This window comes from Paroedura picta, chromosome 16, assembly GCF_049243985.1.
Source record: "Paroedura picta isolate Pp20150507F chromosome 16, Ppicta_v3.0, whole genome shotgun sequence".
Lineage (NCBI taxonomy): Eukaryota > Metazoa > Chordata > Lepidosauria > Squamata > Gekkonidae > Paroedura > Paroedura picta.
In genome coordinates, this window is record NC_135384.1 from 13,851,360 (window position 1) to 13,993,754 (window position 142,395).

The window sequence follows — 142,395 nt, forward strand, 5'->3', positions numbered from 1 at the left end:
GAATTTTGACAGTATTATATATATTTTATTTTATTTCACACCATCACTCTTGGTCTTATTTTTTTATCTCCTATTGAGTAGTGTGGCTCTTTTTTTTCTCTGTTAAAATATTCCAGTCAACATTTAGCTAAGTCCAAAAGCTTCTCTTTTTATCAAGAGAAACTGTGGTAGAAATAGGTTTATATTGAAAGTTTGTTTATAGACATAGCCCACGCCAAACTCACAAAAAGTTATTCATGATTTTAGGAATACATAGTTATTTGATTTGTCGCAATGATCATGGCAAGTGAGCATGTTAGAGATAAAGTCACTGGCAGTCTTCAAGCAAAGGTTGGATACACACTTTTCTTGGATGCTTTAGGATGCTTAGGGCTGATCCTGCGTTGAGCAGGGGGTTGGACTAGATGGCCTGTATGGCCCCTTCCAACTCTATGGCTCTTTTAGGAAGGGGGGTAGGAAGGGGATTTTATTATTGTGCCGCCATGCTATGATATTTTTAAGTCTTTTAATGGGAGTTTTAATGGGGCTTTAAGACACTGTAACCCGCCACGAGTCATTTGGGAGTGGTGGGAAATAAATCGAAATTAATAATGATGATGATGATGATGATGATGATGATGATGATACTTGGGATGGGGACAGGGGTCTGTGTTGCACTTCCCTCTACACACACACAGAAAACACAGAAGACAAAAACATTCATCCCTTTTCAAATTGCAAAACTTATTAACCACATAATAACCTGCCCATGTAGGAAATACCTGAGTGTCTATCTACTTGGATTGCTCTGAGAAGCCATTGGTCAGAATGTCCAAATGCAAAGGAAAATAACCCCATAACCATCAATGAGCAAGTCAAAAAAGATTTACAACATCCTCCTGCAACAGGTTCTTCTGCCTGTGCTCCAGGTATATCTCTTTCAGGGAATGGCAATTTGTACAGCTTGGTGTAGTGGTTAAGAGCAGTGACTTCTAATGTGGTGACTTGGATTTGATTCCCTGTCCCTTTACTTACCGGGTGACCTAGACACAATCCTGTTAGAAACTTTTCTCAAATAGCAGTTTCTCTCAGAGCTCTCTCAGCATCAAGTACCGCACAGGGTGTCTGTTGTGGGAAGAGGGAAGATGATTATGAGACACTCTGAGACTTCTTTTGGCAGTGAAAAGCAGGATATAAAACCAACTGTAGTTTCTACTGGGAAGTTGCTACTGGGAAGCATGTGTCCCCATGGCCTCATCTTGCTTCTGTACCCCCTCTACATTTACCCCATATTCCATGCAATTGATCTCAAATTTGCTTTGTTATGTTGGTCTTGGGAAAACTGAAGCAAGTCCAAGGTAATATCCATATGGAAAGTCTGTATCTTTGCAGTCCCACCCACATCAGCATTATTTTCCTTGCTGCAATTGTTTGTGATGGCTACGCCTAAAGCATTGTTCCCTTCTCAGATTGCAATTTTCAGATCTCACATTACTTACTCATGAGTAAATATTCCTAGAGCAAAGTCTTTTACTGGGCACCTTGGGTCCCAGAGGGCCAGCAGGGGGCCTGGAGCTCCTGTAGCCCTCCACCTCCAGAAGGCACACGGACACTGCTCCAGCTCTGCCCATGTTCTCTGAGTTGAAAGAGGCCACAGCAAATTACTGGCAACAGGGCATGCTCTGAGACCAGTTCTTCTTCTACCCAGCAAACTTCTGAAACCAGAAGGAAGTTGGAGGTGTAGAGCTGACCCTTTGTTAAGCCCTTCCTGGCTACCTCCTGTTTGGGGCTAAACTACCAGGGTGGGCCATTCCTGGATGAGGGTTGTCACCTATTTATCAGTAAACATTCCCAGGGCAGAGGCTTCTCCTTGATACCCTGGATCCCTGAGGGTTGGCAAGGGGTCTTTTCTGGGCCTTCTTCAGTCCCTCACCTCCAGAAGGCTTGCAGAGGTTGCCCAGTTCCCCCCATGTCCTCTGAATTGAAGGAGGCCAGGATAACTTATGGGCAGCAGGGCATATTCAAGCACCAAAATATCTGCTTTACTTTAGAACAATTTTCTTTAACATGCTACGTTTTCCCAAAATGCAAGGGGGGGGGGGGTCAAGATGCATGCTGCTGATTTCTGCTACCTCAGTGTCAGTGATCATGTGAATATGCAATTTGATTCAGTCTCCTGTTGCCCAAAATAGCTCTCTTTGCCTGTAATCACTTTAGATCAAATTTCCACAGAAAGCAGTCCTTAGCTTGATTTCCGTAGACCAAGGATCTCTGTATTAAAGATCCTGGCTTGAATTGAAGTGTTAATTGTGGGTGTTAGTTGTCTAGCAATGTCATTCTCTCTCTCATAGTTACCAATAACCAATGACAAGTGAGACTGAATGACAAGGGAAGGACTAAGAATATTCAGCATCTCAAAATGCAGAAGAATATATTTTATGTGAGTGCTGTCAAACCTGCATAACCATGAATGTTTTAAAAAGGAGCCACTTAAAGGGTGGGGTAAATTAAAATGGTGTTCAGTGCTGCATGCATAAGGGTCCAAGGTCAGCATTGTCCCACTCAGACCATCTGCAACAGTTCACCAGAACTATGACTGAAATATATTAAATCCCCATTTCCCAGACACTCCCAATAGACTGGCTGGGAAGTGAACCAGGTACCTTTTGCCTGCCCAGGAAAGCTCTACTATGAGTGCAAGCACCAAGAGTATCCTGCATAGTGCAGGGACCATGAGGTCCCTTCCAACTCTATTATTCCATGATTCTATAGGGGAAGATGGAAAATCTTATCCCAACAACCCCCCCCCCCCACAAGAGTATGACCTCGAGGGATGGGGGTGCAACAGCACAGGGCCAGGTTTTATATCCTATTTTTCATTGCCTGAAGGAGTCTCAAAGTGTCTTAAAATCATCTTCCTTTCCCCTCTCCATCACAGTAACTCTGTGGGTAGGTGAGGCTGAGAGAGCACTAAAAGGTCTGGGTGGCAGGAAGCACCTTGTCAGGTGCTTTATGATCTCATGTATGCTTTCTGCTTATAAAGCTATTTATTTATTATATTTATTTATTAATTAAATTTCTATACCACCACTTATGGACCAGCCGGCTCATGGTGGTTTACAGCATAATAATAAAATAATGAAAGCTATGCCCTCTTGCTGACAACATACAAAATACAAAGGTAATAAGAAAACAGCAAGATGGCGGCAATACTACCCTTATTAGGCCCTCATTCCTCATCTCATCTATTCCCAGTTGTAACTAAGGAGTTGTAAATCCAGGATGGTTGGTCTTTTTCCCAAAGGAAGATCCAAGAGATTTTCCAGATTATCAGTTTGTTTCAATTTACAGTTTCCAATTAGCTACAACTATATAATGACTCCCTTAGATATTTCTGGTAACATTTCCAGGACATGACATTAACCTGGTACAGGAAATATAAAGCCACAAACTGGGAATGTTGAATTCTGTTTCAGATCTACCAAATACTGGAAGGATCCCCCCCCCCGAGAGATATCAGTTATTTTAAAACTAGATGCAAATTGAAGGAGACTGGGCCTAATAAATAAGTTCTGGAAAATGCAGTTGAGAAGCTAGCATTATATCGAGAATGGTATGTTGAATCAGTCAGTGTGATTTAGTGGTTAAGAGTGGTGGCCTCTGATCTGGAGAACCTTCACATGCAGCCAGCTTGATGAACTTGGGCTAGTAACAATTCTGAGAACTCTCTTAGCCCCACCTATCTCGCAGGGTGTCTGTTGTGGGAAGAGGACGGGGAGGCGATTGCAAGTTATTTTGAGACTTCTTGGTGTACTGACAAATGGGTTTTCTTCTTTTAAACACAAACATCTTGGGCAACGTACTTATTATAATGGCCAAGATCCAGTTATCTACTCCTAGGAGAGATTTCTTATTTCATCAGCCACCCAACCAAAAAAAGACCCCTGAAATCTTCTATGTCCCTCCCTTCCCTGATATTCACAATTTCCTTTGATGAGAGTTTCTTTTCAGGAGGTTCAAGGGACAACCACATGAGATGTAGGCAGGACACCTAATTGTATTAGCAGAAGTCTGATAATAGTTCTCTAGATGCAAGGCTTTTTTCCTTCATAGAATCATAGAATCATAGAATCATAGAGTTGGAAGGGGCCATACAGGCCATCTAGTCCAACCCCCTGCTCAAAGTAGGATCAGCCCTAAGCATCCTAAAGCATCCAAGAAAAGTGTGCATCCAACCTTTGCTTGAAGACTGCCAGTGATGTGCATCCACAGTCAAGAGCTTATGGGGTAAGTGGGATTTTAAGAGTTTCTACTTTGCTTTTAACCTTTCATCAGAGACACTCTGTTTGAAAAAATCGCATTTATAAGAAGATAAAAATGTCTGTAAAAAGCTGGAAATTAGTATGCTGTAGTACCACTGGTGGTGTATGATCCATTGCTTGACCTTTCGTCATCTGTGGGGCACAGAGGCACACTGCGAATTGTAATGTTTCCTGTTATCTAACAAAAGTAAATGATCCCCCCTTCAATAATAATAACAACAACAACTTGGTAGCCTAAGCATACACTTTAAGACCATTTGGTAGTCTGGGTTCACCTAGAATTTCACCCCTGTCCAAAGCATATAAAAATGTATGGCTCCTTCCTCATCCAAGCAACTTTCATTCTTATGAAAAGACATTTGGCTTCCCTCAAAATTCTTCAAATATTTTCCTGAAGAAATATCTTCAAAATTTGCTTTTGCAATCCCTGGGAGATAGCAGACGTTTGAGAACTTGATTAAATCCCAGAGGCATTTGCTTTGAATGTTGGTCTTCATTTCCTTGATCTTATGTCTTATTTCCAATCTTTCTTACAGATTTTGCCCTACACAGATATTCTAAAACCATTAAAGGCTAGCTTCATCATTGTTATTGCTTTCCAACATGAGAAATGGTATGGCAATTCAAGGACTGTGGAACCAAACAGATCTCACAGCATTTGTCCTCCTGGGAATCAATGATTTGCCAGAATTACAAATATTCTTCTTTGGGGTCTTTCTCCTAATCTACATAGTAACAATAGCTGGGAACCTTCTGGTTGTTGTCCTCATTGCATGCGATCAACATCTTCACACCCCCATGTACTTCTTCCTGGGGAACCTTTCATGTCTAGAAACCTTCTACAGCACAACCATTTTACCCAGGATGATCATAGCCTTCTTAACAGGAGACAGATCCATTCCTATTTGGGGCTGCTTTTTACAATATTATTTCTTTGGATCACTAGTGGGTTCAGAATGTTATCTGCTGGCTGCAATGTCTTATGATCGCTTTTTAGCAATTTGTAAGCCGCTTCATTATTCTGTCTTAATGAGTAATGTACTTTGCGTTCAGCTTGCTATGACCTCGTATATAAGCTGTTTTCTCCTTAACTCAGTTACAATATATTTGATGTCTCAGTTATCGTTCTGTGGTCCTCGTATACTTGACCATTTCTTTTGTGATTTCACCCCAGTGATAATGCTTGCCTGTGAGGATACTCATGGGATAGAATTGATGGCTTTCAGCCTCGCTTCCTTGATAGCTCTGGTCCCATTTCTTTTGACCCTGATTTCTTACAGTTTTATTATCTCCACTATTCTGCAAATCCCCTCAACCACTGGGAGACAAAGGGCCTTTTCTACTTGTTCATCCCACCTTACTGTAGTTACAGTTTTCTATGGGAGCCTTGTGATTGTCTACATGATTCCAAAAAATGACACACTGAAAGACCTCAACAAGGTTATGTCGGTCTTTTACACTGTTTTAACTCCCATTGTAAATCCCATTGTTTACTGTTTGAGGAACAGAGAAGTAAAGGAGGCTTTGAACAAGCTTACCGGTCAGTTGTATAATTTTTTTTTCCAGGGAGGCAAGGATCCTGTCATAGTAGCTTTGGATTAGAATGAGAAAGAGCTCTCTTCTGATTCTGACTCAATTCTGGGTCACAGTTAAGATATTTTATTAATGTATTTTGTTGGATGGATGAATACATACTTGCTGGTGATTGCCATACTAGATCCAACCACTAAAGCAGGATTATCTGTTCTGTTTACTAACCAGGAAGTATCAAGCATATAGGTGGGCATTTTGAAGAGACAAGGCTTCTCTCTCAACTAGGGACCAGAGATAAGCAAGCAGTAAAGGCTAGATGCTCACTGAGATGGCAGTTCCAATTTGAGCTGCCCACCCATCACTCCTTTTGCTGTGTTGACATGGTAGGACAAGCTGGTTTCTTTGAAGCTGAGCAGGAATTTTGGGATCCTTGCAGACTAACTGAAATAGTTCTCCTTTTTGCTGCCTTCATTTTGTAGAAAAGGCAATATTTATTGAGCAGACATGGTTCAGACCAGGGATGGTCAAACTGTGACTCTCCAGATGTCCATAAACATCTGAAGAGCCACAGTTTGACCACCCCTGGTTTAGACTATTAGGGCCCTCTTGGAGTTGGCTGGAACAGTGCCTGTGTTTGCTCTAGTTAGGAATGTTTGGAGAGCGCCATGAGGCATGTTATGATGGGGTACGGCTTCCTAAACCAGCATCTCAGCAAAGGAAATTGGAAATTGTCAGAGCTAAGGCTTCACCAGTTTTGGGGAGAGGGAATAGTGTTGGATTGACGGCTTCAGTCAATATAACATTCTGTGTAGGCAAGGAAAAGCTATAGATGGAGTGTTATCATAGCTTGCATTGGTAGTAGGGCTAAAATTTGGCTGAGCTCATTTATTTAATAAACAAATCCTAGTTGAACTCATTTGGTTATATCGGCATGACATATTGGCATGGTTATATTGGTTATGTTGACATACTGAGGATGAAGGCAAAAATGACTGCTAATAGTCATTGGAACTTTGATTTTCTCCCAAATCTCCTACGGGTTTGGAGAAGTAAACATATAACCTCCCAAAGACTAAACAGTGCTATGGTCACACACTACTGTGAAGCTGTGAAGCAGTGTTTCTGAGGTTCAGAGCTAGGGGAATAGGAATTAACTCAGAATTCAACATTCAACTGTAGTATCAGGAGAAGGACAATGGAATAGGATAGAATTCATAGCCTCTATCCTCTCTTTCCTAACAGTTCATATTCCATTTCCTTTTACCCTGATGTTTTACATTTTTTAAATCTCTAGTAGCTTGAGAATTTCTTCAACCACCTTGAGAAGTTCCTCTTCCACCTGCTCTTCCCTCCTTATCAAAGTTTTGGCTGATAACAAGATGGGTGAGAGGAACAGGAAAGTTTCGAGAACAGATGACCAATCATTAGCTAAGGTCAGTCGAATGTGAGCTGAAATGTTATAAAGACATGAGGATATAGGCCAGAGGTAAGGACACAAATATGGACACTTGTGCAGAAGTATAGTTATTAGCATAGTAGAATCACCATCCCTGGGTGGATTTAGAGCTCATTTTAATGCACATGCAATGTCTAGAGGTTGTATGTTTAGGGCGTGTAGGGAAAAGAGTGTGAACCCGGCCCAGGAACACCCTGGGAGGGACAGTTTAGATGGCATTTTCCTGGACAAACTGTAGAAAGGATTACTTTGGACTAGCAGGTTTTGAGTAATAACTTGGCTTCCATCAAAGAAGACTAAGCTTGGCTCCTGTTTGCACAAACATAAACATTCTTTCTTACTGAAATCTGTTTGGGAAATTTCTGTGGCCTAACAGGTTCCTTATGTTTCAAAAAAATGGTACACTGAAATATTTTAACAAAACGTTTTTTTTCCTCTTTTACACTGTTCTAATTTCCATTACAATTCTCACTGTTTATTCTGTGAGCAAACAAGAAGTAAAAGAAGCTTGAATAAAGCATTCCATAAAATTGCATAGTTTTTTAAAAGAGCTTGGGATTAGAATATGAAACAGGTGTCCATCTTGAGATATATGTATATATCCCATTATATATGTGTGTGTGTGTGTGTGTGTGTACACACACACACACACACACACACACACACACACACACACACACACACACACACATATATATATATATATATATATATATATGTGTGTGTGTGTGTGTATATATATACACACACACACACATATATATATATATATATATATGTGTGTATATATATATACACACACACACACACATATATATATATGTGTATACACACACACACACACACACACACACATATATATATATACCAGTAATCAAGCCCGCTGTAGCTGAAATACAGCGGGCGCTAGTGGGGCAGCAAATGGTGGCGACGGGCGGGAGGGGGGTGGGCCGGGAGGCCTCCCGATGTGTCAGTCCGCCGGCAAGGGACCAATTAGTCCCTTGCCAGCGGACTGACAATCGGCCTGCCCAATCGGCACCTTTCCTCATCCCGGACCAAGCCCGCCCTAACTCCTGCCCAACAGCCCTTACTGCTTTATTAAAGGTATATATATGCTTTTTACTTCCAAAAGCTTTCAACATTGCTTATAATTAAATTAAATTATTAATTTGATTATTTATTATTAATTAAAACTCCTCTCCAGACTGCACAGATCAGTTCTCCTGGAAGAAGGGGCTGCTTGGGATGAGGACCTGGAGCTGTGTTGCACTTCCCTCTACATGCACACAAAAACAGAGAGAGAGAGAGAACACAGAAAGCAAAAGCATTCCTCCCTTCTCAAATTGCAAACCTTATTAACCACATAATCACCTGTCCATGTAGGAAATACCTGAATGTCTCCCTCCTTGGATTGCACTGAGAAGCCATTGGCCAGAAGGTCCAAATTTAAAGGAAAATAATCCCATAATGGTCAATGAGCAAGTAAAAAAAGACAAACCATCCTCCTGCAACAGCTTCTTCTGTCTGTGTTCTTGCTACATCTCTTTCAGACAATGGCAATTTGTACAGATTGGTGTAGTAATTAAGAGCAGCGGCTTCTAATGTGGGGAGCTGGATTTGATTCTCTGTTCCTCCAAGTGCTGGATGACCTTGGGCTAGTCACTGTCCTGTTAGAAACTGTTCTCAAAGAGCAGTTTCTCTCAGAGCTCTCTCAGCCTCACCTACCACACAGGGTGTCTGTTATGGGTAGTGAAAGGGAAGGTGAATATAATCCACACCAAGACCTCTTTGGGCAGTGAAAAGCACAAAAGGGTATAGAAACCAACTCTTCTTCTACTTGGAAGGTGCTACTGGGAAGTTGCAACTGTAAAGCAGTGTCTGTTCTCTCCACATGTCGCCATGGCCTTATGTTTCTTTCGTGCCCCCTCTACAGTTTCCCCATCTTCCATGACACTGATCTCAAATTTGCTTTGTTGTGATGATCTTGGGAAGTTTGCAGCAAGACCAAGATGGTATTTATATAGCAAGGGAAAGTCTACATCTTCCCAGTCCCATCCACGTCAGCATTATTTTCTCTACTGCAATTGCCTGTTATGACTACCCCAAAAACATTCCCCCCTTCCCTGAGTGTACATTTCAAATAGCACATGACTTACTCATTAATAAACATTCCCAGGGCCAAGGATTATCCTGGGCACCCTGGGTCCCCGAGGGCCCGCAGCCCCCCAGCTCCAGAAGTTACACAGATGTTGCCCCAGCTCCCCCCATCTTCTCTAAGTTGAAAGAGGCCATGGCAAATTACTGGCAGAAGGGCATGCTCTGAGACTAGCTCAGCCAACTGACTGGTAGAAGAATGCTGTCTTGCAGGACCTGTGGGAATGAGGTAGTTATCAGGGCCTGTTTCAGCCAGCAGCTCTTTCCACTAGGCAAGCTCCACAATCAACAAGGCCCTGGTCAAGGCCAGACACACCTCCCTTGAGCTGGGGGCCACAAACTTGTTAATGTTGGATGATCTTAAGGTCCTTCTGAGGGCATATTGGGAAAGGCAGTTCCTTAGAGGCACAGGGACTGACTGTGTATGAGGCATCAGTGGATGGGGAGACAGGGTAGATCCAGGTACTGCAGACTGCCCAGTTCACATACCTGTTGAGGTGCTCTCAGCATTTAGCATAATCCCTTAAACTTGTGTGCTGAAGACAAGGGGTGTGATTGAGCAAGGCTCAATATTGAGTAAAGGCTGAAAGTACTCACAAAGAAGACCAAAGTACGGTGAGTATATCAAGGCAAGGTTGGAACCAATGCAAGTCTATCTAACTATTGGCAAAACTCTTGGAAGCTGTTCACAAGGTCTGCAAAAAGAAAAGAGAGTTGTAAGCTTCAAATTACAGTTTTAATAAACCTAAACCTGACTTCAAACTGTTGTGTGATCCCTCTATAGCAGCAGTTTTCAACCAGGGGGACGCGACCTCCAGGGGGGTCTCAACCTTCCCTTTCACAGGATGCAACCTCCAGGGGGGTCTCAACCTCCACTTTCATGGGAGTTGCCAAGGCTACCACCACCACCACAGTGGTGGCCTTGGTGACCCAAAAGGGAAGGTTGAGAACTGCTGGTTTACCTGCTTCAGTGGCAGCAGCCTTGGCGACCCAAAGGGAGTCATAAGGTTGCATGCACCCCTTCCCGCTGCACTGTGGCACTGGCCTCCTCGGTCTTCCATGATCACCAACACACATTAGCGCACATCCCTACAGCCACCTTTGGGCCGCTGCAGTGGGGGTCACCGTGACAGGAAGGTTGAGAACCGCTGCTCTATAGGGTATTCAGTAGCAAAACAGAAGATTCTAATGCCACAATTGTCATAGATATGACTAAGATGCATTTAATCTTATATCCAGCACTCACAAATAGACATGCTGTACTAAGCATCTATGAGCCTCTTGTGGCGCAGAGTGGTAAGGCAGCCGTCTGAAAGCTTTGCCCGTGAGGCTGGGAGTTCAATCTCAGCAGCCAGCTCAAGGTTGACTCAGCCTTCCATCCTTCTGAGGTCGGTAAAATGAGTACCCAGCTTGTACCCAGTAATGACTGGGGAAGGCACTGGCAAACGACCCCGTATTGAGTCTGCCATTAGAACGCTAGAGGGCGTCACCCCAAGGGTCAGACATGACTCGGTGCTTGCACAGGGGATACCTTTACCTTTACCTTTACTAAGCATCTAGTTAGGTTAGTTACAAAAATAGAAGAAATAATACAGCAGAAGGGGAAATGTCTGCATCCCTTGGTAGTTAAGTGATGTGAGCTCATGGGAGCAAATTACCAAGAACAGAATATAAATTAAGCAATGCCTCATTCACACAAGGATTTTTGCCACCATGTCACAGTTGAGTTATGTATTCACTCGAATTCATCCAAATATTTGCCAGAGCTGATGGGACCAGACTAATTTGGACTATATATATATACAGTGTGTATTGTAGGAAGCCCAAAAGAAGCCATTAAGAAATGGCATGGGCCAAGGGATGCATCAAAAATTGAATAAGAAATTGAGTCTAACTTTCTCGGATTTTTGTTAGATAAGAATTAATATTATTTCTCCATAGGGTCACATCCATATGAAGACTGAAGAACTAACAGTTAAGAACAGAACTTCAGTAAAAATAGATGAAAAGGGCTGGAGAACAAATGGGACTCCAAGGTATTTTATAATGTTTCATAATGGATAATCAGTTAGTATTTAATGACTGTAGCAGACTGTCAAAGATATTCCTCTCAATATCTTTTTTTTAAGCTGCTATTGTACTTTCAGGAAGTGTATGATTAAACTAAAATAATTTCTAAAAATAAAATAAAGCTATGGTGTAGTTTCTCAGGAGCAGTTCCTGGAACCATGGGTAGGGCCATCCTACACGCCCTTACAGATCTGTGTCAGTTTCTGAGGTTGAGCCTATGTATATGCATACCATGCTTTTGGAGACATAAGCCATGCTTTTGGTGATGGAAAGAGAATAAGGACATTCATATTTCTATTTAGAATAAAATGGGCAGCATACAAGGAAAGGAGAGAGACAGAACATCTTCAAAAGTAAATAGCTGAATAGCAGAGTGTACTCAAAGGAGTTAATTGTATCTGTCCAAGGAGACAAAAAAGAGAATACATAATAATGCTTTCTCCATCTGATTAGAAGTGTGGGATTACATTGTTTGAGATCCATTGACAGATGGTCCTTCAGGAAGACAATCCACTTTGGAATCCCAATGTGGCCTGAATCTGAATTGCTGGGCAAAAAAAGCCCTTTTAATAGCATTGGTCCTAAGAGCCATCAGAAATGTAATCGAGAATTGAGGGTGGGAGAATCCAGTTTTGAGTAATGCTACCGGGGAGACTGCTGAGAGGTTCTCTGAGTGTTCAGAATCAGGCTGAATTAAAATTCAAAGAAAGTACGATGGGCTAGATTGGTTGGTGGTGACATGATTAATGTCTGGCTTCTCTGGGTGACACAGGATGACTGTATTCTTTGTTGTGAAATTGATTGTTGTGAAGTTGACCTGCTGAGGACTATTCTCAAAAATATTTCCTCTGCTCAACCCTTCAGGTAATCTGCCAGTGGATATTGTGAGCAAAATGCCCAATCTTACCTCCACATCTCAATTTCTGCTTCTGGAATTTTCAGATATCCGAGAATTACAGATCTTACATTTCTTTGTATTCTTAGTAATATATGTGACTGCACTGACTGGTAACCTTCTCATCATCATTGCTGTAGTGCTTGACCATCATCTGCACACCCCCATGTACTTCTTCCTAATGAACTTGGCTGTTCTGGACCTTGGCTCAGTATCTAGCATGTTACCCAAAGCTATGTTCAATTCCCTCCTGAACACCCGGTCGATTTCTTACTCAGGATGTGTGGCTCAAGTGTTTTTCTTCTACTTTTCAGGGGGGGCAGATTTTGCCTTCCTAACAATAATGGCCCACGATCGGTATGTTGCTATCTGCTGTCCATTACAATATGAGACAATTATGCATGAAGGAGCCTGCATCCAGATGGCAGCCAGCGCATGGATTTCTGGTATTCTGTATGGTATTTTACACAGTGGTGGTACTTTTGCCATCACCTTCTGCTCCAATAAAATCAATCAATTTTTCTGTGAGGTTCCACAGATCATAAAACTTTCATGTTCAGACTTATATCTAATTGAAACTGGAATTATTCTGTTCAGCTGTGGCTTATTTGGGGGATGTTTTATTTACATTGTTATAATTTATGTGAAAATTTTTGCAACAGTACTCAGAATGCCTTCGGTGCATGGGCGGAAGAAAGCCCTCTCCACTTGCCTTCCCCACCTCACTGTCGTGTCTCTGCTTCTTTTCACTGGAACGTTTTCCTATGTGAGGCCTTCCGATGACACTTCTTCTGAGATTAATGTAATCTGTGCTGTAATATATGCTGTATTACCTCCACTACTGAATCCCTTCATCTATAGCATGAGAAACAAAGACCTCAAAGCTGCATTGTTCAAGCTCACTGACTTTGGACCTTTTCCCCAAACCAGCACCAGGAAAGTTTTTCTAGTAAAACTGGTCTGAACTGTCTTCTCTGGCCTATTGTGCTACTAGCTTTTGTACCATGGGCTCTGCATTATATAATATACAGGAAACAATTTTTGGATGTTGTGAAATACAAGCAAAAGGAGTGGGACAGGTAGTGGTTTTTCACTTTCCCCTTTTATCATTAATCAGCTGTGAGGACTGAAAATGTACATACATGAGACCTTTATTGGCATTATAGAAAAGGAAAGCCAATTGACAATAATGTGTAAAACAGATAAAATTCCAATTAATCTTCAAATTATGGTATGTTATAAATATAGAGTATTTATTTTGTACATTTATTATTATTGATGACAATTGTTACAGCATGATTTCATGTGGTATGTATGTTACGGACCGAAAGAGCAATCACTGAGAAATGTTTCATGAAAACAGGTGGATCCAATGGCCGGGACCCGGTTCTGGTTGCCCAAGATATTAATCAATTATTATTTTCTTAAGAAGTTTATGATTACAGGAATAAACAAGCATCTAAATTTATTTGAGAAAATATATATACACCGTGTGTGGAATTCCTTATTTTCTGTATTTTACAATAAACTATGTGCAGCTTTCATTGCAAAAGTACAGTAGAGGATTAAACTGCAGCGTGTACTGTTAGTAGGGTACTTTAACCTTCATAGTTTGTTGTTGTTTTATTTACATCAGTTTTGATCTCTTGATTTTTCATGCTGTAGATCATGCTTTGGGCACATGGGGGCAGCCTTCGCATGCCCTGTGCCTAAAGAGGGCCACATCTTAAACCGAAATGTAATACCCTGAGGGTGATAGCAGCAGACAAGTAGGTTGGAGTGCTGCACAAAAAGAGGTTGAGGGTTGCATGCAGCCCACGGGCCTCAGGTTCGGGACCCCTGCTGTAGATCAAAGGATGAATCAGAACAAGAAAGCTTTAGTAGTTGTTATTTCACCAAAAAAACTGGCTAATAATACTAGGGTGGAAGGAAATCATGAAGATTCCAGCAGTTAGGCCCTTCACCACTAGTATATCCCTGGATGCATAATGTAAATGAAGAAGTATGCATACCAAGGCTTATAACCAGAATTACACTTTAATAGTGCCACAGACTCAAACTTTGTTCACAGTAATTAACCACTTTAAAAGGTGAATAAGACAGATATCTGAAGGGTAGGTTTGCCAGTGGCTAATAGCCATGGTGAGTGAGGTAAATCCTCCATATTCCGAGGCAGTACACTTCTGAATCTCAGGGCCTGGAGGCAAATCGGGGAAAGGCCTTTGCTGCTATGGCCAGTTCTTGGCCCTCCAGAAGAACTGTTTGGTCAATGTGTGAGACAGATTGCTGGACTAGATGGACTATTGGTCTGATCTAGGAAGCTTCTTTTTATGTACATAAATAAACTATGGAGAAAGACTGTTGCCTGGCAGAGTGGTATATGGGCCAAACAATATGCAAGTCTCTTTCTTTGGCATCAAGCAGGACACAGCTTTATTGACCAGAGCCTGTTTCAGCCAGCAGCTTTTTCCACCAGTCAAGCACCACAATCAACAAGTCCATGGCCCTGGTCAAGGCCAGACACACCTCCCTTGAGTTGAGGACCACCAACTTGTTAGTGTTGGATGATCTCATGATTCTTCTGGGGGCACACCGGGAGAAGCAGTTCCTTAAAGGCACAGGGCCCGAATTTTTATGAGACATCAGTGGGTGGGGAGACAGGATAGATCCAGGTACTACAGTCTGCCCAGTTCACATACCTGTTGAGGTATTTAGCACAATCCCTTAAACTTGTGTGTTAAAGACAAGGGGTGTGATTGAGAGCTAGCTTCGTGAAGTGGTTAGGAGTGTGGACTTCTAATCTGGTGAAACCATATGCAACCAGCTGGGTGACCTTGGGCTCTCCACAGCACTGAAAAAACTTCTCTGACCGAGCAGGAATATCAGGGCTCTCTCAGCCTCACCCACCCCACAGGGTGTCTGTTGTGGGGAGAGAAAAGGGAAGGCGATTGTAAGCTGCTTTGAGACTCCTTCGGGTAGAGTAAAAGCAGCATATAAGAACCAACTCTTCTTCTTCTGATTGAGCAAGGCTCAATATTGAGCAAAGGCTGAAAGTACAGGCAAAGAAGACCAAAGTATGGTGAGTATACCAAGGAAACCTAGGAACCAAGGTAAGTCTAACTATTGGCTAAACTCTTGCAAGCTGTTCAGAATATCTGCAAAAAGGAAGGAGAGTTGTTAAACTTCAAATTACAAGTTTAATAAACCTACACCTGACTTCAAACTGTTGTGGGATCCCTCTATAGGGTGTTCAGTAGCAAGACAGAAGATTCTAATGCAACAATTGTCATAGATATGACTAAGATGCATTTAGTTTTACATCTGGCACTCACAAATAGGCACGCCGTACTAAGTATCTATTTAGGTTAGTTACAAAAATAGAAGAAATAATGCCACGGAAGGGGAACCGTGTGCATCCCTTGGTAGTGAAGTGAGGTAAGCTCATGGGAGCAAGTTACCAAGAACAGAATATAAATTAAGCAATGCCTCATTCACACAGGGATTTTTGCCATTATGTGACAGCTGAGTTATGTATTCACTGGTATTCATCCCTATATTTACCAGGACTGATGAGATCAGACTAATTTGGACTATATATTCAGTCTGAATATACAGTGTATATTGTAGGAAGTCCAACAGAAGCCACTATGAAATGACATGGGCATGCATAAACTGAAAAAGTTGAAGAAGAAATTGAATCTAACTTTCTCGGACTTGTCTTGGATTATTATTACTGTTTTTTCTCTATAGGGCCACATCCATATGAAGACCTAAGAACTAATTGTTAACAACTGATCTTCAAAGTCCAGTAGCACCTTTAAGACCAACAAAGATTTATTCAGACCAACATGGCTACTCATTTGAACTGATCTTCAGTAAAAGAAGATGAAAAGGGCTGCAGAACAAATGGGACTCCAAGGTATTTAATAATGTTTCATAATGGAAAATCAGTTAGTATTTAATGACTGTAGCAGACTGTCAAAGATATTCCTCCCAATATATTTAAATAAGATGCTATTCAAGAATTATTTGATTAAACTGAAATAATTTCTAAAAATAAAATAAAGCTATGGTGTAGTTTCTCAAGAGCAGTTACTGGTGCCATTGGTACAGCCAACCTACATGACCTTACATATCCATATCAGTTTATAAGCTTCAGCCTATGTCTCCAAGAGACAGAAAGAGAAGAAGGGCATTCATATTTCTATTTAGAATAAAATGGGCAGCATACAAGGAAAGGAGAAAGACAAAAGATCTTCAAAAGTAAACAGCTGAATAGCAGAGTGTACTCAAAGGAGGTAAGTGTAGCTGTCTAAGGAGACAAAAAAGAGAATACATAATAAAGCTTTCTCCATCTGATTAGAAGTGTGGAATTACATTGTTTGAGATTCTTTGACAGGTGGTCCTTCAGGAAGACAATCCACTTTGGAAACCCAATGTGGCCTGAATCTGAAACGATGGGCAAAAAAGCCCTTTTAATAGCATTGGTCCTAAGAGCCATCATAAATGGAATCGAGAGTTGGGGGGGGGGGGAATCCAGTTTTGAGTAATGCTACCGGGGAGGCTGCTGAGTGGTTGTCTGGGTGTTCAGAATCAGACTGAATTAAAATTCAAAGAAAGGTCAATGGACTAGATTGGATGGTGGTGACATGATTAAAGTCTGGCTTCTCTGGTTGTCTCGGGATGACTGTATTCTTTGTTGTGAAATTGATTGTTGTGAAGTTGACCTGCTGAGGACTATTCTCAAAAATATTTCCTCTACTCAACCCTCCAGGTAATCTGCCAGTGGATATTGAGAGCAAAATGCCCAATCTTACCTCCACATCTCAATTTCTGCTCCTGGAATTTTCAGATATCCGAGAATTACAGATCTTACATTTCTTTGTATTCTTAGCAGTATATATGACTGCACTGACTGGCAACCTTCTCATCATCATTGCTGTAGTGCTTGATCACCATCTGCACACCCCCATGTACTTCTTCCTAATGAACTTGGCTGTTCTGGACCTTGGCTCAGTTTCTATCATGGTTCCTAAAGCTATGGCCAATTCCCTCCTGAACACCCGGTCAATTTCTTACTCAGGATGTGTGGCCCAAGTATTTTTCTTCTTCTTCCTTGGGGGGTCAGATTTTGCCATCCTAACAATAATGGCCCATGATCGATATGTTGCTATCTGCTGTCCATTACAATATGAGACAATTATGCATGAAGGAGCCTGCATCCAGATGGCAGCCAGCGCATGGATTTCTGGTATTCTGTATGGTATTTTACACACTGGTGGTACTTTTGCCATCACCTTCTGCTCCAATATAATCAATCAATTTTTCTGTGAGGTTCCACAGATAATAAAACTTTCCTGCTCAGACTTATATCTGATTGAAATTGGAATTCTTCTGTTCAGCTGTGGCTTATTTGGGGGATGTTTTATCTACATTGTTATAACTTATGTGAAAATTTTTGCAACAGTACTCCGAATGCCTTCGGTGCATGGGCGGAAGAAATCCCTCTCCACTTGCCTTCCTCACCTCACTGTCGTGTCTCTGCTTCTTTTCACTGGAATATTTGCCTATGTGAGGCCTCCCGGAAACACTTCTTCTGAGATTAATGTAATTTGTGCTGTAATGTATGCTATATTACCTCCACTGCTGAATCCCTTCATCTATAGCATGAGAAACAAAGAACTCAAGACTGCCTTGTTCAAGCTCACTGACTTTGGACCTTTTCCCCAAACCAGCACCAGGAAAATTCTTCTAGTAAAACTGGTCTGAACTGTCTTCTCTGGCTTATTGTGCTTCTAGTTTTTGTACCATGGGCTCTGCATTATATAATATACAGCAAACAATTTTTGGATTTTGTGAAGTACAAGCAAAAGGGGTGGGACAGGTGGTGGTTTTTCCCCTTTTATCAGTAATCAGCTGTGAATACTGAAAATGTGCATACATGAGACCTTTATTGGCATTATAGAAAAGAAAACCAATTGACAATATTGCGTAAAACAGATAAAATTCTAATCAATATTCAAATTATGGTATGTTATAAATATAAGAGTATTTATTTTGTACATTTGTTATTATTGACTATTGTTACAGCATGATTTCATGTGGTATGAATGTTACAGTCCGAAGGAGCAAGCACTGAGAAAGTCTTCATGAAAACAGGTGGATCCAATGGCCGGGACCCGGTTCTGGTTGCCCAAGATATTAAGCATTTATTATTTGCTTAAGAAGTTTATGATTACAGGAATAAACAAGCATCTAAATTTATTTGAGAAAATATATATACACCGTGTGTGGAATTCCTTATTTCCTGTATTTTACAATAAACTAAGTGCAACTTTCATTGCAAAAGTACAGTAGAGGATTAAACTGCAGCATGTACATGCAGAAGGGTACTTTAACCTTAATAGTTTGGGTTTTTTTTACATCAGTTTTGATCTCTTGATTTTTCATGCTGTAGATCATGCTTTGGGCACATGGGGGCCGCATTCGCATGCCCTGTGCCTAAAGAGGGCCACATCTTAAACCGAAATGTAATACCCTGCGGGTGATAGCAGCAGACAAGTAGGTTGGAGTGCTGCACAAAAAGAGGTTGAGGGTTGCATGCAGCCCACGGGCCTCAGGTTCGGTACCCCTGCTGTAGATCAAAGGATGAATCAGAACAAGAAAGCTTTAGTAGTTGTTATTTCACCAAAAAAAAAACTGGTTAACAATATTAGGGCGGAAGGAAATCATGATGGTTCCATCAGTAAGGCCCTTTACCACTAGTATATCCCTGGATACATAATGTAACTGAAGAAGTATGCATAAAAGGTAAAGGTATCCCCTGTGCAAGCACCGAGTCATGTCTGACCCTTGGGGTGACACCCTCCAGCGTTTTCATGGCAGACTCAATACGGGGTGGTTTGCCAGTGTCTTCCCCAGTCCTTAGCGTTTACACCCCAGCAAGCTGGGTACTCATTTTACCGACCTCGGAAGGATGGAAGGCTGAGTCAACCTTGAGCTGATCTCAAAAGATTGAACTCCCAGCCTCATGGGCAAAGCTTTCAGACGGCTGCCTTACCACTCTGCGCCACAAGAGGCTCATAGAAGTATGCATACCAAGACTTATAACCAGAATTACACTTTGTTGCACTTGATGTTGCCACTGGACTCAAACTTTGTCCGCAGTAATAAACCGCTTTAAAAGGTAAATAAGACAGATTTCTGAAGGGTATGTTTATCAGTGGCTACTAGCCATGGTGAGTGAGGTAAACCCTCCACATTCAGAGGCACTAAACTTCTGAATCCCAGGGCCTGGAGGCAAATCAGAAGAACTGCTTGGCCATTGTGTGAGACAGATTGCTGGACTAGATGGACTATTGGTCTTATCCAGGAAGCTTCTTTTTATATATATAAATAAACTAGAGAGAAAACCTGTTGCCTGGCAGGGTGGTATATGGGCCAATCAATATGCGAGTCTCTTTCTTTGACATCATACAGATGACAGCTTTATTAACCAACAGAAACTGAGGGCTGGCCTTGCACAAGGTGTAGAGTAACCTCTGTGCAGCCGTCCAGCTGCTAACATGGGTTCAAGGGGCGCCCTGGGTCCTCCTCCCTCCCAGCTTGGAGGAAGTGTAGAGATTTGCATAATTTGGTCTCTGCTGGGACTGGGTCAAAAGTTCAGTCTCTGGTCTCTGTGTAATTACCAGAAAGATAGGTTTTCTTGGAATTAGCTGATCTCAAAAGAATTTTCATGTATTGAAGGTCAAAAGATAAATAGCATCTTGAATCTTGATAACAATGGAATGTTAACATAACTATGTTGTTGTTGCTAGGTGCGAAGTCGTGTCCGACCCATCACGACCCCATGGACAATGAGGTCTTCCAGGCCTTCCTGTCCTCTACCATTCCCCGGAGTCCATTTAAGCTCACACTGACTGCTTCAGTGACTCCATACAGCCACCTCATACTCTGTCGTCCCCTTCTTCTTTTGCCCTCGATCGCTCCCAGCATTAGGCTCTTCTCCAGGGAGTCCTTCCTTCTCATGAGGTGGCCAAAGTATTTGAGTTTCATCTTCAGGATCTGGCCTTCTAAGGAGCAGTCAGGGCTGATCTCCTCTAGGTTTGTTCGCCTTGCAGTCCAAGAGACTCGCAAGAGTTTTCTCCAGCACCAGAGTTCAAAAGCCTCAATTCTTTGACGCTCGGCCTTCCTTATGGTCCAACTTTCGCAGCCATACATTGCAACTGGGAAGACCATAGCCTTGACTAAACGCGCTTTTGTTGGCATGGTGATGTCTCTGCTTTTTAGGATGCTGTCTAGATTTGCCGTAGCTTTCCTCCCCAGGAGCAAGCGTCTTTTAATTTCTTTGCTGCAGTCCCCATCTGCAGTGATCTTGGAGCCCAGGAAAATAAAATCTGTCACTATCTCCATTTCTTGAAATGGAGATAACATAACTATATGCTTCTGCAAAATATTGTGTCTGCTGATGTGTATTGCAAAGTCTGTTCTCCTGAGCTGTAAAACAAATAAAAGGCTAGCCTGCTTGAGAGGGCTACTAAGCTCATGAGGGACCAGACAGGAAAGAAGTCTCCGAAGCAGGTCAGCACACAGAAAGAGGGAAGCCTTGTCTGTAATTACTTCAAGGAACGATCCCTTGTCCCTGGATTCCTTCCTTTAGGAGGAGGTCAGTAGATGTTTGCCAGGCATCCAAGAACTTCAATCATTCCTTCCTCCTGACTCCTAGCCCCTGACCTATCCATCCAGGTAAGGCCATGCTTGGCATTAGCTGGTCTCTTACACAGACCCCTGATCCCAGGGTTCCAGCACGCAGACTGGTGCCTGGTCAAATATTCTACCTCGTGCCCCTATTGCACTGCCATGATGATTAAACAACCATACATCATTATAGCTCACTTGAGTGGTCTCTTGAGAGGGAACACAAAATTTTTGAAAACAAGGATTCTTCTAAATAAGAGACTGGAGTATTTTGAAGTCTTAATGAGTTTTAGAAGGGGAATTTGCTAATTGTTCTGGAATTTCTTCTTTAAGGTATCAAGAGGATGCTCTCCAGAGACAATCTGTTGCTCCCTTATATAGAGCTTATTTTGTTTATTGCATTGGTGACATGACAAGAGATAATCACTCTATGGACTTACCTCTCGATCAATCTTCCTTGATGCCAGGAGATAGTTAACGGTAAATGTTGATTTTGCTGTTGATACTTTTAGTTGAGGTCTATGTCTCTTTTAATATGGTAGATTCTGTATAATAATCTTAATTTAATATTGTTATAAAATCAGACAGTTCATATCAGGATTCAAAAGGAGTGTTCTATTATCATGGTTGTAATAATCCAACTTTTACATTGTTATAAATTGGAGACAGATAACTTTTACATTGTTATAAATTGGAGACCCTGTGTGGAGTAGGATCCAATCACCCTTTGCTGGTGGAAAAGAGGAGGAAGATCCCCTTCAAAGATCCTATTACACTGGAGGCAATGGGGCCTGATTTTTGGTGTGTCATGGGTGCTATAATAATATTGATTGATAGTGAATGAAAAATTAACACATCCAATTCAAGAAGCTATGTTGGTTTGAACCCTGACTACATTTTTGAAGGATGGGACTTTCTTGCAGCCCACTCCCAAAGTAGGTCCGTAGTCTCCATTAAATGCTTCTGTTGGAGGACAAGGCACCCTGGAAGGGCATAAGGGGTGTGTGCAAGGGGAAGATGGAACTGATGGCAAGTGCTAGTATGTTTGGATCCAACAAAGTCTTTGTACTCTTGCACCAATTGGGGATGATTATTATCTGTAGCTGGTGCCAGAACATAGGGAACAGCTGTTTTGTGTAAAGCAGATTATGAGGTTGCAGATCAGAGAACTACTGAGGCCTAGATGCCATCCTGTAGGAAACCCTTGCAGACTACAATTTTTTCTTAGAAAAAAAAATCAGCCACCCACTGTCAGCCTGATCTTGACCTACTTCACAGGTGTTAGAATATTATGGGAGATGAGAAAATAATGTAAGACTTTTTTGGTCCCCACTGGGGGGAAAGGCACAGAATAAATGAAGCTGAATAGAAGATACCTGCCAGCTATCGCATGGCCCAGCAATAAAAGTGGATTGCAATATTCTTATTTAATGTTGTCACCAAGTAATGATCAGATGATCTGTTACATGAGATAAAACCTAAACAATTTATTTCGTTACAGAAAAAGCTTTTTAGGGGTGCTTTTTGTAAGTTCAGACAAAACACATCAGAACATTTAATAAAACTCAGTATTAATTGTGGGGGCGAGAATATAAAGATTCATTGGCTTTGGGTCTTTGTCTTGGAAACCTCATTATTTTTAAATTTCATTTTCAGCTATTCAAACTATGGATCTTCTGGAGACAGACAATAAAACAACAATAACTACAATTATTCTTCTGGGATTTGGGGATTCCCCCGGACTTCAGATTCCTCTCTTCCTGGTTTTCCTAGTAATCTACGGTGTGACCATGGCTGGAAACATCATCATCATTGTGTTAGTAATCACAGATCATCACCTTCACATTCCTATGTACTTATTCCTTGGAAACTTGTCCTGTCTGGAGACCGTCTACACTTCCACCCTTCTCCCCAGAGTGCTGGCCAGTTTCTTGACAGGGGACAGAACCATTTCTGTTGGGGGCTGCTTTATCCAGCTTTACACTTTTGGGATGCTTTTGGTTGCTGAATGCTACCTGTTGGCATCCATGTCATATGATCGATATTTGGCAATATGCAAACCTCTTCAATATGCAACTCTAATGAGCACAAGACTCTGTAGTGTTTTGTCAGCTCTATCTTGGCTTTGCGGGATAACAGTTATGACTTTAGTAATGAGTTTAATGTCAAAGTTGAAATACTGTGGCCCCCATGAAATTGATAATTTCTTCTGCGAATTGACACCAGTGATTAACCTATCATGCAGTGACACATCTCTGGTGACACTGGTGGGCCTCACGTTATCTGCCATAGATATTATTCCATCTTGTCTTCTGACCATGATTTCTTACATTTGTATAATTGCTGCCATTGTACAAATCCCATCTTCGGATGGGCGAAAAAAGGCCTTTTCCACTTGTTCTTCCCACCTCATTGTTGTTTCCATATTTTATGGGTCATTGATATTTGTATATGCTCTTCCCAAAAAGGAAGCTCTAAGAGAAGTGTACAAGATCTTTTCAGTCTTCTACACAATCTTAACCCCTCTAATTAATCCCCTTATCTATAGTCTAAGAAACAAGGAGGTTAAAAAAGCTTTAAGGAGGGCTGCAAAAAAATATGGCATTTCCAAGAGATTCGTTGGAGATGCAGAGTAATTAGATAAGATTTGTCTGAAATATACAGAGTGAAGATGTTTCTTGTAGGCTCTTATACTATTTTAAATTCTATTTGTATCCTTGAGTTTTCAGATTTATTTATTGTTTCTCTGCCATTGAGATTCATTCCACGATAGTAGCTGGTTCCATATACTCTTAAAACAGTTCAATGGGAATGCTTTTAAAAATGAAAACATCTTTACAGATCTGACTGCAACAAGCTGCCCTTACAGAGTTATACAGTAGTAGGAAGTGTGGAACTGGGTTTTAGAAAATCCTTGATTAAATCATTGTTAAGTCTGAAATTTCACTTGTTAATCCAGATCAACCCATTATGTCTCAGTTTATATTACCCTACTAGGCCAATTAATTGGTAAAAATTCTAGATTCTAATATAACATAAAACCTTGCTGTCTCTCTTCCTGGACAGTTTTATTTCAGAGTAACAGTAGGGAGGAATACAGCTCCTTCTGCATATATGACATGATTGTGCTTTTGTGCAGAAACCATGCACATGGGGACTGAGGACAACGGACAAGACAATTATGACTTTGAAAGGGACCTGTGATGTCTCCTGGACATCTGCATTCATATTTCCCATTTCCATTTTTGAATCTGTCAGCCTGTACTGACATAACACCAATATGAGAAGAGTCCAGATTTGAGATTTGTGTCACTGCATTTGCATTTCTTCCGTTACAAGGAAGAAGACAGAACTGAGAAACTTTAGTCTGAGGTAAAGTAAGAATACTTAAAAAAGAAATAAATAATAAAGTGGGGTGGAAGGGATAATGTGCTCAGTATTTCTGTCCAGTAGACACAAAAATAACTTACCATTTTTCTTCATATTGTTTTGAATCTTTGAATGCCGGTTACTTTGTGCTTCTCTGAAGTCCCCCATTTAACCCTGTTGTTTAGAAAATAGTCATTAAGATGCCAACAGCACTGTGGGAAAAGGTATTCCCAATCTCAGCCAAGTGCTACAAGAAATTTGCTTCGTGTAGTGATTGAGAATGGTGCCTTCAAATCTTGTAAACCTAGTTTGATTCTCTGATCCTTCAAATGCAGCCAGTTGGGTGACTTTCAGATTGCCACAGCACTGATAAAGCTGTTCTGACTGAGCAGTAATATTAGGGCTCTCTCAGCCTCACCTCCTTCACTGAGTGTCTGTAATGGAATGAGGAAGGAAGGGAACATGATTGTAAGCCACTTTGAGACTTCTTCTGGTAGAGAAGAGTGGCATATAAGAACCAACTCTTCTTCTTCTTCTTCTTCTTCTTCTTCTTCTTCTTCTTCTTCTTCTTCTTCTTCTTCTTCTTCTTCTTCTTCTTCTTCTTCTTCTTCTTCTTCTAGAATAGCAAACAAAACTGAAGAAGTGTTCCCTCTCCACATCAAAAAGTGTACTGTACTTCTAGGGCAGTGGTTCTCAAACTTCCTAATGCCTTGCTCTAGAGTCAGCTCCTTGAATAAAGTTCCTCATGTTGTGGTGACCCCCAACCATAAAATTATGCAAGTGTCCTTTCACAGAAATTAAAGCAAAACTGACCAATGGTGTGAAGATCCATTGTTCATGATTGTATATAAATTGTTTTCTTTTTTTCCTCTGGGGTTTCTCAATTCAGTTCTGCCTGTTGTCCCACGATGCCGATCTCACTCTTTTCCTCTGCTCCAAACAGATGAATGCTCTATCCCGATCTACCCTGCAAGGCTGTTGTACAAAATGGTTCATCCCCCAGCCAAGCTGCTTTCCCTGCCACAACCCCTGTGAAAGGGTTATTCGATCCCCAAAGGGGTCCTGACCCCCAGGTTGAAAATCACTGTCTTAGGGGAATCTCTTTTTCAGATTCTCTAAAGAAACTCAGGGCAGTTATTTGCTAAGTCTAGATTACTGGACATAGAATAGAATAATAGAATTATAGAATAACTAGTAAAAAAAAGCCCATTTATAAAAATGGGCTTTGAAAGGGGAGTATGGGGAAGGGAGACAGGCGGGCAAAGGCAGCCACCCATCCCGATCGGAGGCGAAAGGTGGCGGTGACTGACCTGGCAGGGACCCCGGGTGCTGAGGGCGGCACGTCCATGGGCGTGTAGTGTAGAGACTGGGCAAGCCGCGGCGTCGGGTGTTGTCCAGTGTCCATGGCGGGCCGGGGGGAGGCAGTATCAAGGCTGAGGGGCGGTGGGCAGCGCGGCGACGGGGAGAGCGGGGCAGCAGCGGGATGCGGCACATGCGTGGTAGAGGGGTTGAGGCGGAGCTGCGTGGGGAAAGGGAACCAGGCATGCGCCGGAGTCCGCGCATGCCTGGTTCAGTCTAGCACTGTGGCGGCAGGCGCGGAGGACACGCGGCCTAGGCACAGCGCTAGCGGCAAGGCAGAAAAGGGCGTTGGAGGCTCAGGAGGAAGGTAAGGGCGCGTGGCGTGAGTGTAGTTCAGGCGGGGAAAGGGACGGGCGGGGTGGGGTGGGGTGGGAAAGGCAGGGATGGGGACAGGCGTAGTGGCGTGGCAGCGGCGTCAGAAGGGGTGATGGTAGCAAGAGGGTATGTGTGTGTGGGTGTGGGTGGCTGTGTGTCGTGGTGGAAGCGGGGGCAGGATGGGAAGGGGTTATTGGGGGCGAGGGGGTGATGGAGAGGCGGGTGGGTGTTTGGATGTGTGTGTGTGGGAGCGTATGTGTAGGAGTCGAAGCGGCGGCAGTGTGTGAAGGGTGATGTGGGGGGAGGTGGGTCTTTCGCGGTGGCTGGGAGCATGAATGTGTGTGTGTGGGTGCGTGTGTGCCTCGTAGGGAGGTGAGGCATCGTAGTCAGGGGCTTGAATGAGAGGGGATAGCTTTAGGCGTGAGTGAGGCTTGGGGCGGGCGGGACAGGAGCTGGGACGCCGCGTCTTCGACACGGCGTCCCAGCTCCTGTCCCGAGGGCAATCGGAAGGTACCGGGAGGGCTCACCATGTAGGAAGGTTGGTTGTCTTTCTGCAGGGCGAGTGCACTGGCGGGCGAGGCCGGGCCAAGCAGGCAATGGGGAGCCGCGCTTGGAGCCGCACGGCTCCCCATTGCCAGCTTGGCCCTCGAGTGGCACTCGGAGGGGCGAATCAGGAGCCGCTTCGCGGCTCCTGATTCGCCCCTCCGAGTTTTTATCATGGACAGAGCCCGCCCTAACTCCTCCCCATTAGCCCTTAGGGCTTTATTTTATCCGCTCCGCAGGAGCGGTTAAAGATAGAGTTGGAAGGGCCCTCATGGGTCATCTAGTCCAACCCCCTGCACTATGAAGGACACTCACATCCCAATCACTCATCTACTATAACCTGACACCCCTTTGCCTTCACAGAATCAGCCTCTCCGTCAGATGGCTATCTAGTCTCTGTTTTAAAATTTCCAAAAATGGAGAATCCACCACCTCCCAAGGAAGCCTGTTCCACTGAGAAACCCCTCTAACTGTCAGGAACTTCTTCTGGATGTTTAGATGGAATTTATTTTGAATTAATTTCATCCCATTCCTTCTGGTCTGTCCCTCTTAGGCAAGAGAGAACAATTCTGCTCCATCCTCTATATGGCACGCTTTTAAGTACTTGATGATTATCAGATCAACTCTCAGTCATCTCCTCTCTTGGCTGAACAGACCAACATCCCCCAACTTTTCTTCATATGTCTTGGTCTCCAAACCCTCACCATCTTTGTTGTCCTCCTCTGGACACCTTCCAGTTTGTCAACATCCCTCTTCAACTTGGGTGCCCAAAACTCAACAGAGTACTTCAAGTGAGGTCGAACCAGAGCAGAGTAAAGCAGTACCATTACCTCCCGTGATCTGGACACGATACTCCATTTGATACATCCCAAAATCCCATTTGCCTTTTTAGCCACTGAGTCACACTGCTGACTCATGTTCAATGTATGGTCTACTAAGACTCCTAGATCCTTTTCGTACATGCTACTGCCAAGACCAATCTCCCCCATCTTATATTGGTGCATTTGTTTTTTTTCCTACCTAAATGCAGAACTTTACATCTGTCCCCATTGATCTTCATTTTATTCAGTTTAGTCTATCAAGATCATCCTGTATTCTGTTGCCGTCTTCAGTTGTGTTTGCTACCCCTCCCACTTCAGTATCATCTGCAAATTTAATAAGTATCCCCTCTAATCCCTCATCCAAATCATTTATAAATATGTTGAACAACACAGGCCCCAGGACAGATCCATGGGGTACTCCACCTGTCACTCTTTTCCAAGAAGATGCTGAACTATTAACAAGTACCCTCTGGGTACAAATTGTCAACCAGTTATTGTCAACCACCTAACAGAATTAGGATCCATACAGCATTTTACCGACTTGTGAACAAGAATATCATGTGGAACCTTATCAAAAGCTTTACTGAAATCCAGATAAACTATGTCCACAGCATTCCCCTGATCCAGCAAGGTAATCACTTTCTTAAAAAAAGAGAAAAGGTTGGTCTGACATGACTTGTTCTTGAGAAATCCATGTGAAGTCTTAGAAATTACAGCTCTCAGTTCCCGTTGCTCAAGGAGTGTTTGATTATTTGTTAAAAAAAATTGCCAGCTACAGATGTCACGATGATGGGTCAGCATATGGCAGCCTCATCAAAAGCCATTAATCCATGCTTCTATAAACAACAGCAAGTAATCTGAGCCAAGGTCTCCATCCGGGCTGCTTTTCACCTCTCTCTTTCCCTCCCCCTCTCTCTGCCTGAGTAGCCACCTCGATTCGGGGCAGGCTAATTTTCTTAAGTAGAAGAAGAGGACTTAGATTAACTAGCAATACCTTTTACAGCAGTTGTTTTGGTTTCCAGAGATAAGAGCTGTGATTGGGAAGATCTCACAAGAACCCTGCTCCAGGACGAGACTATTGGCTTCACTGACTTCAAAACGTCATTTACTAGTGCCAGGAAATTCTGATATGCAACCAGCTCTTTAAGGACACCTTTTTTGGCTATACTAAATTCAACTTGCTGAAAGTGCTTTAGTTCTGAATTGTCCTGTTTTTAATCTCCGTGCTGTTTTTTGGTCTTCTGTTGTTGTTGTTTTTTGTTTTTTTTATTCTACACTGAAGAACGTCGGAAGACTAAACAGACTTTCGCTTTTGCCTAGGACTGTATAGGACTTCTCCTGGCTATTTTCAATATTGTATGAGATTGGCTGCTGACTTATAAGCCTAAACAAGGTTTGAAATCATCAGCAGAAAAGAAATCTGAAATTTTGGAGATGGAAAAGGGGATGTCGGAGCCTCGCAGCCCAGATAAGGACACCCTTTTTAAAAAGGCATACAGCCATTTCAAAGCAACAGTACACAAGAATCAACCAAAAGATACATGGATCTGTTTTGAAAGTAATCGATTTAAGGAGCTTCTCAGAAAAAAAATTGTACTGATATCGGAGTCCAGGAGGTGCAACTGCCTCAAGATTAATTGGTGAATATTCTGTGGGAAAGAGTACAACTGCACTTTCTACGCCAAAGTCTAACTGGACAGAATATAAGTCTACGGGAATAACAAGGTGCAGTAAGCCTCGATATGAGACCCCCTTAAGAAGATTGGGGAAGGGAAAGGAGAAGCAAAGGAAAGGGGGAACAAGATGTTTGAATTTTTTTCTTTATTCTTCTTCTGTACACTTTTAAGGCAATATAATTGTAAGTGCTGGAACTGTTATGATAAAGTGGGGGTTTTTTCCCTTTCTTTTTTCTTTATTAGTGTATTGTTATAGGGCCAAAGTTCATACTGTTCTACAAGAAATGTTCAATGTTAAGCATTTAATTCAAACCTGAAAATATGGTGTTGAATATCTGTCAGGAAGGCTCATCGACTGTGTCAAGTATAAAATGTTTTATAGGTAGTATGTGACACCAAAAGTGACTGCTAAAATTGCTAAAAAATATGTTAACAAATATTGGAAATGTGGTTATAAAGTAGGTTTCTTTTTTCAAACGTGGTGGAAATGTGAAAAAGCTTATAAGTTTTGGGCAAAGGTTCATACCATTGTGTAGTCAATGTGGGGTCTTAGATTTCCTATGTAAGCTGAATCTCGGTTATTAAGTATATCTCCGCAGTGCCTCGCAGCCCAAACTCAAAGCTTAGCTAAAAGGGGACAATGGAGGGGGTTTAACTGTAACAAATGAAGACTATATATTTCTATATTCTTTCTATATTTCTATCATTATGATATATGTATGTAAACATTTGCCCGCTTCCAGTCATCTGGCACCTAACCTGTTCTCCAGGAAGTGTCAAAAATAATGGACAGAGGTTCAGAGATGACATCTGCAAGTTCATTTAGTACCCTTGGATGCAGTTCATCTGGCACAGAAGACTTTGTTTCATTTACAGAAAATAGATGTTTGTGAACTGCTCCAACAGTGATCCTAAACCACATGGTCACTGCTACCAAGTGTGCCCACTACTTCCGCCTCATCTACCTGTTATTCTCTATTGATGAGAATCAAGTCTAAAATAGCATAGCCCCTTGTTCCCCTCTCTGCTTTCTGGGAAATGAAGCTGTTAGCAAGATAAGTTAAGCATTTAATGGAGTTTGCATTTTTAGCAGAGTTGGTCTTCCAATAGATATCTGGGTAATTGAAGTCACCCATGACCATTGTTTCCCCCTTTTTTGAAATTGTGTAATTTGGTCTAGCAGTAACTCATTTAAGTCCTCTGACTGGCTTGGTGATCTATAGCAGACCCCACAATAATACCACTCTCATTTCCTACTCCTTTTATATTTACCCAAATACACTCAACTGAACTTTCAATGACAACAGGAGAGCACTTGATGTCACATATGCCTGTAGCTGCCAAGCTCAGCTTATGCTAGTGAGGAATTTCTATAGCCCACTGGATAGGGGAATTAATATGCCTGTGATAGATGGAAATAGACAACGAACTGCCGGTCCTTCAATACTTCCAGCAAATGAGACTTTCATAATTGCTTTGGAGCTGTATCAGCAATTGGGATGGGGTGGGGGAAGGTGGGGTTGGAGTATTGCTTTACTGTTTTTATATGTTTGATATGTTAGCCGCCACAAGCCAAGTGATCAGAAAAATAAAATAATTTTAATTATTAATAAACAATAATGTAGTTATGTAAATACTAGGCGTAAAGCCCACCTGACAGCCATACTAGTGCCAGCTGCATTTCAGGGTGCAGTGGGCTTCACAGTCCCCATGTGCACGGTTTCTGCTCCAGAGGACAATCATGCCACATATGCTGAAGGAGCTGTATTCCTCCCTACTGTTACTCTGAAATAAAACTGTCCAGGAAGAGAGCCAACAAGGTTTCATGTTCTATCAGGATCAATAATTTTTACCAGTAATGAGACATGATGGGTTGACCTTGATTACCAAATGAAATTTCAGGCAAACTAAGGATTCAGTCGAGCCTCTTGTGGCGCAGAGTGGTAAGGCAGCCGCCTGAAAGCTTTGCCCATGAGGTTGGGAGTTCGATCCCAGCAGCCGGCTCAAGGTTGACTCAGCCTTCCATCCTTCCGAGGTCGGTAAAATGAGTACCCAGCTTGCTGGTCATGACTGGGGAAGGCACTGGCAAACCACCCCTGCCATGAAAACGCTAGAGGGCGTCACCCCAAGGGTCAGACATGACTCGGTGCTTGCACAGGGGATACCTTTACCTTTAAGGATTCAGTCAAGGATTTTCTAAAACCCAGTTCCATACCTCCTACTACTGTATAACTCTGTATGGGCAGCCTGTTGCAGTCAGATCTGTAAACCTGTTTTAATTTTTAAAAGCATTCCTATTGAACTGTTTTAATGGTGTAAGGAACCAGAGAGTGTGGTGGAAGGAAGCTCAATGGCAGAGAAACAATAATAAATCTGAAAACTCAAGTATACAAAGAGGTTTGAAATTAGTATAGGAGCATACAAGAAACAACTCTGCCCTTTATATTTCAGACAAATATGATCTAATTATTCTGCATCTCCAACGAATCTCTTGGAAATCCCATGCTTTTTTGCAGCCCTCCTTAAAGCTTTTTTAACCTCTTTGTTTCTTAGACTATAGATAAGGGGATTAATTAGAGGGGTTAAGACTGTGTAGAAGACAGAGAAGATCTTGTCCACTTCTCTTAGAGCTTCCTTTTTGGGAAGAGCATATACAAATATCAGTGAACCATAAAATATGGAAACCACAATGAGGTGAGAAGAACAAGTGGAAAAGGCCTTTTTTCTCCCATCTGAAGATGGGATTTGTACAATGGCAGCAATGATACAAATGTAAGAAATCATGGTCAGAAGACAAGATGGAATAGTATCTATGGCAGATACCGTGAGGCCCACCAGTGTCACCAGAGATGTGTCACTGCATGATAGGTTAATCACTGGTGTCAATTCACAGAAGAAATGATCAATTTCACGAGGGCCACAGTATTTCAACTTTGACATTAAACTCATTACTAAAGTCATAACTGTTATCCCACAAAGCCAAGATAGAGCTGACAAAACACTACAGAGTCTTGTGCTCATGAGAGTTGCATATTGAAGAGGTTTGCATATTGCCAAATATCGATCATATGACATGGATGCCAGCAGGTAGCATTCAGCAACCACAAGCGTCCCAAAACTGTAAAGCTGGATAAAACAGCCCCCAACAGAAATGGTTCTGTCCCCTGTCAGGAAACTGGCCAGCATTCTGGGGAGAAGGGTGGAAGTGTAGAAGGTCTCTAGACAGGACAAGTTTCCAAGGAATAAGTACATAGGAATGTGAAGGTGATGATCTGTGATTACTAACAAAATGATGATGATGTTTCCAGCCATGGTCACACCGTAAATTACTAGGAAAACCAGGAAGAGAGGAATCTGAAGTCCAGGGGCATCCCCAAATCCCAGAAGAATAAATGTAGTTATTGTGGTTTTATTGTCTGTCTCCAGAAGATCCATAGTTTGAATCGCTGAGAATGAAATGAACAAATAATGAGATTTCCAAGTGAAAGACCCAAAGCCAATAAATCATTATATTCTCTCCCCCTCAATTAATACTGAGTTTTATTAAATGTTCTGATGTGTTTTGTCTCAACTTACGAAAAGCACTTTTAAAAGGCTTTTCCTGTAATTAAATAAATTGTGTAGGTTTTATCTCACATTACAGATCATCTGATCATTATTAGGTGACAGCATCTAATAAGAATATTGCAATCCACTATTATTGCTGGGCCATGTGATAGCTAGCAGATATCTTCTATTTGTTTTCATTTATTCTGTGCCTTTTCCCCCAATGGGAACTAAAGAAGTCTTACATTATTTTCTCATATCCCATAATGTTCTAATAACAGTCCTGTGAGGTAGGTCAGGTCAGGCTGACAGTGGGTGAATTGTAGTCTACAATGGTTTCCTACAGAATGGCATCTAAGCCTCAGTAACCCTCTGATCTGCCACCCCACTATCTGCTTTACACAAAACAGCTGTTCCCCATGTTCTGGCGCCAGCAGCACATAATAATCATCTACAATTGGTCCTGGCTGACAGTGGGTGACTGATTTTTTTTTTTCTAAGAAGAATTGTAGTCTGCAAGGGCTTCCTAGAGAACGGCAGGTCAGGCTGACAGTGTGTGAATTGTAGTCTACAAGGGTTTCCTACAGGATGACATCTAAGCCTCAGTAACCCTCTAATCTGCTTTACACAAATCAGCTGTTCCCCATGTTCTGGAACCAGCAGCACATAAAGCAGGGTGCCTTCCAGGGTGCCTTGTCCCCCAGCAGTAGCATTTAACAGAGATTAGGGACCTACATTGGGAGTGCAAGAAAGTCCCATTCTGTTCTTCAAAAATGTAGTCTGGGTCCAAACCAACATTTCTTCTTGAATTGGATGTGTTAACTTTTCGTTCACTATCAGTCAACAGTATTATAGCACCCGTGACACACAAAATACAGGCCCCATTGCCTCCAGTGTAATATAAGGCAACCAGATTGTCCCACTTAGAGGACCTGGCAAATTGTACTTACGTTGAATTAAATATATATATATATATTACAATACTATTTTTGTATTCTATGCGTTCTATGAAACTTTTTGTGGCTCCATATAGACCAATTTTTAAATCAAGAACCCTCCCCCCCCCCCGGTCAATGGTGTCCCGGTTTACCAATGTTCAAATCTGGTTTCCTTAGTGTAATAGGTTCTTTCAAGGGGATCTTCCCCGTATTTTCCACCAGCAAAGGGTGATTGGATCCTACCCCACACAGAATATATCAGTCTTCAGTTTGTAACAATGTAAAAGTAGGATTATTACAACCATGATAATAGAACACACCTTTTGAATCCTGATGTGAACTGTCTGATTTTATAACAGTATTAAATTAAGATTATTATACAGAATCTACCAAATTAAGAGAGACATAGACCTCAACTAAAATCATCAACAACAAAATCAACTTTTACCGTTAACTATCTCTTGGCATCAATGAAGAATTGTTGAGAGGTAGATCCATAGCGTTACTGCACATTTGTCTAGCTATCATGAAGAATGACTTATATTTCCTGAAGGAAATGGTTATTTCTTGTGAAGTCACCAATGCAGTAAACAAAATAAGCTTTATATAAGGGGGCAACAGATTGTCTCTGGAGAGCATCCTCTTGATACCTTAAGGAATGAATTCCAGAACAATTAGCAAATTCCCCTTCTAAAACTCATTAAGGTTTCAAAATACTCCAGTCTCTTATTGAGAAGAATTATTGTTTTCAAAATTTGTGTGTTCCCTCTCAAGAGACCACTCAAGTGAGTTATAATGGTGTGTGGTTGTTAAATCAATGCGGCAGCGGAATAGGGGCACGAGGTGGAGTATTTTACCAGGCACCAGTGTACGTGCTGGGACCTTGGGGGCAGGGGTCTGTGTAAGAGACCGGCTAAGGCCAAGCATGGCCTTACCTGGATGGATAGGTCAGGGTCTAGGAGTCAGGAAGAAGGAATGGTTGAATTTGGTGGCAAACATCTACTGACTTTACATTTCTTTGTCTTTACTCGTGACTCACCCTCACCACTCTGTCAAATGGGAGTTTTCCCTTCAAGACTCTGAGCCATTCCACATGATTTAAATGTAGCAGAAGGCTTACCTTTGGTAAACGCTATTAATTCAATGTTCCGTATGACGTCGTACACAGTCTGCAACACTCCTGCAACACTCCCGCAAAAATCGCTTCATTGTAGCACATTTTGGGAAATCCAGAAAAGTGGATTTCCCCTAAAAAAAACCCACTAGATTCTTGAGAACAACCTGCAACACATCCCAAAAAGACATGTGCATTCTTAATGTAGCAGTAGAAAGAATGTCCCTCCCTCGCTCTTGCCCCCGAGCTTCCGGAGATGCGGTCACCATTTTTTCCCCCTTAAACTGGTGAAAGCAATGAACAAGAGAGGCTTCTCCATCTAAAGTCCCTCCACAGAAGTGATTAACTGTAAAACAAAGCTCACTACTAGTGTCTTTAAAGTTCCCAAGCACTATACAGCCCCCTGTTCAACACTGGCCATAATTTTGGCCACAAATTGTGTGTGTGTGTGTGTGTGGGGGGGGTTACTTGAAGAGTGTGTAAACGATTAAGCACCAGCTCCTATGCCAGCAAAAATGGTCTTTCTGAGACAATGAATGAACACATATTCGTTGCTACAAATGAACACATATTCGTTGCTACTGGTGTTTTCAGCTTTTTAAAAAACAGTTTTTAAAGGGAAAGGGGCTTTTTGGGAGCACGAACACAACAGTTCATTGGCTGTTCTGTTGGATTGACAGCCAGGGGCAGGAAGAAGTGTGGAAAAATATCGCTTTCTTTGTTGCGATTCCAGCGAGTCTGAAAAACTGTGGGGAATGAATACAACGGTACTGAGACTTCAATATTCCACTAAAGTTAAAGGTATGCGGAATGACAAAAATTCCACTATTTAATATAGAATTTCTGCATACTGAAAACATTCAGCAAAATTGGTCCTTGTGTGGAAAGCCCCTCTAGATAGCCTCTAGGAGTTCCTGGAGTTCAAATTATGCTCAAATGACCCCTTTTCCCTTGAAGAATCAACTGTCAACATAATAATAGAAGGAAGATGTTGTATTTCAATGACTCCCCACTTCCCTGAAAAATAATATTTTATATGATGGTAAGGTAGATGGGAATTAACAATGGAATAAGATTGCCGGAAAAAAAAAACAGAACTTGAGATATGATAAGAAAATAATAAGGATGGGCCTGGAGGGGATGAGAAGGGAAGGGACCCTAGGTATGTACATAGCTATGCTTCCAAACTATATTACACACAATCAGGTCTGTTCTGGAGTTTCTTGAAAACAGAAGAATATGACAGGGGTTTGTCAGTGGTAAAACAGTTGAGAATGGCAGCATAAACGATATAACACAGGTTCAAACATTAAATATTTGGCTATTCCCTAGTGGGGCAAAGTGCCTACAAATCGATATTAACCTATAGAAATAAGTGGAGATGCTTTGGCAAAGGTGTTGCCCACCTCTGCACAGCATCTGTGTCATGTGCCATAGAGATATTCTATGAGTCCAGGGATATACTAGTGGTAAAGGGCCTGACTGCTGGAAACTTCATGATTTCCTTCTAAAATGGCTAATCAGTTTTTCAGTGAAATATCACAACTAGTGGCTGGCCGCTCGCAGCTCTGCCCACACACACGACTCACTGTTGGGGCCATTATGTCTGCCACTCTCCACTGCTCCACCCAACTGCCTGCTCACCAGCTGTCAGCACATTGCACCCCAGGAAGTGTGGCAGAATGGCGCAGCTGAGATAGCCCACCAAGAGCCATAGTTTTGGACTACGCAGGAGCTCCCACAGTGGCCGGTGGCCCAGCATACCCCAGCCATGCCAGCAACAGCAGCTGAGGGACGATCTGCTTTGGAGAGTGTGTTGTTCCTGCCTGGCTCTCTGGCCCTCCCTCCCCTCCACGCTACTTCTGGCCCCTGGCTGGGAAGACCCACAGATGGAACACAGGACCCTTTTGTCTCCCATCTCCGCTTCCCTGCTGTTTGCCAAGTGTCAATCTTCAGCCTGGCTGCGCATCGAGTGAATGGCCTTTGCCTCCCAGGGAATTTTCAGAGACAAGCATGGAGCCCCCCCTGGCCTGTTCTTTGGGGGGGGTGCATGCAGAGATTGGGAGACTCCTGACAGTTTGGAGGGAAGGGGATTCACCACTGGATCATGGCCAAGGGCCGCCCTCCCCAGGGGGAACCGGGTTCTGTTCTCTGGAGATCTGTTGTGATGCCGGAAGGTCTCCAGCCTTTACTGGGAGGCTTGCAACCATTATATTACAATGCCTCTTTCCTTTGCAGTGCATCAGCCTGGTAAAAAGGGTGAGCATGCTGGCAGGGCCCTGCCCCCCCCCCTCCAGGGAATGACTAACCCCAGCCGGAGGTGTGGTTGAAGATGAGCCTTGCTCTAGAGAGCCAGTTTGGTGTAGTGATTAGGAGTGCGGACTTCTAATCTGGCATGCCGGGTTCGATTCTGTGCTCCCCTACTTGCAACCATCTGGGTGACCTTGGGCTCGCCACGGCACTGATAAAACTGTTCTGACTGGGCAGTGATATCAGGGCTCTCTCAGCCTCACCCACCTCACAGGGTGTCTGTGGTGGGGAGAGGAATGGGAAGGTGACTGTCAGTCACTTTGAGCCTCCTTCGGGTAGGGAAAAGCGGCATATAAGAACCAACTCTTCTTCTAGAGTCAACCCTGCCCACAAAGCAATGCTCAGTATAGGGGTGAAATGCAGAGAGAAAGAAGAACAGAGAGACTAATAAAGAGAAGGAAAGACAGAGAGAACAGAGAGAGCCAGGCTCCCTCTACTCTGGAAGATATGTCTCTTGTCACTGAATCTGGGACAAAGTGTCATTCCCCACCCCTATACTGAGCATTGCACCCCCACCCCTATATTGAGCCTCAGCACTTATTTCTATAGGTTAATTTCAACTTGTAGGCACCTTTCCCCACTAGGGATTAGCCAAATATTTAATGTTTGAACCTGTGTTGTATCATTTATGCTGCCATTCTCAACCGTTTTACCACTGACAAACCCCTGTCACATTCTTCTGATTTCAAGAAACTCCAGAACGGGCCTGATTGTGTGGAATATATTTTGGAAGCATAGCTATATACATGTTCACCTAGGGTCCCTTCCCTTCTCAGCCCCTCCAGGCCCATCCGTATTATTTTCTTATCATATCTCAAGTTCTGTTTTGTTTTTTTTAAGGCAATCTTATTCCATTGCTAATTCCCATCTACTTTACCATCATATCAAATATTATTTTTTTAGGGAGAGGGGAATCGTTGAAATACAACACCTTTCTACTATTATCATTATGTTGACAGTTGATTCTTCAAGGGAAAAGGGGTCATTTGAGCATCATTTGAGCTCCAGGAACTCCTTGAGGCTATCTAGGGTCTTGAAAACTGCCACTTGCCAGAGTGGTGAGGGTGAGTCATGAGTAAAGACAAAGAAACGAGTCCAGGAAACAATTAAGCAAAGGACTCTGTTGACCAATGATCAGTAATACAATAGAAGGGGGTGAGCAGAGTTGTCCTGCCATGTGAAAGGTCCATCAAGTTTCATTGCAGATGTTCAGGTTATGCCCGGTTGCTGTGTCAGGCTGAAGCACATGAGATAGTGGTCTAGCTAGGCATGGTGTCCGGCTGACAAGATTGCATGAGGTCTTGTTTACCCAAATCTAGACCAAGTGTGGATGCCATAGGTAATTGGGCACTGAGATTAGGTATGCCATAACTAGCAACCCGCTAAATGAGGCAATGTAAATATTGACGTTTACCTCATTTATTCCAATGCAAGCTTACATGATATGGCAGATGGCATAGAGTAGGTAGTTTTATTTTATTTTTTTAACATATTTTAATTTTGTTTAACGTAAGATAGAAGAATACAAAATACAGTAAAAAAAATCAATTGGCTATAGTTGAAAATTCTAGAAGTTAGACACTGTACCCCACCATATAATGAGTAGGTAGTTTTAGAAAACAGAGGGTAGAGGGGCTAGTCGCTGCTGCTATAAATATGAAATTACCCAGAAAACTTGTGTCAATAATAAATTGGCAATAATAAATTTGAAGGGACAAGTGTGAAATTGGTGGATGGTGGTCATCCTTTTTTATTTTCTCTATCAATTGCCCACAAAGGGTACAGGAAATCCACAAGGGACATTGGAATATTCTTGGAATATTTTCAGAAGGCAGGAAATAATATAATCTATCATGGAAAACCAGTTGAGATAACATTAAGTAAAGCTATGACATTAAACACGGCTATGGTAAAGCAAAGCCATCTTTATCTTTAAAGCTTGAGTTGTGTGAGGAAAACTCACACCCTACCTGATTGGCCCTGGGGAGTGTCCACTCTCTCATGGAGGTCCAAAAGCAGGTCTATCATGCCCTGGTCTCCTGCTCTTCCTTCTTCCTCCTGGAAAAAGAGCCAGCCCCCTATTCCTCCTCTTACTTCATTCCATTATACCTCCCTCTCATAAACCTGAAAACTCAAGTATATAAATAGAATTGAAATTATTATCGGAGCCTACAGAAACAACTTTGCTTTAGGATGCTTTGGCCTGATCCTGCGTTAAGCAGGGGTTGGACTAGATGGCCTGTTTGGCCCCTTCCAACTCTAGGATTCTATGATTCTATAACTCCACCCTGTATAATTCAGTCAAATCTCATCTAATTACTATGCATCTCCAACAAATCTCTAGGAAGTCCCATACTTTTTACTGCCCTCCTTATAGCTTTTTGCACCTCTTTGTTTCTTAGACTATAGATAAGGGGATTGATTAAAGGGGTTAAAACTGTGTAGAAGACTGAGAAGACCTTGTCCATTTCGCTCACAGTTTCTTTTTCTGGTAGCACATACACAAATATCAATGAACCATAGAATATGGAAACAACAATGAGGTGGGAAGAGCAAGTAGAAAAGGCCTTTTTTCTCCCATCTGAAGATGGGATTCGTAGAATGGCAGCAATGATACAAATGTAAGACAGCAGGATCCAAAGAAAAGCAGGAACACCATCTATGACAGACAACGTGAAAGTCACCAATGTCACCAGAGAGGTGTCACTGCATGATAGATTAATCACTGGTTTTAATTCACAGAAGAAGTGATCAATTTCACGGGGGCCACAGTATTGCAACCTTGAAATTAAACTCATTATGAAAGTCATAACTGTTATCCCACAAAGCCAAGATAAAGCAGACAAAAGACTACAGAGTCTTCTGCTCATGAGAGTTGCATATTGAAGAGGCTTGCATATTGCCAAGTACCGATCATATGACATGGATGCCAGCAGGTAGCATTCAGTAACCACAAGCGTCCCAAAAGTGTAAAGCTGGATAAAGCAGCCCCCAACAGAAATGGTTCTGTCCCCTGTCAACAAACTGGCCAGCATTCTGGGGAGAAGGGTGGAAGTGTAGAAGGTCTCCAGGCAGGACAAGTTTCCAAGGAATAAGTACATAGGAATGTGAAGGTGAGGATCCGTGATTACTAACACAATGATGATGATGTTTCCAGCCATGGTCACACCATAGATTATTAGAAAAACCAGGAAGAGAGGAATCTGAAGTTCGGGGGCATCCCCAAACCCAAGAAGAATAAATGTAGTTATTGTTGTTGTATTGTCTGTCTGCAGAAGATCCATAGTTTATATCACTGAAAATGAAATTAAAAAATCATAAGATTTCCAAGTCAAAGACCCAAGCCAATAAATTATTATATCCTTTCCCCCACAATTCATGCTGTGTTTTATTAAATGTTCTGATGTGTTTTGTCTGAACTTATGGAAACCGCCCCTAAAGGTGTTTTCTGCTATGAAATAAATTGTGTAAGTATTATCTCACATAACAGATCCTCATCATTACTAGATGACAACATTAAATAAGAATATTGCAATCCACTGTTATTGCTGGTCCATGTGATAGCTAGCAGGTATCTTCTATTCAGCTTCATTTATTCTGTGCCTTCCCCCCCAGTGGGGACCAAAAAAGTCTTACATTATTTTCTCATCTCCCATAATATTCTAACACCAGTCCTGTGAAGTAGGTAAAGTCAGGCTGACAGTGGGTGACTGATTTTTTTCCTATGAAGAATTGTAGTCTGCAAGGGTTTCCTACAGGATGACATCTAAGCCTCAGTAACCCTCTAATCTGCTTTACACAAAATAGCTGTTCCCCATGTTCTGGCAGCACCAGCACATAATAATCATCTACAATTGGTCCCGGCATTATATTTTAGGTCAGGTCAGACTGACAGTGGGTGACTGATTTTTGCAAGTGTTTCCTGCAGGATGACATCTAAGCCTCAGTAACCCTCTAATCTGCTTTACACAAATCAGCTGTTCCCCATGTTCTGGAACCAGCAGCACATAATAATCATCCCCAATTGGTCCTGGCATTATTCTAAATAGACAATAACTAAATATACATTTACTGATGAAGCTACAAATAAAATGAATGTAAGAGTACCAGTACTTGGTTGGATCCAGACATACTAGCACTTGCCATCAGTTCCATGACCCCCTTGCACACACCCCTTATGCCTTTCCAGGGTGCCTTGTCCTCCAGCAGCAGCATTTAACAGACATTGGGAACCTACATTGGGAGGCGGAGGCAAGAAAGTCTATTCTATTATTCGAAAATGTTGTCTGGGTCCAGCCCAACATTGCTTCTTGAATTGGATGCATTCAACTTTTCATTCACTATCAGTCAACATTATTATAGCACCCATAACACAAAAAATGCTGTCTAAGCAAGCCATGTAGCCTCCATCGTAATTAGTTCATTGAAGGGGACCTTTCTCCTCTTTTCCACCAGCAAATGGTGATTGGATCCTACCCCACATGGAATACATCACAGCCCTGTGAAGGATTAAGATGCCTCAATTTTTTTTTCTTGGTTTTCAAGTTCAAATTAAAAAAAATATTTAATGACATATAAAAACATTGTCAATTCTTGGTTTGCACACTTGGGATGGAGTGAAAGTACACTAAAATGTCATCTCCTCTCAAAGCATGCATTAGTCTTTTTCAAAACCCTCTCTCCCACAATTAATGTTTTGATCGATGAAACATTATCCTGTCTTTTATTTAGACACATGTAAACCCTCTCCAAAGTCTATTCCTGCTGTGAAGTGAATTCTACAGATACTATTTTATGTCTACCATCACATTGTCTCATGCTGACAACATAAAGATATTGGAATCCATTATTAGTGCTGGGCCATAGAATAGCTAGCAGACTGTATATATCATGTTTTTTTTCCCATTTTATCCAAAAAAACAGTCCTGTGAGTTATGTCAAGCGACAATGGGTAAGTAGCCTGCAAGCTAAAGTCTTTTTCAAACCAAGCCCCTTTAAAAAAAAAAAACTTGCTTGAAGAGGTAGAAGACAAGGGCTAGTAATCAAACTGCAACAATAATTATAACAGATCCCCCCCCTTCTGAACCCTGATGTGAAGTCAATTTATATCAATGTAAAATTAGGATTATTACAACCATTAAAATAGGAACCTCCTTCTGAATCCTTATGTGAAGTGTCCAGTTTTATAACAGTGTTAAATTAAGATTGTTATATAGAATCTAGCAAATTCACACAGACTTATACCGCAACTAAAAACAGTTTCTATTGTCAGAATGACATCTTTTGCTCAAATGAGGCTCTATCTTACAGGAAACCCCCATCCACCAAATAAAGGATACATTACTTAATGGCAATTTTTTTGACACTGCTAACCCATAATTGAATCAAGCCTTATAACAACAACTACAGCATAAACCTTTACCATTAACTGTCTCGTGGCATCAATGGAAAATGGTCGCGCGGAAGGTCCATAGAGGTATTGCAGAGTTGTCCAGCTATCGACATAAATGATTCTGTTTCCATGTCACCAATGTAGTAAACAAAAGAGGCTTTATATAAGGGACCAACAGATTGTTTCCAGAGAGCATCCTCTTGATACCTTAAAGAAGGAATTCCAGAACAATTAGCACATTCCCCTTCTAAAACTCATTAAGGCTTCAAAATACTCCAGTCTTTTATTTAGAATAACTCTTGTTTTCAAAATTTGAAAGTTGCTTTTCTTGGGACCTCTCAGTTGAGTTCTTGCAAGTGAAGTGTTTTGATCACAGAGAGGTTCATATTTCCCCAAGGCTAATTAACAAATAGTACTTTCTTCTTTTTTTTATCCTTCTCTGATTAAAAAAAAAACAAACAAAACCCTGCATATTCAAAGGCAAAGAACAGCAGCAATTTACCAGTGACCACCAGAGGGCAGGACACTCGAGGCATGGCTGACGAGGCCCAGATGCAGCATGCATGCTCATGGAGTGCACACAGTGGCAGGTCATCAGGGGACGGGATGGGTGCCTTTATAAGACACCATGTGTGGAGGCCCTTCCTTTTCAACATTGTGAATTATTGTGTTCATTTGTTTGAATTTGTCAACAGGTGTGGTTAATGAAGACACAAGAAAGATCCTTGGTTCAGAGCTCCAGTTTGCACACTGGAGTCCTGAGGTTGGGTGGTCTCAAAAAGAGACTGGCTCACTAATAGGCCCTGCCAACTCTCCTGAGAAGGCCACGGGTTCAGAGCCAGGTGGTCCAGTTGGCTGAATGAGGTGGGCGCCTGTCAACCATCACTTGGCACCTCCCCGGGGGGTCTCTGGGGGCAAGGGATCTGTCCTTTAGGGTGGGAGGAGGCGGGTCCCAGGGTGCCCTGGAGGGCTAGATATGGAGCAGGCAGACAGCTATGCTGGGGGGGGGGAGTCTTTTCTCATGTCAAGCCAATTCTCCAACTGGAGGTGGGCATTACAACAAATAAAGCTGTGGCCTTGTTAATGCCAATCAGAGTAGTGTCTTGTTTGGCCCATATGCCTTTCTGCCTATCAACATATAATAATACAAATGTATATTAAATGAAGAATGAATGAAAATATAGCAACATGTTAATCATGAAGTGCGTTTTGACTCTTGAAATGTCAAAGCCCATCCATCTTGTTGATCTCTAAGGTGCTTGTGGACTCTATCTCTGCACATGCAGACCAGTACAATTGCACTCCTGAAAGTGCAATTGCACTCTTCATTCTCATTTCATACATGGTTCAATGACATTATTCAGTGACTGAGCCCCAGATCTGTATAAGTAGGACATTCAATTACTTCCTCAGACCCATTATGCATGGCGGCAGCCTATTGTGGCTGCTGCCATTCCATTGCAGTGGGGCAAAAAGCCCCACCGTTTGCTGTGTATGCATGAGGAGGGGCTACCCTGATGTAGACTGCCTCGTCGATGCAATGCCCCCCCGCAATGCGGGGCCAAAAGCACCAGGAGAGCTCCACTGCCACAGCAGCAGCAGTGTGGGGGGGATTGGGGGCATGGGGCCCCCACTGCATTATGGTGGGGATCAGCATCTTGCTCTCTCACCATGGTGGGTGTGGAGGGATCCCTCTATCAGCTCTGTGGGCCTTAGAACTAGCAGTGGTAAGAGGCATCCCTGCAGGAATGCCGTAGTTCGGGGGAGGAGCCGGGCACAGCTATTCCGATTGTGCACAGGGCTAGGTCGACCTAGCTCTAGCCTGCACCCACGGTGGTCACAGGCCCATGGGAGAATCTGCGTTTCCTTAACACTAGGCTTCCAAGGTCCTGGGTCCCCAAAGCCCTGTCGCTGCCATCATGGGCATTGTGGCCTGTGCATAATCAGTCCTAAAGAGCAATTTACTTGCAGAATTAACTGCTACAGTACTGTTCTTTGTGTATAAACATATCATAGGATACAGAAGCCATTATTAGTATGTATATATATATGTATTTATATATCGTCTTCCCCGAAGGCTCAGGACAAATGCATGGAATGGGAGTTCAGCTTGGCTGAGCTGAAGTAAGATCCGAATCAACATTCTTTCAGATACTTTCCAACTTATCTGATCCAAACTGCCCATGCCTACTGTAGATGCAAATATATCATTCCCTGGGTACTTTTTGAAGCAACTCTTCCTCTTATGAAGTGAAAAAATTACAGTGTATTGTAGTTTATGTGAAGCTTTGCTTTCCTATGGATGCTCACTATGGCCAATTATGCATGAGATGGGCCAACACTCACATGTTAGTGGGACAAATCTCTGCACATGCACAACATCATTGTTGGCTGGCCCCCTCCCACTCCTGGCCTGCATTAAGGTCTCAGATGCCCCACAGGAAGGGAATGCTGATTATTCATCATTGCCTTAACATGGGCACCACTGGTGCTCATGGTAAGCCAGGCCCATGAATACAGGGAAGAGTTGGACTATTTAAGACCAGTTTCTCCCTTGCCTACAGCATCCCTGAAGGGACAGGGAATGCTCTGTTCAGCTTCTCAGCTTTGTGGTCCCAAATAGAGCATTAGTTGATCCAAGCTATTGTGGGACACTGTCACCACTCTACCCCACCCTTCTGCAGGAATGCCTCTGTCCCCCACCAACACTGCTACCATCACAGTGGAACCTGTCTTCCCCCGAGTTGTGCATGTGCACACACAATTCCAGGGCAGACTATATGCACCAGCGGATTTTGTGCGGCTACTGTCATGCATAATCACCCTATGTGATCTTGGACCTGCCATGCCTTCTGAGCCTAAATTCCTCATAGTATTCTAAGAGCTCCAGCTTGGTATAGTGGTTAGGAATGTGGACTTCTTATCCGGCAAGCCGGATTCGATTCTGCACTCCCCCACATGCAGTCAGCTGGGTGACCTTGACCTCGCCACAGCACTGATAAAGCTGTTCTGACCAAGCAGTAATATCAGGGTTCTCTCAGCCTCACCTACCTCATAGAGTGTCTGTTGTGGGGAGAGGAAAGAGAAGGCAATTGTAAGCTTCTTTGAGACTCCTTCTGGTAGAGAAAAAGCAGCATATAAGAACCAAGTCTTCTTCTTCTTCCTCTTCTTTCTCCTCTTCTTCTTCTTCTTCTTATCCTGAATACAAATTTTTGCATGAAAGTTTGTGTTTTTAAGGGTTTAACTGTGTTTTTATATCAATCAATCAATATGCCAATGGACATGAACTTTATTCTGGATATTCAATTTGGCAAAGGATGTTTTCAAGAAGGGCTATTTCTGCCAACTTTATGCCCTTATCTAACCAGATCTTACAATTATTTTCAGGGACAACCCCGGTAGCCACAATATAAAGGAGAGCCTAACTGAGCTGAAGAAACTTGATTTGGTGGAGGAAAGAGTTCTTGCCTTATGTCCACACTATCTTCCCAACCAGAAACTGTTCTAGGGTGGATGTTCTTTCTCCCCTATTTTGGCTGTCCATGTACATAGAATATCACCTTGAATTAAAACATTTCTGCATCAAAGTAATTAATTCTCAATGGATTAAATTAATGCAAAAGAAATTCCATCTAAACATACAGAAGAAGTTTTGCAGTGGAACAGGCTTCCTTGGGAGGTGGTGGGTTCTCCATCTTTGTAAATTTTTAAACAGAGGCTAGATAGCCATCTGGCAGAGAGACTGATTCTGTGAAGGTACAAAGGGGCGGCAGGTTACAATAGATGAGCGATAGGGATGTGATTGTCCTGCATAGTGCAGGGGGTTAGACTAGGTGACCCATGAGGTCCCTTACAACACTAATATTCAATGATTCTATGAATACATGATTCTGTGAATACATGAAATACATAATTATTTAATGGCAGAAGTAGAGAATGTTCCCTGTTGGCTGTCATTGTTTAGAGATTTGCTAGGTATTTTATTAATCACAAAAACACAATGTTTACAATAAGATGAAGCATCAGCAGATTTTCATTTTGATAAGAGAATAACGTGTTTGCTATCCCAATTAACATTTTATGAATTTTGTTTGACAGCCATCTGTTTGATTTTTGCATATATCAATTTTTTTAAAAAAATACCTCAAATATACTCATCCCTTCTACTATGTTGACAGTTGAATCAACAACAGCAAAAAAAAAAGTTTTGGAAAGAAACTGGATTTTTTTCTTTGGCTTTTACTCCATTATACCTTTACTACTTAAACAGAAAATGCAAATATATAAATTTAATGGAAACCATTACAAGAAACCACCCTGTAAATTTTATTCCAGACTAATTTCATTTAAATACTCTTTATCTCCTACAAATTACTTGGAAATCCCGCACTTGTTTAGCATTCTCTTAAAAGCTTTTCTAACCTCTTTGTTTCTTAGACTATAGATAAGAGGATTAATTAGAGGGGTTAAGACTGTGTAGAAGACAGAGAAGATCTTGTCTACTTCACTCACAGCTTCTTTTTGTGGTAGCACATATACGAATATCAAGGAACCATAGAATATGGAAACCACCATGAGGTGGGAAGAACAAGTGGAAAAGGCCTTTTTTCTCCCATCTGAAGACGGGATTCGTAGAATGGAAGCAATTATACAAATGTATGACAGCAGGATCAAAAGAAAAGAAGGAACAGTATCTATGATACATACTGTGAAGGTCACCAGTGTCACCAGAGTCGTGTCACTGCATGATAGGTCAAGTACTGGTGTCAAGTCACAAAAAAAATGATCAATTTCAGGGGGGCCACAATATTTTAACTGTGACATCAAACTTACTACTAAAATCATAACTGTAATTCCATAAACCCAAGATACAGCTGATATCAGAAAGCAGAGTCTTCCACTCATGAGAGTTGCATATTGGAGAGGCTTGCATATTGCCAAATACCGATCATATGACATGGATGCCAGTAGGTAGCATTCAGCAATCACAAGTGTACCAAAACAGAAGAACTGAAATAAACAACCCCCAACAGATATGGTTTTGTCCCCTGTCAGGAAACTTGCCAGCATCCTGGGAAGAATGGTTGAAGAATAGAAGGTCTCCAAACAGGACAAGTTTCCAAGGAAGAAGTACATGGGGATGTGAAGGTGATGATCCATGATTACTAACACAATGATGACGATGTTTCCAGCCATGGTCACACTGTATATAATTATGAAAACCAGGAAGAGCAGAATCTGAAATTCAGGAGCATTTCCAAATCCAAGAAGAATAAATGTAGTTATTGCTGTTTTATTGTCTATCTTCACGTGCTCCATAATTTGAATCACTGAAAAAGGAAATTAAAAAATCATAAGGGTTGCAAGTGGAGTGCCCAAAGCCTAGAAATTTTTAAACCATCTCTTCTACAATGAATGCTGGGATTTATTAATGCTATAATGTTTCTTTATTTGGACATGTGGAAACTACCTAGAAGATTTTTCTGTTAAGATATTACATTATATAATAAACTATCTCATTAATACTTGATGATGGCATCTTTAAAGATATTAAAATCTTTTATTACTGCTGGGCCATAAGTTGGCTATCAGATGTGATTTATTTACTTATTTATTTGGCTTTGTTTATACCTCACAGTTTTTTTTCTAAATGGGACTGAAAACAGTTTCCATCATATTCTTATCTTTCATTTTACCCAAACAACATTCTTTTGAGTAGGTCTAGCTTACAGTGGGTTTCTGATTTTATCCATGCAAAGTCCTAGTCCCGAAGTGTTTCCTAGATAAGTAGAACATATACTCAGATTGCCCTAAAATCTACAGCCCCCATCCACTGACAAAAGGTCACTTCATATGATGATTTTTTAAAAATTATTATTTGTATTGTATATGGTGATAATTGAATCCAGTAATATATTTTGTCAGAATTAGCTTCTGAGAATCATTCAATCTTTAAATAAGTCCACTGTATCATTGAAATAATTATTACATATACATACACACACGTGTGCCTAAACTTTTACCATTAACCATCAACTGGCATCAATGAAGAACGATTAAGATGTAAGTCCACGGAGCTGGTTCACATTTGTCTAGCTAACATGAACAATTACTAACATTTCCTGAAGGAAAGAATAATCTCTTGCTGCTTTATCTGAACAGTAGACAAAAGTGGCTTTATATACAGTACCAACAGACTGTCTACAGAGAGCAACCTCATGAGCCCTTAAAGAAGGCATTTCAGAACAATTAGCAAATTCCCCTTCCAAAACATATGATGCAATATTCAGTAAGGCTTAAAAAATACTTCAATCTTTTATTTAGAAGAACCCTTGTTTTGAAAATTATATGCTGCCTCTCTAGAGATTTGTTCTAGCTGTCTCTTGCAAGAAAAGTGTCTTGATCAAAGGGGCATTCATTTTTCCCCAGATAACAAGCACTCCTTCCTTCTTTTTCTTCCCTCTCATAAAAATTCCTGAGAATCAGCAGACAATGTATAATATACAAAATAAGCGGATTTCCATGCCCATTAAGTACAGTGAAATGCTTACCTTACATAGTCATTTTTGACCAGACACACTACCTCATATTGTTTTGGAGGGTCCGGTCTTCTCTCCCTAAAGAGCTTCAATCCAGTCATATTTGATGGATTTAAATTCCAAAGTGAACTCTAAATCCGTCATCATTAAATTAATGCTTTCAGAAAAGGATCCCATTAAACTTGCCATGGTAGCCAATGCCCTTGAAAGCATGTTCCAAATAAATAACATATGTTTGCAAGAGCAGGAATGTAATACTGTTTAATCTATATTGTTTCCTTGGATTGTGTTTGTGTGTGCCAATAAATGTTTCATGAGTCTGAGTCTTACATAGTCATTAGATTCCGGGCCCTCCGTACGATGTTGCCAGCATCCAGCTTCCAGCATCCGGCATTGGGTCAGTAACCGGCTGGCTATATCCACCATTTTAAAGCGCTAATTGGGGAATCACATTAAGTGGATTCACCAACCTATTTAGCATGAACTACTGGAGAGCAACCAGCAGGCAACCAGCAGAGGGAAGTTATAGCGGCTGAAATGTGCTAAAGGCACCTTCTTCATCCCGCCCTTGCACCCACCTCCCTCTCCTTCATTCCCAGGGAGAGAAATGGCTTTTTAAAAATGGCTAAGATCCTGGAGCAACGAATGGGTGGGCAAGTGTACAGGCAGTGCCAGAAATAATCCCCCCCCCCAAAAAAAATCAGGAATGAGATTTGTTTTTAAAAGTTTTTAAACTTGCCATGGTAGCCAATGCCCTTGAAAGCATGTTCCAAATAAATAACATATGTTTGCAAGAGCAGGAATGTAATACTGTTTAATCTATATTGTTTCCTTGGATTGTGCTTGTGTGTGCCAATAAAGGTTTCATGAGTCTGAGTCTTACATAGTCATTAGATTCCGGCCCCTCTGTACGACGTTGCCAGCATCCAGCATCCAGCATCCAGCATCCAGCAACCAGCATCCAGCATCCAGCATCCAGCATCCAGCATCCAGCATCCAGCATCCAGCATCCAGCATCCAGCATCGGGTCAGTAACCGGCTGGCTATATCCACCATTTTAAAGCGCTAATTGGCAAATCACATAAAGTGGATTCACCAACCTATTTAGCATGAACTACTAGAGAGCAACCAGCTGGCAACCAGCAGAGGGAAGTTATGGCAGCTAAAATGTGCTAAAGGCACCTTCTTCATCCCGCCCTTGCACCCACCTCCCTCTCCTTCATTCCCAGGGAGAGAAATGGCTTTTTAAAAATGGCTAAGATCCTGGAGCAACGAATGGGTGGGCAAGTGTACAGGCAGTGCCAGAAATAATCCCCCCCCCAAAAAAAAATCAGGAATGAGATTTGTTTTTAAAAGTATCAAGAGTAATGATTCTTTAAGGGGTGGAACTCAAAAAGCAATATGCATCTATGATTAGATGCATAGGCATCTAATGTAAGATTAGATGCATAAACATCTAATCTATGATTAGATGCATAAACATTTGAATGGAGAAGTATGAATTTTTAAAAAAATTAGCGGGCATTGCGGGACCTTTAAAAAATGGAGAAAGGAGATTGCCTGGATTGATTGATAGGAGGAAGACAGTTAAATTCCTCTTTTCCGCCATTTCCAGCAGAAGTTGTGGAGGATGATAAGTGTTAAAAGGTGGCAGACAAGAGCAAGACAGCAAAAAGCTGAGGAGGGTCTGGGAGGTGCGATAGTATTTAGTGATATCCCATTCACCTGGCGTAACAGTATTTTTACCAGTGTGCGGAAATGGCCCAAATATATGAACCAAATATGAGGAACAGTGTTGCAATGGCTGATCTTTCTCCAGAACTGCACACAGAGGTTCACAGTGGAAGAGGAGCAATAATGCAGGGGAGCAATAATGCAATTCTCTCTCCCACATTGTTCAACATCTACATGCACCCTCTGGCCCATTTGGTCCAGAGCTATGGGCTGCGCAGTCAGCAATATGCTGAGGAAACCCAGCTCTATTTCTGAATGGTCAGCTGGCCCAACTCCTACCTCCCCCCCCCCCAGGAATCATTTGCCATTTGTTTGGAAGTGGTGACAGTCTGGCTCAAGCAGAGCCACCTGAGTCTCAATCCTTCCAAGACAGAGGTCCTGTGGCTATGTAAAAAAGGTCCAGACAGGAAGCACACCTCCCTCCCCTGGGTGGGGTACAATTGGAGACCTCACCCCTTTTCTTGGAGGTCCAGGTCACAAAGGTAGCCAAGCTGACATTTTTCCACCTGCGCTAAGTGAGGCTACTAGTGCCCTAACTGGACTCAGAGCACTCAGCCATTGTGACCCATGTGATAGTCACCTCCGGGCTAGATTTCTGTAAGCATGTTCCATGCTTAGTATGTAGAAGAGAAATTTTGTCTTGTAACTTGCTTATGTTTGTGGAACCCTGATTTACAAGGCTGGCCAATCAGTGAGTGTGATATAGGGGAACTAGCAGGCAGCTTGCAGGGTTTCCATTCATCTGTGAGTGGCTTTGTCCTTGCAAAGCCAGCAATTTAGATACCACTTGTCACTTTTTCATTCATTTTGACTAACACAATACTGACAGTGACAAATGGATCACACAGTTTTCATCCAAAAATGAAGTCCTGCTGTAATGCATGTGATTGGGTTTCAGAAGGGTATGTTCCAAGGACTAAGGAGTATATTATACCAGCACCTTTTGTTAATAAAACATGGACACAGCTTTTACCAGTAAAGCAAAGGAGCATCAGTGCAGCATCAGCAGATCCAGTAATCTTGCAGCTAGCTGACCACAAGGGAGCTTCTTTCCAGTGATTTTGCTGGAGCCCCAAGCTACTTGACTTTGATTGATGTACAGATCCCGATTGCCTATTGGCACTTGGGGATTAGCAGGTTTTTGGAGAACCCTGCAGATGTGGTAATAATGGAAATGGGGAGAGCTATTTCTGCCTGCTCTGTCCTTCCATCTAAACAGATGTCAGGATTCTTTAAAGAGTCTTCGCCAAAGCCATAGGCAGTTATTGGAACTGTCTGTTTAAAAATAAAGGAGATTTTGATGAGTCAAAGAATCTTGTCTTGGTGAGAGGAATGGCTCTCAGCCGTCTTCCAAACCAGAACCTGCCCTAGGTGTGGCAGCTATTCTCCCTCTTTGGGCTGCTCCATATGCATAGAATAATTTCCTTGCGACAAAGAATGTATTTATTTTGACATTAAATCATTTATTTATTTATTCATTTGTTTATTTATTCATTTATTTATATATATACCGCCCTCCTCGAAGGCTCAGGGCTGTTTACAGGAAACAAGAAAAAGACACAGGTAACATCATATACGGTAAACAACAGGTGATAACAACAATAACATTATAACAATAATGACATTAAATGACAATAAAGACAATTAAATCTCAAATGAGATAACTTCTTGGTAACTGCCACTGTTTATGAGTAGTACTTAGAGATTTGAAAGTTTCTTCACATATCACAAAAATTCAACGTCAAGTATCAGCTGATTTTCTTTCTGACTATGCCAAACCAAAAAGGGAACTGAAACCCAACCAGAATAGAAGTCAGGAACCCAAAAGTTGAGTGGCAAACCAATACTAAAAAATCATTACAAAGATTTATCAAACAATGTGCAGCGATAATATATTAAAGACAACATCAAAACACCACATATCCAACTGCACATGACAGAACAGACCGAACAAGTTTCGATTCACAGGGGACTTCCTCAGTAGAGTTGATGTAGAGTTAGGCAAAAGCTTAGAGTGGTGGATTCAGATAATACGTATCTTAGATTAGAAGGTGGGTTCCAAACCAGATACTTTCGAAACACTAGTTGGAGCTATACCGAACAGATTTTTCTTCCAAATGAGTAGACGTGTTGGTCTGAAGTAACACAATAAAATCAGAGTCCAGAAGTACCTTTAAGACCAACAAAGATTACTGCCATCCAGCAACCCTTTAGATTTTGTTCCTATTCAAGAGAGTATTTCACACAATATATTGACCACTGAGGAAGACCACTGTAGGTCGAAACGCGGTTGGCCTGTCCTGTCATGTGCAGTTAAATATGTGTTGTTTGTACTTTCTTTCTGACTAGACAGTAACTTACTTGTTATCTCATTTTATGAGTATTCTTTATTGGTTATGCATATGACATTTTTGCACTATATACTTTTCTGATAATTATCCATTTTTTGGGAGGGGAAGTAAATATTCACAGTATATCCATACTACTAACATTATGATGGAAGATGAATCAACAACAACATAAAGAGGATCAGGACAAATGCATGGAATGGGAGTTCAGCTTGGCTGAGCTGAAGTAGGAACCAAATCAACATTCTTTCAGATACTTTCCAACTTATCTGATCCTAACTGCCCATGCCTACTTGTAGATGCAAATATATCATTCCCTGGGTACTTTTTGAAGCAACTCTTCCTCCTATGAAGTGAAAAAAATTACAGTGTATTGTAGTTTAAGTGAAGCTCTGCTTTGCTATGAATGCTCACTATGGCCAATTATGCATGAGATGGGCCAACGCTCACATGTTAGTGGGACAAATCTCTGCACATGCACAACATCATTGTTGGCCAGCCCCCTCCCACTCCTGGCCTGCATTAAGGCCTCAGATGCCCCACAGGAAGGGAATGCTGATTATTCATCATTCCCTTCCTTAACACAGGCACCACTGGTGCTCATGGTAAGCCAGGCCCATGAGTACAGGGAAGAGCTGGACTATTTAAGACCAGTTCCTCCCTTGCCTACAGCATCCCTGAAGGGACAGGGAATGCTCTGTTCAGCTTCGCAGCTTTGTGGTGCCAAATGGAGCATTAGTTGATCCAAGCTATTGTGGGATACTGTCACCACTCTACCCCACCCTTCTGCAGGGATGCCTCTGTCCCCCACCAACACTGCTACCATCACAGTGGAACCTGTCTTCCCTCGAGTTGTGCATGTGCACGCACAATTCCAGGGCAGACTATATGCACCAGCGGATTTTGTGCGGCTACTGTCATGCATAATCATTCTATGTGATCTTGGACCTGCCATGCCTTCTGAGCCTAAATTCCTCATAGTATTCTAAGAGAGGCAGCTTGGTATAGTGGTTAGGAGTGTGGACTTCTTATTCAGCAAGCCGGATTCAATTCTACACTCCCCCACATGCAGTCAGTTGGGTGACCTGGGGCTCACCACAGCACTGATAAAGCTGTTCTGACCAAGCAGTAATATCAGGGTTCTCTCAGCTTCACCTCCCTCACAGGGTGTCTGTTGTGGGGAGAGGAAATGGAAGGCAATTGTAAGCTGCTTTGAGACTCCTTCTGGTAGAGAAAAAGCAGCATATAAGAAACAAGTCTTCTTCTTCTTCTTCTTCTTCTTCTTCTTCTTCTTCTTCTTCTTCTTCTTCTTCTTCTTCTTCTTCTTCTTCTTCTTCTTCTTATCCTGAATACAAATTTTTGCATGAAAGTTTGTCTGCTGAGAGAGAAAAAAACCTATGTTGGTATTAAGGGGTGTTTTTAAGGGTTTAACTGTGTTTTTATATCAATCAATATGCAAATGGACATGAACTTTATTCTGGATATTCAGTTTAGCAAAGGATGTTTTCAAGAAGGGCTATTTCTGCCAACTTTATGCTCTTATCTAACCAGATCTTACAATTATTTTCAGAGATAACCCCAATAGCCACAAAATAAAGGAGAGCCTAACTGAGCTGAAGAAACTTGACTTGGTGGGGGAAAGAGTTCTTGCCTTATGTCCACACTGTCTTCCCAATCAGAAACTGTTCTAGGGTGGATGTTCTTTCTCCCCTATTTTGGCTGTCCATGTACATAGAATATCACCTTGAATTAAAACATTTCTGCATCAAAGTAATTAATTCTCAATGGATTAAATTAATGCAAAAGAAATTCCATCTAAACATACGGAAGAAGTTTTGCAGTGGAACAGGCTTCCTTGGAAGGTGGTGGGTTCTCCATCTTTGTAAATTTTTAAACAGAGGCTAGATAGCTATCTGGCAGAGAGACTGATTCTGTGAACGTACAAAGGGGCGGCAGGTTACAATAGATGAGCAATAGGGATGTGAGTGTCCTGCATAGTGCAGGGGGTTAGACTAGGTGACCCATGAGGTCCCTTACAACACTTATATTCGATGATTCTATGAATACATGATTCTGTGAATACATGAAATACATAATTATTTAATGGCAGAAGTAGAGAATGTTCCCTGTTGACTGTCATTGTTTAGAGATTTGCTAGGTATTTTATTAATCACAAAAACACAATGCTTACAATAAGATGAAGCATCAGCAGATTTTCATTTTGATAAGAGAATAACGTGTTTGCTATCCCAATTAACATTTTATGAATTTTGTTTGACAGCCATCTGTTTGATTTTTGCATATATCATTTTTTTTAAAAAAATACCTCAAATATACTCATCCCTTCTACTATGTTGACAGTTGAATCAACAACAGCAAAAAAAAAGTTTTGGAAAGAAACTGGATTTTTTTCTTTGGCTTTTACTCCATTATACCTTTACTACTTAAACAGAAAATGCAAATATATAAATTTAATGGAAACCATTACAAGAAACCACCCTGTAAATTTTATTCCAGACTAATTTCATTTAAATACTCTTTATCTCCTACAAATTACTTGGAAATCCCACACTTGTTTAGCATTCTCTTAAAAGCTTTTTTAACCTCTTTGTTTCTTAGACTATAGATAAGAGGATTAATTAGAGGGGTTAAGACTGTGTAGAAGACAGAGAAGATCTTGTCTACTTCACTCACAGCTTCTTTTTGTGGTAGCAGATATACGAATATCAAGGAACCATAGAATATGGAAACCACCATGAGGTGGGAAGAACAAGTGGAAAAGGCCTTTTTTCTCCCATCTGAAGACGGGATTCGTAGAATGGAAGCAATTATACAAATGTATGACAGCAGGATCAAAAGAAAAGAAGGAACACTATCTATGATACATGCTGTGAAGGTCACCAGTGCCACCAGAGTCGTGTCACTGCATGATAGGTCAAGTACTGGTGTCAAGTCACAAAAAAAATGATCAATTTCAGGGGGACCACAATATTTTAACTGTGACATCAGACTTACTATTAAAATCATAACTGTAATTCCATAAACCCAAGATACAGCTGATATCAGAAAGCAGAGTCTTCCACTCATGAGAGTTGCATATTGGAGAGGCTTGCATATTGCCAAATACCGATCATATGACATGGATGCCAGTAGGTAGCATTCAGCAATCACAAGTGTACCAAAACAGAAGAACTGAAATAAACAACCCCCAACAGATATGGTTTTGTCCCCTGTCAGGAAACTTGCCAGCATCCTGGGAAGAATGGTTGAAGAATAGAAGGTCTCCAAACAGGACAAGTTTCCAAGGAAGAAGTACATGGGGATGTGAAGATGATGATCCATGATTACTAACACAATGATGATGATATTTCCAGCCATGGTCACACTGTATATAATTATGAAAACCAGGAAGAGCAGAATCTGAAGTTCAGGAGCATTTCCAAATCCAAGAAGAATAAATGTAGTTATTGCTGTTTTATTGTCTATCTTCATGTGCTCCTTAATTTGAATCGCTGAAAAAGGAAATTAAAAAAATCATAAGGATTGCAAGTGGAGTGCCCAAAGCCTAGACATTTTTAAACCATCTCTTCCACAATGAATACTGGGATTTATTAATGCTATCATGTTTCTTTATTTGGACATGTGGAAACTACCTAGAAGACTTTTTCTGTTCAGATATTACATTATATAGTAAACTATCTCATTAATACTTGATGATGGCATCTTTAAAGATATTAAAATCTTTTATTACTGCTGGGCCATAAGTTGGCTATCAGACGTGATTTATTTACTTATTTATTTGGCTTTGTTTATACCTCACAGTTTTTTTTCTAAATGGGACTGAAAACAGTTTACATCACATTCTTATCTTTCATTTTACCCAAACAACATTCTTTTGAGTAAGTCTGGGTGGGTTACAGTGGGTTTCTGATTTTATCCATGCAAAGTCCTAGTCCCGAAGTGTTTCCTAGATAAGTAGAACATATACTCAGATTGCCCTAAAATCTACAGCCCCCATCCACTGACAAAAGGTCACTTCATATGATGATTTTTTTTTAATTATTATTTGTATTGTATATGGTGATAATTGAATCCAGTCATATATTTTGTCAGAATTAGCTGCTGAGAATCATTCAATCTTTAAATAAGCACTGTATCATTAAAATAATTATTATATATAAACACACGCACATGTGCCTAAACTTTTACCATTAACCATCAACTGGCATCAATGAAGAACGATTAAGAGGTAAGTCCACGGAGCTGGTTCACATTTGTCTAGCTAGCATGAAAAATTACTAACATTTCCTGAAGGAAAGAATAATCTCTTGCTGCTTCATCTGAACAGTAGACAAAAGTGGCTTTATATACAGTACCAACAGACTGTCTACAGAGAGCAACCTCATGAGCCCTTAAAGAAGGCATTTCAGAACAATTAGCAAATTCCCCTTCCAAAACATATGATGCAATATTCAGTAAGGCTTAAAAAATACTTCAATCTTTTATTTAGAAGAACCCTTGTTTTGAAAATTATATGCTGCCTCTCTAGAGATTTGTTCTAGCTGTCTCTTGCAAGAAAAGTGTCTTGATCAAAGGGGCATTCATTTTTCCCCAGATAACAAGCACTCCTTCCTTCTTTTTCTTCCCTCTCATAAAAATTCCTGAGAATCAGCAGACAATGTATAATATACAAAATAAGCGGATTTCCATGCCCATTAAGTACAGTGAAATGCTTACCTTACATAGTCATTTTTGACCAGACACACTACCTCATATTGTTTTGGAGGGTCCGGTCTTCTCTCCCTAAAGAGCTTCAATCCAGTCATATTTGATGGATTTAAATTCCAAAGTGAACTCTAAATCCGTCATCATTAAATTAATGCTTTCAGAAAAGGATCCCATTAAACTTGCCATGGTAGCCAATGCCCTTGAAAGCATGTTCCAAATAAATAACATATGTTTGCAAGAGCAGGAATGTAATACTGTTTAATCTATATTGTTTCCTTGGATTGTGTTTGTGTGTATACAATAAATGTTTCATGAGTCTGAGTCTTACATAGTCATTAGATTCCGGGCCCTCCGTACGATGTTGCCAGCATCCAGCTTCCAGCATCCAGCATTGGGTCAGTAACCGGCTGGCTATATCCACCATTTTAAAGCGCTAATTGGGGAATCACATTAAGTGGATTCACCAACCTATTTAGCATGAACTACTGGAGAGCAACCAGCAGGCAACCAGCAGAGGGAAGTTATAGTGGCTGAAATGTGCTAAAGGCACCTTCTTCATCCTGCCCTTGCACCCACCTCCCTCTCCTTCATTCCCAGGGAGAGAAATGGCTTTTTAAAAATGGCTAAGATCCTGGAGCAACGAATGGGTGGGCAAGTGTACAGGCAGTGCCAGAAATAATCCCCCCCCAAAAAAAATCAGGAATGAGATTTGTTTTTAAAAGTATCAAGAGTAATGATTCTATAAGGGGTGGAACTCAAAAAGCAATATGCATCTATGATTAGATGCATAGGCATCTAATGTAAGATTAGATGCATAAACATCTAATCTATGATTAGATGCATAAACATTTGAATGGAGAAGTATGAATTTTTAAAAAAATTAGCGGGCATTGCGGGACCTTTAAAAAATGGAGAAAGGAGATTGTTTGCCTGGATTGATTGATAGGAGGAAGACAGTTACATTCCTCTTTTCCGCCATTTCCAGCAGAAGTTGTGGAGGATGATAAGTGTTAAAAGGTGGCAGACAAGAGCAAGACAGCAAAAAGCTGAGGAGGGTCTGGGAGGTGCGATAGTATTTAGTGATATCCCATTCACCTGGCGTAACAGTATTTTTACCAGTGTGCGGAAATGGCCCAAATATATGAACCAAATATGAGGAACAGTGTTGCAATGGCTGATCTTTCTCCAGAACTGCACACAGAGGTTCACAGTGGAAGAGGAGCAATAATGCAGGGGAGCAATAATGCAATTCTCTCTCCCACATTGTTCAACATCTACATGCACCCTCTGGCCCATTTGGTCCAGAGCTATGGGCTGCGCAGTCAGCAATATGCTGAGGAAACCCAGCTCTATTTCTGAATGGTCAGCTGGCCCAACTCCTACCTCCCCCCCCCCCAGGAATCATTTGCCATTTGTTTGGAAGTGGTGACAGTCTGGCTCAAGCAGAGCCACCTGAGTCTCAATCCTTCCAAGACAGAGGTCCTGTGGCTATGTAAAAAAGGTCCAGACAGGAAGCACACCTCCCTCCCCTGGGTGGGGTACAATTGGAGACCTCACCCCTTTTCTTGGAGGTCCAGGTCACAAAGGTAGCCCAGCTGGCATTTTTCAACCTGTGCTAAGTGAGGCTACTAGTGCCCTAACTGGACTCAGAGCACTCAGCCATTGTGACCCATGTGATAGTCACCTCCGGGCTAGATTTCTGTAAGCATGTTCCATGCTTAGTATGTAGAAGAGAAATTTTGTCTTGTAACTTGCTTATGTTTGTGGAACCCTGATTTACAAGGCTGGCCAATCAGTGAGTGTGATATAGGGGAACTAGCAGGCAGCTTGCAGGGTTTCCATTCATCTGTGAGTGGCTTTGTCCTTGCAAAGCCAGCAATTTAGATACCACTTGTCACTTTTTCATTCATTTTGACTAACACAATACTGACAGTGACAAATGGATCACACAGTTTTCATCCAAAAATGAAGTCCTGCTGTAATGCATGTGATTGGGTTTCAGAAGGGTATGTTCCAAGGACTAAGGAGTATATTATACCAGCACCTTTTGTTAATAAAACATGGACACAGCTTTTACCAGTAAAGCAAAGGAGCATCAGTGCAGCATCAGCAGATCCAGTAATCTTGCAGCTAGCTGACCACAAGGGAGCTTCTTTCCAGTGATTTTGCTGGAGCCCCAAGCTACTTGACTTTGATTGGTGTACAGATCCCGATTGCCTATTGGCACTTGGGGATTAGCAGGTTTTTGGAGAACCCTGCAGATGTGGTCCTCTACTTTGTTCCCCCTGTCATCTGGTTGTGCAAGCCATCTGGGCTTCCCTCCAAGGGGTAGACACCACGGATCATCACGTACGTCTTGTCACCCATCCAACAATGTATGGAGGCCCATAAGCTGAGGGAGTTCAGGACAGAGGTTCAATCTCTCCCAAAATGGATCTGCCCTATGCACCATAAGCACCACCAGTAGTTGTGACAAAAAATTCAGTAACTGTTCATTTTCTCATCTAATCTAGTATACTGCTAAATGTCTATAATCTAGGCTATGTTCCATTGACTACATGAGCATAGCTGATATAGTCCAGTAATATGGTTGGAAGTTTGTAAGCTTTTCTCCCAAACTTGTGAACTATCCAACTCCTCCCCAGAATGTTATCTGTGTCATTGTACAGAGACAACAAGCATGTGCTCAGCTCATGGCTGATATCCATCTCTCTATGTTGACGATGCCTGAATCCTCACTGACCATCTTCCCTCCTATGGCAGGATTCATTGGTCTCAAATAAAACACAGACATGTTTGTAGCTTAGCTATTAGCTGACACTGAGCCAAATATGACTCTTGCAATCACAAAATTTTTGTCTATCGCATTTAATAGCCTCGTGTTTTAATATAAAGCTTCTACTCATTATTCTGTACCTCTATGTATTCCCAAGTTTTGTATATTAGGGTATTTTTTAATTCTTTATTTTGTTTATTACTATTGACCTATGAGCACTAATAAAATAATGGAAATGGGGAGAGCTATTTCTGCCTGCTCTGTCCTTCCATCTAAACAGATGTCAGGATTCTTTAAAGAGTCTTCGCCAAAGCCATAGGCAGTTATTGGAACTGTCTGTTTAAAAATAAAGGAGATTTTGATGAGTCAAAGAATCTTGTCTTGGTGAGAGGAATGGCTCTCAGCCGTCTTCCAAACCAGAACCTGCCCTAGGTGTGGCAGCTATTCTCCCTCTTTGGGCTGCTCCATATGCATAGAATAATTTCCTTGCGACAAAGAATGTATTTATTTTGACATTAAATCATTTATTTATTTATTCATTTGTTTATTTATTCATTTATTCATTTATTTATATATATACCGCCCTCCTCGAAGGCTCAGGGCTGTTTACAGGAAACAAGAAAAAGACACAGGTAACATCATATACGGTAAACAACAGGTGATAACAACAATAACATTATAACAATAATGACATTAAATGACAATAAAGACAATTAAATCTCAAATGAGATAACTTCTTGGTAACTGCCACTGTTTATGAGTAGTACTTAGAGATTTGAAAGTTTCTTCACATATCACAAAAATTCAACGTCAAGTATCAGCTGATTTTCTTTCTGACTATGCCAAACCAAAAAGGGAACTGAAACCCAACCAGAATAGAAGTCAGGAACCCAAAAGTTGAGTGGCAAACCAATACTAAAAAATCATTACAAAGATTTATCAAACAATGTGCAGCGATAATATATTAAAGACAACATCAAAACACCACATTTCCAACTGCACATGACAGAACAGACCGAACAAGTTTCGATTCACAGGGGACTTCCTCAGTAGAGTTGATGTAGAGTTAGGCAAAAGCTTAGAGTGGTGGATTCAGATAATACGTATCTTAGATTAGAAGGTGGGTTCCAAACCAGATACTTTCGAAACACTAGTTGGAGCTATACCGAACAGATTTTTCTTCCAAATGAGTAGACATGTTGGTCTGAAGTAACACAATAAAATCAGAGTCCAGAAGTACCTTTAAGACCAACAAAGATTACTGCCATCCAGCAACCCTTTAGATTTTGTTCCTATTCAAGAGAGTATTTCACACAATATATTGACCACTGAGGAAGACCACTGTAGGTCGAAACGCGGTTGGCCTGTCCTGTCATGTGCAGTTAAATATGTGTTGTTTGTACTTTCTTTCTGACTAGACAGTAACTTACTTGTTATCTCATTTTATGAGTATTCTTTATTGGTTATGCATATGACATTTTTGCACAAGTACTATATACTTTTCTGATAATTATCCATTTTTTGGGAGGGGAAGTAAATATTCACAGTATATCCATACTACTAACATTATGATGGAAGATGAATCAACAACAACATAAAGAGGATCAGGACAAATGCATGGAATGGGAGTTCAGCTTGGCTGAGCTGAAGTAGGAACCAAATCAACATTCTTTCAGATACTTTCCAACTTATCTGATCCTAACTGCCCATGCCTACTTGTAGATGCAAATATATCATTCCCTGGGTACTTTTTGAAGCAACTCTTCCTCCTATGAAGTGAAAAAAATTACAGTGTATTGTAGTTTAAGTGAAGCTCTGCTTTGCTATGAATGCTCACTATGGCCAATTATGCATGAGATGGGCCAACGCTCACATGTTAGTGGGACAAATCTCTGCACATGCACAACATCATTGTTGGCCAGCCCCCTCCCACTACTTTCTTTCTGACTAGACAGTAACTTACTTGTTATCTCATTTTATGAATATTCTTTATTGGTTATGCATATGACATTTTTGCACAAGTATTATATCTGATAATTATCCATTTTTTGGAGGGGAATTAAATATTCACAGTAGATCCATACTACTGACATTATGATGGAAGATGAATCATCAACAACAACAACAACATATTAGGAAAACCAGGAAGAGAGGATCTTGGGAAAAAATTGATTATTTTTTTGGCTCCTGGTCCATTCCATTATACTTCTTATTACTAAAGCTGAAAACTCAAGTGAATAAATTGAAAGGGATCTATTAATAGAGACTACATTTCATTCCAGACTAGTCTGATATAATTACTCTCCATCTTCAATAATTCACTTGGAAATCTCACATATGTTAACAGCTCTCCTTAAAGCACTCTTTACCTCTTTATTTTTAAGACTATAGATCAGGGGATTAATTAGAGGGGTTAAGACAGTGTAGAAGACTGAGGAGATCTTGTCCACTTCTCTCAGAGCTGCTTTTTTTGGTAACAAATATACAAACATCAATGAACCATAGAATATGGAAACCACAATGAGGTGGGAAGAGCAAGTGGAAAAGGCCTTTTTTCTCCCATCTGAAGATGGGATTCGTAAAATGGCATGAATTATGCAAGTATAAGACAACAGGATCAAAAGTAAAGAAGAACCATCGATGGCAGATATTGTGAGGCTCAGCAGTGTCACCAGGGTTGTGTCACTGCATGATAGACTGATCACTGGGTTTAATTCACAGAAGAAATGATCAATTTCACGGGGGCCACAGTATTTCAGCTGTGACATAAAACTTACTACCAAGGTCATAAATGTCATTCCAAAAAGCCAAGATAGAGCTGACAACAGAAAGCAGAGTCTTCCGCTCATGAGAGTTGCATATTGAAGAGGTTTGCATATTGCCAAATACCGATCGTATGACATGGATGCCAGTAGGTAGCATTCAGCAATCACAAATGTACCAAAACAGAAAAACTGAAATAAGCAACCCCCAACAGAAATGGTTCTGTCCCCAGTCAGGAAACTGGTCAGCATCCTGGGAAGAATGGTTGAAGTGTAGAAAGTCTCCAGGCAGGAAAAGTTTCCAAGGAATAAGTACATAGGAATGTGAAGGTGATGATCTGTGAATACTAACACAATGATGAGGATGTTTCCAGCCATGGTCACAAGATAGATTATTAGGAAAACCAGGAAGAGAGGAATCTGAAGTACAGGGACATCCACTAATCCAAGAAGAATAAATGTAGTTATTTCTGTTTGATTCTCTGTCTGCATATGGTCCACAGCGTGAATCACTGAAAATGAAATTTAAAATGACATTGTCTCCAAGTGAAAGACCCAAAGCCTAGAAATGTTTGTACTCTTTCTCCCACTATTAATACTGAGATTTATACATGTTATAACATGCTTTATCTGGACATGGAGAGAACACACCAAAAGACTTTTCTGTTACGACGTTAATTGTGCAGATATTACTTCATGCAGTCGATCAACTCATTTTTACTTGATGACAATATTAAAGAAGGATATTCCAGTGCACTGTGTTGCACCATAAGGTGACTAGATTATGCAGTTTGTTATATAATTTATACTGTGCCTTTCTCTTCAAAACCACGTTTAATCATTTTCTAATTTTTTTACTTGATTCCTGTGAGGTAGGTCAGGTGGACATTGGGTGAATAATTTTGTCAAAGAAAAGTCATAGTTTGCAAGGCTTTTCTACAGGAGTAGAATCAAAGCTTAAGAAACTTTACGATCTGCAGCCTTACTGTCTGTTTTAACAAATTCAGCAGCTCCCCATGTTCTGGTACCAGCTGTACGTGATAGTCACCTGAACTGGTTATAGAATTATTCTGAATAGAAAATAAGTGGATAGTCACTTATATGTAAGGCTGTAACCTAAATGACAAGTAAGAGTACAAGGACTGGGTTGGATCCAGACTACGTTGGCAATTGCCACCAGTACCACAGTCCCCTTAAACACACCCATCATGCCTTTCCTTGTCCTCCAGGACCTGGATTACATGTAGATTAGTAGCCTGGATTGGGAGGAGGAGGCAAGAAAGTTATTGTCTATTGTTAAAGAGTGTAGTTTGGATCTAGCCCAACACAGTTTCTTGAACTGGATGAATCCAACTTTCCATTCAACACTGCCTATACTACCCTCTTCATTATAGCCTCCATGTCTGGACTTGATCTTGAACTGCAAAACTGGCCATATTCCCAAGGACATATATTTTGACAGCAAGCAACTGATATTGTCACAATCATACCTTTTGCTCAAATAAGTATTTTTCTTCGGAGCCCCCATCCACCAACTAAAGGATACCTCATTTGATGGAACATTTTATATGGCACATGGCCATAATTAAATCCAGCCTTCTATATTTTGCTAGAATTGGCTTATGAGAATCATGCAATCTTTAAATAAGTCTAATGCTCTCTATTCAGAATAATAATATATATTTACACTTTTACCGTTAACCATCAACTTGCACCCATGAAGAATGCTTGAGAGTTGTATCTATGCAGCTGTCGCACATTTGTCTAGCTAGTATGAAAATGACTTACTTTTCTTGAAGTAAACAATTGTATCTTGCTAGTTCACTTGTACAATACACAAAAGAGGCTTTATATTAGGGAACAAGAGACCATCTGCAGAGAGAATCCTCTTGATACCATGAAAAAGAAATTTCATAATGAGTAGCCAATTCATCTTCTAAAACAAATGATGCAGTGCTCATTAAGACTTCAAAATACTCCAATCTTTTACTTAGAATTACTCTTGTTATCAACATTTGAAAGTTGTGTCTCTAGAGACCTCTCAAGTGATTTCTTGCAAGTGAAGTGTTTTGATCACAGAGAAATTCATATTTCCTCAATTCTAATTAACAAATAGTCCTTTCTTCTTTTTTATGCTTCTGTGAAAAAAAACCATGCATATTCAAAGGCAACATAAAGGTATCCCCTGTGCAAGCACCGAGTCATGTCTGACTCTTGGGGTGACGCCCTCTAGCGTTTTCATGGCAGACTCAATACGGGGTGGTTTGCCAGTGCCTTCCCCAGTCATGACCATTTACCCCCCAGCAGCAAGCTGGGTACTCATTTTACCGACCTCGGAAGGATGGAAGGCTGAGTCAACCTTGAGCCGGCTGCTGGGATCGAACTCCCAACCTCATGGGCAAAGCTTTCAGGCGGCTGCCTTACCACTCTGCGCCACAAGAGGCTCATATAAAAGGCAACATATAATAATACAAATATATGTATATCAACAAAAAGAAGGAAATAGGGCCTATGAAAATCATGAAGTGATCTTTGAGTCTTGAAAGCTCAAAGCCCCAAATCTTGTCAATAACCTTTGTCTTGTAACTTGCTTATGTTTGTGGAAACCTGATTGACAAGGCTGGCCAATCCATGAGTATGATACATCCATGTATATATCTGTGCAAGTAAACTTGTTGTTCTTAGGCCTCTTCATCCCTGTGCCTCATTCAAGCCACACCTCAAGGATTCAAGGTAAAGCATTCAGTGTGATCTCTCTGGAACCTTAAGAGGTGGGGAGGGGCATTATATCTTTATTCTTTGATGACTTCTTCCACTGCTTCCAGATGGATTTACAATATCTGGGCAAGTGCAAAGGTTTATTGGGACCGCAGACAGATCCCCGACAGTTTGGTAGCAAACCATCTAGTGATGGTTCCACCCCCAACACTGGTCCAAGGATCCAATTAGAATTTATTGTGCCATCTCTGCAGGCCAAAGCTTAGATAACAGTGTTAATCTTCAGATTGAGTTTATTTCATTCTCTAGAAGGTGCTAAGTGAAATGCTCTGTTATCCTAAAAAGCTCTGATCAAAAATTGGGGGAATCAGCTATGCAAAAATAATAATAAGAAGAGTTGGTTCTTATATGTCCCTTTTATCTACCCGACAGTTCAATGTGCATTTAATTATTACCTACTAATGTTCATGTACTGTGATATGATGGACAATATAACAGCAAAAGTATATTCCCTGTTCTTTGTCAACAGTATTTGAGTAATCAGTAATACAGTAATCAAGAGTATTTAGAGATTTACACGCTTTTCTTTTTACCAATTACAAATGTGCAATGCATGCTGCATAGTCAAAGATAAGTAGTGTTGCTATTTGACAAGATAGAAACATATCTGCTATACCAATTAAAACCTGATGCATATTCTTTATTGGTCATGCATTGAATGGTTTTACTTCAGTAATAATTAGTCATCTGACAAGTATCAAATACTGGTTTTTTGGGGGGAAGTACCAGAAATACAACATATTCCTACTACTATCACTGTGTTAAAAGTTGAATCAAAAGCAGCATAAAGAGAATCTAGTAAGAAACTAGATTATTCCATTGGTTCTTCTTCCATTCCATTATACCTCTACTCCTAAAGTTGAAAACTCAAATGTATACATGGAATGGAAATTATTACAGGAGCCTATAAGAATTTGCTTCACCCTGTAGATTTTATTCAAGACTAGTTTGATCTAATTACTATCCATCTCTGACAAATCACTTGGAAATCCCACACTTGTTTACAGCTCTCCTTAAAGCTTTTTTGACCTCTTTGTTTCTTAGACTATAGTGAACCATAGAATATGGAAACCACAATGAGGTGGGAAGAACAAGTGGAAAAGGCCTTTTTTCTACCATCTGAAGATGGGATTTTAATAATGGCAGCAATTATACAAATGTAAGAGAGCAGGGTCAGAAGAAAAGAAGGTATACTATCTATGACAGATACTATGAGGCTCACCAGTGTCACCAGTGTAGTGTCACTGCATGATAGATTAATCAGTGGTATCAAGTCACAAAAGAAACGGTCAATATCCTGGGGGCCACAGTATTTCAGCTGTGACAACAAACTCATTAATAAAGTCATTACCATTATCCCACAGAACCAAGATACAGCTGACAACAGAAAGCAGAGTCTTCTGCTCATGAGAGTTGCATATTGGAGGGGCTTGCATATTGCCAAATACCGATCATATGACATGGATGCCAGTAGGTAGCATTCAGCAATGGCAGTTATACCAAAACAGTAAAGCTGGATATAGCAACCCGCAACAGAAATGGCTCTGTCCCCTGTCAGGAAACTGGCTAGCATTCTGGGGAGAAGGGTGGAAGTGTAGACGGTCTCCAAACAAGACAAGTTTCCAAGGAAGAAGTACATAGGGATATGAAGTTGAGGATCCGTGATTACTAACACAATGATGATGATGTTTCCAGCCATGGTCACAACATAGATTATTAGGAAAACCAGGAAGAGAGGAATCTGAAGCTCTGGGGCATCCCCAAATCCCAGAAGAATAAATGTAGTTATTGCTGATTTATTGTCTGTCTCCATATGATCCACAGCTTGAATCACTGAAAATGAAATGAAAAAAAACATCACATGGTTTTCAAGTGATAGATCCAAAGTCTAGAAATGTTTATCACCTTTCTCCAACAATTTTTCCTGAGATTTATAAATGTTATCCTGTTTCCTATCTGGACATGGAGAGAACACTCCAAATGACTTTTCTGTTATGACATTTATTGTGCAGATATAAACTAGCTGATCATCTCATCGTTGATGATAACATTAAATAAGGATGCTACAATGAATTATTAGGGCTGGGCCATAATGTGATTAACAGACACAGTTTGTTTTACTTCAATTATACTGTTCCTTTATTCTAGTTTGGTGTAGTGGTTAGGAGTGTGGACTTCTAATCTGGCATTCCAGGTTCGATTCTGCACTCCCCCACATGCAGCCAGTTGGGTGACCATGGGCTCGCCATGGCACTGTTTCTTGAAGTGGATGAATCCATTTTTCCATCAAACACTGTCTATACTGCCCTCTTTATTATAGCCTCCACGTGTGGACTTGATCTTGAATTGCAAAATTGGCCATATTCCCAAGGACATATATTTTGACGGCAAGCAACTGTTATTGTCACAATCATACCTTTTGTTCAAATGAGGATTTTTCTTCGGAGCCCCCATCCACCAACTAAAGGATACATCATTTGATGGAACATTTTATATGGTGCATAGCCATAATTATATCCAGCCTTCTATATTTTGCTACAATTGGCTTATGAGAATCATGCCATCTTTAAATAAGTCTAATGCTGTCTATTCAGAATAATAATATATATTTACACTTTTACTGTTAACCATCAACTTGCATCCATGAAGAATGCTTGAGAGTTGTATCCATGCGGCTGTCGCACATTTGTCTAGCTAGTATGAAAAATGACTTACTTTTCTTGAAGTAAACAATTGTATCTTGCTAGTTCACTTGTACAATGCACAAAAGAGGCTTTATATTAGGGAACAAGAGACCATCTGCAGAGAGAATCCTCTTGACACCATGAAAAAGAAATTTCATAATGAGTAGCCAATTCATCTTCTAAAACAAATGATGCAGTACTCATTAAGGCTTCAAAATACTCCAGTTTTATTTATTTAGAATTACTCTTGTTATCAACATTTGAAAGTTGCATCACTAGGGAACTCTCAAGTGATTTCTTACAACTTGATTTCTTGTTTTGATCACAGAGAAATTCATACTTCCCCTATTCTAATTAACAAAAAGTCCTTTCTTCTTTTTTGTCCTTCTATGAAAAAACATGCATATTCAAAGGCAACATATAATAATACAAATATATGTATATCAACAAAAAGGAGGAAATAGAGCCATATGCTACTCACGAAGTTATCTTTGACTCTTGAAAGCTCAAAGCCCCCAAATCTTGTCAATATCTAAGGTGCTAATGGACTCCAATCTATCTCTGTATGAAGTTTCAGCCCCTAGCTTTTCAGTCATATTCTTGATGAAAGGGACATTCATATTATCCCAATTGACACATATATGGAAATATATGGTAGTATGTCAATGATGGAAAGAACATTGCCATTTGGATGGCCAAAGGATAGTTTTGCCTTGATACTGTATTATTATTATTATTATTATTATTACTGTAGAGTTTAGAGAAAAGCAGAAAGTTAGTCATACTTATCAAGATCAAATCAAAATGATTTGGATAATCCTCTTTACAAAATTGTCTGAGCAAGCCAAAGTCAGTTTTCCCAAAGCCAGTCTAATACAGCAGAAGCAAAGGGAACAGGCCTACCTTGTCAGGCTGGTTCTCGTCAGTCTGAATCTGCCTGTCTGCCCACCTCTATCTTGTAGCAGTTGCTATGATGTTGTTGCTTGCTAAAGAATCAGCAAGCATCTTCCATGCTTGGCATATCGAAGATAACTTTTGTCTTGTAACTTGCTTATGTTTGTGGGAACCTGATTGACAAGGCTGGCCAAACGATGAGTATTATACATCCATGTATATATCTGTGCAAGTAAACTTGTTGTTTTTAGGCCTCTTCATCCCTGTGCCTCATTCAAGCTATACCACAGGGATTCAAGGTAAAAGCATTCAGTGTGATCTCTCTGGGTATGCAACAAGAGTGGAACCTTAAGCGGTGGGGAGGAGCATTGTATCTTTTATTCTTTGATGACTTCTGCCACTGCTTCCAGATGGATTTACAATATCTGGGCAAGTGCAAAGGTTTATTGGGACCGCAGACAGATTCCTGACAGTTTGGTAGCAAAGGGTACTATCTTGTGGTGGTTCCCCCCCAACACTGGTCCAAGGCTCCACTTAGAATTCATTGTTCCATCTCTGCAGGCCAAAGCTTAGATAACAGTGTTAATCTTCAGATTGAGTTTATTTCATTCTCTAGAAGGTGTTAAGCGAAATGCTTTGTTATCCTAAAATGCTCTGATCAAAAATTGGGGGAATCAGCTATGCAAAAATAATAATAAGAAGAGTTGGTTCTTAAATGCCCCTTTTTTCTACCCAAAGGAGCCTCAAAGTGGATTACAATCATCTTCCGTTTCCTCTCCCCACAACAGACACCCTGTGAGGTAGGTGAGGCTGAGAGAGCCTTGTTATCACTTCTTGGTCAGAACAGTTTTATCCATGCCGTGGTTAGCCCAAGCCATAGGCAAGTCCCAACTGAAGAAGCTTGTTGAGGTTATCAGGCAGTAACACAGACATATTTCTAACCTCAAACAGACCCCAGAGGCCAGTTGCTCCCAAACCACCACCATCTCTTGACAAGGAGCAGTCCACTCCCAACTGAAGTGGACCTGCGGAGTAGGTTGCTCTACTGAGGGCACAGCTTGAGTGGGCTGAGGTTGAGGGTTGGACAACTACACCATCATGGCTAAGCAGAAGCAGCCAGGAGCTGAGGGAAAGGGAAGAGAGGCAACCGGCTTTCACTAGGCTGGGGAGATGACAGCTCATCCAGGAAGAGTAGAAAGAGGGAAAAGGGAAAGGGGCTGAGAAACGATCAAGGAAGGGACAGGATAAACATCTTTCAAAGGGGGGAACCAGAACCAGAACCGGGAGGTAATATCTGGCTAGCCCCACAGTGCACTGGATCAGCCCCAGTGTGCACAGACATTTCTATCACACATCATATAAGTCAGCCACAAATAAGTGTTGCATTTTTAAAAATCTAACAGTTCAATGTGCATTTAATTACTGCCTACTAATGTTCATGTACTGTGATATGATGGACAATATAACAGGAAAAGTATATTCCCTTTTGTTTGTCAATATTAATCAACAGTATTTAGAGATTTGCAAGATTTCTTTTTACCAATTACAAATGTGCAATGCATGCTGCATAGTCAAAGATAAGCAGTGTTACTTACTATTTGACAAGAGAGAAACTTAAATACTGGTTTGGGGGGGTACCAAAAATACAACATATTCCTACTACTATCACGATGTTAATAGTTGAATCAAAAGCAGCATAAAGAGGATCTTGTAACAAACTGGATTTTTCCATTGGTTCTTCTTCAATTCCATTGGTGATCCAAGGAAGTCAGCATGGATTTGTCTCCAAAAGGTCCTGCCAGACCAACCTGGTTTCCTTTTTTGACCAAGTAACAGGTTTGCTGGATCGTGGAAATTCGGTTGATGTCATTTACTTGGATTTTAGTAAAGCTTTTGACAAGGTTCCCCATGAGTGGCGGGGAATAAATCTAATCATCATCATCATCATCATCATCATCATCATCATCATCATCATCATCATCATCATCACATTATGGCCCAGCCCTAATAATGCATTGCAGTATCCTTATTTAATGTTATCATCAACAATTAAATAATATGCTAGTTAATATCTGCACAATAAATGTCATAACAGAAAAGTCTTTTGGAGTTCCCCATGATGTTCTGATGAATAAGTTGAAGGACTGCAATCTGGATTTTCAGATAGTCAGATGGATAGGGAACTGGTTAGAGAACCGCACTCAAAGAGTAGTTGTCAATGGTGTTTCATCAGACTGGAGAGAGGTGAGTAGCGGGGTACCTCAGGGCTCGGTGCTCAGACCAGTACTTTTTAACATATTTATTAATGATCTAGATGAGGGGGTGGAGGGACTACTCATCAAGTTTGCAGATGACACCAAATTGGGAGGACCGGCAAATACTCCAGAAGATAGAGACAGAGTTCAACGAGATCTGAACACAATGGGAAAATGGGCAAATGAGAACAAGATGCAATTTAATAAAGATAAGTGTAAAGTTCTGCATCTGGGTCAGAAAAATGAAAAGCATGCCTACTGAATGGGGGATACGCTTCTAGGTGACACTGTGTGTGAACGAGACCTTGGGGTACTTGTGGATTTTAAACTAAACATGAGCAGGCAGTGTGATGCAGCGGTAAAAAAAGGCAAATGCCATTTGGGGCTGTATCAACAGGGGCATCACATCAAAATCACAATATGTCATAGTCCCATTGTATACGGCACTGGACATACCACACCTGGAGTACTGTGTGCAGTTCTGGAGGCTTCACTTCAAGAAGGACGTAGATAAAACTGAAAGGTTAGAGAGGAGAGCGACTATGAAGCCCTATGAAGTTAGGTTGAGGGACTTCGGGTTGTTCAGCTTGGAGAAAAGGAGGTTGAGAGGGGACATGATATCCCTCTTTAAGTATTTGAAAGGTTGTCATTTGGAGGAGGGCAGGATGCTGTTCCCACTGGCTGCAGAGGAAAGGACATACAGTAATGGGTTCAAACTACAAGTACAATGATATAGGCTAGATATCAGTAAAAATAATTTTCACAGTCATAGTTCAGCAGTGGAATAGGCTGCCTAAGGAGGTGGTGAGCTTCTCCTCACTGGCAATCTTCAAGCAAAGGTTGGATACACACTTTTCTTGGATGCTTTAGGATGCTTAGGGCTGATCCTGCTTTGAGCAGGGGGTTGGACTAGATGGCCTGTATGGCCCTTTCCAACTCTATGATTCTATGATTATATTATTATACCTCTATTCCTAAAGTTGAAAACTCAAATGTATAAATGGAATGGAAATTATTACAGGAGGCTATAAGAAATAGCTTCACCCTGTAGACTTTATTCAAGACTAGTTTGATCTAATTACTATCCATCTCTGACAAATCACTTGGAAATCCCACACTTGTTTACAGCTCTCCTTAAAGCTTTTTTGACCTCTTTGTTTCTTAGACTATAGATCAGGGGATTGATTAGAGGGGTTAAGACTGTGTAGAAGACTGAGAAGATATTGTCCACTTCTCTCAGACCTTCTTTTTCTGGTAGCACGTATACAAATATCAGTGAACCATAGAATATGGAAACCACAATGAGGTGGGAAGAACAAGTGGAAAAGGCCTTTTTTCTACCATCTGAAGATGGGATTCTAATAATGGCAGCAATTATACAAATGTAAGAAAGCAGGGTCAGAAGAAAAGAAGGTATACTATCTACGACAGATGCTATGAAGCTCAGCAGTGTCACCAGTGTAGTGTCACTGCATGATAGATTAATCAGCGGTATCAAGTCACAAAAGAAACGGTCAATATCCTGGGGGCCACAGTATTTCAGCTGTGACAAAAAACTCATTAATAAAGTCATTACCATTATCCCACAAAACCAAGATACAACTGACAACAGAAAGCAGAGTCTTCTGCTCATGAGAGTTGCGTATTGGAGGGGCTTGCATATTGCCAAATACCGATCATATGACATGAATGCTAGTAGGTAGCATTCAGCAGTGGCAGTTATACCAAAACAGTAAAGCTGGATAAAACACCCCCCAACAGAAATGGTTCTGTCTCCCGTCAGGAAACTGGCCAGCATTCTGGGGAGAAGGGTGGAAGTGTAGACGGTCTCCAAACAAGACAAGTTTCCAAGGAAGAAATACATGGGGATGTGAAGGTGAGGATCCGTGATTACTAACACAATGATGATGATGTTTCCAGCCATGGTCACAACATAGATTATTAGGAAAACCAGGAAGAGAGGAATCTGAAGCTCTGGGGCATCCCCAAATCCCAGAAGAATAAATGTAGTTATTGCTGATTTATTGTCTGTCTCCATATGATCCACAGCTTGAATCACTGAAAATGAAATGAAAAAAAAAATCACATGGTTTTCAAGTGATAGATCCAAAGTGTAGGAAAGTGTATACCCTTTCTCCAACAATTTTTGCTGAGATTTATTAATGTTATCCTGTTTTTATCTGGACATGGAGAGAACACTCCAAAAGACTTTTCTGTTATGACATTCATTGTGCAGATATTAACTAGCAGATCATCTAATTGTTGATGATAACATTAAATAAGGATACTGCAATGCATTATTAGGGCTTGGCCATAATGTGATTAGCAGACACAGTTTGTTTTACTTCAATTATACTGTTCCTTTATTCTAGTTTGGTGTAGTGGTTAGGAGTGTGGACTTCTAATCTGGAATTCCAGGTTCGATTCCGTACTCCCCCACATGCAGCCAGCTGGCTGACTTTGGGCTCGCCATGACACTGATAAAGCTGTTCTGACCGAGCAATGATATCAGGGCTCTCTCAGCCTAACCTACCTCACTGGGTGTCTGTTGTGGGGAGAGGAAAGGGAAGGTGATTGTAAGCCACTTTGAGCCTTCTTCAGGTAGAGAAAAGGGGCATATAAGAACCAACTCTTCTTCTTCTTCTTCTTCTGCTTCTTCTTCTTCTGCTTCTTCTTCTTCTTCTTCTAAAATAGCAAACAAAATTGAAGAAGTGTTCGCCCTCCACATCCAAAAGTTTACTGTTTTTCTAGGGCAGTGGTTCTCAAACTTCCTCATGCCTTGCTCTAGAGTCAGTTCCTTGAATACAGTTCCCTGTGTTGTGGTGACCCCCAACCATAAAATTATGCAAGTGTTCTTTCACAGAAATTAAACCCAAACTGACCAATGGCATGGAGATCCCTTGTTCATGATTGTATATAAATTGTTTTTTTTTCCCCCTCCGGGGTTTCTCAATTCAGTTCTGCCTGTTGTCCCACGATGCCGATCTCACTCTTTTCCACTGCTCCAGACTGATGAATGCTCTATTCGATCTACCCTGGAAGGCTGTTGTACATAATGGTTCCTACCCCCCCCACACACACACACACCAAGCTGCTAGCCCTGCTGCAACCCCTGTGAAAGTTTACAGGTTTCCTGTGAGGTAGGACAGGCTGACAATGGGTCACCGATTTTGTATAAGAAAAGTCAAGATTGCAAGGATTTCCCAGAGGAGTAGAATCCAAGCCAAATAAACCCTATCATCTGAAGCCTTACTGTTTGTTTTACATAATACATCAGTTCTCTGAGGTCTGGAACGACCATCCTATGATACTCACCTCAACTGGTTATGGAATTATTCTGAACAGAAAATAAGTGGATTGTGACTTAGACATGAAGCTGCAACCTGAATGGCATATAAGAGTATCAGGTCTGGTTTGGAGCAAGACAACATTGGCAATTGCCACCAATACCACAATCCCTTTAAACACACCTATCATGCTATTCCTTGGCTTGCTGAATGACAATGAACTTGTTTAATATTAAATATTAGCATGAAAAATTACTTACATTTCCTGACGTATACAATGATATTGCTTCACATGTACAATACACAAAAGAAGCTATATATGAGGGAACAGCAGACTGTATATAGAGAGGAGTCTCTTGATACCTGAAAGAAGGCATTTTAGAACAATTACCTAATTCCCCTTTGAAAAGCAATGATGAAGTACTCATTAAGGTGTCTTTTGTGTAGATGAACCCTTATTTCAAAAATGTGTATACTGCCTCTCCAGAGACTTTCCCCCAGTGATCTCATACAAGTAAAGTGTCTTGATCAAGGGACATACATATTTCCCCAATTAACAAAGACTCTTCCCTTCTTTTTCTTTCATTTCCTAAGCAACAAAGAGCCAAAACAAAATTTTAGGAAAGCATGTATGGGAGAACTTAGATGGATAGTAATTGAATCAAACTAGTCTGGAATAAAATCTGCAGGGTGGAGCAATTTCCTTTTGATAGATGACCGCCCTGACTCTCTGCCAGGGACAAAATGGCTCAAGTAGAAACATGTGAAGCTCAAATGGATAGGTAGGAAGGGACCATGCAAGTAAGTGTGTACGCCCAACCTGGATGATGTGCAGCTATCAGCAGCTCACTCTGCAGAAACCTGGACATGATCCTGGATGCTTCCCTCTCAATGGAGCTCAGTTTATGAGACTAGCATAGAAGGCATTCTAGCACCTTTGCCAAGCCAAACTACTTGGTTCCAGAAAACCTAGCTACAGTGATCCATGTGATGGTCACCTCTACACTGGACCTCTGCAACTTGCTCTATGCAGGCCTGCTCTTAACTTTGATCTGGAAACTACAGCTGGTCCAAACTGCAGTGGCCAGGTTCCTCACAGCAACACCACATCTGGCTCATCCTTCAACAACTGCAGTGGCTACCAGTTGAATTTTGGGTCAGCCTAAAGGCCATGCAAAGTCAGGACCCAGTGTACCTCAGGGACTGCCTTTCAACCTACACCCTTCAAAAAGCTTTCTGCTCGCCATCTCAAACTGGCTAGTGATCCCTGACACCAAAGAAGCCTGCTTGACCTCAACCAGGACCAGAGTCATCTCTGCCCTGGCCCCCACCTGGTGGAATGAGCTCCTGGAGGAAAATGACAGAGACTGATAGAACTAGTACAGTTCCACAAGGCTTGCAAAAGGGAGCTTTTCTGCCAGACATTTGGTTGAGGTCAACTGGAACCAACAACACCCACTGACCTCCTGAACCTCCCTTCCAGGAATCCATACACCTGACTTGAACAACCAGGGACCTCTTTGATTGTTATTCTGTTAAATTGTTATTCTTATATTATTATTATCACTACCATTGCTGCTATTTCTATTCTGTATATATATATAAAAAAAACTGAGTTTGATGTATAGTTCCTTTATGTTTCATGTGAACCACCCTGAGCCACAGGGGAGGGTGGTATACAAATGTAATAAATAACTAAATAAATAAGCAAGCAATAATTCAAATGGGTTCACTATCACAAAATGAAACTGACAAGACAAAACATTCCAAGCTATCTCTGTTTTGACATAACATGCTTTTTAGAGTTAAGATTAGGTTTTAGAATGATAATATAACATTTTGGGAAAAAGATACAGCTGAGCAGCCCTGCCCCAGAAGACAAAATAGAGAAGATCTCCACAGCCACCATAGATCTCCCTTTGGTGCTCAAGTAAGTGGGAACAAAGCAAACCCAAACACTGCAAAACACCAACATGCTGAAGGAAATAAACTTGGCTTCATTAAAGCTATCAGGTAACTTCCTGGCTAAGAAAGCTGCCAGAAAACTGACCATGGCTAAAAAGCCCATATAGCTGAGGCCACCATAAAACATAGTGGTACATCCTTCATGACAATGAACTATGATCTCTCTGCTTTGGGAATGCATGTCAACCTTTGGGGAGGGAGCATTTGTTGCTAACCAGAAAGTACAGATTCCCAGTTGACCAAGAGAACAGAAGAGGACAATGGAGTTTATGACTCTCTTCCTGAGCCATTTCCTCATTTTGCTTCCTGGTTTTGTTGCCTCAAAAGCCAGAATCACAGTGATGGTTTTAGCCAGTACAGAAGAAACAGCAACAGAGAAGACAAGGAGAAATGTTGTTTGTTGGAAAAGGCAGGTGACTTTGCTGGGCTGTCCAATAAAAAGCAAGGAGGAGAGGAAGCAAAGCAAGAGAGAGAGGAGGAGAATATAGGTGATATCCCGGTTGTTGGCCTTGACAACTGGAGTGTTCCAATATTTACTAAATGTTACCAAAATCAGACATGTGATGAAAGACAAGAAAAGGGAAGAGAAAACTGAAATGATCCCCAAAGTGTCCTTGATGGAGAGGAAGTGTATGGTTTTCGGAATGCACTGATCCTGTTTGAAATTGGAATATTTCTCATCCGGACATTGGTCACAGTCATCTGCATCTTTTTAAAAGAAAAGAAATCTGTCAATTATATATCCCATTCAAAATAATTACAATCCAAATCAAATATGAACATTATGGAGTTTTTTTTAGCAATATAAAATGCAAATGAATTTCAGGCTGTGGTCTTCATCAGCCTTTAGAATGAGAACTTCAGGTAGATCCCAGAACCACACTTGCTGGGTTACAAGTTTCTATAGAGCTATTTTTGCTGCCTTTTAGGGAAGTTGTACTGCTGGTGTGCATGAGAAGAAAGAAAAAACACCAATGTTCCTGCATATGCTACAGAGGACAGTGAGGCATGGTCAATCAGTGGGGGATAGCACTCCTCCATGACTCTGAATTTTTGCTTCTTTCTCACTATGTACAATTGTCTGGTCTTTTTATCATGTGCTGGTTCTCAGAGGCAGGCCTTCAAACTGATTGGTGTGATCCTAACTCTGCCTTCCTCTTTCCTGTCACATGACTCTAACATTACATGATTATCTGTCATTGTCATGTCCATCACACCTGAGCCTGCACCTCCACCGATGGAGGAGGAGCAGCCACTGGTGGCTGAGCCGCAGTCACCACCGGAGGAATGTGCCACCACATGTGCCACCATCTCTGCTCCCAGATGACTAGGCACCTGCACTATCACCCCTACTGCCCCTAATGTCAGAGTATACAGGAAGAGGAGCTGGGCGGCAATGAGCCAGGGAGCGATCACTGAGGCTTGAGCTGTGATTGGGCAGTAGAGCCAGGGTATAGTCAAGCTGATATGATGCCCTTTCTACTAGCTGGACCCTTGACATCATCAGTGCCTTCCTCCAGGCTGAAAAGCTCACTGGGATGCAGAAAGCAACAACGGGTTGACATCACCAAGTGCCAATGGAGTGTCCAGCTCTTCGCCTGCTGTCAAAGCATTTGGGGGCCAGGTGAAGAAGGTGCCTAAGGCCACAACTGTGCCCACTAACCTGGTGAATGATGGTTGCACTTAAGCAACAGAGGGATTGCATGTGCTTTTGGGTGTAACTGCACATTAAACCTACCAATCACCCTGAATAACAGTTCTATTTTGGCCTCACCTCAGCAAAGCTCTTACCATCTGCTCATCAGTTCCCTGACTCCTGTTTTCAGATCCTAGACTTCAGTTTTGATATTCAAACTTCTGATTCAGTTTCTGACTCTGCTCCTCTGTATCCTGACTTCAGTATGTGCTTTGACTACTCTCTAACCCTCAAAACACAGTCTTGCTCAGTTGATAATAAGACTGTAATGAACTGTACTGAGACTTGGTATTTGAAAAGCAATCTGGTCTAGGCTTAATGGCCAAGGGTGACATAACACAGAATTCCTCTGGGAGAGCCCGGGTAGGGTACAGTCAAGGAAGAGGAGCAGGGAATCAAACCTGGCTCGCCCAATTAGACGTCTGCGCTCCTAACCACTAGACCAAGCTGGCTCTTGCATGAGGTTAGCTTTGTTTGGGGTTTGATTTTTTAAAGTTCATTGTGTGTTGACGAACACTATGACAGATCCCTTCCATAATTCCTTTTGGGTAAGTTTGTTTGTGGCTTCTCACCTCCATAAAGAATTAGGTGGGTTTTAAAAAGAAGATTTGACAGCACGCGCCACATATTTATGGTGGCTCCCTACTGAAGAGATTGGTAACACTTTCAATTGCTTACCTGACTTGTTTGAAATCATCCCCTCTGGGCATTGAGTGCACTGATAGCAGCAAACTGGGTAGCCTTCCTTCTTTCTTTTTCTAAAGCCAGGATGGCAACGCTCAGAGCATACAGACAGAGGCTGTGTCTTAACAGAAATTGAAGAGAAAGATGTTGACAAATCAGCAGTAGAGGTTATAAATATGTTCTCTTTAATCCATCAACATGAAATGGTAATCTGTGGGTAACCCCCAAAGATCTGTGGACCCTCCCAAAGGAGGCGGGAAGGTATTCCATCATATTCTATCTATGGTGGCCAGCAATTTCCCCCTAGTTCCCAGCGGGGGTCAATGGGGGGTTGGTTTGCCATCTTGTTGTTCCTGGGTTTGTATTTTCTGAATTGTTGTGTTTTAGTGTTTTTTTTTTTAGGGGACTTGTATTTTACTTATTTTATCTTGTAACCTGTCATGAAGGAGCCTCTTGTGGCGCAGAGTAGTAAGGCTGCAGACATGCAGTCTGAGAGCTCTGCCCATGAGGCTGGGAGTTCAATCCCAGCAGCCAGCTCAAGGTTGACTCAGCCTTCCCTCCTTCCGAGGTCAGTTAAATGAGTACCCAGCTTGCTGGGGGGTAAACGGTAATGACTGGGGAAGGCACTGGCAAACCACCCCGTATTGAGTCTGCCATGAAAATGTTGGAGGGTGTCAGCCCAAGGGTCAGACATGACTCGGTGCTTGCACAGGGGATACCTTTACCTTTAACACATCATGAGCTGGCTTTGCCAAGGGTGATGAGTAATAAATGCAAATAATATTACTATTACTATTACTATTACTATTACTATTACTATTACTATTACTATTACTATTACTATTACTATTACTATTACTATTACTATTACTATTACTAGTAATAGTAATAGTAATAGTAATAGTAATAGTAATAGTAATAGTAATAGTAATATAGTTTTCCTCTGTCACATGAAGCTTGGAGCAATATTAATAAAGAAGCATATCCCTGTTCATTAGGTAAATAGAAGTCTCTTTATGTGTGTGTGTCTGCGTGATTTTCAATTTCCTTGAATAATTTCTGTAACATACATGTTACCCACTCTGAGTTTGAAGAGAAAGAGCAGGTAACACATATAATATATTGTTATTAATAATAATTCTTAATTATTATTATATCTATATCAAAAATCATCATGGCAACAGAATCATAAATACAAATACAATACAAACACATATGCAAACATTGCAATAAGAAGGGCTTCTTATCCTCATGCTGTGACTAAGCTGGGAACTGTGGAATCCATTAGGAGAACAAGCCACCCAGTTTGTGTGTAGAAAAAAAAAAGGAATCAGGGAATATCAAAAGGGAAAACTAATAGGATCTACCCTAGAGTTACCTACCTGATTGAACCAGTCATTCCATGTGATTATATCGTCTTTAATTGAGAATGCCTTCCCCCTCCCAGCCTGGGGGTCTATCTTTCCAACTTTCACTCGAATAAAGGTCTCATTGGGGAATACAATGCAATTCACAATGTCATATCCAGTCACCCATTCTTGAATTTCATTAAAAGAGACTTCATCCCCAGCACTATTGTTAAATCTGATGGTTTGCAAAAGATGATGAAGCTAGATTGAAGAGAACGTGTCAGTTAGCCAGACAATACACTGACAGGAAGTAGTCAAGGTCTTGTCTTGTCACAAAAGTATTGTGACAAGTGGAACATGTAAACTAAAATAGTTGATTCAGGTGGGCCATATGCTGGCCAGTCTCTCTCAGTTTATCCTATATGAAATGATGTTTGTATGGATAAAATAAGATGGTGTCCTGCTTGGTTCTGTGAGCTATGTGATCAGTGATCTATGTATATAGGGTAATCTACCAATACCACTCATTTGGAGTTAAGGAATCTTTTGTTGGGACATTTGACAGAATAGATAATAAACAAAAGCTATCCTATAAATTCTGGTTCAGGGCCAAGAAATGGATGATTTGTGACTGCTTTTCCTCCATCACCTAAATAAAAAAAAAACACCAGACTGATTTATAAGTAGAAAATGGAACAAGTGAAGAATGTTTCTAGGTATTCTCTTTTCCTAATCCGAAGCAGCCCCTTTGGGCCAAACCTACAGGAATTCTGCTTAGAGGAATTCTGTTCTAAGGAATCAACAGCAATAATGGGGAAAGGACTGTGATTTAGGGGAAGAGCCTCTGCTTTGCATGAATGCTCTATCTCTAGCATCTCCAGTTTAAAAGATCAGGCAGTAAGTGATGTGAAAGATCTGAGACCTTGGTTGATTCTCAAAGATCCTATTTTGGTATAAGGTATAGGGATTTGTGATATTGTTACCCGCCACGAGCCGCAAGGGAGTGGCAGGCTATAAATATAATAATAATAATAATAATAATAATAATAATAATAATAATAATAATAATAATAATAAGGTAGTGAATGTATATATTCATTCATGTGTTTTTTTAAAAAAACTACTTAAGAACATTAGGCATGCAATTTCTTCTATTTTTTTAGGCATCTTCTGTTGCTCAAAATCGGGCCACGAGTAAATTAGGAATTTACTAATTCAAGAGATCAAGGAAATCTAATCCAACTACTGTATTTAAAATCAAATAAATTCATTGTCATTCAACAGGTGGTGAGCTCCCCCTCATTGGCAGTCTTCAAGCAAAAGTTGGATACACACTTTTCTTGGATGCTTTAGGATGCTTTGGGCTGATCCTGCATTGAGCAGGGGGTTGGACTAGATGGCCTGTATGGCCCCTTCCAACTCTAAGATTCTATGATTCTGTGATTCTGTGAACATGTAGCATCTTATTCTAGCCAGTATTGACATCCTTCCAGTCAACCATTGCCAGTATTTTGATAATGGAGTTGTGTCCCACTGCTGGTTACCTGCCACTGTGGCATACTCTGTAGCTTCCATGGGTCTCTTTTCTGCAGTTTTCTCTGAGTAAGCCTGGGTGTGTACATTTCATCTAAAGCATGAGCCACAACATGGACAGCATTATATATGCTATAGCTTTGGCCCGTCATGCTAGTTTCAAACACTGCTCCTGGAATCTCATCCATCAGTTTTGCCCAACTGATGTTTACATCAAGATGACGAAGGGTTTCAGTGGCATGTTGGTAGAATGTCTGAAGGTAGATGTCACCTTTCGGATGCTGAGGATCCAGAGCCTGAAGAAAATCCTGGAATCTGGGCACTTCATTTGTGTGAATCGTGAAAGACAAAGCACCATGAAAAGGTTTTAGTAGCCAGAAAGCCCGAGAATTCACAGCTGTAAACTCCCACTGGGCTGTCATAATCCAGACTTTCCCAAGAAGTCTTCCTTTATCTCCTCGGTAGTCTAGCCATACTGACAATAAAATGATGCTTGGCAAGTCCCCATTTACAATAATCACATTGATTTTGCTTTCTGAGAAAGAGCTGTTTAATTTTTCCATCTGTGTGAAAATATTCTTTCCAGTACTTGTGAACGTTACTGAAATCCACTGAGTGAAAGCTGCACAAATGGCATGCTCAGGGAGCTTCAGCATCATGGTCTGCACAAAGGTTTCTCCATCGTCATTCTCTGGAGCAATTAGGCCAATCCACCTCCATTGGAAATGGAGGAGTAGCTGAATCATTCCTTCATATTGTGAGTCTTCATTTGGAACCATCCGGTAGAAGAAAGGGAAGTGGGTTTTATCACTCAGCGCTGGGTCAAACGAGCCATAACTGAGCTAGAAGATAAGACGTCTGAGGAATCAGTTTAAGATTTTGATCAGAAAGCCTCTTTAGAAACAAGAACCCAAATCAGAGAAATCTAGACATGCCTAAGTAATAGTCACAAAAGAAACACAATTTGATGGGTCTCAATAACTCAGTTGTTCCAACTGCTTATGCTGGGGCATATAATTACAATCTGGCCAGAAGACATTGAGGAGTTACTGGTGCACCAACATTTATGTACTCCTCAGAATAATAGCCTTACAGAATATGGGTTAGATGCAGTCATCTCTTTCACTCAGTATTCCCCAAATTTCACTTTACATTAGCCCCTATACCACACAGATGCCCCACAATTCCTAGCATCTCTTTTTGCTGCAGAGAAACCTGTTTAGATCTTAGCTTGTAATTCCTCTGTAGACGTCCATGCCTCAGTCCCTGCTAATATTCAGGGGGAAACAGTAATCTAGGGAGCGGCAGTGGAGAAGAGTGGGCTGGATATTCAGTTGGGATGACTGCTGCATATGTAATGCCAAGTAGATGAAGGACTTTGAAAAAATATAATTGTTAATTGCTTGTTACTAGTCTCCATGGCTAAAATCTTCAAACTAATACAAAGCAGATACACTTGCTTATTTATAAGTCAAATCAACTATGCCTCCCTGAACACAGAAAATAAGGTGTTTTTTTTCAAAGTCCAATTGTACATCATTTACAATATCTGTCAACTGTATACATTGCCTCATTCTCACTATACTGCTTTCAATTTCAGCTTTTGAGCATTGCTAGGCAGGACTGTAGATACTGGTGCTTCAAGAACCCAAACACACCCAGGAATGTGATTTTTTGGTATTAATAGAGCCACAGCTTTATTTGACAATCCAAATGGGCATGGGTGCACCGCAGTTGAGGGGGTGAATCCGTAATGACCCTCTCCATACTGCAGCCAGCATACCACAGCCCCAAGGGGAAGGAAAAACCATCAGCAGGCTGGCCCACCACACCAGTCAAGCTTCCCCTCTCCATCAAGCCTGCTGGAACCCTGGGAAGGTAAGCATGGAAAACCCCATGAGTGGCCACCTCTATTGGAGCTTCCCAGCCACCCCATGTGAGACAGCCATCCTCCCCGACTGGAAAGTTGGTCATTATGCACATATGCACAGCCCTTTAAGAAAGCTCCCATAAATGGGCCAAGGACCTGGCCAAGGATCTATAAACTGCCAGCTGTGTCAAACATACAGAAAAATATACAAAACCATCCAACCAAAAGCATAATAGGGAGGGAGGGAAGCATAATAGGGAAGGGGTGGCAGAGGCAGCAGGCATCAAAGGGATGCCTCCCTTTATGTACTGCTGCTTCGACTGGCCCACCCCAATCTTGGCACTGCTCTCCATGTACACCGGCACACTTGTGGAGCAGCCATTGTGTCCCTAGCTTGCCGCAGCTCCTCCACCAGGCACAATGGCTGACCCATGTTTAGGGCAGTGGCAGCTCTTGTTAACATATTATGCCAAATGCCTATACTTTGTTCCACATTGGTGTTATCCTAGACCTTATTTCTATTAGAAGTCTCATTGCATTGATTGTGCTGATTCATAACATGCAATCCTTCTTGAGTCTCAGTGCAAATGGTGGCATTTTCAACACGTCACTAAATATTACACAGACAAATAGTACATTTTCAAAACATTAATAAAATACATTAATACCTGTGGTATCTTGTAGACGCCTATGATGTTTGATATCTGAATGGATGTTTCAGAGCTGAGTCCGCCAACAATGGCCAACAGTTTTTCTTGTGAGCCACATTTGTAATTCGGAGCCCATCTCCCTCGTTCACTCAGCAACTGCAGTGTGGTTGCATATGTTGTTCTTCCAAAGTAGTAGTTATCAGTTATGCGAAAACCAAGAGTGATGTTAGGTAAGATCTTTGGATGCTCATTGATCTCGTGAATTGCAAACACAAAAGCCAGAATATGCTGGTAGTTCTTAAGTAGCATCCTACAATATGAATTGCATCAAAATGTCTCAGATTTCATCTGAACTGTAAACACTCTCACTAAAAATTAAAAGGTGACACGTCATTGTTCCCATTATAAGACATCTAGAGATCACAAATGTTACCATGGTACCTCCTTTATGGTTTCAACTCAGTTTGGCCCTGAAGATATCCATTTATTGCCCTTAATTCCTTGGTACCAAGCTATTGGATTGACTGTAGAAGCATCCAATATTTAATAGCAAAATTACAAGTTCATCTATCGCCAGACAGGTTGATAACATGGGCTTGCAACCATCCATTTTAATATTAAGCTTTTAATAAATAAGTAATTTCTTCAGTGACAGATAATAGTGGAATCTGAGAAGAGCTTCTTGAACAATCCCAACCTGTACACATTCTATATCTCCATTTTTATATTAAATTATAAAACATTTCATTCCTGATCTGCTTTTGTATTGAGATGCAGGAGTGGTCCAAACAGCATTGTCGTGTAACCAGTTTGGTGTAGTGGTTAGGAGTGCGGACTTCTAATCTGGCATGCCGGGTTCGATTCTGCGCTCCCCCACATGCAGCCAGCTGGGTGACCTTGGGCTCGCCACGGCACTGATAAAACTGTCCTGACCGGGCAGTGATATCAGGGCTCTCTCAGCCTCACCCACCTCACAGGGTGTCTGTTGTGGGGAGGGGAATGGGAAGGCGACTGTAAGCCGCTTTGAGCCTCCTTCGGGTAGGGAAAAGCGGCATATAAGAACCAACTCTTCTTCTTCTACTACCTACTTACTTTGTCAGGTAATTCTACTACAGCCTCCCATCTCAGATGGCTTTTGTCTATGGAGGCTGCATGTTCCTCAGCATAGTATTGTTGATGCTAAAACATCACTCACCCTTCCTTTTTCACAATGGTTAAAACTCGTTAGATCGAACCCATAAATCATTCATTTCATCCTGCAGTTATGACACTTGTATACTGCAAAGAGTGGAGTGCTTGAAGTCCAGGTTTCTAGTCAAATCTTGCAGATGTCACCTTGCATTTTCTCCTTGGAGCCCACAATCCTAACCATAATAACAGAACCAATTCCCCTTATATTTTAAGAGTTTGTTGATAGAAGGATTTCTCTACCTATCTACCAGTCTGCTTTATAGACAATAAAAGGTATCAAATAAGGTATCAGATTGGATTCTGCAAATTTTTACTCTGATGAATGGGCAGATACCCCTTTTTAACTATCAAGAGACCCAACAGAGACAAAACTCATCTGATATCAAAAGATCAGTGAATAAGAAAAGTGTACAAGTTGACATATTGGAAGGATCCATCCAACCAATCTTCTTTTTCTGGAAAATAATTTTAAAAAAACCTTATACATTTATGTGTTTCATCAATTGTACATAGTAAGATATCATATTGAAACTATTTTCTGGAACTGATTTCCATGAAGCTAGGTTGTACAGACATAGCATGGTTATGACGGGGAAAAAATGGAAGTTTCCATATTATTGGGGGTGGGTGAATAGAAAATCTAGCTTGCTGCAAGATGTACAGAGGAAATATATGCTTACCATTTTGTGAAAATATCCACAACACCCAAAGGCTTCTGAAAGGTTGGAGGATCACAACCAGCAATATGTAGAGAGAAACTCCCACCAATGATCGCGTTCCCCACCACGTAATACTCAGTGAAAGCAGCGAGGTCATTTTTAATTGCCTGGTTTGCTATTAGATTTCTTAGAGATACAGTAGGATGTAGGAGCAGCAACAGAAAGAGCTGTATATTCATTCTGGAAATGACCCAATTATTTTAGTTGCTTACAGATGAAATCCTTCTTTGGACTGCGAGAGAGAATTCCTCTTCTGCTATAAGTAAAAAAAGGATTAGCTATTCTGCTTCCAAACTGCAGTTCTGGAAATTATCGCCTGATGATTTGGACAAGCAAACCCATTAGCCTAACCATGAACAATCTTAAGCGAACTGTGTTTCCTTCATGATCCCTCAGTTTAATTGGGATGTAGTCAGACTAGCAGAGATGTTAAGAGCTGAACCACGGATGCTCTACCAGCTCCTCCAGTGACAGCAGAGCTGGATTGCAAATATCAGACTAACAACATCCTTTTTATTTGTTCTAGTAAACTTTGAAGCAAAACAGAGATTAATTGGTGTTGTAATGGTCTCACAGTGAAAAAAAAATGGGCTTGCAGCTGATGAAAGAAACTCATCAACCACAATTATCACAAAAATTACAGGGTCAATAATAATCTGTTTATGATTATAGTGCAGGGTATGCTGAGGCTCTATGGCAGAAGTGCAGTGTTATAATTTCCATTTTTATTGCGAATGTATTTTTTAAAAATTGCGATCTTGTTTTAGAGATTATTTAACCAGTTTGGGGGATACCATGTGGTTTTGGAAACTTCCATGAGTACATTTGGAAAACAACAACAACAACAACAACAGCCAGCTGACAGACCCAAGGAAAAAAGAAATCACCAAGCTGACTGTTTGTTGCTGAAGTTTTATTCTCTTCTATACATTTGCCAGAATGAGATCTGGTATAACAGGATTGCAGAAAATAATGAAACTGAGGAACCCCGCTCTAGAGCAGTGGTCCCCAACCACCAGGCCGTGGCCTGGCACCGGGCCACAAAGGCCCTGGCACTGGGCCGTAGTTCCCTGCCTCTGCAAATGCGCATGCGCAGCCAGGTTGCGCATGCGTGGCCAGGTTGCGCATGCATGTTTGCGCGGGAGTGCCGCACATGTGCGGCATGTGTTGCCGGGTGATCGCCTTCCCTGCCAACGCCGGTCTGCAGCCTGAAAAAGGTTGTGGAGCACTGCTCTAGAGAACAAGATGAAGATCTCCACAGGTACTATAGATTCCCCATTAGTATTCAAATAAGTGTAGAAAAAACAGACCCAGACAATGAAAAACACCAATGTGCTGAAGGAAAAAAATCTTGGTTTTGTTAAAACTATAAGGCAACTTCCTGGCTAGTATAGCTACCAGAAAACTGACCATGGCTAAGTAGTCTACATAGCTGAGACCCTCGTGACACTGAATTGTGATGTCTCTGCTTTGGGAAAACAAAGAGGGTTTGTCATTAAACAGACAATGCAGATTCTCCTAGACCAACAGAACAGATGAGGACAATGAAGTTTCTGACTCATCTTGCTACCTAGTTTTTAACTTCAAAAGCCAGCATTAAAGTGATGATTACAAACAACACAGAAGAAATGGCAACGGAAAAGAGAAGAAGAAATGTTGTTTATCAGAGAAGGCAGGTGACATTTTGACATTTAAAGAGCAAGGAGTAAATGAAAGGGTGCAGAATGTAGAGAAGAATGTAAGTGATATCCTGGTTGTTGAGTTTAATGATTGGAGTGTTTCTATATTTAATAAATGTTACCAGTATCAAACCTGTGTTGAAATGAAAACTTAGCCACAGTCCATATGCTGAAGTATGTTCAATAAAAAAGGCCAAGTTATATTATCAAATGCTCTTTCTGCATCTAAACATAGAAACACTGCTTTCTTTTTTCTTATTCACAAATTCTATTGCATCTATTATGAATCAAATATTTATTTATCATATTTATATACTACCCTCCCGTCCGGCTCAGGGCTGCTTAGATTATAACTCTCATATGCAGTAGAGTACATAGAATCATAGAATTATAGAATCATAGAATCATAGAGTTGGAAGGGACCTCATGGGTCATCTAATCCAACCCCCTGCACTATGCAGGACACTCATATCCCAATCGCTCATCTACTGTAACCTGCAACCCCCTTGAGCCTTCACAAAATCAGCCTGTCTTTCAGTGACTATCTAGCCTCTGTTTAAAAAATTTCAAAGATGGAGAACCAACCATCTCATGAGGAAGCCTGTTCCACTGAGAAACTGCTCTAACTGTCAGGAACTTTTTCGAGATGTTTAGATGGAATTTCTTTTGATTTAATTTCATCCCTGTCCCTCTGGGGCAAGAGAGAACAATTCTGCTCCATCCTCCATACGGCACCCTTTTAAATACTTGAAGATGGTTATCAGATCCCCTCTCAGTCATCTTCTTTCTAGGCTAAACAAACGAAGCTCCCCCAACCTTTCTTCATATGTCTTGGTCTCCAAATTCTGCCATTACAGTAGCAAAAAATTTGTAATCTACATTCAATAAAGATATTGGTCTGGATGACAGGGTCAATGTTGCTTCAGTGCTTTCTGTTGTGTCTGTTGTGGGGAGAGAAAGGGAAAGCGAATGTAGGCCACTTTGAGTCTCCTTTGGATAGAGAAAGCGGCATATAAGAACTAACTCTTCTTCTCCTCCTTCTCCTTCTCCTTCTCCTTCTCCTTCTCCTTCTCCTTCTCCTTCTCCTTCTCCTTCTCCTTCTCCTTCTCCTTCTCCTTCTCCTTCTCCTTCTCCTTCACCTTCTCCTTCTCCTTCTCCTTCTCCTTCTCCTTCTCCTTCTCCTTCTCCTTCTCCTTCTCCTTCTCCTTCTCCTTCTCCTTCTCCTGCTCCTGCTCCTGCTCCTGCTCCTGCTCCTGCTCCTGCTCCTGCTCCTTCTCCTTCTCCTTCTCCTTCTCCTTCTCCTTCTCCTTCTCCTTCTCCTTCTCTCTCCTTCTCCTTCTCCTTCTCCTTCCCCTCCTTCTTCTCCTTCTCCTTCTCCTTCTTCTTCTCCTTCTCCTCCTCCTCCATAAACATTATATATGCCTCTTGTCCTGTCAGAAGTATTATATTTCCTTCTTTTATCTCATTCATTTTGTGGTGGTATCAATACTACTTCAAAATGTTTATAATACATTACTAGTAGTCCACTAGTAGAGGACAGGAAGGCCTGGAGGATCATTGTCCATGGGGTTGCAATGGGTCAGACACGACTTCACACCTAACAACAAGTAGTCCATCTGGGTCTGATGCTTTGTTTATGAAAATATTTTTATTGCCTGAGAAATTACCTGAATTATTATTTGATTTAGCATTTTTCTATGCTCTGGGGTAAACCTTAAATTTGGAATATCTTTTAAACATTATCTTATTGTATTTTCTGAAACTAACTTCTTTCTGTAAAGTGGTGCAAGAACATTAACATATTGTTCTTGAATTTCTCTTTCTAGATATGTAAGTTGTTGGTCCTTACTTTATAGATGTTATTACTCTTTTTTTCTTCCTCCTTCCTTAAACAGTACACCAAATACCTTCACAGTTTGTTCACATGGTCAAAATTTCTTTGGTTTAGAATTTTTTTCTGCATCTTGTCCATCTCTAACATATTTGATTGATTTTACTTCTTCAATTTCTATGAATGAAGCTTTATTGAGGGGTTTTGCACACTTTCTCCAGGTAAAGTTTTTCTTCTACATTTTTCCTTTTTTTCTTAGTGGCACTCGTTAATAACGTTCCTCCAATGAAAGGGTTGCTTACTTCCCAAAATACAAGAGAAGATCAAAATAAACTGACAATGGCTAATGGTTTATTCCAACAAAGTGTAGCAATCACATGATGCGCATACAGTTTAAAACGAGTCCCTAGGTGGGTACCTCATTTTCAATGACTTCTTCAGTGATTTATAGGAACTAATTTTTCTTTTATAATAAATTATAAGATTTTTACAAATACACGTCTACAAAAGATCACCTTAACGCAATTTCAATTTCAAATTGACCTGGGGATCAAGTGGTCTCAGCCTGTCGTAGAAGTCTTATGATTTATTGGAAAGGAAAAATTAATTCCTATAGAAGGCCTTAGAAAATGTCCAACTTTTTGAAATTCAGCACACATTTTTCTTGAATATGTATGACATTTCTATGAGAAAAAGTAAAATTTCAATTTTGGGGGCATTTAATTCTCCAAGGATTTTAGAATTCAAAATTTACACATATTGAAATGCATGTTTGGCAACTTCCCACATTTAGAATTCTTGGGTCTATCCTTTCCATCTAAAACTCAATTCATGTCTCCAAAAATCATTATATCTTCATTTTAGAATTTTAACATCCTTTGAAAGAAAATGACTTTTGTGTTATTTGGTACATACATTGTCACTAACATATGTACTTTGCTTTCAAGGAGTCTCGTTTTTAGAATTAAAAATATTACCCCTGAATCTCTTAATTGTTGTATTACTTCCAGTTGTGGGTTATTTAAACTAATGGCTATCATACACTTTTTATTTTGAGCTGAAGCAAGATATAATTTGCCTAATTGTTTGCTGTTTAATGTTTCTTCTTCACATGGGTTTCATTGGAGACAAGGAATATGTTGAAGCAGCTACAAGTCCAACCCTGGACTGCTGATAATATTTTTTAAATTTTTTTTAATTGAAATGTTAAAAATATTGAGATAACATTTCAGAAAAGAGGGGAAAACAGTATAAGAGATAAGTACAAAATAAGAAATAAAATAGGACACCAGTTAAGTATTCAGCCACAGAAAGCATTGTATCCTCAGACTGCTTGACTACAGTCATGCAATGATTGCCTCCAGACTGGACTTCTGTAACTCACTCTACACAGGCCTACCCTTGTCCTTGACCCAAAATTGCAGTGGGTGCAGCTGGCCCCTACCTGGTGGAATGAGATCCCTTGAGAGCTGCAAGCAGTGTCAGAGCTTTCACAGTTCAACAGGGCCTGCTAAATGGAGTTCTTCCACCAGGTTTTTGGTTGAGGCCAGAGCAAAGAAGATCTGGGCCCCGCACAGAGGTTATCAAGATCCTCCTAAAAAGTTTTCCCCAGAGGCTTTTGAAGGTCTGTTGAGCCAAAGGGAGTTTTATTGTTGAGAGTTGTTAACCACCATGAGCCATTTGGGAGTAGCAGTATATAAAATGATATATTAATAAAACAAAATAATAAAATATTTGACATTATTATTTTCTGGCTCAAGCATGGGCATTCCAAAGTAAATTTGCCTTACAGTTCTGCTCTGGTCTTAGCACAATAATGTAGCATTTGGGGAAAAAGATTAAACCAAGTAAAGCAGTGCTAGAAGCCAAGATAGAGAATATCTCTACTACCACCATGGACTTCCCATTATTGCTCACATAAGTGGGCACAAAGGACAACCAGACACAACAAAACACTAACATACTGAAGGTGATAAATTTTGTTTCATTAAAACCATCAGGTAGCTTCCTAGCCAAGAAAGCCACAATGAAGCTGGCCATGGCTAGAAAACCCATATAGCCTAGCACAGTGTAGAACATGAGAACAGACCCTTCATTGCAAACAAAGTTGATTTGTCCTTTCTCTGATGTCTTCTCCATATATGGGAATGGAGGAGAAGTCCCAAGCCAGACAGCACAAATGCCAACTTGGATGAGGGAGCAGATGATAACTACCGACTTTGTTAGTCTTTTTCCGATCCATTTGTGCAGCCCATTTCCTGGATTTCTGGCCAGAAAGGCCAAGATCACAGTGATAGTTTTAGCCAAGAGTGAAGAAACCGCAATGGTGAAGATGATACCAAAAGAGGTTTGTCGGAGAAGACAGGTAATTTTCCTCGGCTTTGCAATGAATATCAAGGCACAAAGGAAACACAGCAGGAGGGAGAAGAGAAGAAGGAAAGTAAGGTCACGATTGTTGGCTTTCACAATTGGTGTGTTCCTGTGTTCAATGAATATTCCTAGAACCACGATTGTGATGATGGAAAGAAAACCTGCAGATGATGCCATGATGATTCCCAAAGGATCTTCATATGACAGGAAGGAAATGAACTTGGGAATACATTTGTTTTGTTGATCATTTGGGTATTGTTCTTCTGGGCATTCCTCACAATAATCCATATCTGAAATTTTCAAAAGAGATCCATGTGGTTTGTTTTTTAAAGTTATAAATCAATGGGGGTGGGTAGGGTAATCAATTTTTAAATATGAGCCTGAATATGTAGATAGTATTGTCAGGATACATTGGGTGGATTCAGCCAGCTTATTCACCCGATATCATTGGACTCCTCTGCTTACTGATATTCCCACCACATGTGATTTTTGTTCATGTGTCCCATTCCCCTCCCCCCCCAAAAAACAGTATTCTGTTTAGTTAAAGGGAAACTCTCCACTTCTATTCATCAGGGTTGGATCCTATACAGTAAGAGACAAGCTAGTAAAAAACTTCAATCAACCTCAGCAACACCACATCAACGTACACTATCTGGTGATAGCTTTGTGGACACATACCCTTCCAGCTAGAGATTGCTCCTTTCATGCACTGGATACAATCAAAGCAACAAGCTAACTTCCCAACTGGAACCATTCTTCTGGAGCCAGGGTGGCAGCTTTCACTACACACAGATGTTGGTGTCTAAATACAGAGTCATGTGTTATGTTCATGAACATGGATTTCAGCAATCATTTGTATGCAAGAAAGAAATGAAGTCATCCAGGAGAAGACAAAGGGTTTATCTAATGCAGCATTCAATATTCAACAATAACTAGTGAGATGCCTTCAGGAAGAATGAAAGTTATAGTTCTCACCAGTTCTCTGTACCCCAGAACATGACATTCTTAAAAGAATGTGTCTTAACCATCTTTTAATTTCATATCACTTGTGTCTATGATTACAGCTTAGCTATATCACCCAGACACCTCAGTTAAATTTTAATGACTGAGAACATTATTTCACAAAATGCAAGATATACTTCCTTTTATTCTGTCATATTTTACTGTATGATCTCAAGTTTTTATTCGATGAGGACTTCTCCGGGAGAAGTACTGTAGATTAAAATGTCTCCCTGAGACTGGAGAAAATCTCCTTCAACTCCTTGACCAACTCAGCTTGATCAATTTCTGAGGACCAAATAGAAGAACAGTGTATGAATTTTGACATTCTTGGAGTCAAGATAGGATAAAAATGTGATCTTATGCTCCCAGAGGAACTCATAATTTAATCCTGAGACAAGAAGCTGGTTTATGCACAATAGACACTGTACTGTGGTTAAAGGTAAAGATAAAGGTATCCCCTGTGCAAGCACCGAGTCATGTCTGACCCTTGGGGTGATGCCCTCTAGCGTTTTCATGGCAGACTCAATACAGGGTGGTTTGCCAGTGCCTTCCCCAGTCATTACCATTTACCCCCCAGCAAACTGGGTACTCATTTTACCGACCTCGGAAGGATGGAAGGCTGAGTCAACCTTGAGCCGGCTGCTGGGATTGAACTCCCAGCCTCATGGGCAAAGCTTTCAGATGGCTGCCTTACCACTCTGCGCCACAAGAGGCTCTATACTGTGGTTACATATGTTATATTATTAGGTAAATCCCTCTAGTCTAATTCCCAATTACTGGCGTCCATTCTTTACCCACGATGGTCCTTCAGAGCTTGAGATCAACTAAGGTTTATTGTGTTAGATCCAGAACAGCTCCTAGAAGTTGGGCTTTTTGAAGCAAGAAGTCTGATGAAGCATGGACATCAATGCACAAAATGAGTTTGCAGATTTCCCCTTTTTCTATAAGAACTTGAAAATTGGGCCGGGTTTGACTTCAGCAATATATCTGAAATCCAAAATTTAGATGGGCATTTTAAGGGCAAAATTTAATGTCCTCCCATTGGCAGGGTCGATTCCCCCGAATCCCAATACAGTTGAAGCATTGTCTCTGCTCAATAGATACAATAGTAACAATTGCTCAGATTTTATTTTTCTGTCCCCTATACGTTGAAGAGCGAAAACAGCTAATCATGCCCCTCCTCGTGTGCTTTCAGACTCTAGAAAGCTTATTCCATGACACTGAGAGTTTTTAATTGAAATATCTATTGGATGATAGGCACAACAGAGTCTCATGTGCTGTACTAAATTTCTGTCATATGATGATTTGTAAATGCAAATCACTTCTAGCCTTAATTGCTAACTATGTAGCTTTTATAGCCAGGTTCCTATTTTATATCTACAGTCACTACACAGTTTGAAATATATTTTGTCATATGCATAGCTAATTAGACTGCACAATTTTTAATGAATGTTTGATCAGATTTAGCAGTTACTTTTATAGAATTTACACACATTAATTGTCAAATGTGGGGTTTTTTATTTGCATTGGAATTTTGCTGGTCAAGTCAGATATTATTGCATGTAGCCATAGGCTATCACAATACAAAAGGAAAATTGAAAAGAATTACAAATCAATAATAAAACTGTAAAATAAATTAATGAACAACACAGATTACAGTTACTAATCACAATAAAAACATGTCTAGGTTTCCTATAACCACCTCCCTATTTCTTGCCATCTCTGCAGGACAAATTTGCCCCTTATTTTCTTAGCTGCAAGGGCAAATAATGACATTAATTCAAACAACTGAATTAATATCTGATAATATCTGGTCAGATTTATCATTTAGCCCATCTAGTAGGACAGCAAGAATTTTGGCCCTAGGATCTGTATTCAGTGGACACATTAAAATGCAATGTGGGGGGATCCTCCACAATTAAGGCTCCACACACTGAGAAGCTTTGTTAATGTTTTATGGTATTGTCCACTCAATAGAGGCAGGTAGCCTTGCTGTAGGGAATGTTTTAGTGGGGTGCCAGTGGGGGACAGGGAGGTGGGTGGACAAGCACTGCATGAGTGACTGGGAGGCCTGGGGGATGACCTCAGGTCCAGGAGGTGACCTGGGGCCATTGGGAGGTGGGTAGGCTTGCAGCCCTATGGCAGGTAGCAGCTGCGGGAGGCACCACCCCATGAGGCAGAGAAGTGGCTGTGTTCCTGGCTGGCCGAGCATCAGTGTGTGTCAGCTGAAGAGGAAGAATACTGGCAGGTAGACAGATGGGAGAGCTGTGGCAGCTTCATCCCCACATGGGATCAGGAAGGCATGGAGAAGGGGCCGGCCAAGCCTTAAATAGTTTACCTAGGAATGTTTTATCCAGGAAGTATCTATTAGAAGACAGTTTATTTACCATGTTGAAACATCTGTTTATTCCCCTGACTGCTAAAAGATTTTTTTGAAAAGAGATAGTTGATAAGAAGCAATTTTCCTAACAATCTCTCTCCAGATTACGTGTCATGTTCCTCAATGTTCCTCACCTGGTTAAATCTGCCGTTCCACACTATAGCTTCATCCTTGATGACAATGACTTGATGCCCAGGAGTCTGAGGTTCAAGATATCCAACCTGGGTAGGGAGTGGGGTATTATTTGGCAAAATGGCCCAGTTCAAAATGTCATTTCCAGCATACAAATCTCCATTCCTATCGAAAGATATTTCTTCACCAGCACTGTTGTTAAATCGGACTTTTCTCAAGTGGGAATGTAGCTAATTTGAAAGGGGAAAATGCAACACCGAGTTATGCTTCAGGACTGCAATAATATCAGGCAAGGTTTCTTGCTGAACTTTATTAATTAAACTTAATTTGTTAATTTTTTTGAAATGAATCCTGTCCTAGATAAGATTACTTCTCTTACCCAGCTTGCTGCTACTTGATATAATCCCTAGTACCACCACCCATGAACATGGGCAAACCACAGGCAGATCCTTCCCCCTTGTGGCCAAACCACAAGAAAGCCCTGCACGAGCAGGCCCCACTCCTGAGTAGTGAGCAATGGACAGGTCCAGCTCCTCCAGACAATCTAGAATGCTGATAAAATAGGAGATGCCTTATTATAGGAGCCCTGTGGGTGTCAGTGTCTAATAGGGCACCATCTGCCATGTATGGGAGGCACTGTGGCTCAGCAGGCCCCCAGCCTCTTATGGAGGCTCTTGACATTGGCAGCTCCTGGTACACTGACACAGCCTCTGCCCGAAAGTGTCTGATACCCAATAGCACAACCACAGGCCATAACAAAAAACAACATAACAAATTAACAACATGTAATGGTTGATCGAGAGAGAGTACTATAGAGTAATGGTATAGGCAGGTGGGAAGCAGGAAAGAGGCCATGCCCAGTGCACTTCATCTTATATAGAGCCAACTTGGTGTAGTGGTTAGGAGTGCGGACTTCTAATCTGGTGAGCCGGGTTTGATTCACCACTCCTCCTACATATGCAACCGGCTGGGTGACCTTGGGATCGCCACAGCACTGATAAAGCTGTTCTGACCAAGCAGTGATATCAGGGCTCCCTCAGCCTCACCTACCTCACAGGGTGTTTGTTGTGGGGAGAGACACCTTCGGGTAGAGATAAGTGGCATATAAGAACCAACTTTTCTTCTTCTTCTTCTTCTTCTTCTTGATAGGGCTGGCCTCCCCGAAAACCATTGTCCAGTCTTCTGACTCCTGTGAGGCTTCTGACTTCATGGCCCAATGAGCCCGGTCAGCTGCGGCCAGAACACCCTACTCTTCCCAGCCAGAATCCCCTGAGATGCAGTCTCCGACCACAGGTAAGTTTGGAGCCATGTATGCCAGGGTTTGAAACGGGGACCTTCTGAATGCCAAGTAAATTCTCTACTACTCTTAACCCTTCTCTCAGTAATGTAATATTTTTCAAGTACAGACAGTTACCTTCCACGCATGAATATCATGGAGATCCACTCTAGTTGTTTTTTTCTTTGCTGATTCCAGATTAAACATTTCATGCAAACTGTGTGCTATGGAATAAACGGCATTGGAAATGCTGTAGCTATAGCTGGATGTGTTCATATCAAAGAGATCGCTAGTAAGTTCTTCCAGCCTCTCTTTCCCTGTACACGTATTCCAGGTTTCATCCAATGTGTAATTGGGCCATGTGCATTTGAATACCTGGGACCAAAAGTGATTCAGATACAAACCAGTTCCATAATTATTGAGATTAATGGTTTTCAGGAAATGCTGGAACCCGGGAATCTCGCGTTTGTGTACCGCAAAAGAGAGAGCACCATGGAATACTGTCAAGTTCCAGGGCTTCTTAGCAAAATGAGAAGCAAAGTTCCATTTAGTTGTTGTGATCCATACCTTGCCGCTAATCTGGTTTTCTTGCAAAAGTACTTGCAGGTCAATTAAATGGTCCGTCTCTCCATGCACAAACACTATTTTGGAAGTCAGTGTTGAAAGTTTCCTGCCTAAGGAATTCATAGATTCCGGAATAAACGTTTGAAAGACAGGCCAAAGAAGCATCAACTCGATACAAGAATGGCTTTTGCTAATTTCTTGGATAATTATTTGAAGAAATTCCCCACCGCTGTCGTTATCGGAAACGATTGTGCTGACCCATTTCCAACCAAAATGCACAAGTAAATGACTCATTCCATAGAACTGCAACAATTCACTTGGAACGGTTCGATAGAAGGACGGAAACTGAGATTTGTCACTCAGGATGGAGTCAAATGAGCCATAACTAATCTGTGAAGAAAGAATGTGGTGATTTCCCATTAAAAATCTGAATTGTACCCATTTCTAACATTCTGTATTTATGCACTGGTTTATATTAGGCTGCCAGGTTCAGTTGAAAACGGTACAAATCTGGAGGCCATTTTAGTTGTTCGTATATCATTAAAGAAGAGATAAGATAAACTTTATTTTGATTCATTGTTAAATGGTTGAACTGTAATTATAGCCTAGGGTAGGTTTTTTCTTCTGCTGTCAGGTTCATCTGACCAGCTGGCACAGGATGGCAATCTGCTTACCATGATGGGGGAGGGGAGAAACTGGAAACAAATGTGATATGCCTACAGCACCCAAGAGTGGTCAAAACCTCTATCATAGAATTAGCTTCTTACCACCGAGTTTTCCTAAAAATCTAAGGATCCCCCCCCCCCCATTCAATGTCATTGACATGCTTACCTTACTTCTTGGTGATGTGGACACATTGTGTTTATTTCTGGCTTCTTGCCTCTTTGGGAGGAATCCCCACGTGGCAAAGAGGACACCTGAAACAGTGAACCCCTGGCCACTAAAAGGGAGCCTGGCAACTCTTTTTTCATATTGTCCTTCTTATATTTACATCAGACCCATTTATTACATTATATGTCATCTTCTTCAAAACAAAAGGCCTTCTAAATTTCTGAGATCACTAAATATACCCAATGAGACACGACTTTAACCTCTGAGTCATTACACAATTACAGCTAATCTGTATATAACAACAAACAGATATATAACAAACCCTTTTTATACTGAGAGCTTGTGCATCCAATGTATTATACTGTATAATCATACTGTATAATTATACAGTATAATCATGGACACCTCAGAAACAAAGAGTTTCCCGGTACAAAGAGTTTCAGCTTTGGAACACTTTCTCCCTAACTTGCCTTGCTTACTTTTAAATACCATGCCAAAACCTCTCTTTTTACCTAGCTCTTTCATTAAGGGTTTTGTCTCTTAAACTTTTAATGGTATACTTCTTTCATGATATTTTTATCATCCGCATTTTAGGTTGCTCAATGTGTATTTCATGCTTCTATGTCTTGGCTTGTATTTAGTGACTTTTTAATGGTCCTAATCATAAGCCACTTTCAGATATTTGCTGGAAAGATGGAATAAAAATTCTAAATAAATGTCTTCTTTATTTCCCCACTAAGTGGCTCTTCCACTGGCTGCAACAACTTCTCCAATGCTATAAATCAGCATCAGATCAAAATAACTTGTATTTGGATCATGTGTCCAAAGCAGCTTGTCAGAATTAATTCATTCCTATATTGAGTTAGTATACCATTCATTACCTGTGGGATCTTGTATATCCCTAGGAAATTTGCAGTACTGATGGATAAATCAGATCGAAGACTTCCAATTACAGCCATAAGTGGTCTTTTCCTGCAGTTGTAGTTTGGGGTCACTGCATGTTGGCTGGATGTCAAAATTATTGAGTTCAAATAAATGTTCTTTGCCAATAAAAAATCTTGAGTAAGGTGGATGCCAAGGGTGAAGTTAGGCAAGAGTGTAGGATCCCTATTGATCTCCATTACTGTAAACAAGAATGCCAGGATGAACTGGAATGATTTGGGGAATGCCCTGAAATGAGGGAAAAACAGTAGTAATGCAATTGTACAATGACTATAATAAAGAGGCATAGTTTGTTTCAGTAAGGTTTGCACATAAGTACCCATCATGGCTTAGCTGTATTAGCAGCTGAAAGGCATTGCCACATAGCTCACCTGAGAAACATCTCTATGATGATAATTTTGAGATGATCCCCTTGCCAGTGCAAGTCATCACTTGATAAACGAAGCAAGCATTGCAAATCAGCTTCTGAATTTAAGTAGCCAAATTCGGATTAAGGAAGGTAACAGAAGCAGCCATAACAATTCCAAGCAAACTGATCTATGATTGGCAAAATGGATCAAGGCGAAGGTACTAGGTGGACAGTGTAGAACAATTAAGCAAGTTTATACACACATAACTTGTAACTTGTATGTGGAGTTCATCATGAGAAAGGCGGGATTAGAGGAGTCACAAATTGGGATCAAGATTGCAGGGAGAAATATCAAGAAACTCAGATATGCAGATGATACCACTCTAATGGCAGAAAATGAAGAGGAACTAAAGAGCCTGTTGATGCGGGTGATGGAGGAGAGTGCAAAGGTTGGCTTGAAACTCAACATCAAGAAAAGGAAGTTCATGGCATCCGGCCCTCTCAATTCCTGGCAAATAGATGGGGAAGAAATGGAGATAGAGACAGATTTTATTTTCCTGGGCTCCAAGATCACTGCAGATGGGGACTGCAGCAAAGAAATTAAAAGACACTTGCTCCTGGGGAGGAAAGCTATGGCAAATCTAGACAGCATCCTAAAAAGCAGAGACATCACCCTGCCAACAAAAGTGCGTCTAGTCAAAGCTATTCCGAGTTGCAATGTATGGCTGCGAAAGTTGGTCCATAAGGAAGGCCAAGTGTCAAAGAATCGAGGCTTTTGAACTCTGGTGCTGGAGAAGACTCCTGCGAGTCCCTTGGATTGCAAGGCGAACAAACTGGTCAGTCCTAGAGGAGATCAGCCCTGACTGCTCCTTAGAAGGCCAGATCCTGAAGATGAAACTCAAATACTTTGGCCACCTCATGAGAAGGAAGGACTCCCTGAAGAAGAGCCTAATGCTGGGAGCGATCGAGGGCAAAAGAAGAAGGGGACAACAGAGGATGAGGTGGATGGATGGAGTCACTGAAGCAGTCAGTGCAAGCTTAAATGGACTCCGGGAAATGGTAGAGGACAGGAAGGCCTGGAGGATCATTGTCCATGGGGTCGCGATGGGTCGGACACGACATACACACATAATGATCAAGGCCACTGTACTGGATTATGGCAGACTGAGAATTTTTTTTTTCCTATTAATTCACCCAATACAAAGAGTATAGGTTTTTTTTTTAATTGTCCTGGTGGTTTGAAGTCTTAACAACATCAGAGGTAGCTGCTTGTATTTTGAAAAAGGAACAGATTTTGGAATAAAATACAAAACACAGTTCTGAAGGATGGCACTTGTTCGTGGTTTGTCCCTGACTATTCAGATTCGGAAGACCTTTATTGGCATACAAACCTGATTCTCATTAAAGTTCCAAACCCTGTTGTGGCATCATCAGCATGTTCTGAAAGAGCTGCATATTGAAAAGGATAGATTTGATTGTTTTTACTATCATCACTGCCATACTATACAGGGTGATATACATGACCCAGGAGGTCTTGTCCAACTCTATGATTCTATGATTCCATGATTCTATGGTATTTCTTCTTCAGTGGCTTCTTCAGTGGTGAAGAAGCCACTTGTCCGAGACATAGAGTATAATCTCAAAGAATCCTGTCCACACAGAAGTTAGGGACCCCCAAATTCATTGGAGATTATTGTCCATTTTCTGTGTATACTTTACAGCTGAACAAGAATCTGAATTTCCCTGATCCAAAACCCTCGGCTGCTTTTTGATGAGTTGGCTAAATATCACACAAAAATTAAAATACAACGCAATGGAATGTTTTAATAAAATATTTAAAATATGCTTATAAACACAGCCCAACAGCATAAAAATGCCATTTTGACAAAGGCTAAATCCTGCTCCAACAAATTCTATCCACATATTTAAACTTGCACACACACACACATACACACAGGTAATAGACAGGTTAGAAAACAACATTTTGGTGTTACGCTTAAAATTAGCAAAGTTAGGCATCTGATGACTTCGCACGAGAAGATGTGTTATACAAACTACTGATGTTGGGGCCACACAGAGAAGAGTCAGTATGGGAGATCTTAATTATTGACCAAGAACACATGGGAGAAAGCAATGCTTTATAGGTAACATATTAATTGTGATAACCTGGAATTTCATTCATTAGTCTAGAATTCCTGGCTGAACAGTGCTTACCAAGCCTCAAATAAATAAGAAGGAGGCTGTTCAAAGCTGTTATTCTGGCTAATTTTCCCATAGAAATTAGACATGATACCACCAACGATAAAATCACCATCTTCAGAGTACCCATTGTACTGGAATCTTTTAGAATCACAATTTCCACAAGAAACTTTGCTGACACGATGAGATACCATCAGTATTATTAATGGCTTCATGAAGAGCATTTTGCAAAAAAAAAAAATGTATGGTTTCATTCACTAATCAAAAACGCAGAGTTCGACTCCATTCCTGGGGTGGGAGGGAGATGTGATAGCATATCAGAGAGGCAGGATAGCTGTAATGGAACTTCTGTAGTTTCAGGAACCAGACAACAAGTTCCATTGAGCAGAAACAGGAATATCAGAATTGCACAACTTCTTGAATATTGTGGTATTTTCTCTTTCATGAAAAGAGAACTGTGATTCAAATAGCGACCATAAATCTCCCCAAGGTTTGTTAAAATGATTATATAATCCATTAAAAGAATTTCTCGGGTTCATGAGCATGCGTAAACGAAAAAAATTCAAGAAATGAAAGAGAGGACTGTATTTTACAGAGATACAGTCTGATGGATAGAATGACAGACTCTGGCAAAGTCAGTCCATAAAATGGTTGCAAATATTTTTGAATCGTATAAAAATACTGTGTATTTATTCGTTTTCTTAAATAATCCTTCCACACTCTCAGCACCTCACTGATTATAGCAATCCCAGTAATTATTATTCACGCAATGACTGCTTGCAAGAAATATATAATTCTCAGATCAATATTATTTCAGGTCCCAGTCCTCACAGCGAAAAAGTTTTGTGGTATCTGACCAACACACTCTTCTGGTCAATAAAATTCTCTTGAGGCAGAAGAAGGGGGAAAGTGTGTAGCCAAATGGTAGGCTCAATTCTTCTACTAACAACAGCCTCCATTACATGTGATTTGGTTTATGAAGGTCCTTTGATCCTCAAAAAGACTTTTTGGTGGCTCAAAGGCATACCTCCTCTCTCTACTCCTACAGAAGAGTTTATTGGATGCAGCCCTCAGTTCAAGTTCAAAAGTCGAAGCTCAAAAATTTATTTTGATACAAAGCTAGTTCTAGAGAGTCAACAGTCATCAATGTGTGCACACATGATGATGATGATGATGATGATGTTATCCATTCAGTCCTGTTCGACCCTTGGCACCATGTGCCCCTGAAGCAGTAGGACTTCAAGGGGGTGCGCACAAATGTACCCATATAAATAAAATAAAATAATTATTATTAATTATACAGAAGGGAGACATAAGAACAAGTAAAATAAGATTGCCAATGCAAATTAGTAAGAAGTTGAAATAGACCCATTAGTTCATGCTGAATTAGAAAACTAAATGTATTAGAGCAGGGGTAGTCAACCTGTGTTCATTGACTACAATGGGCTCATGGGAATTGTAGTCCTCAAAAGTTTCAAGAGGTTTGGACTAGGCGGTCAAATTCTAGGGGCCTCCTAAGTGTGTGTCCCCATTGTATTCAACGATGGGAAAATAGATTCTCTTGTTTGGTCTTTCTCCATTAGATTTAATGGGGACAGATTGGGGACACCCTTTCTGGAAATCTGATTCAAAGAATGCTACTAAACTCTTTACTTAACTTTACCCTCCACCAATAAGAGTAGAACTAATCCCCCTTTAAGGCTTAACCTTTTTATGTTTTCAAGAAGTCAAATAGATTTGTGGAGGCCTTGTTTCCATTTTGGACTTACAGGGAAAAAAAAAATATATATATATATATATATATATATATATATATATATATATATTGAATATATATTGAATATATATATATTGAAATATATATATATATATATTGAATCACTGTACATCCACTAGCACTGTTTTAAAAATTATCCAGAATGTTAATGTCCCAACCAGGGAATATTTGTCTTGTTATTTTAACACCAGGCTCTCTCAAGTGGTTCACTCACTTCATTAAAGAAGAGTCATTGAACAATTGTGGATTGCATTTCCCCAATGATATGGAATGCATATATTCACTTAAAGGCAGATTTTGCTGCAATAGCTAAACTTCACAACTCTCTTGCAGGTTATACAGGTTATTCTTTCATATTTTGAACTGATTGTGATTTCTCATCTTTTCTTTTGTTGTTATTTTAGTCCGGACAAGCGCTTTTAAAGAAAAGGCTTACACTCACAGATATAAGACTGCAAAGATATAAGACTAGGAAAGATAAAAATACTGTGGTATTAAGGGACTTTAATGTGAGATTGTACTCTTGGTGGTATACCAAGCTGAAGTTCTTCATTGTGAACGATAGAAAAGCTCTGATTTGTGACAATAAGGCTAACAAGGAAGACACCAGGTTATACCCCATTGCCAGGATCTATCTTGTCATTTCTACAAATTTCATGCAGAAAACATTGAGAGTTATTTGAGTTTACAGTAGGTTGGTTTGTTACAGTTGTACCCTGCCCTTCTCCTTCAAGGATTTCTCAGCAATCCTGTGAGTTAGATTAGACTGAGAAAGGCAGAGAAAAGGAAAGAGACGATGGAAGAGACAGATGTGTGCAGTTTGCAACAGGTTTCAAGGCTGTTAGACTATCAATTTTATCCAGGTTCTCCTGACTAAAGATACCAAGTTTGGAAACACTGCGGTGAAATTTATTTGGTCCAAAGGAAACTTTTCTGATGTTCTTGTGAAATGTTCTCAGACATTTTACAGCTATAGGAATCCCACAATAAATTTCATTTCTCAAATTCTAAAAAAAAAGTGAAAGGGAAGGTAAGGTAAGAAGCCAAGCAGCTGTAGGCACCTGCCATTCAGATTCCCCACAATTAAAAAAAATGCTTCTGGGTTATTGCTTCCCCAATGAAACTGTTGCAAGGAATTTTCATAGACTCTGAATGAAATTAAAGGGGTTGATAGTAATAAAGTAATGCCATAAGATATTGGCAAAAATGTTGAAATTTCTCAGCAGTACTATATAGTGTATATTAAATTGGAAAAGGCACCCATGTATCTGGATTGGTATTATCATTACTGTGCCCCCAGGCAAGAAATCATGAATGAAGCCTCAAGGCTATCTGATACCCATTCTGGCATAACCAGATTCACTCATGCAATTCCTACCATCAGCTGTTGGCTTCAGGACCTCTGGTCATTGGTGAGCACATTGCTGGTATGTGAATTTTGACAAATGCTCAGTGATTCTAATTCAAGATGCTGGGTCTCTTCTCTGTATCTCGACCAATTAGTGATAACTATGACTGTTCAGTGTAAGATGCTTTTTCATACAAGGGTTTAAGGTATAGATTTCCATGTTGCAATCAAAATAAAGCCATTGACTGATGGTTATGATTTGTTAAGAACTGGTCACTTCCCCAAAGCCAGTCCTTTGGAACAAACTAACAATTGAATTATTTGGATTTATGTATTTTGTGTCCTCTGCACAACATCTTACCCGTATGTATTTTTCATTCTTCCTTATTATAGAAATCATGACATTCTAAGATTCTTGAGTATATATAATATTACTGTTGCTATTTTAGCCACAATGGAGAATCAGACAGACATCTCTCACTTCATATTGATGGGCCTGACAGATCGACCGGAGGCTCAGAACTTCCTGTTTGCTGTCTTTTTGTTCCTCTATCTAGCAAGTATACTTGGAAATAGTGCTATTGTGTGTGTCGTGGTGATAGAACGCCGACTTCACTCCCCTATGTATTTCTTCCTTGGTAACCTATCTTGCCTGGACATTTGCTACTCTACGGTCATCGTTCCTAAGATGCTTGTTGGCTTCCTCTTGGGCCACCGAAAAATCTCCTTTGTTGGATGCATCATCCAGCTCCATTTCTTTCATTTCCTGGGCAGCAGTGAGGCTCTTCTTCTAGCAGCCATGGCATATGATCGATATGTGGCCATTTGCAACCCACTGCAGTATCCACTCATCATGTGCCGAAGAGCATGTGTTCTACTGGCAGCAATGACATGGAGCATGGGATTCTTTCACGCCCTGATGCATTCAGTCATGACGTCCCGACTGCGCTTCTGTGGCCCAAACATCATTGAACATTTCTTTTGTGATATCAAACCACTCTTGAGACTGTCCTGCAGTAGCATAATACTCAACCTCAGCCTCCTCAACATTGTCACTGGGACAATCGTCATGATTCCTTTTGTCTTAACTCTTCTCTCCTATCTTTACATCATCTCCTTTCTGTTCCTGAAGGTTCAGTCTCATAGTGGGAGATGGAAAGCTTTCTCCACCTGTAGCTCCCACCTCACAGTTGTAGGGCTGCTTTATGTGCCAGTGCTGTTCAACTACCTACCTCCAACTTCAGGAGATTCGCCACAGAGAGACATGACAGCCACCCTCATGTACAGTGTCGTGACCTCTTTTCTGAACCCCCTGATATATACCCTCAGGAATCAGGAGATGAAAACAGCCCTGAGGAAAAGCTTGAGTAGGCTACTGCGTTCCGTAAGGATACAAGTATAATGAGAATTTTATTTATCGATGCCGTGTCCTGGAATAGACAATGAACACAATGGGAAACATTTATTTGTGTGTGTAGAGGGGGGAGGAGCCACAAAGTATGAATATAATTACGAGAAGAGAAACTTTTGTGTTGGAGAAATGCATGAGGAAAAATATGAAGGAGAAATAAAAACCCAGCCACTACCTATATGGCTGCCCTTGTTCAAAATACCACATGAAATGAGAATATGTGTGAATAGCAAAGGAACACTTCAATTAAGCTGATTAGTGCCCTGCTCTAAGTTTCCCACAGAAGATGCAAAAACTGCTTCTTTAAAAAAAAAATCACATGGGGCACTGAGTAGGCACCTTACATAGTTTTAAATGTAGTTGGCATTAAAAATATATATATGATGTGCTGTTTTTAATTTGGCTGTGGGGTTCTTTTTATTGCTTTATGATGTTGGACTTGAAACTGCCTTGAAGAAGTAGGGTATATGTGCATTCTAAAAATAAATGAAACCTCTCTGGAAAGAAGCACTATATCTTGGAGTAACATGTGGGAGAAGCATAAGGGGGAGCAATTGTCTTCATATATAGCTTGCGGCTTCCTTTGAGGAATCAGGGAAGCCCCCCTTCCCTTGCAAAGTAGCATGGCAATCTAGAATGGTCCTTCATCTGATCCATGAATGCTGTACTTAGCTGTGTCCAAAATTCATTTACAAATAATTAGATATTAATTACTGGTTCCTAGAAATTTATTAAAGGTCTCAACTGGACTACATGTCTGTCATATTATCCAAGCTCTAATAATACATGTAGATGTTTTTCTAGTACCCAACAGGTACTCCAAAGGATAGGGGGAAAACATACATACTGCAGGTGGTTTACCCTTTTTCTCTCCTGTTATCTCCCCAATACTTCCCTGCAGCTGGAATAAACTTCATTTAGAAAAGCAGATGGTTACAATCTACCTGCCCCCACCTAACTGAAGTTTGTGGGAATGATAGACACCAAGAATCATAGGTTTTTTTTCTGCCAGGACCGCTTTCTCAATCTCCAAAACAGCTATGTATGACTACCAAGGAATTAACAAAGAGAAGTTATCAATCATGGATCATCCACCCCAGGGGTCAAAACCATATATTCCAGCATCTGACATATTTTAATCTGTTTTTTTTATTCTATATAACTGATATTCTTAAGCGTGAATGTAACTGGGGTAGGGTAGGATAGTCTACACAAGGAATTCTAGCTGTAAAGCTTTTGATGTGAGGGAATGTGTTATCTCTCTCCTTGACCTTGGGACAGGAAGCATCAGTTATGTCTTTCTGGTATGGCTATAGGTCAGCATCTAGAGAGTTTTGTGCCCAAATGGGCAGGTGGGAGGAGCTGAGGTGGTGAAGGTTAAGACAGAACAACAGTTCCTAAGTGTTTAGCCTTAGCAAGGATTAAGAGATGTTAGCATTATTACATCTTCAATAAAGAGATTTTCTTCTACAGAGTCTGCTTATTGGCAGCAATCAACTGGACTCTCACTCTAGGTCTAGTTTGGGCTCTACTACCTGGTACGACTCCTTTTTTTGTTTAGAGTTTAAGGACTGCTTCAAAAAGGCAAACCATCTCTGTTCAGCTCTTTGCTTGAAAACATTATGAGCCACCTGTGACTTGACAGTTACTTCCACCAATTAAATAGAAAACACTCTCACATTCCTGCTCAGTGGTATAATGTAATTGGCCCATGGGGTGAGAAATTCCAGTCTTGTTCAAAGTTGATCAAACCAATCCCCAATCTACCAATGTAGTTGGTCCCAGGGAACTCTTCTGTTGTTGAAAAGTCTAGAAGGAGATCATGTAGTTCTTATTTATAGCACTGCATTGGTATCTAGATCTTGGGATTCTTTTATTAGAGCCAATGTCCAGTCTTTGTGTCTAGTAATATGCTCTGGAACAACATATACTCTTTCAGTCGGAAAGGGAAGGCCTGAACTAAAATCTCTCCTCCACAGATACTTCTGGGTAGCACAACCTGCAAACAAGCCATCCACAAGAGCAAGACTTACTTTGCCTTCCAAATAATTCAGCAGAGATGCTATAGGAGGGGTATGTCTTATTCAGCATTCAGAGCAATTCCATGAAGAGTGTTGTAAAGGGGGGGGGGACCAGGAAATGAAGAGAAGGAACACACTGACAACTAGGGATATGAAAATATAGTAGATTTTTAAAACCCATTAGGCAGTTGCTGAAGATGCTCCTTAATATATTTCTCATTAAACATGTTCCCTTAAAGGATTTTTAAAATTTTATATTTTTACAACCGTCATTGTAGATATGTCCCTCAATGTGAGCCAGGTTAAAATGCAGGTAACAACCACTAGTTTAGCTATCTTAAAAATACTTTATTATATTTGTGGAAGACGAGTCTATCACAAGTGATTATCCATTGCAGCTAAATGGAGCTGCCATGTTCAGATGCACCCTGTGTATGTATATAGACAGATGACCAGATAATTTAATCCCCCCCCTTTTCTCCACAATGTGAATTCCAAAATGTCTTCTCTATGATAACTCTATAACAGGTTCTGGTTTGAGGGCTTGCTAAAGCTGGCTATTTGGAGATCAGATCTTTTGAACTGATGGGACATGCTTGGATCCAACGCAAAGCAATCCTGTGAACTCCAAGGGCTGTAAAGAGCATGTTAATAAGATGTACTAATATTATTGGCATGTGTGTATGTGTCTCAGCATGTTTCTGCTAAAGATCCTCTCAACTCATTAGGATTTTTATCTCCACAATGAGTACAGTTTGTTGCCAACAAGAAGATGCAGAATCCAAATTTTGACTTATAGGTATTAAATACTTTACTGAGGGACCATGCACTTCAAAAGCATGACAACTCAAAACACAATACATTAATAAATAATAGAATGTTAGGAAACAAGAAAACCAGAAAGATAGACCACAAACCATCAAGGAGGCATAATTCCCACCTTTTGTATATTAGAAGTGAATCAGTTCTTATGTGATGGCCAGTTAATGGACTCTGTCCTTTCTAAAGATTTTAATCAGTATTTGTTTTTATGAAAACAGGGATGGAGAACCAGACAGAGATGAACGAATTTATCTTACTGGGCTTGACTGATTTCCAAGAACTTTGGCCTTTTCTCTTTCTTCTCTTTCTGCTGTTCTACCTGGTCACTGTGTTAGGAAACAGTCTCATTGTATTTGTTGTTCTGACTGAACCTTGTCTTCACTCACCCATGTATTTCTTCCTTAGTAATCTTTCCTGCTTGGACATTTGCTATGCCACTGTCACGGTGCCCAAAATGTTGGCTGGCTTTCTGTCAGGGCCACAGTCTATTTCATTTAGTGGGTGCCTGGCTCAGCTCCATTTCTTCCACTTCACGGGTAGCAGTGAAGGTGTTCTTCTGGCAGTCATGGCTTATGACCGCTATGTGGCTATATGCTACCCTCTGCGCTATGCCATTATTATGAACAAACAGGTTTGCCTGCTTCTTGCAACAGCCACTTGGTCTACTGGATTTTTCCATGCACTGGTACACACAGTGATGACCTCCCAATTGCATTTTTGTGGCCCCAACCTTGTCCAGCACTTCTTCTGTGATGTCAAGCCCCTCTTGAGATTGGCCTGTGGGAGCATCCAGCTCAACGTCAGCCTTCTCAACATTGTCACAGGTTTCCTTGTCATGCTCTCTTTTTTCCTCACGCTTCTCTCCTACCTCTACATCATCACTTTTCTATTTCTGAAGATTCAGTCACACAAAGCAAGATGGAAAGCCTTCTCCACCTGCAGCTCCCATCTCACAGTTGTGGTTTTGCTCTATGTACCTGTGCTGTTCAACTATATGTCCCCCTCCTCAGGAAAGTCACTACAGCGGGAGATGATCTCCACCCTCATGTATAATGTTGGTGTCTCAGTACTGAACCCCCTGATTTATACCCTGAGGAATAAGGAGATGAAAGAAGCCATAAGGAAAACAGTCAGAAGAATACTAGCAACCAAAATGTGCAATTGAATCCATGTATCTCTGCTTAGGAATGGGCTGCTCTGAATGCTACTTGAACTGGAGACTTTCTGAGGACTAGAGGTGAGGCATCTGGATCTCTTCCAAAAAGGTGTAGGGTTAGAACCATAAATGAAATGCAGGTTACTATATTTTCAAGAACAAAGGGTATATTTTTGAAGTGTAAACAAATGAACATACTGTAGATAGGCCGTTAGTATGTGAAAATAAGTACGGTTGGAAAAGAAACTGGTAGTAGTTTTAAACTTGCGAGGCTGTTTTCATATTACATGAGGACTATTTTATGATCTGTCAAATATCTCAAATTTCTATGGAGAAATTTTTGTTTGACAGTACATCATAATAGCATATTTTCCTCATCAGAATTTGTTCACAATTTCTGCAATGAGTCCTGTGAACCTTCTCAGGAACGGGAAGGAAAGTTGCTTCCATTTTGTATGATCAGTATCTAAATTGTTGTATTTTTGCATGTATTTATGATTGTAAAAATTATAGGCACTCATCAACAACAATAGAATGACAATTGTAAAAAAAATGCAACAACAAAACCCAGCCCATCCCCAAACAATCTATGTCATAGCCCCTGATAGTTCCTCTGATGTCAACATGGAATTGCCTGCAAAGGAAACTGAGGCAGCTATCACAGAAGATGAAGAACTGACAGCTATTTCAGGTCCTGCTAATCAGCACTCAGCTCAGCCAGGAACAAGTAGCAAGGCTTCTGATAAACTTACAGCCTCTGAAACAGAGGCTTCAGAGTCTCCACCCATCATCCCATGCTGTCAGTAGAGACTTAAAGTTGCTTTACAACCTAGATGGAAAGTAGCCACCTACAAAGCCGGTGCTGCATGAGAGACTCTGAAAGTGAGTAGTTCCAGAAGCATTCCCATGCAGACTGCAAACCTGATTAAAGACTTGGCTGGAAAAAAATGCTACCTGGGAACAGCTTGTGTCTTGTAAGCAGGTATCCTGCTTACATTCCTTGCACCTGACTCTCCCAATGACCAGACTAGCAACCGCAACCCTGACCTTGATTTCTCCTTGCTGACAATTTGTTTACATGGCTCCGACTTCTGGCTTTCTCTCTGGACTCTCTTGGCTCTGCTAACCTTCTGGCTTTTGACTCATGGCTTGTTAAAGACCGTGCTAAAGGACATTCCTTTCAGTGGAGCCCTGTGGCTGCAAGAACTCTAGTTCCAGTCAGAAACTGTTCTTAACAGCTGCTACAACTCAAGGCCTCTCTCCTGATCTGGCATTGTGCTGCAGGAGCAGCACTCCAGACCTTACATGCCAGCACACTCCACCTCCCCTGTTTTAATCACATGCTTTTGAGTGGCAGCTCTCTTATCAACATGTTTGTAGTAATTTTTTCTTTGATTGTTGTTGTAATACTGAATACAAATTAGGTATTTTGGAACAAAAAGTGGCCACATTTATTTATAGTTGGTTATAAATGTGAATTAGAAGGATAGATCATGAAGGATCAGTTAATAAGTGGCTACCAGCCATGGTGGCCAAAGGGAATTTCCTCATTCAAGGGTAGTAAACCTCTGAATGCCAGTGCTAGGAGGAAAAATCATGGGAAGGTCATGGATTCTCTGTTGGCCCTCCAGAGGAACTGGTTGATCACTGGCACAATTCTATGAGGCACAATTCTAGACTAGATGGACTGCTGGTCTGATTCAGCAGAGGGGGAAATATGATGCCTTTTGCAGGGACTTGGAGGTTCTTGTTTGTAGCACATATTCCTTGTATTTATCAGAAGAGGGCATGAGAGCATTGATATGGTGTTTCAAGAGGGGTTTTGTTGGGCCAAATAAATTTCACAAACAGTCTTCAGTAAGAAAAAAGTTTATGTTTCTTTGGTGAAAGCCAAGAGCTTATTCCAAACTTGCTTGTCCAAGGCAGTCTTTTATGCAGTTTACCAGGAAAAATCCATCTAAATTGTCTCTCCCATGGCATTTCTGGGCCAGGTTCACACTGTTTTCTCTATATGCCACAAACATACAACTTCCATACATTGCATGTGCATTAAAATGAGGTCTACGCCCAACCAGGGGTAGTAATTCTACTATGCTGATAAACCTAACCCAAGTGTCAACGTCTATATCTCTTACCTTTACTACAAAAAAACTGGTTCTTACAACAGGGCACCAGGATTCTTAGATTTTATCTAACCTGTTGGTGGTCTAACCCATTTTATTGGTTAGCAGGGTGGCATTCTTGCCCATGAATACATGACTCACTTATTTGGCATAAACATGGCTGCAGTCGCTTTTATTATGCCTCCCAAAGGAGCCTGCCCCCTCAGCTGTCCTGATGCCATAACAAATTCAATGCAAAGAAACTGCACCGTTGATTTCCCAATGTTATAGATAAGCCAAAAACAAAATCAAAATACCAAAATAATGAGTCTCTCATCCACTCTTATTAGGTATATTAATTACTCAGCTTCTTAGCAATCAGAACAGGTTCCCAGGTGCATTTCTCCCATTTTCTGATTCTTTCCCAGTGATTGTTACTCCAAAATCTGTGTTCCACTTAACAGTTATAAATCAAATAAGGTGTATCTCTTGGCTCCAAGTTTTGTTGTCTTGAGGCAATTTTACTCCTAGGTGCCTGAGGATCAGCTGTTTGGCAGGGTCTTTAAATACCTCCTCCCAGCTCAGAGCCTGATAAACAGCTGAGTATCAGCTGTTTGTCAGGCTCTGCATTAATCAGGGAAGCATGCTGGGGAGAAGGCATTAAACAGACCTCAGTCCATTGAAGTGCCTTCCCTTCCAACACAAAGCAGGACACAGAGCTGATGGTCAGCTGTTCATGAAGCTCTGCATTAAGAGGGAGGGAAATACAATGCCCCCTGCAGGACTCTTCATTCAGTGGGTGCTAATCTGCTGGAGATTTCCAGCCCAATGGAAGTATGTCTGCCGTTGGCCAGGGCCTTTTTGGTCTGGGCCCCAACCTGTTGGAAAGAACTCCCAGGAGAGCTAAGGGCCTTGATAAAGTTGTCAAAGTTCTGCAAGGCCTGTAATACAGAGGCCTTCTGCAAGGTCTTTAGTTGAGGCCAGAGCCAGGAAGATCAGGGGGCTCTTCTCAGGCTGCACTAGAAAATCAAGTGAACCCCATATTCCAAAATGGATAGTTTGTCTGGATAGGTTGGATGGGGCATGGGGGAATATTGCCACCTATCTTGTGTCTGGACTCTACCTGGTGGTTGGTAAATGTCGGAGGCAGGTGATTTCAGGAACATTTTGCTTTTGACCCATTGCTATCACTGTGCCTGCATCAGTTTTGCATGCCCTCTTGGCCTATTTGCCCTATGAGATGGGCATCAATTATAGGATAAGGGAGAACGCTTCTTTAGTATAACCTGGGAAATCTATACGTATGAGGCCTGCCCTTTCTGAGGCTAAACTGTTGAAAAGCAGGATACAAGTCTTTAAAAAATGAATTGATGAGAAAACAAATTATATAAATCATTATGGATGGATGATGATTAGCCAATTTATTACTTTTCACTTCCCCAAGGAAATCTAACACTTTCCTCAGCTGTTTATATGTAGTGAATGCTCTTCTTTATTCACATTCTCCCAAAGAGACCAATTAAAGGCACCATTTCCCTCCATGAGATAATTCCCTACAACAGGAGTGTAATAAAAAGGACTATGGCCCTCTACAAGAATTACTTTTCTTGAGACAATACTCACTCACAAATGGGTGTGGCCACAACAAGTGGAGCGACTGTTCTCAGCAGTTAAAAATGCAAGTACAGAGGATAATTCATTTCACGGGCTTTGTCTTTAAATAACAGGAAAATTATGTATTCATTCGAATACCCCTCAAACCATTTACTAATGAAAATCTGGCTTGTAAAATAAATTATCTTTAGAACTGTAAAGGGGTAAATGAAGGATTTTTGAAAGCTATGAAAACAGAAGAATGTGGAATGGCGGAAAAAAGAATAGTGTCACAAGGAAAGCAATGGTCTTTATCCAACTATCTGTGGACTTTGCAAATCAGGGCTTCACATTTCAACAAGTAATGGGTTTAAACTACATGTACAACGATATAGGCTAGATATCAGGGAAAAAATTTCACAGTCAGAGTAGTTCAGCAGTGGAATAGGCTGCCTAAGGAGGTGGTGAGCTCCCCCTCACTGGCAGTCTTCAAGCAAAGGTTGGATACACACTTTTCTTGGTTGCTTTAGGATGCTTAGAGCTGATCCTGCATTGAGCAGGGGGTTGGACTTCCTGTATGGCCCCTTCCAACTCTGTAAGCTGCAGCTTTTAAATCTGAGTTTAAAAAGTGTATTCTGCTCATATTTTTTTGTAGATGTTATCATGTCTTTTCTCAGTCTTGGAGTTATTTCATCTTTATCAACAAAACTGTTCACAATAAGGGAGTAACCCCTTGTGAAGAAATCTGGTACCAACAAGAAGAAACCACAACATTTATATCTATTTCTATAGTATAATTCTTGGATGGCCAAGGCTAACCCAAACTTGTCAGATCTCACAAGTTAAGCAGAGCCATTCCCTGTTTGGTAATTGGATGAGACCCCACCAAGGAAGTTCAGGATAGCTGCGTAGAGGATGGCTGAGGCAAGCCCCCTCTCTTCATCTCTTGCCTTGAAGGTTGTGACTTGATGGCATTTTGCAGACATAGCTCTTGGGGTGCAAAGGGGTGCACAGTTCTTGGAATGCTTGTCAAGCAAATAGATATAGTAAGGGAAGAATAAAATGAAAGTTCAGAATGAAATCTAACAGTTATATACTAAGAATGTTTCAAGAGGGTCTTTTTGCACAGGTAATAGGATTGCACTGTACAAAATGGTTTGTAAACATACTTGAATAAATTATTAGGAACTGAGTTCTAAACTTAAATATCTATATCTATCATCTATCTAAGTGTCTATCTATCGAAAACTATAAGTAGGATCCCATTATTTCATTTTTGCACCAATGTGTCCTGTTAATACTCATGCTATGTTGCAGTTCTATCTTTTAGATTTCTGGTTTGTTCCAGACTTCTACAACTCTGGTTCATTATTTATTGAATTCCCATTTTGCTGATGTACTGTCTCACTATTTGGAATCTGCCCCATGTCCCTGTGAGAAAGGCAGACTATACATTTATTTATTGGTTTGTTTGTTTGCGTGTTTGGATTTTTATTCTGCCCATTCTTTATGGCTCTGGGTGGTTTACATGGAACATTGCATAAATTTACATGGAACATTATAACAAACTTTAACATTATACAATTTTCAATAGAACATCACAACATATTGTCGGTAACAATTATGACACAACATAGGAGGGTGTCGTATAATAATCAATTATATTTATTGTTCTACAGCAGGTTTTCTTTTTGATGATTTCTCAAATCACATACTTCCGTGTCTTCATCAGTATCATATATATGTGTGTGTGTGTGTGATAACAATTCCCCCCCCCCACAATGACAGCATCCTTTAATAATAATGCTTGTAAACTTTCTCCTGTGTTTTTAGTGATGGAAAACCATACAGATGTGAGCGAGTTCATCCTCATGGGCCTAACAAATATCCCTGGGTGGCAAGGCTGCTTCTTCTTTCTCTTCTTGCTACTCTACTTGACCAGCATGCTAGGAAATCTTACCATTTTGTTGATAACAATGGTTGCACCACAGCTGCATACTCCAATGTACTTCTTTCTTGGAAACCTCTCCTGCTTGGATATCTGCTACTCCACAGTCACTGTGCCCAAGATGCTGGCTGGCTTTCTCTGGGAGCAACAGAGAATTTCATTGGTAGGTTGTCTTTCTCAACTCCATTTTTTCCATTTCCTAGGGAGCAGTGAGGCTTTATTGCTTGCTGTCATGGCATATGACCGCTATGTGGCCATATGTAATCCACTACGTTACACTGTCATCATGAGCAAGAAGGCTTGCATCATTTTGGCCATGACTACCTGGACTACTGGGTTCTTTCATGCGTTAATGCATACCATTATGACTTCCAAACTGTATTTCTGTGGCCCAAACGTAGTCCAACATTTCTTCTGTGACATTAAGCCCCTCTTGAAATTGGCTTGCTGTAGCACTACACTCAATCTCAACCTCCTCAACAGCATTACTGGCCTCATTGTTGTCCTTCCTTTCCTGCTTACTTTTCTATCCTATATGTACATCATTTCCTTTCTTCTATTGAAAGTAAAATCCAAGGAAAGTAGAAGTAAAGCCTTCTCCACTTGTGCCTCACATCTCACAGTGGTGACTCTTTTCTATGCTGGAGCCATCTTGACTTATGTTCCTCCCTCTTCTGGAGAAATCTTGGAGCAGGAAATGATGGTCACCCTCATGTACACAGTGGTCACTCCCGTTCTAAATCCTTTGATTTACACCCTAAGGAACCAAGAGGTGAAAACTGCTATTAAGAAGGCAATAGGTCAAACATGCCTTCCTTTGCAAATATGAAATTAACATGGACCTAGTTCTGAAGAATAAAGATATTAAAAATGTTCACAGAGAATTATATGATCAGGTTGTTCAGCATGGGGTGTTATGTATGGCAGAAGTCCGCATCGATGGACTGGTACATTGTGTCCCATTGCACCCTTCATTAGTCTAGGCTTATGCTAAAGCGAAACATTGCTTCCATGGTCCGCCAAGACCAAGCTTGGCCAGACTCCATCTTCTCTCCAGATTGACCCAAGCCACAGATTCAACATGACAGCTGTAGCCTGAGACACATCCTGCCTTCCTCTCCCCCCCCCCCCATTGCATTGCTGATCAAGTGGCCAGCAGAGTCAAGTTCACCTGGAGGCTTCTGGGCGATCTCTTTTGACTTCACACCTCTGACTCATCCTAAGACAATCTACCAAAAGACATATCTACCCCACTCCAAAGATCTAGTCTATAGGAACTCCCAGATATACCTATGGAGACATGAAGGTTTTCTTTCTTTTCACCCAGTGTCATCTGTCTCTTCACCCAGCCAGGCCATTTCCCCAATGTCTTACACTTGGAAAATTCCATAATGCTCCTATCCTGCCCCCAACATATGACAAGAATGACCCCCCTTCTCTCAGAAGGGTACAAAACCCCTTGCTTTGTCAACCCAGAGTATGTTTCTGATCCAGGACCTATTCAGATCACCCTTCACGATGCAGGCCAGTTGTGTCGTTTCTCTGCCACTCTGCTTTCCAGGACCGGTAAATATCTTCCTTGATTCCTTGCAGCTCTTTTCCCTCCTGATTTTCCTATCCAATAGTGTGTTAATGTGCCCAATACATATATGTTTGTCTATTTCATTTTATAATAAACCTTGCTTATTATTTTATTACTATCTATTGTCTGCCTTGAGTTTTGAAGGTTTCAATTACCTCATGTAACATAAGCATTCAATATTTTCACTATGTTACCAACTTCCCCACTTCACATGTGTGGTTGACACATGCTATTTTGGTAACAGGTGAGAGGATGGAGGGACTCGCCTCTTTTTGCCCCTGAGTTATATGCAGACAAGGAAAATCGAGATAACAAATTACTCTAGATAACAAATTAGTCCTCATTCTTCAGGATATTGCAATATCGATTTTTGACTACCGTTATACACCATACTTAGGAATGTCATTTCTTTTTCATATATGAATTGCTGATCTAAAGGGCCAGAACATTATTATTTAAACAGTGGCTGAGATTTGATTCAAGTTCTCCATAAAAACAGGATCATTTTGGCCACTTCTGTACTTTTCCTCTCTTTTGTTAAAGCATTAGTGCTGAGAACCTTCACTAAGCACAAGATCATACATATAACCCAAGAAAACAACCAAAAGCTAGCATACATTTTGCATTTCCATCCTGCTCTTTTGAATGGTTGGTAGACCTGGCATCCAGATATCACATTAACTCCATCCTTTTGATTCCAATAGTTTAGACATGATATCTCATGGATTCAAGTGGAGTTGGGAACACAGGTTTATCTTCCACTGATTACTGATATGCCTGAAATAAAATGGTATTAACTGTATTTCCAATATGAATTTTTGAAACAGTATCTGGTGGTGGAAAGTGCCAGTAAGTCATGGCCATCATATGGGGTACCTGTAGGGATTTCAAGGCAAGATATGAATAGAGTAGTTTGCCATTGCCTCTGGTAAGCAACCATGGACATCTTTAGTGTTCTCCCATCCAAGTATTAAAAATTGCTTCTCTTGCTTAGCTTTTGAGATCTGACAAGATAGGTCTAGTTGGGTCATCCAGTTGAGGACAAACCGTACCTACAGTTCTGAGATATAATTAAAAAGGTAATCAAGACCTTTCTGACATGGCAAAACAAAATTAAAGGGATTTATTTGAAATTCATACCCCTGGTAATGTGTCTCCTAAAACAATTGTCTTTTCACATAATTTGTGTATATTCTTCTCAGTGGCCTAATCATAAAGTTCTAGCTTTCATGGCCCTCTGGGCATTATCTACGATGAAAAAAATGGATGGAAAAAAAGACTAGTGAATTCTGTTGATCTTGTCTGCTCTCTCAGTTTGGTGAGCCAGTTTGGTGTAGTGGTTAGGAGTGGGGACTTCTAATCTGGCATGCCGGGTTCGATTCTGCGCTCCCCCACATGCAACCAGCTGGGTGACCCTGGGCTCGCCACGGCACTGATAAAACTGTTCTGACCGAGCAGTGATATCAGAGCTCTCTCAGCCTCACCCACCCCACAGGGTGTCTGTTGTGGGGAGAGGAATGGGAAGGTGACTGTAAGCCGCTTTGAGCCTCCTTCGGGTAGGGAAAAGCGGCATATAAGAACCAACTCTTCTTCTTCTTCTTCTTTCAAACTGGAATTTACACTTTGTGGCTTGGAACGTATTCCCCATTCCCAGATTGCTTCCTGAGAAAAAATGGGCATGCCTGTAAAGTAGCCAATTTTAGCTACTTTACAAATTTACATAGTATTCTTGGCTGGATTTAGTATTTTAACAGTTACGGTTTCTCCGGAGACCTAATCAATTCTTTGTGCTTTGAAAACCGAAGAAACGCTCTTTTAGCGTTGCATATCCCAGGGGTTAAATCATCTGGAAAGAATTTCTCCGCCTAATCAGGTGATGAACCTTTTATAATACATCAAAATAATTGATGAGTGTTCCAATATTCTGTAGATGAGATTAGTTGTCTTCATTTGTGATGGCTGGTCCTGGTATCTCTTGGGGATTTATTTTTACATACTACATTAGCATCTCATCTGATAAAAAGGAAGACAATCCACACAGGTATAACTAATAGGGGGAAATATGTTTTGATATATGTAGTATTGGGTGTTCAGTCTGTAAGTGTCATCATTGCAAGTCATATGACTCCTTTGTCGTGTGTTCTCCCCTACATGATTGTGTTTGCAGAATAGTAGGAATTGTGAGCTAAATACAGACTGCCCCATCAGATTAGGATAAACTAGTATTGCTATGTCAAATGGGTATATATTTAGCAAGGTTTTCTGCCACCAACATAAAGATGAAGGCAAAACGTATTGATGTAAGTGTGGGTCACCTGCAGGCTAATTGATCTACTCTGCCATTTCATTGATAAATTACTTATAAATCAATATGGTGTGTTACCATGGGATTATCCTGAGATGCTGTAAATTAATTTTGTGTTTTGTTTTCTTTCATTTTTAAAAAAAGATCTTTTTTATCAAAGGATTGGTGCTTGTCTATTTTTAAAGGAGGAAGACCATGCAGTCCTACCCAGAGTTATGCTGTTGTGTACTTATTGACTTCATTAGATTTAGAAAGGGATAAGTCAGCTCAGAACTGCGTTGTAAAAGATCCCCATGAATTTAGAGTAATGCTGAACCATTTCTTCACTGCTTTATTTCCGCTTTGTGTCTTTAACAGCAGCTTGATTTGCAGGGAGGAGTAAATGATTTATCCCCCCTTTCCATCTCCTTACAAGGGTTTATCATGTCACTGCTGAAGGAACTGTGACAGGAACCAGGTGCAGAGATGACAGTCATGATCCAAAATAAAAAAGCATGGCTTAGTCCTGGAAGCATCTTGCCATCCATGGGGGAAGGTAGGCTGGCTGGCTCCCATTTCTGGATGGCAGAGAAACCCATCAGAGACCACCATCTGTCTGCTACCTTTCATTGACCCAACAAGCTTTGAGGACTCAGAGATCCAGGTAGGGGCATTGTTTATCCTTTCATCCACAGCCTGTAGGCAATGGGGCTGCCTTGCTGTCTGCTGACTATACAAGGAAAAGCAGCACCTATGCCCTGCAGCATTTGTGCTCTGTCATATTAACAAAAGCTGTGGCCCGTTGGTGCCAAAAAAAGTATATTTGGATCATGTGCCCTCATTTAGGCATGGAAAAATGACCCCACCCTGCCCTGCAACTGTGACAGGAACCAGGTGCAGAGGTGATAGCCACCTCCCTCTGTTCACCTCCCTCAGTCTAACCTACCTCATAGGGTTAAAATGAGAATAAAATGGAGGAAAGAATCAAGTGGTAAATTTTCTGGTTTCTATAATCCTACCCAATATAAATATATAAATTCTATCAGATATAAATATATAAATTAATGGAAAGGCACCAAAATATTTAAATAAAAAAAAATAATTTGAATATTCTGGTGCCTTCCTGTTACACCAAAAAATGAAGATGGGACTTAGTATCTGCAAGATTCTCACCACTGCCCCTTCAATTGCCCCTCTTTCTGGAATAACCTCTGGGATAGATTGTCCTGACATAATGCTCCATTTTATTCTTGTCTTGTATCTGCTGGCAGATGGATGTGGAGTCGCTTCTGCATGATTGCGAAGAGGAATCCAAATAGAAATCTTTCTTCTGGAGTGATTTGGGATGTGATTTAACTGTTTTCACTGGTTCACATACAACCACCCTTTGTAACATCTCTCAGTGTGACAATTCAGAGATTCTTTCTCATTCATTCTTGTGGGGGGAGCGGTTGACCATCCTTCCATCCTTCCGAGGTCGGTCAAATGAGTACCCAGCTTGCTGGGGGGTAAACGGGAATGACTGGGGAAGGCACTGGCAAACCAACCCCGTATTGAGTCTGCCATGAAAACGCTGGAGGGCGTCACCCCAAGGGTCCGACATGACTCGGTGCTTGCAGAAGGGATACCTTTACCTTTACCTTTAATATTTCTTTGATGACCAGTCAATGTTGAATTGATCTAACTCTACTTTGAAAAAGTTATTTACGCAACAATTGATCATTCTATATTTCCATTATTAGTCTGGAAAGCCAGTCGTCCAGGGACTTGAAGAACATATGAATGTGTCCAGTGTAAATGTGAGCAGGGAACTGATACAAACAAGCATGCTATATGTTTGCATGATGCTCATGGCTTTTGACTGAAATGCCCCAAAGCAACTAACTCAAAAGTTCCACAGCTACCCTGTAACAGTTTCTTTTGCAATGCCTTCCATTCTCCTAGGAAAAGTGTAACTGGCCTTTGTTGGTGTTGTTTTGTTCCCACAGCAATGAAGAACCAGACCGAAGTGCAGAAGTTCATTCTCCTGGGTCTTACACATGACCACAGAGAACAGTACACTCTCTTTGTGGTGTTCCTGCTGCTCTACTTGGCCAGTTTGCTGGGAAACGGAGCCATTTTGGCCGTAGCTATAGCTGAGCCTCGGCTCCATACCCCCATGTACTTTTTCCTAGGCAATCTCTCCTGCCTGGACATATGCTACTCCACGGTGACTGTGCCCAAAATGCTGAGTGGCTTCTTAACAGAACGCCAAGCCATTTCTTTCATTGGATGCCTGGTTCAGTTGCATTTTTTTTACTTCCTGGGTAGCAGTGAAGGGATCCTTCTGGGGGTTATGGCTTTGGATCGCTACGTGGCCATCTGCAACCCTCTGCGTTACACAGTCATCATGAATAAATTGACTTGCCTTCTGCTAGCTGGGGCCACCTGGGCTGCTGGTTTCTTTCATGCCCTTATGCACACAGTCCAGACCTCCCGACTATGGTTCTGTGGCCCCAATCTTGTCCAGCATTTCTTTTGTGACATCAAGCCCCTTCTGGAATTGGCGTGCAGTAGTACTACTCTCAACCTCAGCCTCCTTAATATTGTCACTGGTTCCATTGCTCTGGGTGCCTTCTTCCTCACCCTGCTCTCCTACTGTTACATCATTGCCTTCCTCTTTTTCAAACTCCAGTCTTCACAAAGCCATTGGAAAGCCTTCTCAACTTGTGCCTCCCACCTGACCGTTGTGGCTTTCATGTACGTTCCGGTTATTTCCAACTACTTGCTTGCGTCCACGGGTGAGTCTGCGGAAAGAGAGATGATCGTCACCATACTCTACAGTGCAGTCACTCCTGTTCTGAACCCTCTGATCTACACACTGAGAAATCAAGAGGTAAAATCTGCTCTGAAAAAAGTTTTCAGCCCGCAACATTTGCTTGGAAGGATATGATTTTATTCTGTCATTCTCTGGTTCCTGTCCTCATGTTTCTATCATGCTCTTGACTGACCAAGATGCATTCATTATCTAAATTAAGCATGCATGAATGCTGGTGGCCCTTGTTACATGACTTCCGGGGAAACAACATTTAGCTGCAAACCATGTTAATCAATATGAACAGGTTTATGCCTACCCCAGTTTGGCTGGCCTTGATTTTCTCCCTATAATAGTTTCTGGATTGTTGGGGATTCTGAAATATGGAAAGTGCTACACTGTGATACCAGCTTTGCCCATAAGGCTGGGAGTTCAATCCCAGCAGCCGGCTCAAGGTTGACTCAGCCTTCCATCCTTCCGAGGTCGGTAAAATGAGTACCCAGCTTGCTGGGGGGTCAATGGTAATGACTGGGGAAGGCACTGGCAAACCACCCCGTATTGAGTCTGCCATGAAAACGCTAGAGGGCGTCACCCCAAGGGTCAGACATGACTTGGTGCTTGCACAGGGGATACCTTTACCTTTACCTTTACACTGTGATATGTTGTGAACAAGATTTGTGGAGTTACGTCACTGGCCGCATCCCTGTAGAAGAGTATCTAAAATGACCCTTTGATGTTCTCTATTTATCTTACGATTACTAATATGTTTATTCAAATCAAGCAGCTTGGATACCCCAGCTTAGTTTGAGTTCCTCAACACTTTTAAATTAAGCAGGTTTGACTGACAAAGAAGATAGAGGTTGCTGTGCAAAGAAATAACCTTCTCAAACTACCTCTGTCTTACAGACAGCGGTCCTGTCCCCTCTCCATCTCTTCTCCAGTTGAACGTTCCCAAGTCCCTCCACCTTTCCTCATAGGGTTTGGTCCCCAAGCCCTGGATCATTCACATCATTCTCCTCTGTACCCTCTCAATTTTTTTCCCATTCCTTTTGAAGTGAGGCCTCCAGAACTGGACAGATGGGGTCTGATCAAAGCAGTACAAATCAAACTCAGTACGAATACTAAAAAAAAGAAAGAAAAGAAATTGGGGAGATTAGTGTTGACAGAGTTTAAATATGAGGAGGTGTGTAACACCAGTAGCTTAAATAATAAAATAGTTTTATTAAGAAGAGGAACAACTTTGTAAGAGAGAGGAGAGAGTCCTACCTGTCTGTCTAACTTTCATGAGCAGTTGGGACCTCAGGTGTCTGGGTAAGACATAACATGAAACGGCCAGGTGCAGCTTCTGGGAATTATGCTGGCGTGGAATGTTTTGAGAAACTAACTAGCTAAATGACCTTGAAGCTGTGAGCGGCATCTACACTCTAGAAGCTGGCTGCAAGCAGGGAAAATGGATAACTGATGCAAGACAGGCTAAAGTGAACAAACCTCAAACCCATTTCATGGCAGAAGTCACAGGATTCTAACACTGTTGTCTTGGAGACAGGTAGGTAGGAAATGTGCTCAGAAAAGCAGGAAATCTTCACCTGAGCCAATCCAGAAACAGGAAGAGATTATGAAAAACACCAGGAGTTTCCTATAAATCTCCTCTAACACCTGCTCTAGAATAGTCTTTATATGCTGTTGAATCCTGCACACTGCAGACATTGCATCTTCCAATGATGAGTGCACTCCGGTAATCTATGCCAGAAATCAAGACAGATTTCCTGATAGATTTTAATTGCCTCTATGTTAAGACTCCAGGACCCCTCTCTATGCAAAAGGGGGATCTGTCTATGAACTTCCCTTTGTTAGAATATTTGGACCAATATTTTGACCAACTGACATTGTTCTTGATATATGCCTTTCAACACAAAGATTGGCTGTCATGTACACATCAAGACAATGAGCATCCACCTTTCCTGACATTCTTTCCCTCCTGACCATTGCATTGCTAAATAGTGGCCAGCAGATTTCTTTCTCAATGTCTTCACAAAGCCAAAATCCTTTATTTACTCTAAGCCCCCTTCCTGTCCCAAGTATTAAGCCAGGCTGCCAAGAGTTTAACTACCGTTATTAGTAGAAGTAAATAATTTTACTGTTGCAGCTTTATGCCATAACAGCCAACACGACCAAGTAAAATCAAGTATGTTAACAGACAATAATTAAAATAAACTCAGATGAAAATATGAAAGCTTAATATAAAAAGATTTTTAAAAGATCAAAAAATAGCATGTAGTTGTACAATTGTACAGTAAACATCCTGCTAGACACCCAACCTGAATGCAGTTTCATTCATGTTGTTCTCCTTCCTTCCCAGAGAACCCCACATTTAGATCAGTAGTTATAAATCCTGTTGACTCTTATTTCCCCAAATCTAGTCATTTCCTTCTCTTTGTTTTTTCCCTGTGTACGTTTGGTAGTATAACTTCATATCTGTTAGTCCAGTTTGTTATTGGTCTTGTGTATGTTAGTTCGAATAAAGCTGAATTCTTTGATTTTAATATCTGTTGTCTGACTTGGATTCCTAGAAGGAAATAAATACCTTGTAAAACACTGGCAAAAGATGTTGCTGGTTACCACCTCTCACATAGACATTGCTCAAATTAAAAGCATTTTGGGTAACAAGAGATATTATCACCAACCTTTCCCTCAACCTAGAAAGCCTTAAACAAAATAATCTTCAGACTCTGGCACTGTATTTGCACCTGGAACCATTCTTTCCCTAATTTCTTCTGTGGTTACTTTATCTACCCCAGTCATTTTCCCATCCATGTGCACTGGATCATTAAGCTCATGTTAGCATAGTAGCCTGCCAAACCCAAAACCCTATTCAGGTATAATGCTAATGCTGCAACTGCCTGAGAAAACCCTTTTTTAATTAACACACTCCAGAGGTTTCCCTTTAATTCAATCAAGGTTTCTTTGTCACAGACCTCCTAACACTATTAGCTGGTTTATTTCATACAAATGATTATTACATCAAAAACTTTGTTTTAGGGGATAACCATCCAAATCTGGCCTTGCCTCAGCATACATTTCTGGGTGATTAAACATCACACCAGACACACACTGGGCACAGTCTTGTATGTACTGTTTCTGGAGCCAGAATACATGCTAAGAACTGGTGATGGCTTATCTAGTTGCATCATAGAATCATAGAATCATATCATTGAATCATAGAGTTGGAAGGGGCTATACAGGCCATCTAGTCCAACCCCCTGCTCAACACAGGATCAGCCGAGAGCATCCTAAAGCAAAAATAGATCTGGACTTCTCTCTATTGCACTTAAGAGCCAACATATCAATAATCTTTTGTACCATCTCAACTCATTTTCCCTTTATCTTTTCGGTATGCTTATTAATTAATTAATTTACTTATTTGCCCAAGACGTCTGATGTGAATACACACACCCACACCTCATTACCTCTCTCACTCAGCAAAGTCTCCTAGAATTGCTAATTCCCCTTCATAAATTCAGTAGACAGGTCTATTTTAGTTAACACCTTATGACCCATTATGCATGGGGCTAGAAATCTGGGATCTGGGATGATAGCAGCAGGGCAGCCCCAATTATGCACCCCACTTTCACCATCCCAGCCCTGGCCTGGTGCAACACCCCAGAAGACCCAGATTCCTGGGATGCCACAGGTGCCAGCGGGGGCTATGTTGGGTGGTGAAAAGTCATGGGCAACTTATGGCATACCTATGATGTTTTCAAGGCAAGAAACAAACATAAGTGGTTTATGGCAACCAACGCTGGACTTCCTTAGTGGTCTCCTATCCAAGTACCAGTCAGCACCAACCTTGCTTAGCTTCTGATATCTGACATTACAAAAATAAAATAAAATGATTCATTTAAAGTTGACACCCCAAGTCATGGGTCTCCTAAAACAAATGTTTTTTTGCATAATCTTCTCAAAACCTTCTCAGCGGCCTGAATCATAACGTTCTATCTTTCATGGTCTGCAAAGCAGCATCTAGGATGAAGAAGTGAAAGGAGAAAAGATTACTTGTTTCTATTGATCTTATCTGCTCTCTGATTCAAACGGGAATTTGTACTTTGAATTTAATCCTGAAACATGGGTCTGCTTCCTGTGTCGTTTACTTTAGCTACTTCACAAAAGTACCTTAGAATTGTTGTGATAATACTTAACATTTTAAGTTACCATTTCACCAGAGCCCTAATCAATTCTTTGAGGGTTTCTTTTCCTTCAAAATCAAAGGAACTCTCTTTGGCATTACATATCCCAGGGGTTAAATTACCTGAAAGAATTCTTACCCCTCTAATTAGATGATGATCCTTTTATAATGGATCAAAATGATTGATGAGTGTTCTTGTATTCTGTGCATAAGTTTAGTTATCTACTTTTGTGGTGGTGTGCATTGGTACATCTTGGTGCGGTGACTCTTATTTTACATTTTATATTCCATCTCATCTGAAAAATAAAAGAATATAAGCCACACAGGTATAACTCACGGGGGAAATATGCTTTGATATACATCTTACTGAATGTTCAGTCTGTAGATGCAAATATTGCTGGTCATCCATTTCCTTTGTTCTCTATTTTCCCCTAAATAGAGATGTTCAAAGAAAAGGAGGAATTGTGAGCTAAATACAGATTACACTGTTAGATAAGGATGAACTCGTATTATTGCGAGAAATGGGGATACATTTCTATGTCTTTGAATGGCACTGTTTGTTGTCACCAACATGAAGCCAGTTTGGCATACTGGTTAAGAGTTAATCTGGAGAGCCAGGTTTGATTCCCATCTCCTCCACATGCAGCCAGCTGGGTGACATTGGGCTAGTCATGGTCCTATCTAAGCTCCCTCAGCCCCATCTACATCACAGGGTGTTTGTTGTGGGGGGAGGAAGGAAATTAATTTGTAAGCTGCTTTTGGACTCCTTTGGGCAGTGAAATTCATGCTATAAAAAACAACACTTCTAAAGATGAAGGTGAGACCTCTTGATGTAAATGTGGTTGATCTGCACATTAATTGATCTACTGCACGTTGATTAATGAATTTCTTCTAAATCCATATGGTATGTCACCATGAGTTTATTGTGAGATATTGTAAATTATTTTGTATTTTATTTTCTTTAATTTTAATCTTTTCTTTAACAAAATACTGCTTGAATATTTTTAAATGAGAATGGCAGTCTAATTCTAAACACAGTTATGCTGCTGTGTGCCCATTGACTACAATGGACACTGAAAGCTGTAACTCTGACCAGAATTGCTTTGTAAAAGGTCTCCCCAAATTTGGAGCAATGCTGAACTGTTTCCTCACTGCTTTGTATCTTTAACAGCTGCTTGCTTTGCAGATATCAGTAAATGAGTAATTTTTTTCTCTCCATTTCCCTAAAAGGGCTGCCTAAGATTTGTTGATTTATCACGCCACTGTTGAAGGAACTGTGACAGAAATCATGTGCAGGGATGATCATCATAGTCCTAAAGACAAAGTATGGCTTAGTTCTGAAAGCATCTTCTCTTTTCAGACGTGGGAAGATCTGTGGCAAATTCTGAAGAGAAACTCACAGTTCATTCAAAGGGTGAATATTTCAGCAGCACTGATATTTTAGTTATGGAAGTCTGAATTTCAGTGTTTTCACATAGTAATAATGTTTAGTTTGCTATTAATGTTTGCTATTAATGTTCTTCCAAGGAGCACAGATTGGGGGCGGATGAGGCACACTGGGCCAAATGCTCCCCTGTGTGCATGCAGGAAGAGGTAGGGCAACCTGCCACGACTAAAACTCCAGTTTGCAGCCTGGCATGAAACCTCTAGTGCATAAACGGTCATAATGACACAGAAATTTAGAAAAATTACTCCAAAAATAATACATTAAAATGGATTGTTAGAAATATATATAATTGTTCTCAGTCTGGGAAAAGGAGATTCTGGGTCAAAGGTAGTAGAGCCATTTTTTAAAAAATTGTAGTCAGATGCTATGTATATTTACAACACAGTCCTGACAATTCAGTGATATTTATTTCCAAGAAAATTACATACGCTTACAACCCCCCTCAAATCATTTACAAACCTGCCTTCACACAGAAACACTGAGATCAATGGATACAATCAGCCACAACTGTGTTCTGCATAAGATTTCTTATGTACCTAGGTATTAATGCCCATTTTCTATCAAAGGTTATAGGTGTTAGCACAACTAAGTAAATACACCAGGACCAGCCATGGTGCAGCCGGTAATCTGGAAAAATGCAGGAATATGCTTACAATATGCTGACAATTTTCTCAGGTAAACAGAATAAGACTATCTAAAACAAAATGCTGTCAGTGAGGAAAAGGGAAGGAGGTACACCATAGTCTTCATACTATTTCTTAGATTTTTTGTACTGCCCTCCCAAACGGCTCAGCTATCAAATAGGGACATGAGTAAAACCTGGCTTGGATCTGCAGTCATGTACGGGTTACAGCATCAGACTAGCATTCTCACCACTATCCCTTTCATTGCCCCTGTTTCCATAACCAGGATAGCTTATCTTGCCTTTAAAATGCTCCTCTTTGTCCTAGTCTTGTATATACAGGCAGAATGATGTCCAGTACATTCTTCAGGATTACAAGGTAAAGGTATCCCCTGTGCAAGCACGGAGTCATGTCTGACCTTTGGGGTGACGCCCTCTAGCGTTTTCTTGGCAGACTCAATACAAGATGGTTTGCTATTCCCTTCCCCAGACATTACCATTTTAACCCCCAGCAAGCAAGCTGAGTACTCATTTTATAGACCTCAGAAGGATGGAAGGCTGAGTCAACCTTGAGCCAGCTGCTGCGATTGAACTCCCAGCCTCATGGTCAGAGCTTCAGGCAGCATGTTGGCTGCCTTACCACCCAGCACCACAAGAGGCTTTCTCAGGATTACAAAGGGGAATCCAAACACAAATCTTTCTTCTGGACTGGGTATCCCGTGAGTCAACGTTTTTCAGTTCAGAGATTCTTACTCAGTCATTCGTGGAGGGTTCCTCCCTCCATAAAATTGTAACAATCTGACATTCATAAAAGCTGAATACATCACTGATCAGGTCAATTTTGACTTGAATTAACTTTGCTTTGGTAAAGTTATTTCCATAATTGTTGATAATTATATAATTCCATTAGGTTTTAGTTTTACATCCTGTGCAAATCAAACTCAGTACAAATAATAAACATTATTCTGGAAAGCCAGGTATCTAGGGACTTGTCAAGGCAAAACACACAATTTACTGCATTATGAATGGTACAGTATAAATGAAACTGGGGAACTAATACAAGCAAGCATGCTTCATGTTCTGATAACTCTCAGGGGGTTGGACTGAAATGCCACAAAGCAGCTAACTCAATACTTCAATGCTATCCCTGTAACAATTTATTTTCCATTTTCTTAGGAAAGGAGAAATCGACCATTGTTGTTGTTCTTTTATTTCCACAGCAATGAAGAACCTGACTGAAGTGCAGGAGTTCATTCTCTTGGGTCTCACACATGACCTCAGAGAGCGGTACATTCTCTTTGTGATGTTCCTGCTGCTCTACTTGGCCAGCTTGCTTGGAAACGGAGCCATTCTGGTTGTAGCAATAGCTGAGCCTCGACTCCATACTCCAATGTACTTTTTTCTAGGCAATCTCTCCTGCCTGGACATGTGCTACTCCACGGTGACTGTGCCCAAAATGTTGAGTGGCTTCTTAACAGAACATCAAGCAATTTCTTTTATTGGATGCCTGATTCAGTTGCATTTTTTTTACTTCCTGGGTAGTGGTGAGGGCATCCTTCTGGGGGTTATGGCTTTGGATCGCTATGTGGCTATTTGCAACCCTCTGCGTTACACAGTCATCATGAATAAATTGACTTGCCTTCTGCTAGCTGGGGCCACCTGGGTTGCTGGCTTTACTCATGCCTTGATGCATACCATAGCTACCTCTCGGTTATGGTTCTGTGGCCCTAGTCATGTTCAACACTTCCTCTGTGATGTGAAACCTCTGCTAAAATTGGCCTGTAGTAGCACCTCCCTCAACCTCAGCCTCCTTAATATTGTCACTGGATGCATTGCTATGGGTGGTTTCTTCCTGACTCTTTTCTCCTACTTGTACATCATATCCTTCCTTTTCTTCAAAGTCCAATCCTGGAAGAGCCGCTGCAAAGCTTTCTCAACTTGTGCCTCCCATCTGACAGTCGTGGCCCTCCTATATGTTCCGGTTCTTTCCAACTACTTGCTTGCATCCATGGGAGAATCTGCTAAAAGAGAGATGATCACCACTATCCTGTACAGTGCAGTCACTCCTGTTTTGAACCCTCTGATCTATACACTGAGAAATCAAGAAGTAAAATCTGCTCTGAAAAAAATCTTCAGCCAGAAACATCTGTTTGGGAGAATATGAATGTATTATCTCACTCTGTTTCCAGTTCCACACATTTCTGTCATGCTCTTGACTGACCAAAATGCATTCATTATCTAAAATCAGCATCCTTGACTGTTGTTAGTCCTTGTTAACTTACCAAGCTAAATCATAGAATCATAGAATAATAGAGTGGGAAGGGACCTCATGGGTCATCTAGTCCAGTGGTCCCCAACCTGCGGGCCGCGGCCCGGTGGCGGGCCGCAAAGGCCATGGCACCGGGCCGCGGCTCCCTCTCCCCGCCCCGCCCCCGCAGTAAAAAACTTCCCAGGCCGCAAGCTTGCGGCCCGGGTAGCTTCTTACTGCGGGAGGCGGGGAGAGGGAATCAGGGCCGGGCCGCGCCTGTGCGGGCCACGCCCGCTTGGCCCGATCCGTGGGCGCGGCCCGTGGGCGTGGCCCGATCCGTGGGCGCGGCCCGCGGGCGCGGCCCGATCCACGGCCGTGGCCCGCACGGGCGCGGTCCGCGGGGGCGCGGCCCGATGCCCTGCCGGTCCCCAGCCTCGGAAAGGTTGGGGACCACTGATCTAGTCCAACTATGCAGGACACTCACATCCCTATCGCTCATCTACTGTAACCTGCCACCCCTTTGCCTTCACAGAATCAGCTTCTCTGTCAGATGGCTATATAGCCTCCGTTTAAAAATTTCCAAAGATGGAGAACCCACCACCTCCCGAGGAAGCCTGTTCCACTGAAAAACCACTCTGTCTGGAACTTCTTCCGGGTGTTTAGATGGAATTTCTGTTGAATTAATTGCATCTCATTGGTTCTGCTCTGTCCCTCTGAGGCAAGCGAGAACAATTCTGCTCCATCCTCCATATGGCACCCTTTTAAATACTTGAAGATGGTTATCAGATCCCCTCTCAGTCGTCTCCTCTCCAGGCTAAACAGACCAAGCTCCCCCTACCTTTCTTCAAATGTTCAGTATAAATATGGTTCTGCCTACCCTTGATTTGCTAGCCTTTATTTTTCCTGTATAAATCACTTCCATTTTGTTTGGAATCCTGAAACATTGAAGAGCTTCATTATGATACTAGGGACAAACCCTGTTGCATTCTGGAATACAACAGGTGCTAGATTGGGGGGGGGGGGGGTTGAAGAACTATGCATATAGCTTCTCCCCCCACACCCAGGATCTAGAAAGGCTACAGGCTGGATGCTCCGAGAAAAGAATTCACCAGCAGGGGCAGTTCTCATACAGCAGGGATCTGCAGCCTCTGAGCCTCAGAGGGAAGTGGAAGGAGAAGGGGTGGTCAGGAGTGGGGGATGGAATGCAATTGGCTGGCCACTAGACAGACAGGCAAGCTGGTTGGAGGAGGAGGAGGAGGCACTCAGGGGTGGAACAGCCACTCTGAGTGGGTTTTAAGCACAGAGTGGCACTTAAGCCATGCAGTGAGCTCCTCCTCCTAGGCCTTACCAGAAATATTAAGTGGAACAGATGATGTGAATAAGATCTGTGGAGTCACTTCACTGGCTGTATCCTTGTGAAAGAGTATCCCTTAAAGTTCTCTCCTCCCCCCTTTAAATAAATATATTCATTCAAATCAAGTAGGCTGGGGAACCCAGCTGAACCTGAGGCCATCTCTTAGCTTCAGAACTAAGAAAGTTGGCCATGTTATTACTTGGATAGGAATTTTCCAAAGAAAAATGTGGTTGCTATGCAAAGGAAGGCAATGGAAAACTAATAAATCTCTTGTCCTGAACACCCCATAGACTATGAGTTGGTTACCCCAAGATGAGACATAGTTCTTGTGCAAATTGAGCTCAATACAAATTGTAAACATTTAGGGATGATTAGTGTTGACAGAGTTTAAATATGAGAAGGTAACACCAGTAGCTCAAAGAATAAAACAGCTTTATTAAAAAGAGAAACAACCTTATAAGAGAAGAAAGAGAGGGTCTGAACTGTCATTCAGACTAACTGTTTCTCTTCTGGAGGCAATCAGGGAAGAAGTGTGCTCAAAGAAGCAGGACATTTTCAACTGAGCCAATTTTAGAATCATATAATCATAGAGTTGGAAGGGACCTCATGGGTCATGTAGTCCAATCCCTTGGACAATGCAGGACACTCACAACCCAATCACTCATCCACTCTAACCTGCCACCCCCTTAAACCTTCACAGAATCAGCTTCTCTGTCAGATGGCTATCCAGCCTCTGTTTAAAAATTTCCAAAGATGGAGAACCCACCACCTCCTGAGGAAGCCTGTTTCACTGAGAAACTGCTCTGTCGGGAACTTCTTCCAGATGTTTAGACAGAATTTCTTTTGATTAATTCCATTCCTTCTGGTCTGTCCCTATGTAGTTTATTTTAGCTACTTCACAAATGTGCCTTAGAATTGTTGTGATGATACTTAAAATTTTGTTACCATTTCACCAGAGACCTAATCATTTTTTTTTTCAAAATCAAAGGAACTCTCTTTGGCAATGCATATCCCAGGGGTTAAATTACCTGAAAAAGATATATAAGCCACCCAGGTACAACTTATAGGGATATATGCTTTAACATACATCTTGTTGAGTGTTCAGTCTGTAGTTGCAATCATGGCTAGTCACATGATTCACATATAAGAACCAAGTCTTCTTTTTCTTCTTCTATGGAATTAATGTTGCTTTTTAAAAGCCGAACCGATATTGCATAGAATGTAAGGATTACTTTGTGAATTCTGAAAAGGCAAGTGAGTTTGAAAGATCTGTCTTCCAGCATCGGTGGGATAATCTGGCAAAACGCAAGAGCCATTCCACAATATGCTGATGGATTTCTCAGGTAAACAGAATATGACTTTACCTAAATCAGAATACTGTCAATGTTGAAAAGAGAAAGATGTCCACTGTATTCTTCATAGTCACTTCTTCAGAATCTGAGTGGGGAGAGAGAGACTTAAGTAAAACCTGGCTTGGAACTGTAATGTAGTGGTTAGAGCATCAGACTAGCATCTGAGAGGCCCCTATTCAAATCTCTCGTCTTTTTTTAATTATTATTATATTTCTATACCGCCCTCCCCGGAGGCTCAGGGCGGTTTACATTAAACTTATAAACAATACATAGAACAGTCTTCATTAATAATCATACAATAATAACAGTGGTTGTAACAGAATAACAGTATAATAAACAGTATAACAATAATAATAATATAACAGTATAACAATGCAACCGTGCAAATGGCACAACAAGTCCAGGGCACTCTGGTGGAGTTCTGGGAGGAAGGGGGGGGGGGAAGCGGGGTCCCTTTATGGAAACATACTGGGAGGCCTGGGACCAGTTTTTCTTTCAGTCTTGTCTACCTCACAGTGTTTGGATGAGAATAAAATGGAGAAGAGAATGCTGTTCTAAGCTATCTGGCTTATATCACAAGGGATCCATATATCCATTCATCCATTTTTTAAACAAAGAATAGATCTCAATATCTGCATAATTTTCACCACTGCCAGTTTAAGTCCCTTTGTTTCCATAGCACCACCAAGATGTTTTGTCTTACCTTAAAAATGCTCCTCTTTGTCCTTTTCTATCTGTACTAGCAGATGCTCATTCTTCATGATTGCAAAGGGGAATCCAAATGCAAACGTTTCTTCTGGAATGGGTAGCATGTGATTCAACACTGTTTCATATGCAACCACCCCTAAATTGCAATTCCCTAAATTGCAATTCAGAGATTCTTCTTCTGTCATTCTTGGGGGAGGGGGTCACCTAATATTGCAGTATCCTTATTAAGTATTAAGGAAGTATTAAGTAGTTCACTATGAATTTAAAACATCCTTAGGTTTTAAATTCATAATGAGCTACTTAATACTTCCTTGATGACCGGTCAATGTTGACTTGATTAACTCTGCTTTGGTAAAGTTAATTCCACAGCAATTGATCATTATATAATTCCGTTGTTATTCTGGAAAGCCAGTTTATCCAGGGGCTTGCCATTGCAGAACTTCTTCTTGTACTCCATTTGAGTACATACTACATTATGAATGTGTCCAGTGGGAACTAAAAATAGCAAGTGTGCTTTATGTTTGTATGGCACGCAATTCCATCAATCTAAGACCAGCTTTATTAGAGAAAAGGTCCTTAGAGTCACAAGAAAAGGAAAGTGCAGGAGGAAGCATATCTTCATGTTCAAAACCCAGATGGGTGCTTAGAATTATATTATTAGATCCAATTCAAGCATTCCGATCACCAAGAATAATAAAATGGGCTGTAGGATAGGCCTTGGATAAAAGAAACAGAAAATCGGAGACTTTGTCCCAATTGGACATTGAGATCTTCTTGTTAATATTTAAATCTGTCATAGACCAAGTTTCTTGGAGTATATACAATCAAAGGATTTTAAATAATCAATAATATCTGGGTCATTGGACTTGCTTTTCCAGTCGATAATATTCTAGGAGATAAGGTAAAGCTCCTGCCCTGAAAGCATAGAGGTAGTCATTCTGACTCAGTAATTTGATCCAGAGTCTTATGAGGATCATTAAAGATGCAGCCATTAGGATTAAACCTTTTAGATCAGTGGAGGAGGGAGTCGGATCTTTATTCAACGTTTCTGTTGCAAACATTTCTTAAAATGAGAGCATTTCTAATGATAGGAGTTGATCATTGGTTAAAGGTTGGTAACTCTCTAGAAGGTTAGCAGGTGAAGAACAATGGCCCTCATTATTTCTTTGACCCTAGATATATTAAAGTGCATTGAAGTGATAGTAAGGGGTAACTGTGTTGGTGACAATGAGAAATCAATTGGCATCAAAGATGATATGTTATGGTGATTCATTCCAAGACTCAATAGCTCCTGTTCCCTTTATAGAGGCTGACCGGCTGAATCTGGAGATGGTTCTTCACCAGAAAACATCACATTTTCATTTCCAGGACAGGAAGTCATGATAGGATTACGGTCGATAAGAATGTCTAACCAGTTGACTTATTCAGATGGATTATCTCTCTCCAAGGATTCTACAGGTTTGTCATCTATCTCAGCAGAGCTCTTTGGCTGTTTCAAATGTTTTTGGTTGAGTATTAAGGGAACTGTAGGTTCATTCTTGAGTATGAATACCCAGCTTGCTGGGTACGCAATGAGTACCCAGCTTGCTGGGGGGTAAATGGTAATGACTGGGGAAGGCACTGGCAAACCACCCCATATTGAGTCTGCCATGAAAACACTAGAGGGCGTCACCCCAAGGGTCAGACATGACCGGGTGCTTGCACAGGGGATACCTTTACCTTTAGGTTAATTGTTAGACTCAAGAGGAAAAAAAACTCTCTAGAAGCCAGGAAAGATTTACTCTGCAATGGAGATGAGGAAATACTTGAGCCACAGAGGGAATGTAATAGTTTCTGGGTCTGATTAAAATTATTCTAATTATTCAAAATTTCAACTGAACCGAATTCAATATAAGTCATCACACCATTTAGTAGTGTCCTTAGGTGCTTTTCACAGTCTGGTTTTTTTTTGTCCCATACAATATATTTCCCATTGTATTTACATATAGGTAAGCAGGCTTTGTCTAGGGCACACACCAGTTGAACAAACTCCCTTTGCTCGTTGGCAGCAGCCAATAAAGATAGGTTGGGAGTTTTGCTTATTTTTGAAGGCAAAATATCAGCTGGAGTCTCCTTGAACATACACTCAGAAAGTAAATGTTCACCTGAAGGATGACAACCTGCAGGTCTCAGCCTTCTCCCTAGTGAAGCTGACATCAATTAAACCAAGGCATCAATTTTAGTATATAGCAGATTTAACTTATTGTAAAGGAGCGCCATTGTCTTGACTGTTAGCTGAAGTAGGCCGGTCAACTCACATTTGTCAATATTTGAGTTCCACTCTACAGTTGGGAGGTGCATCTCATTCCTAATATTATCAGTGGATTCTGCAAGGTGTTCTTGTTATCATTAAAACCATTGAGGTCCTTGTTGTCATTAAAACATCAGATTTATTTGATGTGGGCAATGTGGGTACCAGTAGAGAGTAAAAGTTTTAAATATTAAACAGTTTTGAAGCAGGAGAGGAGGGGTCCTCATTTTCTCTCCTGCACTTGAAAACCCCCATGCTGGACAGCAGAAGTTAAAATAAATAGATAAAACCTTGGCTGAGGAAGCAAAGGCTTCTCATTAACAACTCCTGCAGCAGCCAAGTCAAAGCAAACAACTCAAACGAAATAGAAGATAAAAACTCTTAGCTACCTCTGGGCCGCTTTCGTCTTGGTGTCAAAAATGAGTGCCAAGTGATTTTTCTCATGCATGCATTGTAATGCTATGGAATGCCAGTAAAGATAATGACTGAATTAGTTTGTATGTCACTTGTGCATTTTGATTGAAAAGCCACAAAGCTGCTAATTCAAAAGAGCTGTAGCAATTCCTAATAGTTTATTTTGCGATGCTTTACATTCCCTTAGGAAAAGAGTAACTGGGCTTTGTTGGTGTTCTTCTGTATCCACAGCAATGAAGAACCAGACTGAAGTGCAGGAGTTCATTCTCTTGGGTCTTACACATGACCACAGAGAGCGGTACACTCTCTTTCTGATGTTCCTGCTGCTCTATTTGGCCAGCTTGCTTGGAAACGGAGCCATTCTGGTTGTAGCTATAGCTGAGCCTCAACTCCATACCCCAATGTACTTTTTTCTAGGCAATCTCTCCTGCCTGGACATGTGCTACTCCACGGTGACTGTGCCCAAAATGCTGAGTGGCTTCTTAACAGAACATCAAGCCATTTCTTTCATTGGATGCCTAGTTCAGTTGCATTTTTTTTACTTTCTGGGTAGTGGTGAGGGCATCCTTCTGGGGGTTATGGCTTTGGATCGCTATGTGGCCATCTGCAACCCTCTGCGTTACACAGTCATCATGAATAAATTGACTTGCCTTCTGCTAGCTGGGGCCACCTGGGCTGCTGGCTTTACTCATGCCTTGATGCATACCATGGCTACCTCTCGGTTATGGTTCTGTGGCCCTAATCATGTTCAGCACTTCCTCTGTGATGTGAAACCTCTGCTAAAATTGGCCTGTAGTAGCACCTCCCTCAACCTCAGCCTCCTTAATATTGTCACTGGATGCATTGCTATGGGTGGTTTCTTCCTGACTCTTTTCTCCTACTTGTACATCATATCCTTCCTTTTCTTCAAAGTCCAATCCTGGAAGAGCCGTTGGAAAGCTTTCTCAACTTGTGCTTCCCATCTGACAGTTGTGGCTCTCTTCTATGTTCCAGTTCTTTCTAACTACTTGCTTGCATCCATGGGAGAATCTGCTAAAAGAGAGATGATTACCACTATCCTGTACAGTGCAGTCACTCCTGTTTTGAACCCTCTGATCTATACACTGAGAAATCAAGAAGTAAAATCTGCTTTGAAAAAAATCTTCAGCCAGAAACATCTGTTTGGAAGGATATGAATGTATTATCTCACACTATTCCATATATTTCTGTCATGCTCTTGACTGACCAAAATGCATTCATTATTTAAAATCAGCATCTATGGCTGTTGGTAGTCCTTGTTAAGTGACTTCAGGGTAAGCTAACTGTTCAATATAAACATGGTTTTGCTACCCCTGTTTTGCTAGCCTTGATTTTTCCTGTTCCATTTTGTTTGTAATCCTGAAACAGAGCTTCATTCTGATACTAGGAACAAAGCCCGTTGCATTCTGGAATACAATAGGTGCTAGATTGGGGGGTGGGGTGGAAGAACTCTGCATATGACCTCTCACTCTCCCTAGGACCTGGAACGGCTACAAACTGGTGGCCCTGGGGAAGGGACCTCACTGGCAGGGGCAGCTCTCACATAGCAGGTATCTCCAGTCTCTGAGCCTTGGAGGGAAGTGGAAGGAGGAGGGGGTAACATTATGAACTTTATTAGTACTTTATCTTATTAATTCTAGTATATATTTACAGGTATATTTGAGAATCTAAATTGTCTGACCAGTATCCATTGATGTGTGAAGACATATATAGAGGTAGGAAATTATGATCTACTATGTTTTGTAGGATTACTAGTGTATTTTACATAATTAATAATCAGGTTCAGTTATTAATTATTGCATATTTCCAAACATTAAGCCAGCCTGCCAAGAGTTTAATTACTCTCAACAGTGAGACATTAGTTACCAGAATCTTCCCAAAGCTTCTCATCTTTGAGAGCCAGTTTGGTGTAGTGGTTTAGAGTGTGGATTTCTAATATGGCATGCCAGGTTCGATTCTGCGCTCCCCCACATGCAACCAGCTGGGTGACCTTGGGCTTGCCACGGCACTGATAAAGCTGTTCTGACTGACCAGTAATACCAGGGCTCTCTCAGCCTAACGCACCCCACAGGGGAGAGGGGAGAGGGGAGAGGAATGGGAAGGCGACTGTTGTGGGGAGAGGAATGGGAAGGCGACTGTAAGCCGCTTTGAGCCTCCTTGGGGTGGGGAAAAGCGGCATATAAGAACCAACTCTTCTTCTTCTTCCCAAATATCCCTTTTTGCCCATCTTGATCTCCGCCATCTAAGAGCAATCAAATACTTTTGTCACTCTCTGGTAAGCCCTATCCAGCCTACATGCTTTCACACAATGATTACCTGGCTGAAAAAGGTATAAAAATCTGTCTCTTGGGCCCGTCTCTGGTATCCAACCTTGCTGACTGTCATTTCTCCAAATTTAGTCATTTCCTTTTCTTTGTTTTCCCCTGTGTTATTGTGTGGGTATTATTGTATATCTGTTAATCCAATTCAATCTTTGTCTTGTCTGTCTTAGTCTCAATAAAACAGAATTCTTTTATTTTTATATCTGTTGTCTACTTTGTTTCCTCAAAGGAGATTATTACCCCATAAAGCATGGGCAAAAGATCTTGCTGGTTACTTAGCTACTTCTCTTCATGGACTTTTACATGTCAGCTATTGAAACTTTTTATGACCCAAAATATCAATCCTCTTTTGCAGCATCTTAACACTTTTATCTGTTGTTGTATACATGTTTAGTTTATTTATTTATTAGATTTATAGGCTGTTCCTCCTGGACTAGTCAACTCGCAGCAGGTAACAATAGCATTTAAAATTCAGAGGTTAAAATTATGACATTTACAAACATTACAACCTCACTAAAACATTAAAAACACCCACCCACCTCACAACACCCCACTGTGACTGCCATATCCCCAACGTAGGAGGGGCCAAAGATCTTCTCTTGGCCTGGCCTCAACCTAATTCCTGATTGACAAGCTCTATCTTGCAGGCTCTGCAGAAATGTGTTATCTCCATCAGGGCCTGTAGCTCTTCCAGGAACTCATTCCATCAGGAAGGGGCCAGGACCCTGGCCCTGGTTGAGGTCAGGTAGACTTCAAGTGGACCAGGAAAGCACCCTGTGAGGGACATAAGAAGTCAGACAGACCTCCAGATAAACTGGGCCCAGACCATAGAAGGCCTTGAATGTCAAAACAAAAACCTTGAACTTGATGTGGAATTCAACTGGCAGCCAATGCAACAGCTTCGTACAGGCTGGATATGTGCTCTCCAAAGTGTTCTAGTGAGAACTCTAGCAGCTACAATTTGTACCAGCTGTAGTTTCCGGGTTAAGGGTAAGGGGAGGCCCATGTCAACTGAGTTTAAATACTTTCATGTTAGGGACATTTATTTTATTTCTCAATAAAATCCATGCTGATTAAATTAGATTGCTGCGATTTCTGACTAGAATCCACCCCTTCATATACACTAGTGGAGTGACTCACCCTCTCTCTCAGCAAAGTCTCCTAGAATTGCTAATTCCCCCATCATAAATCCAGGATTCTGGCCTATTTTACGTAACACTTGATGAGAGAAACTTGTTTTCATTAAAAGTTGTGGCAGCTTGCATGCCAGTATAGTCACTATGACCCATTATGCATGGCGGCAGCTATGCCGGACTGCTGCCATGCCGTTGCAGCAGGGCACAAAGCCTCACCATCCTCTGTGTATACACGGAGGTGGAGCTTCCCTGGCACATGCTGGCTGCCCCAGCACAACAGCCCCACTCATGCAATGTGGGACCAGAAGAACTGGGTGCACTTTGAAGCAGCAGCAATGGTGGTGGGGATAAGGGGCATGGGGCTCCCACTGCATGATGGTGGGGAGCAGCATGATGGTAGGGAGCAGCATGCTGCTCTCTCACCATGGTGGAGGTGGCAGGGGTGAGAAGTGTCCTTGCCACGGAGATGGCAGGAGTGAGAGGTATCCCTGCAGGGCTGCTGTAGGTTGGGGGAGGACCTCCAATGGTGGTGATGTCTTGCATAATCTGGGATTTTGCCCAAAGCTCCATCACTGCCATCATGGGCATTCCAGCCTGTGCATAATGGGTCAATGAAGGTCATGATGAACAGGAGAAACATGAAGATACAACATATAATAATTAATAATAATATTAATGGTATTAAAAAAAATGAATTTCTGAAACAGTATCTGGTGGTGAAAAGTCATGGGCAATGTATGGCATACCTATGAGGCTTGAAATTCCCAGATTTCATTCTGAAACATTTGAATGCTTCCTACGTAATTTATTTTAGCTACTTCCCAAATGTACATTCGAATTGTTGTGATAATACTTAAAATGTTATTGCCATTTCACCAGAGACCTAATCAATTCTTTGTTGTTGTTTCAAAATCCAAAGAATTCTCTTTGGCATTGCATATCCCAGGGGTTAAATTACCTGAAAAGTATTCTTCCTCC

General features: G+C 41.1%; 19 protein-coding genes across 19 annotated transcripts; 10 read left to right on the forward strand and 9 right to left on the reverse strand.

Annotated features, from left to right (window-relative positions):
* Window positions 1–4,916: 4,916 nt before the first annotated feature.
* Window positions 4,917–12,154, forward strand: LOC143825384 (olfactory receptor 6B1-like). The gene is made up of 4 exons (XM_077313411.1): window positions 4,917–5,841; window positions 7,197–7,267; window positions 11,386–11,480; window positions 11,968–12,154. Exons 1-4 carry the CDS (start codon window positions 4,917–4,919, stop codon window positions 12,152–12,154), a joined length of 1,278 nt encoding a protein of 425 aa, XP_077169526.1.
* A 253-nt stretch (window positions 12,155–12,407) lies between these two features.
* On the forward strand, window positions 12,408–13,373 carry LOC143825385 (olfactory receptor 14A16-like). Its single transcript, XM_077313412.1, has one exon. It carries the CDS (start codon window positions 12,408–12,410, stop codon window positions 13,371–13,373), a length of 966 nt encoding a protein of 321 aa, XP_077169527.1.
* Window positions 13,374–16,192: 2,819 nt separating this feature from the next.
* Window positions 16,193–18,178, forward strand: LOC143825386 (olfactory receptor 14I1-like). Its single transcript, XM_077313413.1, has 2 exons — window positions 16,193–16,328; window positions 17,184–18,178. The coding sequence occupies exons 1-2, from the start codon at window positions 16,295–16,297 to the stop codon at window positions 18,176–18,178; spliced, it is 1,029 nt and encodes a 342-aa protein (XP_077169528.1). The 5' UTR covers window positions 16,193–16,294.
* Window positions 18,179–22,773: 4,595 nt separating this feature from the next.
* Window positions 22,774–23,742, forward strand: LOC143825588 (olfactory receptor OR9H1-like). Its single transcript, XM_077313690.1, has one exon. It carries the CDS (start codon window positions 22,774–22,776, stop codon window positions 23,740–23,742), a length of 969 nt encoding a protein of 322 aa, XP_077169805.1.
* A 7,913-nt stretch (window positions 23,743–31,655) lies between these two features.
* On the reverse strand, window positions 31,656–32,624 carry LOC143825616 (olfactory receptor 6N1-like). The gene has a single exon (XM_077313764.1). It carries the CDS (start codon window positions 32,622–32,624, stop codon window positions 31,656–31,658), a length of 969 nt encoding a protein of 322 aa, XP_077169879.1.
* A 6,443-nt stretch (window positions 32,625–39,067) lies between these two features.
* Window positions 39,068–40,384, reverse strand: LOC143826428 (olfactory receptor 6N1-like). The gene has a single exon (XM_077315222.1). The coding sequence runs from the start codon at window positions 40,379–40,381 to the stop codon at window positions 39,410–39,412; it is 972 nt and encodes a 323-aa protein (XP_077171337.1). The 5' UTR covers window positions 40,382–40,384; the 3' UTR covers window positions 39,068–39,409.
* A 6,199-nt stretch (window positions 40,385–46,583) lies between these two features.
* Window positions 46,584–47,808, reverse strand: LOC143826465 (olfactory receptor 5AP2-like). Its single transcript, XM_077315287.1, has one exon. It carries the CDS (start codon window positions 47,806–47,808, stop codon window positions 46,861–46,863), a length of 948 nt encoding a protein of 315 aa, XP_077171402.1. The 3' UTR covers window positions 46,584–46,860.
* A 6,640-nt stretch (window positions 47,809–54,448) lies between these two features.
* LOC143826290 (olfactory receptor 5AP2-like) lies at window positions 54,449–56,616 on the reverse strand. Its single transcript, XM_077315025.1, has one exon. The coding sequence runs from the start codon at window positions 56,600–56,602 to the stop codon at window positions 55,664–55,666; it is 939 nt and encodes a 312-aa protein (XP_077171140.1). The 5' UTR covers window positions 56,603–56,616; the 3' UTR covers window positions 54,449–55,663.
* A 6,271-nt stretch (window positions 56,617–62,887) lies between these two features.
* Window positions 62,888–63,871, reverse strand: LOC143826793 (olfactory receptor 5AP2-like). Its single transcript, XM_077315813.1, has one exon. It carries the CDS (start codon window positions 63,866–63,868, stop codon window positions 62,933–62,935), a length of 936 nt encoding a protein of 311 aa, XP_077171928.1. The 5' UTR covers window positions 63,869–63,871; the 3' UTR covers window positions 62,888–62,932.
* Window positions 63,872–67,199: 3,328 nt separating this feature from the next.
* Window positions 67,200–67,967, reverse strand: LOC143826427 (olfactory receptor 5V1-like). The gene has a single exon (XM_077315221.1). It carries the CDS (start codon window positions 67,965–67,967, stop codon window positions 67,200–67,202), a length of 768 nt encoding a protein of 255 aa, XP_077171336.1.
* Window positions 67,968–73,086: 5,119 nt separating this feature from the next.
* LOC143824974 (olfactory receptor 11L1-like) lies at window positions 73,087–74,025 on the reverse strand. Its single transcript, XM_077312821.1, has one exon. The coding sequence runs from the start codon at window positions 74,023–74,025 to the stop codon at window positions 73,087–73,089; it is 939 nt and encodes a 312-aa protein (XP_077168936.1).
* A 3,020-nt stretch (window positions 74,026–77,045) lies between these two features.
* On the reverse strand, window positions 77,046–87,110 carry LOC143825387 (vomeronasal type-2 receptor 26-like). Its single transcript, XM_077313415.1, has 6 exons — window positions 86,893–87,110; window positions 85,040–85,331; window positions 82,513–83,343; window positions 81,002–81,229; window positions 79,614–79,740; window positions 77,046–77,947 (listed from the first exon to the last, which is right to left on the reverse strand). Exons 1-6 carry the CDS (start codon window positions 87,108–87,110, stop codon window positions 77,046–77,048), a joined length of 2,598 nt encoding a protein of 865 aa, XP_077169530.1.
* Window positions 87,111–92,196: 5,086 nt separating this feature from the next.
* On the reverse strand, window positions 92,197–102,710 carry LOC143825388 (vomeronasal type-2 receptor 26-like). Its single transcript, XM_077313416.1, has 6 exons — window positions 102,502–102,710; window positions 99,878–100,166; window positions 97,740–98,555; window positions 96,328–96,555; window positions 93,490–93,613; window positions 92,197–93,101 (listed from the first exon to the last, which is right to left on the reverse strand). The coding sequence occupies exons 1-6, from the start codon at window positions 102,708–102,710 to the stop codon at window positions 92,197–92,199; spliced, it is 2,571 nt and encodes an 856-aa protein (XP_077169531.1).
* A 3,355-nt stretch (window positions 102,711–106,065) lies between these two features.
* On the forward strand, window positions 106,066–107,013 carry LOC143825389 (olfactory receptor 12D1-like). The gene has a single exon (XM_077313417.1). The coding sequence runs from the start codon at window positions 106,066–106,068 to the stop codon at window positions 107,011–107,013; it is 948 nt and encodes a 315-aa protein (XP_077169532.1).
* Window positions 107,014–110,073: 3,060 nt separating this feature from the next.
* LOC143825390 (olfactory receptor 12D1-like) lies at window positions 110,074–111,030 on the forward strand. The gene has a single exon (XM_077313418.1). The coding sequence runs from the start codon at window positions 110,074–110,076 to the stop codon at window positions 111,028–111,030; it is 957 nt and encodes a 318-aa protein (XP_077169533.1).
* Window positions 111,031–116,551: 5,521 nt separating this feature from the next.
* On the forward strand, window positions 116,552–117,493 carry LOC143825391 (olfactory receptor 12D1-like). The gene is made up of 2 exons (XM_077313419.1): window positions 116,552–117,140; window positions 117,252–117,493. Exons 1-2 carry the CDS (start codon window positions 116,552–116,554, stop codon window positions 117,491–117,493), a joined length of 831 nt encoding a protein of 276 aa, XP_077169534.1.
* A 5,027-nt stretch (window positions 117,494–122,520) lies between these two features.
* Window positions 122,521–123,462, forward strand: LOC143826329 (olfactory receptor 12D1-like). The gene has a single exon (XM_077315076.1). It carries the CDS (start codon window positions 122,521–122,523, stop codon window positions 123,460–123,462), a length of 942 nt encoding a protein of 313 aa, XP_077171191.1.
* A 7,336-nt stretch (window positions 123,463–130,798) lies between these two features.
* LOC143826317 (olfactory receptor 12D1-like) lies at window positions 130,799–131,740 on the forward strand. The gene has a single exon (XM_077315064.1). It carries the CDS (start codon window positions 130,799–130,801, stop codon window positions 131,738–131,740), a length of 942 nt encoding a protein of 313 aa, XP_077171179.1.
* A 6,435-nt stretch (window positions 131,741–138,175) lies between these two features.
* LOC143826286 (olfactory receptor 12D1-like) lies at window positions 138,176–139,281 on the forward strand. The gene has a single exon (XM_077315019.1). It carries the CDS (start codon window positions 138,176–138,178, stop codon window positions 139,115–139,117), a length of 942 nt encoding a protein of 313 aa, XP_077171134.1. The 3' UTR covers window positions 139,118–139,281.
* The last annotated feature ends 3,114 nt before the right edge of the window (window positions 139,282–142,395 follow it).

Bases quoted from the DNA above. Each gene is read 5' to 3' on its own strand.
- LOC143826465 (XM_077315287.1), bottom strand. From the start codon at position 47,808: ATGGAGCACGTGAAGATAGACAATAAAACAGCAATAACTACATTTATT.
- LOC143826793 (XM_077315813.1), bottom strand. From the start codon at position 63,868: ATGCAGACAGAGAATCAAACAGAAATAACTACATTTATTCTTCTTGGA.
- LOC143825384 (XM_077313411.1), top strand. From the start codon at position 4,917: ATGGCAATTCAAGGACTGTGGAACCAAACAGATCTCACAGCATTTGTC. The intron at 5,842-7,196 runs GTCAGTTGTATA...TCCTTATCAAAG, and splicing joins GGCTTTGAACAAGCTTACCG to TTTTGGCTGATAACAAGATG. The intron at 7,268-11,385 runs GTCAGTCGAATG...ATTTCTCCATAG, and splicing joins ATGACCAATCATTAGCTAAG to GGTCACATCCATATGAAGAC.
- LOC143826329 (XM_077315076.1), top strand. From the start codon at position 122,521: ATGAAGAACCAGACCGAAGTGCAGAAGTTCATTCTCCTGGGTCTTACA.
- LOC143825391 (XM_077313419.1), top strand. From the start codon at position 116,552: ATGGAAAACCATACAGATGTGAGCGAGTTCATCCTCATGGGCCTAACA. The intron at 117,141-117,251 runs TCAACAGCATTA...AGGAAAGTAGAA, and splicing joins TACACTCAATCTCAACCTCC to GTAAAGCCTTCTCCACTTGT.
- LOC143826317 (XM_077315064.1), top strand. From the start codon at position 130,799: ATGAAGAACCTGACTGAAGTGCAGGAGTTCATTCTCTTGGGTCTCACA.
- LOC143824974 (XM_077312821.1), bottom strand. From the start codon at position 74,025: ATGGAGACAGACAATAAATCAGCAATAACTACATTTATTCTTCTGGGA.
- LOC143826427 (XM_077315221.1), bottom strand. From the start codon at position 67,967: ATGGAGACAGACAATAAATCAGCAATAACTACATTTATTCTTCTGGGA.
- LOC143825387 (XM_077313415.1), bottom strand. From the start codon at position 87,110: ATGAATATACAGCTCTTTCTGTTGCTGCTCCTACATCCTACTGTATCT. The intron at 81,230-82,512 runs GTAACCAGCAGT...TCTTCAATCTAG, and splicing joins AGAGTATGCCACAGTGGCAG to CTTCATCATCTTTTGCAAAC. The intron at 77,948-79,613 runs GTAAGCAATTGA...TCTTTTAAAAAG, and splicing joins GATGATTTCAAACAAGTCAG to ATGCAGATGACTGTGACCAA.
- LOC143825616 (XM_077313764.1), bottom strand. From the start codon at position 32,624: ATGGATCTTCTGGAGACAGACAATAAAACCACAATAACTACATTTATT.
- LOC143825389 (XM_077313417.1), top strand. From the start codon at position 106,066: ATGGAGAATCAGACAGACATCTCTCACTTCATATTGATGGGCCTGACA.
- LOC143825385 (XM_077313412.1), top strand. From the start codon at position 12,408: ATGCCCAATCTTACCTCCACATCTCAATTTCTGCTTCTGGAATTTTCA.
- LOC143825390 (XM_077313418.1), top strand. From the start codon at position 110,074: ATGAAAACAGGGATGGAGAACCAGACAGAGATGAACGAATTTATCTTA.
- LOC143826428 (XM_077315222.1), bottom strand. From the start codon at position 40,381: ATGGATCTTCTGCAGACAGACAATACAACAACAATAACTACATTTATT.
- LOC143825388 (XM_077313416.1), bottom strand. From the start codon at position 102,710: ATGCTCTTCATGAAGCCATTAATAATACTGATGGTATCTCATCGTGTC. The intron at 96,556-97,739 runs GTAACTGTCTGT...CTTTCAAATTAG, and splicing joins ATGATATTCATGCGTGGAAG to CTACATTCCCACTTGAGAAA. The intron at 93,102-93,489 runs GTATGTGTCCAC...TGAAAATTTCAG, and splicing joins AGCAATCTCTAGCTGGAAGG to ATATGGATTATTGTGAGGAA.
- LOC143825588 (XM_077313690.1), top strand. From the start codon at position 22,774: ATGGATCTTCTGGAGACAGACAATAAAACAACAATAACTACAATTATT.
- LOC143826286 (XM_077315019.1), top strand. From the start codon at position 138,176: ATGAAGAACCAGACTGAAGTGCAGGAGTTCATTCTCTTGGGTCTTACA.
- LOC143825386 (XM_077313413.1), top strand. From the start codon at position 16,295: ATGAAAAGGGCTGCAGAACAAATGGGACTCCAAG. The intron at 16,329-17,183 runs GTATTTAATAAT...TCAACCCTCCAG, and splicing joins AGAACAAATGGGACTCCAAG to GTAATCTGCCAGTGGATATT.
- LOC143826290 (XM_077315025.1), bottom strand. From the start codon at position 56,602: ATGAAGATAGACAATAAAACAGCAATAACTACATTTATTCTTCTTGGA.